At 44.5% G+C, this 144,179-nt stretch overlaps 2 protein-coding genes across 2 annotated transcripts; both read right to left on the bottom strand.

The window, feature by feature from the left end:
- Nucleotides 1-73,210: 73,210 nt before the first annotated feature.
- On the bottom strand, nt 73,211-138,415 carry MFN1 (mitofusin 1). Its single transcript, XM_082248997.1, has 18 exons — nt 138,383-138,415; nt 127,009-127,131; nt 117,749-117,884; nt 117,138-117,300; nt 114,232-114,356; nt 110,474-110,582; nt 110,159-110,266; nt 109,754-109,907; nt 107,577-107,644; nt 101,965-102,086; nt 101,583-101,709; nt 100,845-100,949; nt 100,508-100,610; nt 97,237-97,463; nt 93,509-93,661; nt 88,773-88,969; nt 83,086-83,220; nt 73,211-73,387 (listed from the first exon to the last, which is right to left on the bottom strand). Exons 2-18 carry the CDS (start codon nt 127,121-127,123, stop codon nt 73,318-73,320), a joined length of 2,217 nt encoding a protein of 738 aa, XP_082105123.1. The 5' UTR covers nt 127,124-127,131; nt 138,383-138,415; the 3' UTR covers nt 73,211-73,317.
- LOC309551396 (ribonuclease kappa-B-like) lies at nt 111,584-112,069 on the bottom strand. The gene has a single exon (XM_082251970.1). It carries the CDS (start codon nt 112,051-112,053, stop codon nt 111,748-111,750), a length of 306 nt encoding a protein of 101 aa, XP_082108096.1. The 5' UTR covers nt 112,054-112,069; the 3' UTR covers nt 111,584-111,747.
- Nucleotides 138,416-144,179: the final 5,764 nt, after the last annotated feature.

Genomic DNA, 144,179 nt, shown 5'->3' with positions numbered 1-144,179 from the left:
GGTATGTAGATATGGGACATGAAAACTGTTAAGACATGGGAAGGAGTTCACCAGCTGACCTCATTAGCACACACACCGTGCCCCCATCCGCTATATTTGCATGGCATCCCTGCAGGTGTACATTTGCATGACTTGTGGATGTAGGCTGCCGTAACTGCTATGGTAGCAAGGCATCCCCGGTGTCCCTCCAGACGGGCCCGGGCCCAATGCCAAACTCTAGGGCTGCGGGTTGGACACCCCTAATGTAGTGCAAGGATCTGCTTGATTGGTTACCAAGTGAATGGATAGATCGGTGGGTCCTCCTATTCCATAGTTTTGGTAAATCTAAAGGAAATTGTAGAGAGATGCATACATGTACATGATAACACGCACAGACAAGTGTATGTGCCCTTAAGAGTGTTCCTTTAAAACACAGTAAAGCAGAGCATGTAGGTGTTAACCAGCCCATAGGAAACTTTACAGCAGGAAAATGGATGTGCAAATAAGCCCGTAAAAAGCATCTAAAACCAGGACTTCATACCTATTGTGCTGACAACTAAAATTTTGGTCACCAGGACGAATAGAGGGTGACACGGCAGAACCTGAAGTTCTAATTAAAAACACCTTTCACTCTATCCAAAACTTAAATTGGAACTTTATAAATTGATTCTAAAGTCTTTTTCTTGAATTTAAAATGACACTATACTTGCTCCATGCACTGGTATTGCACAGAGTGGCCCTGAACCTCCTCTTTTGATGTCCCCCCCCCCCCACTGGTGCTTTTGGCTCCTCCTTTTCTCAGTGCACCACCAAAGGAAGCTGCTTCCTTTGTTGGCATACTTGGGGGCTCGCCCCCGAGCTGGCTGTGTGCATCTATAGACACACATTGCATCTCGGCTCCATCCCCTGCTCTCTCCTCATAGGATTTGATTGACAGCAGCAGGAGTCAAAAGCTTTCACTGCTGCCCCTAGCTTGTGAATGCAGGGAGAGAGCTGCTGCAGATGGGCACATTGCTGACCCACTGAGCTCTCATAAGTATTTTGGGAGGGGGGGGGGGTGCCATACAAATACTGGTACATTTTTTACCTTAATGTAGGGAATGTATTGGGATAGAAAAGTGTAGCCTTTATAGCCACGTAACTGGCCCCCCTTACTGTTAATCAAGACATGCCATGTGCTCTCAACCAAACTGTCAAACCATCAAATGGCTGGTGTTGTAACTGATTATATGGCAACTGCAAATCAAACAGAAGCTAAGAAGGCAGCTCCTTGGCTGTAAAGAATACAGGGGTTTAGTTTCACTTTGCACAAAGACTTTCTCTTACGTCCTCCGACAGTAGCCGCCTCCTCTAAGTCATCACTGTTGGGTATTGTCTTCCTATCCGCAGGAGTAGCTAGGCATATAGACTTGGTCAAAAGGCATTAGCATATACACACCAATGGGGGCTGTCCCATCTGGTCAATACCCCCCGCATCACCACTCCCAACTCAGTTTTAATCTGCCTAGCGTCAGGAGTAGTCAGGCTTACCTTGTGCTGGGGCTTCAGTCTCAGCCTTCCTAATCTTTTATTTGATTTTCTTTGAAAATGTCAGTTTTTTTCTCTTTACTAGCTGTTTATTTTGTCAGCTTCTAGTGTTAGTCTTCTCTTCGGATGAAGATGGATCATGCGGTGCTGGGATTCGGACTGACCGCCTTGGTTCTCCAGAGCAAAAGGGTCAGATGGACCCCCAGCCCGCCATCGAGCGTTCAGCTATGGCTCGCCCTGGCATTACGAACGACCCATCCCTGTTCGCTGCAGGGATGCAGCCGTGAGGTGGCTACCTCACAGGACACATCTGCGGTGCTGCAGTGTCGTGTCCCTGGCTCACGGCACTCCCTGTCAGGTGAGGACAGCGGTTTTCCGTCCATAGAGGCTTCCCACGCCATCTGGTACAGGTAAGTACTTCTGTGTGGGGCCTCTGTCTGGGGTGGCAGTCTGTGTTGCTGTGTGTCCCCCATGTCTGTGCCTGTGTGACTCCGATGCGGTCCCTGCGGGGATCGTTTGTGCAGTTTTCTGTATGTGTGGGGGTCCCCTTTCCTGTGTCACTTCGGTGATTTTGTTGGGGGCGCAGACTTTGTGTGGCGACCGCAGCGGAGTGAACTCGCGCGGTCCGCCATCTTTGATTTGGGCAGGCATGGTCAGCCTCTCTGTGGGCGATACTGCATGCTGTTTTGGCGCCTCTGTATTATCGCTTCTGGCTCAGTTTTCTCTCTCCTTTTGGGGTCTTTGTCACTGTAATATGTACTTCCTCTTCCTCTCTGATCACCGCATGGCATGCAGCCTAACACCCTGCATCTGTGAAGGGGGTGGTGAGTCCCTGCAGAGGTTATTTGGCTCTATCTTGCTGCTATAGCGATTTTGGTGCACTGGGACTTGTAGTACCGCTGATGCAGCAGTGGGTTAGTATTTTGTTCACAGCAATATTACACATTTTGCTGGCAGTTCCAGGTTAATCCATGGAGTCCCTGGAGCATGTGTCACCACCTGAACCCCTCTCTAAGGCTGCGGGACCTGCTGGGTCCCAATCCGCCTTGTTTGCTATGAAGGCAGTTGTGCAGTCACTGGTGTTTTTAATGTAGATTTGGCCCTCCAAAATGGGACGAGTAAAAAGCGTCCTCCGCCTTCACCTGCATCTTCTGCCTCTGAGGTGGATTTGGCCACTGTGGACGCGAGTCACCCTACTGGGTCTGTGTGTGCGCACCCTGAGTGTTGTGATAGTGAGGATGATTCCTCTTCCACTACAGTCATGCATGAAAAGGCTCTGGTGGATGCATTGATTGTATCAGTGCGGGAAACTTTCAATTTGGAGGACGCTACTACTGCGTTGGCTGCGACTGTGCAGTTTGATACCTGCAGAACCAAGGCAGCAAAGGTATTCCCCTTTGCCAAACAACAAAAAGCTGGGGGGGCACACCCTGAGCATGCATTTCTAAAGCTGGTGCAGCTATGAACCAAGCGACATGCATATTTACAGAGAATAGCGCACACATGCAAAAGAAATGACTATCAAATATAAAGGCAAAAAGTGGGGATTCCCCCTTTCCCGCCTATTTCGACAACATTGTCGCAAGTCAGTGGGGTTCCCCCAAACACACTGTCGGGGTCCCTAAGCGCTTTGCTAGAAGGTATCCGTTTGAAGAGTCCCTGCTAAAGAAACTGGCAGTACCACCCATGGTGGACTCTCAGGTTTCCAGGTTGAATAAAGCCACCTTCCTTCCAGTGGAGGACTCTCCGTCCTTTAAGGATCCCGTTAACAAGAGAGCTGAATATCTGGTATGATACCTTTTCACCATGGCCAGTTCCATTCTGCGGCCAGTGTTTGCCCTAACCTTGGTTTCGCAGGCATTAACGGAGTGGCCTAAGCTCCTGCACCAGGATTTGGAAGGTGGACAACCTCCCCTGGAGCTGGCGGACCAGTTGGTCCAGGGGTTGCATTATATCCGTGATGCCTCTCTGGATGTGGCCCCCTTAGCCTGCAGGGTGTCCATGACAGCGGCGACTCTGCGCCACATAATATGGCTGCAATACTGGTCTGCGGAGCAGGCTTCTAAGAAGGTATTGACTGATCTCCCCTTTGTAGGAGACCGCTTGTTCAGTGCTTCCATGGAGGAGATCATGAAGTGTCTTACAAGAGGTAACAGTACTCTTCTTCTGCAGTCTGCCAGGAGTAAAGCGACTTGTCGCAAGTGTGGTTCTTTTCTCCTTCTGGACCGAAGGACCAGGAATCAAAATCCACCCGTTACCCTGCAGTGGGTTCCAAGAGGCTTCGCTTCTTTACGAATCCGTAAACCTCCTGGATTCAAGACAAATGGGTCCACGAGTTGATTCGGTCCTTGCCTCTGTTAAGGTTCTTTCCTTCCAATCTGCATTTGTCCCCAGATTGTCTGCAAGGTCTTCCTGGGGCGGTACAGCATCTGCTCTCACAGGAGGTCATTGTACTGGTTCCGGAATCCGAGTGCTTTCAGGGGTTTTATTCAAACCCGTGTACTGTTCCCAGGAAGGAAGGCAAGGTACATCCCATTATGGATCTCAAGCCTTTGAACCGCTTTGTGCGGGTTCAGAAATTTTGATTGGAATCCATTGGCAGCACGGTGGTGGCATCCCTTCATCAAGGGGATTTCCTGGCCTCGGACGATATCAAGGACGCTTACCTTCATATCCCAATGTATGCGTTTCCTTCGCTTTGCTGTGGGAAAGGAGCACTATCAATTCTTGGCATTACCCTTTGGTCTCGCCTCGGCTCCTCGGGTGTTTACAAAAGTGTTGGCCCAGTGTTGGCTTTACTGAGGCAGAAGGGGATTGCACTGCTAGGGTACCTGGACGATCTCCTTCTGCGAGCAGAGTCTCCAAATGCCCTGAAAGACAATCTGGACATTTTGTTGCGAACTTTGCAAGAGTTTGGATGGAAACTGAATTTTCAAAGAACTGTTCTGCTTCCGTCCACAAAGCTGGACTATCTGGGCCTGACCCTAGACACGACCTTAGCCCTGGGTGTTTCTTCTTGAGGTGAAACTCAAGAAGTTGCAGGATGCGACATGGCTCCTGTTGTCCAACCAGTGATCATCCCTCAAGACTTGCATACAAGTGCTGGGCCTGATGATCTCCACCTTTGAGGTGGTTCCATTTGCCCAGTTCCATACCAGGTCTCTACAGGAGGAGATCTTTGTCAAATGGAACAAGAATTCCCAGGCTCTAGTCAATCTGATCCTGTTGAACTGGAGTATGAGGGGATCCCTGATTTGGTGGCTCCGCTCTCCGGCGCTTCGACAGGGACGGTGGTTAGAACGGATGCCAGCCTCCCCATATGGGGAGGTGTCTTGGGTATGGATCCGGCTCAGGGGGGTTTGGGCTCGGGAGGAGTCCAGTCTGCCGATCAATATCCTGGAAATTTGGGCGATCAGGCTTTGCCTAATTCATTGGACAGATCGTCTGCCGGAGTGCCCAGTGAGCACTCATTCAGACAATGCCACGGCTGTGGCATATGATAATCAAGGGGGCACCAAGAGTGCCGTAGCTGGCATTCTAAGATGGGCAGAACATTTTGTTCCAGCCATCTCTGCGGTGCATATTTCATGGGTGGAAAATTGGCAGGCGGATTACCTCAGTCTACAGAAGTTGGATCAGGGAGAATGGTCTCTTCACCAGGAGGTGTTTCATCAACTGTGCCTCAGGTGGGTGACTTCCGATGTAGAACTGTTGGTCCCTCGTCTCAACAGGAAGGTGCAGAGGTTTGTAGCAAGGTCTCGGGATCCTCTGGCGAATGCCATGGACGCTCTTGTAGCTCCTTGCAGGCAATGTCATCTAATGAATGCATTTTCTCCGCAGGCTTTTCTGCCGAGACTTCTGCAAAGAATAAAGGCAGAAGGAATTCCTGTCATCCTAGTGCCACCGGACTGGCCTCGCAGGTCCTGGTACGCAGACCTAGTGTGGCTTTGCCGCCGATGTCACTTGGAGACTCCCTCTCAGGAAAGATCTGTTAACTCAAGGACCGATCTTCCATCCTGCTTTACAGTACCTGGCTTTGACGGCCTGGCTTTTTAAAGCCAGGTGTTGAAGGATAGAGGGTGTCTGAATCGGTGATTCCTACATTGTTAAAAGCTTGTAAATCGACTTCTAGGAAGATTTCATCGAGTCTGGAGAGCGTACATTACTTGGTGTGAGTCTCGGGGAGTTTCTCTAAAGAGGTGTAGATCAGCGTTTTGGCCTTGGGTACATCAAAGGCCAGATATCGGCCCTGGGGATTTTCTTTCAATGCCCATTAGCTACAAATTTCTTGGTTCTAACCTTTGTTTAGGGGGTCTGCCACCTGGCTCCCCTGTAAGGTCTCTGTTGCACCTCAATTTGGTGCTGTCAGTTCTTCAGAAACCACCCTTTTTGTGGTTCGGGCAACCAGAGTGTACCTGGCGGCGACTGAGTCGCTCCGGAAATCGAATTCTCTGTTAGTCCTTAAGGATGGACTCCGTAAGGGAATGGCTGCGTCTGCTGCGACCATTTCCAGATGGATCAGACAGACGGTGTTGCAGGCCTATTCGATTAAGGGTCAGGATCCTCCTTTCCCTGTTAAGGCCCATTCTTCAAGGGCGCTTAGTGCCTTCTGAGCCTTCCGTCATCAGGTGTCAGTGATGCACGTATGCAAGGCATCCACATGGTAGTCTGTGCACACTTTCACAAAATTTTGTAAGGTGGATGTGTTGGCATGTGTGGATGCTTCTTATGGCCGCAAGATTTTGCAGGCCGCTGTTGGAGAGGTTTAGTCCTCTTTGAGGGTGTATTTGTAATTTTTTGTCAGGTGAGCTCCAGTTGCTCCTGGTTGAGCTCTTGTTTTGCCTGTTTGGCTATGTTTTTTTCTTGCTGTGTTATTCCTACCCCTCATATTGACACTGCTTTGGGACGTCCCATCGGTCAAGAAGATATGTAGCTGTGTCCATCAATGAACGAAAGAAAAAAAAACTTGATTTTTGTCTTAAGCTGGATACACACTATACAATTTTCTTTAGATTTTTTTTCCTTTAGACTTACCAAAACCATATAATATGAGGTCAGACCTAAACACTTTCAATTTGTATGCAATCAGGCAGGCCCTTGCACTACATAGTTGAAGGTAAATCTAAAAGAATTCTACCAACAAAATTTGTATAGTGTGTATCCAGCTTTAATGAACATCAGAGAAAAGGATTTTACGACAACGGACACAGCACCCGCCTCTCTATTGAGTTGGTTTTTATGTTCTTCTGACACTGCTTATTATAAAACGAAAGTCCTATAGCAGGAAGTGGGAGTATACCCCCTGGGACTGCCCTATAGGTGTGGTCAAATTTTTTTTTCACCTAGTGTCCTCCTATGGAGAGCAGCATAAACCCATCGGTCAAGAAGATAAAGAGCTGTGTCTGTCAATGAACATCATAGAAAAGGATTTTACGGTAAGACAAAAATCCAGTTTCCTCTTTCGTTTGACGGACACAGAGTTCCATAAATCATTACTAGTGGGTTATATTGCCTCTTCCAGGAGTTGGACTAGGCAGAACAAAACACCTGTATACGCCCATGGGCTGTCCTCAGCTGGAACATAACCCCCCCCTCTCTGCTCTAGGTAATCAGTTTTAATCTGTCTAGTTAGGAGTAAAGCCTCGTACACACGTACCAATCGTCGGCCGAACGATCGGCCGTCTTTTGTCCAGGGCTGTCGTGTCTGTTGAAAACTGCAAAAGACTGCACACGAATTTTGTCGGCCAACAACAGCCGACTGCAGAAGTGATGTCATGTGATGGTTAACTTTCCGTGTGTTTTTTCTTTTCTGAGCATGCCCAGTCTTGCTAATCTGCTGTCTGTCGGACGAAATCTGTACTGACTGACGCACAATCGGCCGTTCTGTTGTCGGCGTACAAAAATTTTAATGCCTGCACGACAGATTTTTTGGCCGAAAGTGCGCTGTCGGCTGTCGGAAGCATCATACTAACAAGCCTACGATCGGTCGTCGGCTGAATATTTACGGCCGACAATCGGTACGTGTGTACGGGGCTTAAGGGCCTAGGCTCCTGGCTGGGATCTCTGGTCCTAGCAATTTTTTATATCTTTTTTGTTTTTTCTCTCGGGAGATCTACAATCAACTGCTGGGCTAGGTAATCTAGATCCAGTAGCCAGCCCAGCCGGCGAGCGCGTGAAGACTACAGCTACGCGCTAGGTCGGCAGCGACTTAACCTCATGGACAGCGGCTGGCCCGCGAGTTAAACATATCGCAGGGTCGCATACGACTGGGCTTGGGTCTGAGTCGCAGCGGTCTCTTGGCCGACAGCTCCCCTACTTCGGTGGTGAGGAGCTCTCTGGAGCGTTACTCGCACCATGGAAGGGTAAGTAGAGTCCCCCCTCTACCCTTTTGGTGGTTTTCTTGGGGTGGACGCGGGTAACCTCCAGGGACGGTTGGACCTGCCTGCAGGTTCCCTCTTCCCATCCTTAAATCCCTCATGGAGCTGGGCTTCCCCCACTCCCATTCCCCCATCTGGATCTAGAGTCTGGTGAGGGTCCCAGGGCAGATAATGCATTAGAGACCCCTGGGGTCTCCCCTGCTATTCCCTTTCTGTAAGGGTCCTGGGATCGTGTGTGTCCCACCCTGGTTGGAGGGGTCCCAGTGTAGGAAACCCCTAGGTGCAGGCCCTGCTGTTTGCAATGTGAGTATAGTGCAGGGGGTCCCGGTGCAGAGTCCCCCCCTAAACGTGTGTCTTGCATTGGGGGGGGGGGGGGTGCAGGAAAGATCCTGGCAGCATGCTTCAGTGTTTGTAGCTGATGGTGCCCATTTTCCCTTAGTTTGGCTGTTCTCCGGTTGGCTGCCATGGTTGAGCCAGATGATGTCAGAAACAACTAAAGCCTTGTGGGGGATGCTGAAGTTCCTCCTTAGTTTCCTCTTCCTCCTTAGTTTCCTCTTTCTGTGCCCGTGACATATGAACAGGGATAGCGTCCATGATGATGATGCTGGGTTCAAATTCTCTGTGCTCCTCCAGTCGATAGGGTGAGTCTTTGGGGGTCCGTGTTATCACTCTGTCTGTTGATAGGTACCCTGAGCCTTGAGGGGATCCTTTAGTGGTGGCAAAAGATATATTTTTTGTACTGCAAGGTCTTCCTTATGGAGCCTCAGGGTCACATCTCCTCTACTAACCCCCTCATGAAGGTAGACGGTCCCTCGGAACCCCAGCTTCCCATGGTTGCACTGACGGCAGTCCTGCAGTCTAGTGTCCCGGGTGGAAGTGACGTGTGGGCAAAGGCCCAGAAGGAAACATCCCACTGTCTTTCCTTGCTCAGTCTGTATCATCTGATTCTGGGCCTGATGCGGCTCGTCCAGGGGGATTTAATATTACACCCCCCTGATCCATCCGATAGTGAGGATGATTCCTCCATGGTCGCAGCAGCGAATGAAAAAGCGTTGGTAGATGCACTTATCACTGCAGTGTATGAGACTTAAAAGATGAAGGATGTGGCTGTGTTGTTTGGTACGCACAAGATGGATCGTACTTCAAAGGTATTTCCATCTGTGCCTTTTGACCGGTTTTCCTGGGAATGGGAACAACCCAAATTACCCTTTGTGGTCCCCAAACGTTTTGCTGTATGTAACCCTTTTGAGAAGCCACTTTAAAAAAAAGTGGGCTAGTCCACCAATGGTGAACCCTCCTGTTTCCAGGTTGAATAAAGCAACCATGATCCAAGTAGAGGAATCCTCTGCCTTTAAGGACCCGGCTGCCAAGAAAGCGGAGGCTGTGGCACGCAGCATGTTTACTGTGGCTGGTTTGGCATTGCAGCCAGTCTGCCTCATCCCTGGTGTCTCAGACCCTAACTGAATGGGCCAAGCTTTTGTGCCACGACCTAGGGGGTGAGCAGGTCCCCAATGCTTATGTTGATTTAGCATGCCAGTTGGTCTATGGGCTGCAGTTTAGTTTGTGATGCAGCTTTGAATACAGCTCCTGTGCTGTCCAAACTTTGTTTCAGCGGTGGTGATTTGGCACGTGCTGTGGCTTAAGAATTGTTCTGCTGACCAAGCCTCTAAGAAAGCTCTCATTGATCTGCCCTTTCAAGGTGATTGCTTGTTTGAGGCTACCCTGGATGGCATAATTAAGGGTATCACGGGAGGGAAGAGTACCTTCCTGAACACAGTCAAGGAAAGGGAAGGAAAGACACAAGAAAAGGTGCTACTGTTCAGAACATGACAATAACCCAAACACTGTTCAGGGCATTGGATGACAAAAATGTGTGTGGGAATACACTGAAAACATAGTTTGGTATATCTTAGTCCATACATCTAGCCATAGGGACCAGAAGTGGAGTCCCAATGGCACCATATTGGCAGAAGAGTGCCATATCTGCCAATATGGTACTCACACGTCCTCGCTTTGAAGAAGGAAAGTCGCTGCATTTGTCATCGCAGCCAGCAAGCTCTGAAACGCATCACACATTAGTGACGTCATCCTCCCAGCACGGCTCTCTGTGCCTCAGGTCTTGCTTTTGGCTTCTCCACTAGCCAGCGTTGAGTCGGGTTTCCTGTTGCGCCGTACAGCCGGCTGAATCTATCACAGACCCCTCTGACAGCGCCTGCCTCTCCAGGAGGAACTCAAATGACTCAGCAAGGACATCTTGACTACAGACATTTAACCTTTTTTTTTCTTGTGAGTTGTTTACCAACTTAAAGTATTACACTTAGAGGCGCCTCCTGTCCTCAGCTCATAGAAAATGATTTCATGCTTCTGAGATGGGGAAAAAGGGGAATAGATCTTTTAAATCTTCCCCGGGAGGTTCCAATCAACCTTGGTCTGGTAAGCATGAAGGTCTGCTCTCATCCATTATTGGGGTGGGGGGGACATCTTCACCGGTTTCCGGCCCCGTTGACTTCTTTGGTGAGCGTCAAGGAGATCTGTGAAATGTTTCTTTTGTTGGGGGGGTACCAATAAATAATTAAATCCGCACAAGGAGACTCAGGACCTAAATAAACCTGAAAAGGTTCAGGTGATGTCTAAACTACCTAAGGTCCCCCCTATCCCTGTCCCAGGAATTGATTTACCTAGGTCTAATTCTAGTTCTGACCAGGGTGTTCCTTCCTCTGCACAAACTTCAGGGACAACAGGCTGTGATTCCCTGGCTGCTGTCACAGAGATAGTTCTCTCTCCCATTTTGCATACAGGTTCTGAGTCTGGTGGTATCCACCTTCAAGACAGTTCTGTTTGGAGTCTTACATGCAGCTCCTTTAGCAGGTTCAGCTCCACAGGAGGATACCAAAGATCGTGATGAGGTCACAGGGGTCCTCTGGCAGGTGTCCAAGGGCCATGGTAAGGCCAGTATTATCCTCGGCTATGGCTTCTTCCGCAGTTCCTGCAAGGAATCAAGCACGAGGATCTTCCAATCATCCTGGTGGCTGTAAATGTCCCTTGGGAGCTTCCTCTCAGAGAAGACCAGTTGCCCAAGGGCTAATCTACTATCCTGCTTTACAGTCGCTGGTTTTAATGTCTTAGCTATTGAAAGCCAGGTACTGAGGGATAGAGGTCTGTCTGGATCAGTGAAGTCCTCTGCCAGCAAGATATACCATCGTACGTGGAAAGCGTTTTTTGGAAAGCGTTCTTTTTTTCTTGTGTCGATTGGCGCTCATACTCTATTATTTTCTGTGGCTCAGATCTTAACCTTTCTTCAACAGGGCGTTAATCAGACGTTGGCATGGAGTACCATCAAGAGACAGGTGTCTGCCCTGGCAATCTTCTTTCAGCGACCCTAGCCATGCACTCTTTAGTTCATACCTTCATTCAGGGGGTTCCACACAGCAGGGGAAAGAGGGCACAGATACTAGATCTGATCCCCCTTGCAGTGCTGCTGGAGGAAGAAAATAAAATTAGAAGCTGGCAGTACTGCATAAGTGTCAGCAATAAGGCAGGACTGCAGGTCCTCCTTTCAAACTGATGAGGCCTGTGCCCACTACAGGAGGGCTGGCTGTACTGCCTTATCAGCGGCCCTGCCGTAGGGTATCAGAATTGGTGGCATTATCCTGTCACAGTCTCTATTTAGTGGTTTATAGTAGTCATAGTGGATAAAGTGGTTCTTCGGTCATTCCTGCTCAAAGTTGTCTCTGACTTCCATTTGAATGAGGACATTGTGTTGCTTTCCTTGTGTCCCAAGCCTGCACATACGAAGGAATTTATATGTGGTGTGGGGTGCGCTAAACAACAAATAAATAATGAATATATAACATATATCTATGTGTGAACCAAATCAACAAAAGTAAATATATATATAACATATATCAATCTGTGAAGCCAATTAATAGTGCAAATCCATTGGTGCATAAACATAAAAGTTCATAAGTGTCCATAAATATTTTGCAGGTGAGTAGAATTGTATTCTATCCGAATAATACGTGTATCCACCACCGAGTGAAATTCATCCTTACCAAACGGAAATAAATAAGGTGCAACTATATTTTCTTGTGCTGAAAAAATATCCAATCTCCTTGTGAACAAACACCACGTGTAAATCACCAAGAATTAGCCTCTTACCAGATGGTAATAGGTATGCACTTGTTCAGTGAAACCACCGCCTTGCTTCCTCTTTAAAATCCTGAAGTGGGATGTAGAACCGCTCTACCTTTCTTTCTCCACTAGATGGCAACGAGTACCAGCAAGAAACACAGCCTCATCCTTCTTTACAAGCTCACAAAACCACCGTGTATTAAAGGAAAAAAGAGGGCTAATAGTGTATTACCCTTGAGATTTATTCAAAAAACAGTTGATAATGCACTTACAATTAGATGTCTTGTATTCAGCATAAACATAGGCATACAAATTCCTGCAAAGGCTTGCGGCCGGCTGCAGCACGGACCGCAAGTTGTGTGTGACGTGTGCGCCTCCTAATCTGACCGGTTTCTTCCCATAGGACTTCTACTGAGACAGGAGTACTGGCGCATCGTCACTTCCGCTTTTTTTATACAGGTGGAAGCAGATTGTCTAACTTCCGGTGTCTGCAGAGCAGGTAGTATAAAACATCGATCCATAGCACATCCTGGTGACACAGGAAGTAAACACTTCACTTCCTGTCTGCACAGGAAGCAAACACTTTACTTCCTGTCTGCAGAGCAAGTGTCTGCAGAGCAGGTATGCTTTGGAACTTCTGGCTGATAGCAATTTAGGGCAAATTACTTAAATATGGGTAACTTTCCTTGTGTTAAAAGGAATGTATAAAAACATACTTTATTATTTGTTAAAAACAAATGTATAAAAACATCGATCTATGGCACATCCTGGTGACACCGGAAGTAAACACTTTCCTTCCTGTCCTACAACACACTGCTTTAGGAGCGTAGTGGGAAAGGGGTGACACCGGAAATATGTGTATAATAAAATGTATTGAACTATATTAAACCATATGCTCCAATACAAATTTAAAATAAATGTTAAAAGATGACTAAAATATAAAACCTGCCAAAATATATGTGGGGATCAACAGTTATTAATGTGTGCGTTTATGTCCCACTCTATGTTGAGTCCCCGGGGTCTGGAGCAGCCGAGCTCATATATCCAGAAGGTTTCCCTCCTGGATATAGACCTCCTCAGATTGCTCCCCCTCCAGTGTGGTGTATATTTCTCAATAACGATGATTTTTAACCTCTTGGGATTTTTTCTGTGACATTGGGCGAAGTGTTGGGATACACTATGCCCAGGAAAAGCTTTGTGTATGTTGGTCAGATGTTCTCCAATACGTATGGCGGCAGTATGTATGGTTCTTCCAACATACTGGTAATTGCACTCACACTGTAAAAGGTATACAACCCCTTTCATATGGCAGGAAATAAAATTTCTAATGGGGTACTCTTTACCTGTCACAGTTGAATGAAATTTATTAGTCCTGATAGTTTGAGCTTCTTTACACACTCTGCAACTCCTGCAGGGAAAGAAGCCCTTCATATCAGGAAAAAATTTTGGGATTGTAGGAGGATCAATGGGATTGGGGGCTACCAGATCTCGTAAGTTCTGTGCCTTCCTGTAAATGATAGGTGGAACTTCTGGTAGCATGGGTCCTAAAATTTTATCTTTCTGTAGGACTCCCCAGTGTTTGCGGAATACATGATTTAGCCAATGTAGTTTTGTGAGAATCTCGTAATGAAAGCAAATTCAAACTTGGAACTGGTTTTTCCTGGGTTCTGAACTTTCTTAGGTTGTATCAAACTTCTTTGCTCAACTAACTCCAGGGTCTGAATTTCTTTCTCTAGCACTTCTGGTTTGTAGCCTTTTTCCAGAAATTTTTCTTTCAGGACCATAGCTTGTTTCCGGAATACTTGGCTGTCGGTACAATTCCTTCTGACTCTTCTGAATTGTGATTTGGGTACAGATCTGAGCCAGGCTGGATGGTGACAGCTGTCCAGGGCTATAAAGCCGTTCCTATCAGTCGGCTTATAATAGGTATGGGTGGAAAAACTGGAACCTACCCTGGATATGACTAGGTCCAAGAAGTTCACTGAGGTCTTGCTAAATTCATAAGAAAACCTGATCCCCCAATTATTACAATTCAGATCTCTCATGAACCTTCTCAGTGAATCTTCTTCTCCCTGCCATATTAACAGCGTGTCATCTATGTACCTTCTCCACATAACCAGTTGCCTGGGTCTGTTGGAATAAATGTTTCTATCTTCCCACAGTGCCATAAATAAATTGGCTAAGCTGGGGGCAAACTTGGCCCCCATAGCTACGCCCATTTTCTGTAGGTAGAACTTTTCGCCATAATAGAAATAGTTGTGCTCCATGCCGAAAATGAGTAGATCCAGGATGAACTTCTTCTGGTCCATCGGTATTTCATAATCAGTGTCCAAGAAAGTGCATACCGCTTCATATCCTATCTGGTGGGGTATCACGGTATATAAAGACGTCACGTCTGCCGTGACCAGCAGTACGTCTCCCTCCACCTCTAATTGTGTCACTTCCTGGATACATTGAGCCGTATCTTTAAGATATGAAGGGGTTTCTTGGACCAGGGGTTGCAGAAAGTGGTCCACATACCTTCCAATCCTGGAGGTAACGGAATCGATTCCGCTCACTATGGGCCTCCCAGGTGGTCTAGTGAGGCTTTTATGTACTTTGGGAAGATAATATATGGTCGGAATCCTGGGAGCCAAAGGTACCAAGAATTCCTTCTCTTTTTTGTTTATAATACCTTCCTCGTAACCTTTAGTCACTATTTTCTCCAACTGTTTCTTATATTTGAAGGTGGGGTCTTTTTTCAAAACTTCATAGGTGCCATTATCAGATAACAACCTCTCCATTTCTTCAGTGTATTGTTCCTTATTGAGAAGAACGATACCCCCGCCTTTATCCGCCGGTCTTATCACAAGGTTTTTATTCTCGCAAAGGGATTTCACACCTTTTTTCAGATCTCTCTGCGGTTGTGATTTAAATTCCTTCTCTTCCAATTCCTTTAAAACTAGGTCCTTAAAAATGGTCACATGGTGACTCTGTACTCCTTGGGGGTTAAATAAGGAAGCATTCCTAAGACCTGTTGGAATGGAAGTGGTGGATGTATAAGAAACATGATTTCTTTCATAAGCTTTGGACAAAAAGTGCCGCTTGACATTCAATTTTCTCACATACTTGTGGATGTCAATAAAGGTTTCAAATTTATTCAATTGTTTTTTTGGAGCATACTTGAGCCCTTTATTGAGGGTATGCTTTTCGGAGTTCGTCAATGTGATCCCACTGAGATTAAAAATTCCATTGGTTTCTACATTGAGCTTCCGATTGGATCCCCCTCTACAGCCCCTTTTCACTTTTTTCGGTTCCCTTTTTTGGGACCCTGGCCTAAAAAATTCTTCTTTTTGGCACTGATTGGAGTCTTCTGTGGAGGTGTTTCTCTCCGATCGTTTCTCTCCTCGTATATCTCATGTCTAAGAGGCTCATACCTGTTATGAGAACCAGTAGGATAAGGTCTAGGTGTATGTGGAGTGTCCAAGTAGTTTCCCATGTAATCTACCTGCACTCTTCTTGGAGATCTCGATCTGGAACGTCTCCAAGTCCTTTCAAATGAAGGATGACGATTTCTTTGATCCCTTGATCTTGAACGTCTCCGCATCCTATCAGATGAGGGATGACGATATTCGTATTCCCTCCTATAATCTTGTACTTTAGGACGTCCTTTTTCATTATCACCTTTCCCTTTATTTTTACTTTTTTTCTGGTTATTAGATACATTTTCTTTCAAAGGCTTGAGCTTTATATTCTCTTTCGGCTTTTCTTGAGAATTTTCACTTCTTTTAACTGGCCTACTAGGTTCTCTAGAAGTAGAGGCTATAGCTTCTGCTTCACTGGCTCCTTCCTCCATAGGGGCCAGTTCACCATTAAGGATCTCTCCTCCTTCTAGAGCATTTTGCCATTTAAATACTCTAGAGGTTTTATAGTCCTCAAGATCTCTAAAGAACTTTTTCCTCTTCTTGATCTTTTGTTGTTCTTCTTGGACACTGATTATGAAATACCGATGGACCAGAAGAAGTTCATCCTGGATCTACTCATTTTCGGCATGGAGCACAACTATTTCTATTATGGCGAAAAGTTCTACCTACAGAAAATGGGCGTAGCTATGGGGGCCAAGTTTGCCCCCAGCTTAGCCAATTTATTTATGGCACTGTGGGAAGATAGAAACATTTATTCCAACAGACCCAGGCAACTGGTTATGTGGAGAAGGTACATAGATGACACGCTGTTAATATGGCAGGGAGAAGAAGATTCACTGAGAAGGTTCATGAGAGATCTGAATTGTAATAATTGGGGGATCAGGTTTTCTTATGAATTTAGCAAGACCTCAGTGAACTTCTTGGACCTAGTCATATCCAGGGTAGGTTCCAGTTTTTCCACCCATACCTATTATAAGCCGACTGATAGGAACGGCTTTATAGCCCTGGACAGCTGTCACCATCCAGCCTGGCTCAGATCTGTACCCAAATCACAATTCAGAAGAGTCAGAAGGAATTGTACCGACAGCCAAGTATTCCGGAAACAAGCTATGGTCCTGAAAGAAAAATTTCTGGAAAAAGGCTACAAACCAGAAGTGCTAGAGAAAGAAATTCAGACCCTGGAGTTAGTTGAGCAAAGAAGTTTGATACAACCTAAGAAAGTTCAGAACCCAGGAAAAACCAGTTCCAAGTTTGAATTTGCTTTCATTACGAGATTCTCACAAAACTACAATGGCTAAATCATGTATTCCGCAAACACTGGGGAGTCCTACAGAAAGATAAAATTTTAGGACCCATGCTACCAGAAGTTCCACCTATCATTTACAGGAAGGCACAGAACTTACGAGATCTGGTAGCCCCCAATCCCATTGATCCTCCTACCATCCCAAAATTTTTTCCTGATATGAAGGGCTTCTTTCCCTGCAGGAGTTGCAGAGTGTGTAAAGAAGCTCAAACTATCAGGACTAATAAATTTCATTCAACTGTGACAGGTAAAGAGTACCCCATTAGAAATTTTATTTCCTGCCATACGAAAGGGGTTGTATACCTTTTACAGTGTGAGTGCAATTACCAGTATGTTGGAAGAACCATACGTACTGCCGCCATACGTATTGGAGAACATCTGACCAACATACACAAAGCTTTTCCTGGGCATAGTGTATCCCAACACTTCGCCCAATGTCACAGAAAAAATCCCAAGAGGTTAAAAATCATCGTTATTGAGAAATATACACCACACTGGAGGGGTAGCAATCTGAGGAGGTCTATATCCAGGAGGGAAACCTTCTGGATATATGAGCTCGGCTGCTCCAGACCCCGGGGACTCAAAAAAGAGTGGGACATAAACGCACACATTAATAACTGTTGATCCCCACATATATTTTGGCAGGTTTTATATTTTAGTCATCTTTTAACATTTATTTTAAATTTGTATTGGAGCATATGGTTTAATATAGTTCAATACATTTTATTATACACATATTTCCGGTGTCACCCCTTTCCCACTACGCTCCTAAAGCAGTGTGTTGTAGGACAGGAAGGAAAGTGTTTACTTCCGGTGTCACCAGGATGTGCCATAGATCGATGTTTTTATACATTTGTTTTTAACAAATAATAAAGTATGTTTTTATACATTCCTTTTAACACAAGGAAAGTTACCCATATTTAAGTAATTTGCCTTAAATTGCTATCAGCCAGAAGTTCCAAAGCATACCTGCTCTGCAGACACTTGCTCTGCAGACAGGAAGTAAAGTGTTTGCTTCCTGTGCAGACAGGAAGTGAAGTGTTTACTTCCTGTGTCACCAGGATGTGCTATGGATCGATGTTTTATACTACCTGCTCTGCAGACACCGGAAGTTAGACAATCTGCTTCCACCTGTATAAAAAAAGCGGAAGTGACGATGCGCCAGTACTCCTGTCTCAGTAGAAGTCCTATGGGAAGAAACCGGTCAGATTAGGAGGCGCACACGTCACACACAACTTGCGGTCCGTGCTGCAGCCGGCCGCAAGCCTTTGCAGGAATTCGTATGCCTATGTTTATGCTGAATACAAGACATCTAATTGTAAGTGCATTATCAACTGTTTTTTGAATAAATCTCAAGGGTAATACACTATTAGCCCTCTTTTTTCCTTTAATACACGGTGGTTTTGTGAGCTTGTAAAGAAGGATGAGGCTGTGTTTCTTGCTGGTACTCGTTGCCATCTAGTGGAGAAAGAAAGGTAGAGCGGTTCTACATCCCACTTCAGGATTTTAAAGAGGAAGCAAGGCGGTGGTTTCACTGAACAAGTGCATACCTATTACCATCTGGTAAGAGGCTAATTCTTGGTGATTTACACGTGGTGTTTGTTCACAAGGAGATTGGATATTTTTTCAGCACAAGAAAATATAGTTGCACCTTATTTATTTCCGTTTGGTAAGGATGAATTTCACTCGGTGGTGGATACACGTATTATTCGGATAGAATACAATTCTACTCACCTGCAAAATATTTATGGACACTTATGAACTTTTATGTTTATGCACCAATGGATTTGCACTATTAATTGGCTTCACAGATTGATATATGTTATATATATTTACTTTTGTTGCTTTGGTTCACACATAGATATATGTTATATATTCATTATTTATTTGTTGTTTAGCGCACCCCACACCACATATACATTTATCTATATTCAAAAGCACTGAATACCGGGAGCAGCTTCAACACACTATCAGCGCACCCATCCCCCCTTACAACATACGAAGGAATTTGCCTTGTATAACTTTTGTGCGATTCGGGTGTATCTGGCAGCTACTGAATCCTTTCAGAGGTCGGTCAGACTCTCTTTTTATGGTTACGAACGGACCAAGAAAAGGGCTGGCTGCTTCTTTGGCTACCATCTTCAGATGGATCAGACAGACAGTGACTCAGGTCTATTCCATTAAAGGTCAGGTTCCACTTTTCCCTGTCACTGCGCATTCTACTCAGACGCTAAGTGCTTCTTGGACCTTCCATCATCAGGCTTCCATATCGCGAATTTGAAAGGCGGCTATTTGGTTGTCCGTGCATACCTTTTCAAAATTTTATCAGGGAGATACTTTGGCATCTGCGGATGCTTCTTTTGGCTGCATAGTTTTGCAGGCTGCCGTTTAAGAGGGGCTGTACCCTCTTGAGGGGTGTTTTGCTTTAAACTTTTTCTTTTTCAGACGGGGCTCCTGTGACCCAGTTAAGGCTCCTGTGTCCTGGTTAAGGGCTCCTATGTTTAGCCTTGGGTGATTTCCCCACCCCTCTCTTTTCTTTTGGCACTGCTTTCGGACGTCCCACTAGTTATGATTTATGGAGCGCTGTGTCTGTTGATGAACGAAACAGAAAATGGGATTTTTTGTACTTACCGTAAAATCCATTTCTCTGAGTTCGACAGACACAGCACCCACCCCTCTATGCAGTTCTGATACTTCTAATACTGCTTGCTACTAAACTAATAACCTCCTCTCTCTGCTCTAGGTAATGTACCAGCTGAGGACGGTCCATGGGTGTAGTGTATCAAGGTGTTTTTTTTTTTTTTGCTCTGCCTAGTCCTAATCCTGGAGGAGGCAATATAACCCACTAGTTATAATTTATGGAGTGCTGTGTCCATCGATGAACTCAGAGAAATGGATTTTACGGTAAGTACAAAAATCCCATTAAAAAAAAAAAATAGATGACAATGTGAAAAAGTAAGTACACCCCAAGGAAACATTGTTCTTTTTAACATATTTTTACACTATTATACAGTGCTTACAGAAAGACACAAGAATATTTTGTCTTTTCAGTCTATCTATTCAACAAAAATAGCCATAGATGTAATTGTGTATTATGGGAAAAAGTAAGTATCCCTTTGGACCTCAGAACCTGGTATTGCCCTATTTTACCAGAAATTTCCTATTGGTATTGTGCATAACTACTTACCAGTTTCTAACATTGACTTGTTGAATTTTTAATTTCAATAGATTTTTATTGTTTTTTTTTTTTTTTTAAAAGAAAAGAAGGGTACATATGAAAACTTCACATGACATGCAGACCAAATGCAGGGTATAGTGCAATAACAAGAAAAAGCAGGAATGTGTTGGATACAAACACGTAACATAGTAGAGAATACATTTAACAAGGGATCTTTCTCTGTTAGGCTCCACACGAACCCCTCTCTGATCTCTGTAATGTGGTCAGGAGGGGAACAAGCCAGAGCAAGTCAGGGCAAACAGGGACGTGTTGGGTGATAACGACCCCACTTGTTAAGCAGAAAATTCAATCATGTAAAGAGTCACATGAAGTTGCCGACTTCAAACTGTCGGTAATAGAGAAGTAGTAATAAGGGGTAAGGAGAGGAGGTATGCAGTCACAGTCATGTAGAGGCGTACCAATGGGTCCGAAGCTCCCAGAGTTCAGTAGTGGGCTGGAGTCTGTTCATGGAGGAGGAAAACATCAATTCGTACATAGCATGTGTTTGTATAATCTGGACGGTTTTAGTCACCAAGGGAGGGTCAGGCTGTTTCCAATGGTGAAGAATTGTTAAGTGAGATGCTAACAATATGTGTATCAATACTGTTCTAAGGCGGCGTGGCACATGCCCTATACCCAAGGAGCTTATAGCTAGAGCAGGTGTCAATGGGAAGGGGGATCCTATTACTCGGGAAATGATCAAGGAGATACCATTCCAATACTTGCTAAGTTTAGGGCCATCCCACAACATGTGGGACAGGGTGCCAGTTCTTCCGCAGTTCCTCCAGCAGAGGGGGGATAGGTGCGGAGAGAATTTGGCTATCCGAGAGGGAGTGAGGTGCCATCGCAGGTTCAGCTTATTGGTCATTTCCCACAAACTTATGCACCTAGTATCATTAAATGTGGTGATTAAGGCTTTTTGCCACTCTGAGGCATGAAATACTTTACCAAAGTCTTTCTCCCATTGAGTATAGTACCTCTGGTTTTGGGGGAGGTTGCTGTATAATATTGGGTAATATGCCAGGGGAGGGTCAGTGGCAGGGGCGTAACTACAGGGGTTGCAGAGGTTGCAATTGCAACCGGGCCCCATGCTCCAGGGGGCCTGTGTGGCTCCCCTGTACACCTGGATAGGAGGGGCGGCAGGGGCAGCATGTAGAGAAATCACTGTCCTCCTTTTTCCTCCTGTAGCTGCAGGAGGAAAATGGAGGAGATTGGTTCCTCAGTATGCTGCCATCGCCACTCCCCCTATCCAGTTCACTTGTGTTCTGCTGTCTCTGGGCCCCTTTGTGCTCCCTTGCCCCCCCCCCCCCCACTGTGCTCCCTCCCCTCTCCTGACTGCAGGGGATGTGTCACATTAGAGAAACAGGAAGGGGTCGGTAAATATGTAATTTACCAGCTCCTTCCTTTTCTGAATGGACAGAGTCATAGTCAGTGACATTGTAAAAAAATAAAATGATAAAAAATAATACACTTAAAATACCAAAAATAAAAACTACTGACACCAGTGGGTGAACTTCCAGGATCGCAAAGGTCACACTTGCATCCTGGGTCCTGGCATTCCACCATCGTGGGGAGGTCCCAAGATGGCAGGAAGGGGGGCCCACTGCAAAACTTGTGAAAGGGTCCCGCTGCAGGACTGTAATAAAGGGCCCTGCAACGAAAGTAAAGGGCCCCAGGATCAGTGGGAAGAGCCCCAGGCTTGAAGGGAGGACCCGGCCAGGGGTCCGGGGGGCTCTTCATGGTTTCTTGCACTGGGGCCCTGAAGGTTCTAGTTACACCTCTGGTCAGTGGGGTACAGTCAAGGACATGTCCCACACTTCCAGCCCTCCTATTAGGGAGTAGTTTACTGAAGGCACATCTCGCCCTCTTACCTCTCCAAAGATATGTATTCAGTAATGATTGGGCCCTAAGGAAGAATGAGGCAGGTACAGGAATCGGTAGGGTGCGGAATAGATACAATAGCTCGGGGAGTAGCATCATCTTAAATGATGCCAGTCTACCCAACCACGAAAGTTCTACTGCCGCCATATTTTGCAGTTTAATCTTGAGGGTGTCTAGGAATGGGGTGTAGTTTGCTTGTAGCAGGTCTTGGGGGTCGGGGTTGAGGGTGATTCACAAGTTTGGTATGCCTTCCTGCTACCACTGATAGGAGAATGATGTTTCTAGTTTGCGTCTGGTGGCCGGGGAAATCCCTAATGGCAAGATGTGAGATTTTGCGTCCTTCACTTTGTAATAGGAAATCCTGTTGAACAGGGAGATAGCATTTTTGCACTGAGGCCAAGGATTTTTCTACATCAGTCCGTATGAGTATGATATCGTCCGCAAACAAACTTATTGTGTGCTGGGCGCCCTGGACCCAGAGGCCTGAGATATCAGGATGGGAGTGGATATATATTGCCAATGACTCCATGAGAAAGTCAAAGAGGAGCAGGGAGAGAGGGCACCCTTGCCGCGTACCATTAGTGATAGATAATAAACCAGCTGCAAGTACCTGTGCAGAAGGTGTCGTGCAGAGTGCCATTATGGCTGAGTAGATAGGGCCCTGAAAGCCACAGGCAGACAGGGTGTGAGCTAAATACGTCTAATGGATCCTGTCAAACACCTTCTCGGCGTCCAGTGTAAGGAGCAGAGAAGGTGTTTTGGATCTCCCTGCCAAATGAAGAATGTTTATCATTCTGCACGTCACATCTGAGGTTTGGCGTGTATTGACAAAGCCAGACTGATCAGGATGGATGAGGTAGGGTGCCATCTCTCCCAGTCTCAAAGCAATCAGCTTCGCATAAATCTTAAGGTCGCAATTCAACAGGGAGATGGGCAGAAGTTCTGGGGCACAGTCTGTTCCTTTCCTGGCTCAGGAATTGTCACCACAATGGCTCTAAGCATTTCGGAGGGAAAGGCAGAGGAGGCAGCAGCAGCATTATACAGCTTTACTAGGTGAGGCTTTAGGATATTATTAAAGGAGCGGTAGTATTCTCCTGAAAAACAGTCTGGTCCTGGTGATTTATTCAAGGGCAAAGTAGCTAAACCTTAGATATTTCAGTGGCCGAGAAGGGGGCATTCAAAGTGGAGAGATCCTCCAGCTTTAATTTGGGGATGTGGAGTTTGCCAAGAAAGGTGGCTATGTTGTCAGGGGATGGTTGGACTATGGTAGCATCGTCTTTTAGGTTATATAGGGGCCTGTAATAATCCCCAAAGGCGTTTGCTATAGCCTGAGGGTGGTAAACTTTCTCGTTAGTAGTAGGGTAAAGCATGTATGGGGGTCTAATTTTCCGCCGCACTCCCTTTAGGCGCTGGGCTAAGAGTTTCCCCGCTCTGTTCCCCTGGGCGTAATGGTTCATCTTCAGTCGCCTGGATAGGAATTCAAACCCGTCCAGGAGGAGAGAGCGGAGCTCATGCCTTGAATCCGACAGGGGTCACGAAAGAAGGGGAGAGAATTTTGTTTTGGGTTTCCATCATATGGATGAGTGAAGTGAGATCATCTATACGCTTGTTTCGCTGCCTCCCCGCTCTGGCTCCCAATTTGATAAAGGTTCCTCTGATGACAGCCTTGTGGGTATTCCACAGGAGAAAAGGATCGTCAGCTGAGGAAACGTTATCCTTGAAATATTTATGCAAGCATTCTTTAAGTTCTTTCATACATTGAGGGTTTTGGAGAAGTTTGGCATTTATCTTTCAAATGTAGGTAGCGTTGGTAGAGAGTGTGTCCCCCAAGACAAGCGAGGGGCATGGTCTGGCCATGTGATGTCCCTATCTCTAAGACGAAGCCCTCAACAGCAAGACATGGTCTAGTAAAAACAAATCGATTCTACTGTAACATTGGTGTGGGGCGGAATAGAAGCTGTAGTCGCAAGCATTGGCGTTCAAGCATCTCCAAACATCAAAGAGGTTGTGTTGCTGAATATGGGGACGCAGTTCTGGAGGCTTCCTTTTAGGAAGTGGAGTGTAATGCTGGGTCAGGTGTGAGATTGAATTCCCCACAAATCAGGAGCGAGACTTTTTTCTCCCTGTGGACCATTCTCATCAGCTTGTTAAAAAAATGGACCTGACGAGAGTTAGGGGCATAGGCATTCACAAGAGTATATCGAGATATATATGAGATATCGGCCCTTGGGGGTCACCTATTTCTTTAATCAGATTGAAGGAAACAGTGTCCTTAACCACTTAAGCCCCGGAGGATTTTCCTGCTCAAAGACCAGGGCCTATTTTGCGATTCGGCACTGAGTGATTTTAACAGACAATTGTGCGGTCGTGCGGTGCTGTACCCAAATGAAATTAATGTCCTTTTTTTCCCACAAACAGAGCTTTCTTTTGGTGGTATTTGATCACCTGTGCGATTTTTACTTTTTGCGATATAAACAAAAAAAGAGCGACAATTTTGAAAAAATAACAATATTTTTCACAATTTTTTATATGAAATTCCCCCCCAAAAAATGTAAAAATCAAAATTGTTTAACATTTTAGGCCAATTTGTTTTCTGCTACATATGTTTGGTAAAAAAAATCGCAATAAGTGTATTTTGATTGGTTTGCGCAAAAGTTATTGCGTCTACAAACTACGGGAAAGATTTATGTCATTTTTATTGTTTTTTTTTTTTTTTACTAGTAATGGCGGCGAGCTCCGTTTTTTTTTGCGGGACTGCGACATTGCGGCGGACAGATCCGACCCCTGACACTTTGACACTTTTGGGGGTACCAGTGACATTACTACAGTAATCAGTGCTATACATGTGCACTGTTACTGTAAAAATGACACTGGCAGGGAAGGGGTTAACTTTATTGGTGATCAGTGGGTTAAATGTATCCTTTGGGGCGTGATTCTAACTGTGGGGGGGTGTGGCTTGTGATGTAACCACAGAGACATACAATCCTACATAGCAGGATCGTATGATCTCTGCAGTTACACCAGGGAGAATGACAGGCGGCTTTGTTTACATTAGCCGCCTGCCTTTCTCCCTCTCCAGCGGGAGATTGCGAGTGACCGGCGGACATCGGAGCCGCCGGTCACTCGCGCTGGGATGTTAGTGAACGAGCGGGGGTGGGAGCGCGCCCCCAGCGGCGCGCGCTCACCCCCTACAGGCCCGTAGGCGAGCGACGTAGCCCTACATCGTTTTGCCTGTACTAGGCTGACTGCCACAGTAAATAGTCGTGCGGCGGTCGGCAAGCGGTTAATGGCAGTCAAAACGCCCTTCTGTTTAACATCCGCATTGGCAAAAAATATATAAGGGAAGTTAGGGTGTGTGCAGTGCAGTGAGTTCGCGTTACAAAAATGAGTCTCCTGGACAGAGATAACATTGCAGTGGTGCATTTTGGTTGCTTGCCGTAGTGCCCTGCGTTTGACTGGGTGGTTGTCCTTTGGCGTTAAGGGACAAAAACTTTGCTCCCATATCAGGTTGTGTAGTGAGGGCTGTATGTTGCACAGGATAGTGGGTAACTCACGGTCAGCAGGCAAAGTTCGCCAGGGACCAACGTAAGCAACGTTTTTGAGTCCATCGTCAGACACCTCCGTTCCGCATTAGACAGGTGTGGATAGTTCATCCATGAAATCCCATTAGGACTGTAAATGAAGAAAGGGAAGAAAAAAGGAAGAAACAACGTAGACAAAAAACAAACAGTGGAACGGTCTCCATCCATCTTCTCGGGTGGAGAGATGGGTGTGAATCTCAGGGCAGCTAAGTCGCTGCTCAGGGTGGGGGAGAAAGAAGTAGGGTGCAGGGAACCTTTCCGCTCCAAGAGGTATTGTGTCGGAAGGTGTGTCATCATCCAGCAATCATTTGTGTTTGCCTGGGTTTTTTGCATTGACCACCCGCCACTCCGGGTCCAAGCCTTGGGCGGCAGTAGTGGGGGAGCCAGATGCAGGCGCTGAAGGGAGAATCTTCCATTCTCTAAGGAGGGCCAGGCCTCTTTCCAGGGAGTCTATGATATGAGTGGTCCCCTCACGGGTAACAGTGAGTTTGGAGGGATAGTCCCATCTATATGTGATGTCTTGGTTGCGTAGGGGTTTGGTGATGGTGTTGAGGCTTTTACGCTTCTGCAGCGTGTGCTGGGACAGGTCTGCAAAAAATTGAAAATTGGGGGGGGGCAGCTGCAGGAGGTTGTGGGAGAGTCTCATGATGCGATCCTTGATATGAAAAAAATGCAACCTCAGTATTACATCCCTGGGGAGTGTGTCAGGTAGATAGGAGGGCTTGGGCAGGCAGTGGATCCTGTCTATGGTGAGGTCCAGATCCGTGGAGTCAGGAAGTAGTGTTTTAAAGAGAGTAAAGGCGTAGTTGCGCAGGCCTTCCTGAGGAATGCTTTCAGGGATCCCCCTGATCTTAAGATTGTTACTCGTTGACCTATCCTCAATGTCCGCTAGCTTGGCTTTCACCCACTCCATATCATCCTCTTGTTTCTCATGAGCATCGATGAGGTCGTTTATAGTGGTAGCAAATTCCCCCATCCTCTCCTCAACATGATCCACCCTCCCAGTAACGGTGAAGGTCTCTGCTGATTTTATTCATGTGGGAGGCCATATCTGGTTGTAGGGAGCTCCTGAGGGAGACCAGCATGTCCTTTAGGACTGTATCAATAACAGGCCTGTTATTGGTAGGGAACTCCTCAATGGAGTCAGGCAAGTCTCTAGTATCTTCCTCTTCGCCGCTATCAGGGCTCCCCCCACCCCTCTCACTGGCCTCATCCAGTTTAATCTGGCTTTGGCTGGGCTTCCTGACATGGGGGTAGAGTTGTAAGTTGGGGGTGACTTTCCTGTATTCCCACTGTGGCCTCCTGGTGAGGAGAGCTGGCGGGCGCGTGGGGAGAGGATCCGGCGCCATCTTGCCTGGCTCAAGGCAGCTGCTGTACAAAGAAGGCTGTCAGCTTTTGGGGCCTGGATTATTCCTTCTGCTTGTGGGTCATGGTCTCCTCTAATCGGGGACGTGGGGAGTGTGTGGTGCGGGCGGATTAGATGGCTGGGTGATCCGTGCGGGCTGCTATATTCCTTCGTGGAACGGGAGCTGTTTCACTATGACAGCCATTTAGGTTCCCGGCAAGCCACGCCCCCGACTTGTTGAATTTTTAACCACTTATTCATACAAAATTTCTTTAGTCTCAAGATAACGAACATCCTTGTATAAACTGCTTTGCTTCAAATCCTACAGCTTTTTTTTTTTTTTTTTATACAGAAGGAATGTTTATTTCAGAGCTTACAAAAAAATGGAAAAAAACATGTCACCCAGAAAATGCATTGTAAACTGCATGAAAGGGTTCCATGCTGTGCAAGTGAGAGGGATGTGGACATAGCATACATTCAGGTGAAGTCTCTTTAAAACAAAAGACATACCTTAACTTGGGCAATACAGAATTTTAAACACTGGGTATAATACAATATCATACCATATCAGTGACAGGAGAGGAGTGAAAAAAAAAAGTGGGGGAAGAAGGTAACAAAGAAGTACAACCTAGGACTATATTGTAAGATGTCTATCCACCCAGGCGGACCAAATTTTATGAAACTTCTTAGGGCAGTTGCAGCCCATAGAGGTCAGTTTATACATTGGTAAAGTGGCATTCACCATTGCTTTCAAGGCAGAAATCGTGGGAGGGTCAGGTGCTTTTCAGTTAGACAATATAGCTTTCCTCGCAAAATATGTTGTATAGAATATAAACAGTTTAGTGTGAGTACCAGTAGGCAGAGTGTCTATCATCCCAATTAGGAGAACCATGGGATCAAGCTTAAGAGATACCTCACTATATTGGCCTTGGGCCCTCTATGATGCGTGGATCTTGTCCCTTTATTCGTGCCCCTCGGCGGCGGTCAGGGTCAATGACACCCCTTCCGACTTTTTTATCATCACCAACGGGACTCGCCAGGGGTGTCCTCTATCGCCCCTGATCTTTATTCTTACCTGCTGTTCCTTTGCATGGTCAGGAGGGAGTCGGACATTGCGGGCTACCGCAAACCATCCGGGACTCTCAAGGTCGCGGATTTTGCAGACGACCTGATCTTTTTCCTTAGTGAATCTCGCACGTCCCTCCCAGCTTTAATTCGGGCCATTCGATGTTACGGGGACCTATCCTTTTTTTGCATCAACTTTATGAAGTCCTTTGCCCTGCCCGTCGCCATTCCAGCTGCTGTTGTGGAGGGCTTACGTCCCGTTGGCTCTTTCTGTTGGGCCACTGACTCCATCCAGTACCTGGGCGTCAATATCACTTCTGACCCTGCGGCTCTCTACGAGGCTAACTTTACCTTGCTTCTCACTCAGATCAAGGCGCATCTGACGCACTGGCACTCCCCCACCTTGACGTGGTTTGGTAGGTGCAGTGCCCTGAAAATGACGACCCTACCCAAGATCCTTTATCTGCTGCAGGCCCTCCCAGTCGACTTTTTCAGACGTGTGGACTCTTCTGGCACTTTGTCTGGTCCCATCGTCGGACACAAATCAAACTCCAGCTCCTATATCTCCCCAAGACAAGTGGTGGTGTGGGTTTTCCCAACATCAAGACGTACTTTAGAGCAGCTCACCTAACCAGATTAATCGATTGGCATTGCCATTCAACGGCGAAGCGCTGGGTGGCCATGGAACTGGAAGACCCGGGTGACACTGCCAAGAGATGGTCGTGGATCTCTGCGCTGCTTCCCGGGGAGTTGCGGGGTCATCCCACTTTGGGATGCACACTCTCTGTTGTCAGTGACACGTTTCTGTACTCTGTGATTTCCCCATGCCCTTCGCCAATGGTGCCTGTAGTGGATAAACCGGATTTCTCTCCCGGGCTGGATGGTAGTAGGTTTCGTGCACTGACTGCAGCGGGCTGTGTCCACTTCGTGGACTTTCTGGGAGATGATGGTAGCCTCTCCACGGGGGCGTTGTCTGGGCCGGTGGATTTCTGGAGTGGTCTCCAGCTTCGGCACTTCCTCAGGGGAGTCCTCTGCCTCCCCGTTATCTCTCGCCCACTGACTGCCATAGAGCGGATTTGTCACAGACGGGAACCGTCGCAGCACACCCTTTCTGCCGCCTATGCGGCGCTGAACAGCCCCCCCACTGACTTTTCCCCTCCTTTCCTTGCCCCCTTTGAGGCAAACCTACATACTTCTTTCACGAACGCCCAAAAGGACAAGATTCTTCTTTTTGCACAAAAATCCTCTATCGCCACCAAGATTCAGGAGACGGGATACAAGATTCTCACGCAATGGTACAGGGTGCCCTCTCTATTACATTGTTTTTCCCTCTGGTATCAGACAAATGCTGGCGTTGTAACGCTGCCACGGGGACAATGTTACATATTTTTTGGGAATGCTCATGCTTTTTTGGCGAGTGGTCGCTGACGTTATCAAACAGCTCACTAACGCTGACCTGGTGGACGACCCTGCTGCATCTCACCCGACGGCCCGTTAAGAAGTACAAGGCCTCTCTGACTATTCAGCTTTTGAATGCTGCCAAAGCATGCATACCCCTCTGCTGGAGATCGACTGCTGCATCCACAAGGTTTTCTGTGGTTTTCCAAGGTTAAGGAGCTTCGGGACATGGACAACGGCCACCTTATACAATCAGGAACAAGCTTTTCAGGACAAATGGGGACCGTTGGACTACTTCACCTGCACGGACGCCTATCTGTGGGAGCTCCCCAGCCCTGGCTAGGGTGCAGGGGCGTGGGCCTGGGGTTTTGGCTCTTGCCTACTCTCTCTGCTTCTTCCATTCCTCCTTCCTCCCTTCCCTCTTCTTCCTTTCTTCTTCATTCTGTATTTCTCCTTCCCCTACCTTTGTTTTCCCATCTGTGCACATCTTCGCTTTTTTCTCCGCTACTGGGGCCTTCCCTATCTACCCCCCCTGCTACTCGTTCATGCCCTGACTGACTCCATGGTTTCGGTACTGTTCTGGTACCTGACACCCACATATACCATATAACTGAGGTTGTTTGCTCATTGCTCAGACTGTTTATCCTTGTAACATTGGGAATATTTATTTACTACGTGCTGCCATGAAGCCATTACTCCCGCTTTCCTGTTTTGGTCGGCTGCACTCTTTTTACTGTTATTGTAACATTCTGTGCTATTGTAGGTTTGTACTGTTTCATTTTTACCTGCTGTGCCCTTGTTCCTGTTTGTATCACAAACCTTTTGTTAAATAAAGAAATTATAAAAAAAAGAGATACCACACTAATCGTACCGTCCGCAACCACCGCAAGTCTTGAAGAGAGGGCAGGACCATACCATATGAATGAAGTTCCCTGTCTCCTTATGACATTGCAGGCATACGTCATCTGAATTTTGGTATATAATCAACAGTTTCTGTGGCGTGTAATATACTCTATGAAAACTGTATAAACCGATCCCTGACTGAGGTCATAAGAAGGATATATTGTTGAAGTCTCTCAGTCCAATCTTCTTCAGTCAGGGTGGGCACATCTCGTTGTCAGTCCCAGAATGCCCGCTTTGTACCAGTATTTCCCATTCAGGTGAGCCTAATATAGATGGAGGACAGCATCCTGTCTATATAACAGGCAATAAGAAGGTGTTCAACAGAGTGAGGTGCAATAACAATGGAGTCAGGAAACTGCACATGAACAGCATGCAGAATCTGCAAGAACCTGAAGTACATCAAGGGAGGAAGCAGGAATCATCTTTTCAACTCAGCAAATAAGAGTTGATGACCATCAGGCATCATATCTTGCAGAGTCCTAACTCCATATTTAGCCCATATCTGTGGGTCAGGCAGATGAGGGTTACCCCATAAAGGTGTGTAGAGAGAGAATGTTCACAGTTCCGCCACAGATCCCGAGACCTGTCTCCATACCAGTGTCGTGGTTTTCATAGGGGTAGTAGCTTGTTGGCTAGACCCAGGCCCCTTATAAACCAGGTTTCTAAGTTCTGAGTAGGACCCATGTATCGCCGATTCAAGGTTCACTGCAGGATTGGAGTGATCCTGTACAAACCACCATCACACCAACACCAAGACAGCCGCCCAATAATATTTCTTATAATTCGGCAATGCCAGGCCCCTCTCAGACAAAGGGAGTGGCAGTGTGGACCTAGCAACTCTAGGGCCATAGCCAGCCCAAATGAAGGAGCTGATGGCTTGATCAAACTTAACAAAACACGAGTTAGGGATTCGAACCGGAGTGTGTCTGAATACATACAAGAGTTTGGGAAGAAAAGACATTTTAATAAATTCACTCTACTAACTGGTGAAGGGGTAGGGTTTTTCGCATTGCACACTTTTGTAGGAATCGTCGGAACACGGGGTATAAATTGTCCTCCAGATATTCCAAGAAATTCTTTTGGACATAAATACCAAGGTATTTGAACCAATATACCCATTGAAGAGGGGCAGGTAAATTAGGAGGGGGCAGCTCTTGGGTTAAATCCCAATTTATGCGGATACCAGAGAATGAGCTAAATAAACTGATCATTTCTAGGGCGGCTGTCAAGGATTGATGGCATCGTTAAGATAGAGGAGGGTAGCATCTGTGTACATAGACAACTTTTCCACCAAGGGGGCACTGATATACCGACAGCTGTAGAGGAGGCTCAAAGCAATATCGCCAGGGGTTCAAGTGCTAGGGCGAAGAGGGCAGGGGAGAGGGGGTAACTCTGTCTAGTACCCCGGTGCAGCGGGAAGGACACCGAGAGATTCCCAGTGGTACGGACCCTGGCTGTCGGGTTAGAGTATAACATCTTCAACCATGATATAAAAACCGGCCCAAACCCAAATTTGTGCAGGACCATCCACAAATATTCCCACACCACCAAGTCAAATGCTTTTTCAGCATCAAGGGAAGCCACCACCTCCGATCCACCCCCTCCGCCTGCCCTGTCAACCACAGTAAACAGTCGTCTCAGATTAACATTAGTGCCCTTTACCTGGCATAAAACCAGTCTGATCCCAATGTATCAAGGAAAGAATCACTTTAAGTCGGAGTGCCAAAACTTTAGTAAGAATTTTTGCATCTGTATTCAGTAAGGAATAGGACAAGCAGATCTCCAGGTCTTTTCCCGGCTTGGGTATAACTACAATAACAGCTCTGGACAGGTGGCAGCGAAGAATTCCTAAGAGATGCCATCAGCACCTGATGAATTCTGGCAGCAAAAGAAACGTCGTGGGTCTTAAATAATTTGGCTGGAAGGCCATCTTCACCAGGGGTCTTACCAGCTTGCATAGAGGTAATCGCAGTTTGTTTTCCTGCAGTGTGAGCAGAGCGTCCAAGCTCTCGCGGGCCCTTTCAGAATGTTTAGGAAATTGAAAGGGTTCCAAAAGGGGGAAAAAAATTTAAAAATACATATTAAGCAGGCGCTGTTAAGTGATGGCTAATGTAAATATAATGGAAAATAATATACAAATGTGCCAATAGTGTGAACACAACAATACACTATTGCTATATAACCAGCATAAATTAATAAATGTGAAGCATTCACAGTCCATATACAAAGAAGTCTTCTTAAGTGGAATAAATGAGTGCTCAATAAATGCTGTCACCCACACCGTGCCTTCTTATTTTGATTCAAGTGCTCCACCTTGTGATAAGACTCATAAATCTGCTCACCAGAAGCCCCAGGTACCATACAGCCTTATCAGCAATCAGGACACCTGGATGGGTCTGCACCTCTTTAATCCCTCTCAGATGGCCGATGTTGATTATATGGAGGTAAAACAGAGACTCCCGATAATAGTTCAACACTGTTTTATAAAATATTAAAATGCCACCACACACACACACACACACACACACACACATCAATAGTTAGGCTTACATAGAGTGTGCCCTGACCGGCACCAGCTCAGATCACATATCAATTGCATCCCCTTTCCTCAACCATGTAATGGGCTCACCCCTCTCTAAACGCTCCGAGAAGCCGGCTGGCATGCGTTCTACGGAGTCGGCGGAAGTGACGTCACTGGTTAGTAAGGAAGTGTAGGCAGGCGGACATCAATGCATTTCGCCGTATGGGGTCTTCAGGAAATCCAGTCTCTGCCTACTATAGAGGAGTTAATATACCTGCAATGAGGCTCTGATTGGTGGACCAACCTGGAGTGCAAATTATTTTATAGACAACCTGCACAATGGTCAGTGCTCTCATAAATAGAACACCTAGGGTCGTCATTAATGATTTATATATTCATCGGCTCCTTTATACCACAAATCATTGTGATCTTATTACAGGATGCAATCTAAGCCCTCTGGCTGGTGACGCTCTTACAACAATCACATACTTAGTTAATAATAATTTAAACAGATAAACATCTACTAAAAAGTGTTGCACAAAATCCCCTATTCATATAACAAAACCACTTTAATAAGAAAGATATATGACGAAAAAGAAAAAAAAAAGATATCTGATGAAAAAGTAGTAAACAGTACTCCAAGGGTCCCCCAGCATACACCCCCACACAGAGTCGCGCTCCCCTACAAGCCAGGGCCCGTAGTCCGTGGGCGGGAGGCAGGCCTCCACACTCCTCCAGTAGCCCATGGCGAACATCCCAGCAAATGGGCGTTCGTCACATATCTCCCCCCTCCTGGGGAGACTAACCAGACCCCAGACCTCCAACTGGTTCGGGTCTTTGTTAGTCTGGTGTCTTTTCCCAGACTGTGCCCTGCTCCAGAGGGCCTCCTGCCCTACGTCCCAGTTGAAATATCCGGGGTCTTCCTGGGTCGGGCACCAACTATAATCCACTCCAGAGGCATCCTGTTGTTGCTGGAGGGGCAAAATCAGGGTGGCATGGGCCCCCATACTAGGGGGTTGGGGATCTGGGCTGACTGCCCAGCATCTCTGTAATCCAGGGTGGAGGCCACGGCCCCAACCATCTCTTCCATACCAAATGCTGCATGGACTGGTGGGCAGAGACCAGTGGGGTTCTGCCCTGCTGCCAGCTCTTCCGCTGGGTAGGCACTCCTTCTAGCCCTGGGCCTCTGGAACTGCCGCAGGTGTGGGGCAGAGGTCTTGGACCCTCTGTCCCATTGTCAGTGCTTCTGCTGTAGGCACACTACTAAATCCACAGTCTCTGGAATTGCTGGCTGTTCTTGGGCAGTGGGCACGACTATCTCCAATCCCAGTGCTGTTGGCTGCTGCTGGGATGAGGGACCTACAATTGCCTCTCCCGCTAATGCTGGCTGGTCCTGGTTAGTGGGCACGACCATCTCCACCCCCAGTGCTGTTGGCTGCTGCTGGGCCAAGTCTAGGAGGTGTTGGTAGTCCTGTTCCAACTCCCAACTCCCTGTTCCTTTGCCAGTAGTCTCCACTGGAACTCCACCTCATATGGGTACACTGCCCTGGGGCTAGCTCGCTCCATCTCCTGAGTTCCTCCTTAGATCGAGACGTTGCTGGGCTCCTCACTGCATTCCTGGTTTGGGATCTATTCGGGAGAAAATCCCACTGCTGCCACCAGTGTAACAGACCCCCAATACTTCAACCAAGTATTTCCGTCTTAGGTCTCCCGAATCCCACGTGATGCAGTGACTATGGCCCCCAATCCCCCCCCCCCCCCAAACATCAGCCTAAGCTCGATGAAGGGTAAAAACAAAAGACTCTTTATTCAACAACTCACTTCCACTACATACAGTCTTAGGTGAATGACACGGTAGGCTCAGACAGGATTAGCATTATCGTAATTGACTCAACAAACAACAAGCCCAAAACATAGCCGAATACGCATTCCTAGAAGTGTGAACACACACCACCTCTAAACAGATGAAAGCAGAAGACATAGGCTCACAGACTGCCCGTCTCCATTTTCAGCACACCTTATTATAACTTAAAGCGGAGTTCCAGCCATTTACTCACCTGTCCAATGGTCCAGCGATGCGGCCGCCGGAAGCCTCGATCCTCTCCCTCGGCGCCGGCATCACTGCTGTGGGCACCCGGCTGTTACAGTTTGCGGCTTCACAGCCGGGTACCCACTGCGCATGCGCGAGTCGCGCTGCGCGCCGTGATTGGCCGGCAATCTTCTGGGACCTCTGACGTGTCCCAGAAGATTGCAGGGAGGGAGGGGGAGAGGAGAACTTCCGCTCAGGGCGCCGCGGCGCTCCGAGCGGAAGTGGGAGCGGGTACCTGTCAAAACTAGGTACCCGCTCCCCCCCCCAAAAAATGACATGCCAAATGTGGCATGTCGGGGGGTCAGGACTCCCTAAAGCGGAAGTTCCACTTTTGGGTGGAACTCCGCTTTAAGTGTCAATTCACATGCCCCCAGTATACCATAGCTGAGTCTTATGTCATTAGCATCTGTTTAGTCTCTCCTTGTGTGAAGTTCTTGGTTGTAGGCAGCTTAGGCCTAGAGTCTGTGTCACTTGGGGTGACAGGGACTTGAATTCAAAGTAACAGTACTCCAAGGGCCCCCCAGCATACACGCTCCACACAGAGCCGCGCGCTCCCCTACAAGCTAGGGCCGTAGTCTGTGGGCAGGAGGCTGGCCTCCACACTCCTCCAGTAGCCCGTGGCAAACGTCCCAGCAAATGGGCGTTCGTCACAAGACTCATCAATCCCAGGATGCAATGGGAACGGCCCCGGCCGTACTACTCTGATTGCCGATCGCAAACTACAGTGCATGCACGAGATTGCGATCAGCATTCCGGGTAGCCAGGAACCCGGAAGAAGGACACAGCGGGGGACACCACGGCTTCAGATGCCCACACCGGAGATGGCCGCGCTCTGCAATCAATTTTAAAGGTAAGTATTTATCTTTATTCTATAACTGTAATGAGCTGTAATGGGGGGTTAGTGTTAAGGTAATTTGGGATAGTTTAGGATTAGGGGGATATTTTTAAAAAATGTATATGTGGCCGTAACTCCACTTTAAGGTCTATGTCGAAGTTCAATACTCCTGGGTGTAATGTACTAAGGGAATGTAATTCTGCTGCGATATATCCAGCCCTGGAGGAGAACAAATCCGCATAATAGTGAGGCAAAACTGGAGTTAATATCCCAGGGTCAGAGAGTAGCTCCTCCATATCATCCTTAATATTTGCCACATGTAATGATACCACCTGTTCCCTGGAGAGCCAGGCCACTAGGCGCACCAATCCGCTCACCCTGCTCGAACACCCTTTACGATTAATAAAGCATTTGTTTCCTAGATGCCAAGATTCTAAGAAGTTGAACCTCCCTCAATGCCACAGACAGATCCATTTGTAGGCCCTCGGTTCTAGTTAGGGTGTATTGATCCTCCAGGGCCCAGGCCGTGGCCTCAGCCCAAGCCAGGGAAGCCTGAGAGGATTGACAGACAGAGCCAATGGCAGACTGGTACTGAGCAAGTATGTGAGGCTTGAAATGCTCCCAATGGCTGCTCGACGTGGGGGCTTGTGACTTGGGATCGGGCTCCGGGGGTCCTGCAGTTATGGAATGTGGGTGGCGCTGGGTTCATTTTCATGAAGTATTGTACGGCATAACCTTTTATGTATGCTGCTGTTTTGACATTACGTACAAGTATAATGTGTTTACTGTTTATTGGGTTGAAAAACTTAATAAAAACTATTGAAAAGAAATGCTCCCAATGGGATAGCAATACCATCAAGGAGGATTCCGATGCCCAAAACGTCAGAATATCCGATTCTACAATTGGCTCAACCTGTTCATCGGTAACCCAATATCTGGAGAGTCTCCAAAGACATTCAGTTGGGTTCACGGTAAGTTGTAAACTTAATAGAATAAGGGCATGATCAGAGATACCTCTAGGGAGGACAGAGTGGCAGAGGTACATGTATATCCAAGAGATCAGGGGTGTTTCCACCTCCACACATCAATAAGTGTTCTTTTTGGACTACTTTGAAGCAACATTACAGGACAAGCCCCCACCTTCTCCCTGGTGGAGATCCAGGTATGGTTCCCCAAAGCTCAGCCCAGGAATTAACCAAATTCGGAAAGCTGCAAATAGGGGACCTGCAGTAACAATGTAGCAGCAATAAACTTACTAGAAGAATCATGGTAAAATAAAATGGCGTGCAGACAGAATATGTCCATCACCCAAGAACACTAGTTAAAAAAAAAAAAAAAAAAAAAAAAAATTGCTTGCTGGGAGTGGGTTGTTCTTGCAGGTTTGTTTGCCAGTGTACAGTCTAGGCTTTGATCCTGTGCCCTCTTCTGCAAAAGTAAATAGTATTTCACTTTCGTTCATAATGGACACAGCTTCTGGTATTCTTAACTATTGGGTTATATTTCATAACCCCTACAGAAGTAGGACACTAGACAGAAAATAATTCTGGCTACACCCATGGGCAGTCCCAGGGGGTATACTCCCTCTCTGGTATAGCCTAGTCAGGAGTAAGGACCTAGTTCCTTACTGGGATCTTTGGTCCTGGCAAATTTTGTTTAGATAGAACATTTTTTCCTCCTGAGATCTGCAATCAACTGCCGGACTTGGCAACAGGCTGGATAATCTATATCCAGTGGTCACCCCAGTCTGGCCAGTGAGCAGGCGCAGGCCTCACCTCCACGCTAGGTCGGCTGCAACATAGCTCCACTGGATGGGGGCTGGCCCTGTGCGTTAAACATCTCACGAGGTCGCATACGACCTGGCCTCGGCCTGAGTCACAGTGTTCCTCCTGCCTGACAGCCCCCCCATTTCGATGGAGAGGAGGATCTGTCTGAAGCAGTCCCAGCCTGGTTCCTGGTATGGTAAGTAGCTGTCCCCCCTCTTCCTCTGGAGGGTTTTGGGGTGGACGCAGGGCCCCTCCATGGGTGGGTCTGACCCCCGGGTTCTCCTCCTTCCTAGCACTCCCCCCTCAGCTGTCTCTCCCATCCTGCCCCCCACCCCACCTCCACTATTGCGGGGTCTGTATGGGTGGTCTGTACATTGGAGCCAGGTGCCATGCTGGCGATGGGGGCAGGCGGGTGCGCCGCCCGCGACCGGGCGATAAGCTGTGTGGGCTCCTGCCAGGCCCCCCCCCGTCCTGCCTTATGCCTGTCCTGTGGCTAAGGAATACCTCCTGGGTCCTCGAGAGCCTTGTGGTGACACGCAGGGCTGCCATTTTCATGTAGCCAATAGGCTACAATGCACGGTGGCCATTTTGCAGGTGGTTTGCCATTGAAAACAGCGGCGGTGGCCATGACAGTGGACCCCAAGGGTGGAGTTTTCGGCGGTGGGAGCTCCTCCTCATCCCCTAGTGCTGACTTCTGGATACTTTTCACTGCCTGATCACATACGTGCAGTGCAGATTCTCCTGGTGGCTAGCAGTACCTGCTTCTGGGGGTGATGAGTCTGGTGGGGGTCTTCTCCCTCTCTGCTGATGGTCGATTGGTTCTTCTAGCTGGTCGACTGGGTGGTGCTGCCAGCCCGGTGGAGATGCCCCTTAGCAGTGTTTTTACACTTATTCTGTGGGTCCCCCTGGTGGCTAATGGTGTCTTTGGAGCACATCTCCCCACTTGACCCCCTCTCTGAGGCTGCCGGGCCCTTCGGGTCCCGACCATCCATTCATGCACTGACGGCAGTCCTGGAGTTCCTTGTGTCTCGGTTGGCGGTGGCTTTCGGGGAACGGGCTAGCAAAAAGCAAAGGCACTGGTGGACACACTGATTGGATTTGTGCGTGAGCCTCTAAAAATGAGGGACACAACAGGGGCAGAGGTTCCCTTGGCACTCACAAACCAACCAGAGCGGCAAAAGGTGTTTTGTAGTGAAAGAGTGAGGACGACTGAAGCGTCCCCTTGGGGGTCCCTAAGCGGTTTTCTTGGCAATACCCCTATGAAGAGTCCCTTTTCAAAAAGTGGTCTGTTCCACCGGTAGACTATCCGGTTTCCAGCTTAAACAAAGCAACCATGATTCCAGTTGTAGAGTCTCCGGCCTTTAAGGACCCGGCTGACAAAAAAAGGTGGAGGCTGTGGCCCACAATATGTTCACCCTGGCTGCCTTGTCATTAAGGCCGGTGTTCATCAGTGCCCTGGTGTCACAAGCTCTGACTGAGTGGGCAAAGCTTTTGCGCCGTGACCTGGAGGGAGAACAGCTCCCATCTGCCTTTGCTGAACTGGCGGACCAGCTGGTCCAGGGGCTGCAGTTTATCTGTGCTGCATCTTTGGATGCGGCTCCCCTAGTGGCTCGGCTCTCTGTTTCAGTAGTGATCCTTGGCTAAATTGCTGGTCTGCAGACCAGACTTCTAACAAAGCCCTGGCTGTTCTTCCTTTTCACAGAGATCGCCTGTTTGGAGTTACCTTGGATAACATCATTAAGGGTCTCACAGGGGGGAAGAGTACCTTTCTTTCACAGGCTTCTAAGGACAAGGACCCTCGTCCCAGACATGGGCCCTCCTTTTTGGCTCATAAGAAGTTTTTTTGTCCCTCGGGATCAACTGACATGGGATCGAAGACTTTTAGGGCCTCATCTGATGGATCCAAGCGAACTTGGTCTGGCAAGTCGAGAGCGGGCTTCTCCAGACCTGCAGACAAGGTTCCTTCAGCATGAAGGTGCGCCCTAACCCGTATCTGGGGTGGGGGGACATGTTTGCTGGTTTCTGGACCCGTGGACTTCCCTGGTACATGACAAGTGGGTCCATGAAGTCATACGATCCGGTACAAGATCGAGTTTTGTGCTCGCCCTCCGAAAAGGTTATTTCCTTCCAACGTGCAACTGTCCCCAGTCCGCTTACAGGCCCTCTTTGGGGCGGTGCAAGATCTTTTGCTTCAAGGGGTGATTGTTTCGGTTCCAATTGCAGAATGTTTTCAGGGGTTTTCACTCAACGTGTTTACATTCCCCAAGAAGGAGGGCAAGGTGCCTCCAGTCTTGGACCTCAAGGTGCTGAACTGCTTTGTGCGGGTGCACAAGTTAAAGATGGAGTCCATTCGCACAGTGGTGGCTTCCCTGCATCAGGAGGATTTTCTTCCCTCCATAGACATTAAAGATACCTACCTTCATATTCCAATATGTGTTGTTCACCAACGCTTCCCCCACTTTGCAGTGGGAGAGGAACATTATCAGTTTTGGGCGTTACTATTTGGCCTCACCTCCGCTCCCCAGGTCTTCACTACAGTGTTGGCCCTGGTACTGGCATTCTTACGCCAGGGGGATCATGGCCCTGGGCTATTTATACGATCTCATTCTGTGAGCAAAGTTTTCTGCTTCACTGGCGGGAAAACCTGGAGATCTCCATACGTACTCTGAATCCTCGGAATATAGCCTTTGTCCCTTCTATGAAACTAGACTATCTGGGGGTGACTCTGGACTCGGCCAGATGAATTCCTCCTCTGGACAAACTTCAGACACTGCAGGTTGCAGTTTGTCTCCTGCTGACAGGCAGATGGTCATCCTTCCAGACTTGTATGCAGGTACTGGGCCTGATGGTGTCAACCTTCGAGGCAGGTAGGTCCCTACAACAGGAAATTCTCATCACGTAGGATGAGAATTCCCAGTCTCTGGACAACCAAATCCAGCTGAGCCATGGTACGAGAGAGTCCCTGATTTTGTGGCTTGGTTTCCAGGCGGTCTGACAGGCCAAAATCCTTCCTACCCTTTTATTGAACAGAGGTCACCACGGATGCCAGCCTGTCTGGGTGGGGAGGCGTCCTTGGCAGCAGTTATGCTCAGGGGGGTCTTAACCCTGGAAGAATCCAGACTACCGATCAACGTCCTGAGTTACGTGCGATCAGGCTGTGCCTGGAACATTGGATGGATCGACTGCAAGGCTGTCCAGTGCGCATTCAATCAGGAAATGCCACGGCCGTGGCTTATGTCAATATCCAAGGGGGCACAAGAAGTGTCCTGGCAACTCTAGAGGTAGCCGGTGTTCTCAGGTGGGCAGAACATTTTGTTCCAGCCATCCCCGCCATTCACTTTTCCGGGGTAGAACATTGGCAGGATTACTTCAGTCGGCAGGCATTAGACCAGGGGGAATGGTCTCTTCATCCAGGAGTGTTTCATAAGTTGTGTCTCCAGTGGCGCATCCCCGAGGTGGACCTGTTGCCATCTTGGCTCAACAGAAAGGTACATGGGTTCATGGCTCAGTCAGGGGATCCTCTGGCGGATGCCACAGATGCGCTGGCTGCCCTGTGGAGTCAGTATTGTCTGATTTACGCCTTCCTTTCTCTCAAGCTTCTGCCAAGACTTCTACAGGATCGAGGCAGATGGGATTCTGGTTATTTTAGTAGCCCTGCCGGGCCTGGTACGGTTAGTTGCCGATGTTTCCTTGGAGGCTTCCTGTCAGGGAGCATCTGCTGTCCCAAGGGCCAATCTTCCAGCCTGCTTTACAGTCGCTGGCTTTGACGGCTTGGCTGTTGAAAGCCAGGTGCTGAAGGATAGGGTTTTGTCTGAATCTGATTCCTACATTGTTAAAAGCTAGGAAATCTACTTCTTGGAATATTCACCATCGTACGTGGAAGACGTACATTCCATGGTGTAAATCCCTTGGGGGTTCCTCCTCTCTTTTTCGGTGGCTCGGATGTTGACCCTTCTTCAATGGGGGGTTGAACAGAAGTTTGCCTTGAGTACTATCAAGGGCCAGGTGTCGGCCTTGGTGGTTTTCTTTCAATGACCCTTGGCTACATCTCTGGTGCGCACCTCTCTTCAGGGTGTTCGGCACTTGGTCCCTCCTGTGTGGTTTCCTTTGACCTTAATTTGGTACTTTCAGTTCTCCAGAAGTCTCCTTTTGAGAATCTTCGGGAGGTTCCCCTGCTTTCACTGTCCCAGACGGTGGACTTTTTGGTGGCTATCACCTCTGTGCGCAGGGTGTCGGACCTGGCGGCTTATCCTGTCGTTTAACTTATCTGGGGATTTACAGGGATAAGGTGGTGCTTTGCTCCTGTCTTGTCATTCCTTCCTAAGGTGGTCTCTGATTTTCATTTGAATAAAGACATTGTGTTGCCTTCCCTGTGTCCTACGCCTAAACATCCGAAGGAAGCTGCCTTGCATGCCTTGGATGTGGTCCGGGTAATTAGGATGTACTTGGCAGCTATGTAGTCTTTCAGGAAGCCAGACTCTATTTGTGCTCACGGATGGCCTTGTAAAGGGTTGTCCGCTCCCTTTGTGACCATTTTTAGATGGCTCAGATAGACGGTGGTTCAGGCCTATTCCATCAGTGGTCAGGTTCCTCCTTTCCCTGTCCAGGTGCACTCTACTAGGCCTTCAGCAATCTCTACTAGGCCTTCAACACTACTCCTGGGCCTTCAGCCATCAAGCATCAGTGACGCAGGTTTGCAAGGTGGCCATCTGGTCATCGGTGCACATTTTTACAAAGTTTTATAAAGTGGATGTGTTGGCATCTGTGGATGCTTCCTTTGGCCGCAAGGTTTTTCAGGTTGCTGTTTAAAAGAGTCCCGGCTTCAAATACCTTTTTTAACTAAAAATATCCCTATAATACTAATCCATCACCCTTTACAGAACCGCTATTCTCATACTTACAAGGTGTACAGTATTGGATTTTAGTCAAAATCTTGCTTTTAAAAATGCTGTCTGGGCGCGGCCATCTTGGATGTGGGCATCTGAAGCCGCAGTGTAATCTGCTGTGTCCTTCTTCCTGATTCCAGGGAGTGTTCTGGGAATTCTTCCTGATTCCAGCCTACTGGGAGTGATGACAAACAGCTCCCAGGATGCAATGCAAAGGAGGAAGTGATGTCGGTGGCCGTGGCCACAGAGAGGGGAGAAGCAGGAAGTACAATCAAAAATGCCCTGAAAATAAGGTAAGGGACCCCCGACAAAAATTGAAAATGCCCAATTGTTGATCAGCATAGCGAGCACTCCAGGAATCACTAAAGTTGCAAAATAGGCCGGAACTCCACTTTAAGAGGACCTGATCCTCTTTGAAGGTGTATTGTTTTTTTCAGGTGGGCTCCAGTTGTATGGTTGAGCCTGTTGCCTGGTTGACTAATGTTTAGCCTTGGGAACTTTTTGCTGTTTCCCACCCCTCATGTTTAACACTGCTTTGGGATATCCCAATGGTTAGGAATACCAGAAGCTGTGTCCGTCAATGAACAAAAGAGAAAACTATTTTGTCTTACCATAAAATCCTTTTCTCTGAAGTTCACTGACAACAGCTCCATGTCCTCTAGACCAGTGGTCCTCAACTCTGGTCCTCGGGGCCCACTAACAGGCCAGATTTTAAGTATTACCTTGAGGAGATGCAGACTATAGTACTGCAATCAATGAGCAGCAAATTATAGCACCTGGGATGTATTTCAGTTATCTTGCAAAACTGGCCCGTTAGTGGGCCCTGAGGACCAGGGTTGAGGACCACTGCTCTAGACCATTGGGCTTTATGCTGCTCTCTCTAGGAGTAGGACTAGGCGGAAACCTTTTTGGTTATGCCCCTGAGTGAGTCCCAGAGGGTATACCATCACTTTCTGCTATAGGACTTTAGTTTATAACAAGCAGTGTCAGAAGAACACATAACTCAACCTAACAGAGGGGCGGTGTTGTGTCTGTCAGTGAACCTCAAAGAAAAGGATTTTACGGTAAGACAAAAAAATCCAGTTTTCTCTTTCTTTCACTGACGGACACAGCTCCATGTCTTCTAGACCATTGGGATGTCCCAAAGCAGTATCAATATGAGGGGTGGGAAAAACACAGCAATACGTAGAATTCCCAACAAGGCTAAACATAGCCAACCAGGTAAAAAAAGGAGCTCAACTAGTAACAACTTAAGCTCCCCACCAGGAAAAAATGACACTCAAGAAGCGGAAGCCTCAGCAACCACAGCCTGCAAAACTTTGTGGCCAAATGCCGCATCCAAAGATGCAAGTACATTCACCTTATAAAACGTTGTGAATGTGTGTACAGACTACCACGTAGCCACCTTGCACACCTGAACCACTGATGCCTGATGACGGAAGGCCCAGGAGGCACTGATCGGCTTCGTAGAATGCGCTTTAACAGGAAAAGTAAGAACCTGACCCTTAATGGAATAGATATTTACAAAAAAAGAGCACACATGCAAAAGAAATGACTGTCAAATATAAAGGCAATCAATGAATGAATAAAAATGGGGATTTGGTCCCACCATATGGCCATATCGTGCTCAAGCCCACCACTACGTCAAAGTACCCCATAATCAGTGGGTCCTACACTATCCATAAAAAGGATGAATCCAGCTTCTCAAACCATTGGAGATACTAACTCCTTGATGGGAGAGATGTGCAACTGCACTATGAGGGACTCCTCCTATATCTGCCAGTCAATGGACACTGATAGAGTACAGGTGTGGGAGGGTGGGGTGCTCAACCCCAGAGTCTGGTCAGACCGAATACATAACAAACAAAAAGGAGCTGGGGGAGCACACCCTGAACATGCATTTTTAAAGCTGGTGCAGCTAGACCAAGAGACATACAGATTTACAAAAAAGCGCACACATGCAAAAGAAATGACTGTCAAATATAAAGGCAATCAATCAATGAATGAATAAAAAATGGGGATTTGGTCCCACCATATGGGCATATCGTGCTCAAGCCCACCACTACGTCAAAGTACCCCATAATCAGTGGGTCCTACACTATCCATAAAAAGGATGAATCCAGCTTCTCAAACCATTGGAGATACTAACTCCTTGCTGGGAGAGATGTGCGACTGCACTATGAGGGACTCCTCCTATATCTGCCAGTCAATGGACACTGATAGAGTACAGGTGTGGGAGGGTGGGGTGCTCAACCCCAGAGTCTGGTCAGACCGAATACATTACAAACAAAAAGGAGCTGGGGGAACACACCCTGAACATGCATTTCTAAAGCTGGTGCAGCTAGACCAAGAGACATACATATTTACAAAAAAAGCGCACACATGCAAAAGAAATGACTGTCAAATATAAAGGCAATCAATGAATGAATAGAAATGGGGATTTGGTCCCACCATAAGTCCCTCATAGTGCAGTCGCATCACATGTATAAATATATGTGATAATCTTACCCAGATGGTTCCCAAAGAGTATATAGGCAGGGACCGGGCAAGAATATCTTATGACCAATATAGTAATTATCAGTCCACAGCAGATCCAAAAGGTACTGCCTAGAAAAAGAAATTATATATACATTTGCCAATCAGTAGGAAACTACTTTTAAGTCTTGTTCTCCACCAGTGATCCATGTTTGTTCTATGTAATTAATTGTTGCAAGTATATACCCTGGCTTTGCTTTCCAAGGATTTTATACCTTGGCAAAGCCAGCATTTGTGCCTATTGAGAGTAATATCTCTAGCGTCTAATGATATTAAAAGCACCTTGATTTTTGTACAATATATTATCTTTGTTTAGATTATCTATTGTTAGCCATATTGTTGGCTCTTTGGGAACCATCTGGGTAAGATTATCACATATATTTATACATGCTAGGCATTTCATATTTGTTTATTAATCCACAATGTCTTATCTGGGTGTCCCTCGATGTACTTTCAGGACACTTTTTGAGACATATTTTTGCTTATTATATTTTATTCCCTTTTTTGAACCCTCAGATACTAGTACCCCATATTTGCAGTCTTGCCTTGGTTTTGGTCAGTCTCCCGTGTTTGCCTCGGGGGGGTCTTCCCTTACCTTGTGGTCCTGGATCCATACTGCCGGGCTTTTTGATCAGATGCCAGACAGGTGCGCTACTTATGATCACATTGTTTCCTATGCTCAATGGACATACTTGTAATACTATGTTATAGACCTACCAGAAGGTTTTCTTTGACATATATATATGCTATGCTATGTTATACATTTACTGGTATATCTAATTATATATGCTTACGGTCCTTTTTTTCTCTCTCCATCTTAGCGTTTTCATTTGATATATATAGTGAGAACCCCCAAATACCCCTGAGGAAGCGGCTATACGGCCGTGAAATATGTCGGGTTAAAAATTTGTGGGCAACTTCGTTTTCTGCACAGATATCACTCTTTGGATGGTAAATGGGTATACAGTAATCATTACTCACCCCTGTGTAGGATCCGATATCTACCTATATTAATATATAATGAACATGGCTGTAAACTGCAATTGTTTTTAATATCACAATATGCCTTATTGTTGTTGTATCCTGTAATCTACAGTATACATTTTACATATTTTTCTTGTTGTTTTCAATAAAGTATAAATCTTTTTTATTTCTGCTTCCTCATTCTCTATATATATACCTAGCACCCCAATTTTAAAAGTCCCCCCTTTTAGACGCCCAACTTCCTCTTTCTTCAACATTCATATTGGGACGTGGTGCTCTTATTCTAAAATCATTTTGATGAGCTGGCCTTCTCCTTTTTTGCTTTGGGAGTATATTGTATACTTTTTAATATTTTAATAAATGGTTTTAGTGGTGATGCACTAGGTCGGTGGGCCCCTTTTTCTTTTGTCTTTTCTCTCAAAATTGAACCAGCCACGGTGAAAAGGTAACGGACCAGAGCCTCAGCTCCCTTGTCCATGGGATCCTTAAAGGATGGAGAATCCTCCACCGGCAAAAGCGTGGCCTTATTTAGCCTGGACACCTTAGAGTCCACCGACGATGGAACTGTCAGTTTCTTCAGAAGAGACTTCTCAAAGGAATATCTCCTAGTGAAGTGCTTAGGTATTCCAACTATGCGTTTCTGGGAACCCCACTGACTAGTGACAATCTTGTCAAAATAGGCAGGAAAGGGGAACACCTTAGTCACCTTGGAGGATTTGCGGGTGCTGGAGTCGCCAACTCAGCATCCACTGAGTCTTCCAACTTTAACCACTTTAGCCCCGGAGGATTTGGCTGCTCAATGACCAGGCCCTATTTCGCCATTCGGCACTGCTTGACTTTAAGGGACAATTGTGCAGTCGTGCGACACTGTACCCAAACGGAATTGACGTCCTTTTTTTCTCACAAATAGAGCTTTCTTTTGGTGCTATTTGATCACCTGTGCGGTTTTTATTTTTTGCGCTATAAACAAAAAAAGAGCGACAATATTGAAAAAATAATATTTTTCATTCTTTTATATGAAATTCTCCAAAAAAAATGTAAAAATCAAAATTTTTTAACATTTTAGGCCAATTTGTTTTCTGCTACATATTTTTGGTAAAATAAATCGCAATAAGCATATTTTGATTGGTTTGCACAAAAGTTATTGCGTTTACTATCTACAGGAAAGATTTATGTAATTTTTTTTTTTTACTAGTAATGGCGGCGATCTGCGATTTTTTGCAGGACTGCGACATTGCGGCGGACAGACCGGACCCCTAACTGACATTTTTGACACTTTTGGGGGGGGGCAATGACAGATGGCTGTGTTTACATCAGTCGTCTGTCCTTCTCTGTCAGCGGGGGGGGGGGGGGGGGGGGGAGATCTCGAGTGCCCGGCGGCCATCGGAGCCGCCTGTCACACGCACTGTCTTCCTGGCTGACAAGCGGGGGCGGGAGTCTCCTGAGTGAGCGACGTACTACTACGTCGGTTTGCCCAGGAGTGGTAAATCTTCGGTGGGTGGTCATCAAGTGGTTAAAGTTTCCCGCACTGACACAATTAGGGCCTTCGCCAGTGCTTTTTCATATGTGGCTGTGAAGGACGACGACTCATCCTCACTTTTAGAGCACTCAGCGTGCGTGGACGCTGACCCAGTGGGTTGAATCGTCCGCAGTGGCCAAATCCACCTCAGACTCGGAGGAGGCAGAGGATACAAGTGAAGGCAGGGGGCGCTTCTTGCTAGGCCTCCTTTGCAGGGCCATATCTACTTTTGATACAAGTGACTGCTGCCATGGCCGCCAGTGCATACTGGGACACAGAGGGTCCCGCAGCTTCCAGGAGTGGGTCAGGTGGTTATACACGTTCTAGAGGCTCCATTACCAACTATGGGTTAAGCGGAGTTGCGCCGTGCACAAACGAGAGGGTTTTAAAATGGGGGACCCGCACTGCTGGAGCACCACAAAAATAAGCGCACCTGCGGTGCTGTATATATATTAGAGGAAAGATCATATACCCCCAGAGATTCAACACCCAGACCTGGCCAAACAGTCTGCCACACTGCAATGGAAAAAGGAAGAGGAAGTGCCAACACTGACACTAGGGTTCCCCACAGCACATAATTGCACCAAGACTACAAGAAAATGGCCGCCGGTATTCTCAATGGGGAAACTAAAAACATGGCCCCTGGACTACACAAACATGGCCGCAGAAGCCTGGGAATACAGTATCCACAGCAAAATGGCGTGGTGCTGCACGGGACCGCAGGAGGGGGTCCTCCTGCAGCACCTAGGGTACGGGCACCCCCAAAGAGGGGGGCAGACTGTGGCACCCACCCACCACTCTCTGGCCCAACACCAGACAAGCCCCCCTACCCAAATGCACCCGAGCCCCCCAAGGGGTAATTCCGTAAGAAAGCAGAGGGGGAACTACTTGCCACACCACGGCATCAGGCGGGCGCTACTCCCAGCAGTCCACCGCACCATCTTGGAATGCAGCGTGAGGTATGCTGCGACTCTGATCTTGACTGCGGTCATGACCAGGGCTATGCGACCTCGCAAGGTGTTTCATTCGCCGGCCAGCCCCCGTCCAGTAGGGCTATGTCGCAGCCAACTTAGAATGGAGCCAATAGTTGGGTCGCGCTCACAGGCCAGACTGGGAAGACCATAGGGATCTAGTATATCCAGTGCGTCACCCAGTCCGGCTGTTGATTGTAGTTCACACAGGAACAAGTTGATTTTAGTTCACACAGGAACAAAAATAATAAAGAAAAAGTAAAAAATTCCATTCAAAAAGGAAAAAATGCTAAGACCGCAGATCCCAGCAAAGAGCCAGGTCCTTGCTCCTGACTAGGCAGAAAAAAACTGAAGTCCTCTGGGACTGCCTCAGGGGCGTAACCAAAAGGTTTTCGCCTAGTCCTACTCCTGGAGAGCGCACTATAAAGCCCAATGGTCTAGCAGACATGGAGCGGTGTCCGTCAGTGAATGAAAGAGAAAAACTGGATTTTTGACTTACCGTAAAATCCTTTTCTCTGAAATTCATTGACAGACACAGCTTCATATATTCTTAGCCATTGGGCTATGCTCCTCCCTTCAGGAATAGGACACTAGGCAGGAAAAAGCTTTCACCACGCCCATGGGGCTGTCCCTGCAGGCATAACCCCTCACACGCTGCTACAGCCCTCAGTTTCGTTGCAAGCATTGTTTAGACGACAACAACCCCATTCCACCCATAATTTAGAGGGGCGGGTGCTGCGTCTGTCAATTAACTTCAGAGAAAAGGATTTTACGGTAAGTCAAAAATCCAGTTTTGTCTATCGTTCATTGACAGACGCAGCTTCATATTTTTTTAGCCATTGGGACGTCCCAAAGCAGTATTTTCACGAGGGGTGGGAAAAACAACGCAAAGAAGAACGTAATTCCCCAAAGGCTAATCATAGCTGACCAGGTAACAAGAAGCTCAACCAGGAACAACTGGAGCTCACCTACAAAAACATACACCCTCAAAGAGAAACAAATATCTTTTAAACAGCAGCCTGCAAAACCTTGCGGCCAAAAGAGGCATCCGAAGATGCCAACACATGTACCTTGTAGAATTTTGTAAACGTGCGCACTGACGACCAAGTTGCCGCCTTGCAAACTTGCATCACTGATGCCTGATGGTGAAAAGCCCAAGAGGCACTTAGCGCTCTAGAAGAATGCGCCTTCGCCGGGAAAGGAGGAACCCGACCCTTCAGTGAACAAGCCTGAACCACTGTCTGCCTGATCCGTCTGGATATGGTCGCAGCAGACAATCCTTTTCGAGGTCCTTCGATAAGGACAAAAAAAAAAAGTCTGATTTCCTGAAAGATTCTGTAGCCGCCAGGTTGTTAATTGCATGAACCACATCCAAAGAATGCAAAGCAATTAGGACAGAGTGAAGGCAGCACAATGTCTTCATTCAAATGGAAATCAGAAACCACCTTAGGAAGAAACGACTGATTACGTTGAAGTAGCGCTTTATCTCTGTGGACCACCAGATAAGGTGAACGGCAAGACAACGCCACCAGTTCAGACACCCTGCGGGCAGAAGTGATAGCCACTAAAAAGGCAACCTTCTGAGATAATGTAAGCAAGGGAATCTCTCTGATGTTCTCAAAAGGAGGTTTTTTGAAGAACCGATAACACCAAATTCTGACCCCACGGAGGTAACGGGGATCGCCTCGGAGGCGCTATATGACGCACCCCCTGAATAAAAGCTGCTAATCGGGGCATGCATAGCTAAAGGACGTTGGAAAAAAATAGCCAAAGCCGACACTTGGCCTTTGATAGTGCCCAAAGCCAAATGCTGTTCAACCCCTTTTTGAAGAAAAGTTAAAACCCTAGCTACCGAAAACCAGCAAGGGTGCCCTTTCAACAATTCACACCATGAAATGTACAATTTCCACGTACGATAGCTCTTCCTGGAAGTAGCCTTCTTGGTCTTCAACAGCATAGGAATCACAGAGTCAGAAAGACCTCTATCTTTCAATACCTGGCTTTCAACAGCCACGCAGGATGGAAGATCGGCCATTGAGACAGCAGATCTTCCCTGAGAGGACCCCTCCAAGGAGCATCGACGCCCAACCTTACCAGGTCTTCATACCAGGACCAGCGAGGCCAGTCTGGGGCCACTAAAATGACTGGAATCCCTTCCACCTCTATTCTGCGCAACAGTTTCGGCAGGAGTTTCAGTGGAGGGAACGCATAGATCAACCGATATTGACCCCAAGGAGCCCCCAGTGCGACCTGGCCACAAACCTCTGAACCTTCTTGTTGAATTGGGAAGCAAACAGGCTGACATCGGGTGTCCCCCACCGGACACACAGGAGGTGAAACACCTCCGGGTGAAGGGACCACTCCCCCTGATCCAACACCTGACATCTCAGGTAATCCACCTGCCAGTTCTCCACCCCTGGGATGTGCACAACAGAAAGAGCAGGGACAAACGTTTCCGCCCCAATCCAGAATCTCGGCCACCTCCCGGGCCGCCAAGACATTCTTGGTGCCCCCTTGATGATTGATGTATGCCACGGCCGTGGCACTGCCTGATTGAATCTGGGCCGGGCAACCTTGCAGACGAGCCGTCCAATGCCTCAGGCAGAGCTTTATCGTTCTGAGCTTCAAGATATTTATCGGCAGCTTGGTCTCTTCCACCGTGCAGGATCCCTGGGTGCAGAGTTTCCCCAGAACACCTCCCCAGCCTAACAGGCTGGTGTCCGTGGTAATCACCGTCCAATACAACGGCAGGAAGGACTTGCCTTGGTGAAGTGCTGACGAGTGAAGCCACCACAGAAGAGCAGACTTTGTGTTGTGACTCAACCGAATCAAAGTAACTAAGGATTTTGGATACTTGTTCCATTTTTACGAGAATCTCGTTTTGTAAGGGTCTCGTGTGGAACTGAGCAAACGGAACCGCCTCAAAGGTTGATATCATCAGACCCAAGGCCTGCATGCAAGTCTGCAGAGAGGACAGATTGTTTTCTAAAAACAACCGGATCGCCCCCCTGCAATTTTTTCAACTTGTCCTGGGGAAGAAAAACCTTCGCCAAAGCAGAGTCCAGAGTCAGGCCCAGATAATCCAGTCTCATTGAAGGTCTCGTTGAAGGTGTCAGGGCAGATTTTTTTAAATTGATGTTCCAACTGAAGTCTTGCAGTGTTTGGACAATGACAGTCAAGTTGTCCAACAGGGCCCACCCTCAATAGGAGATCGTCCAGGCACCCCAGTACCAAAATCTCCCATTGGCGCAGTAATGCCAACACTGGAGCCAGCACCTTGGTAAAGACCCTGGGGGGTGGAGGCGAGACCATAGGGTAATGCTGCAAATTGATAATGCTCCTCTCCTATAGCGAAGCGGAGAAAACGCTGGTGTCCAGCGTCGATAGGGATGTGTGGATAGGAGTCCTTGATATCTATGTAAGCCAAAAAGTCTCCCTGGTGTAGAGATGCCACTACCGTGCGAATGGACTCCATTCGAAACCTCTGTACCCGCACAAAGCAGTTCAAAGCCTTGAGGTCCAGGATTGGACGCACTTTGCCTTCCTTCCTGGGCACAGTAAACAGGTTTGAATAAAACCCTTGAAAATGTTCCTGAGAGGGAACCGACACAATGACCCTTTGCGACAGCAGATCTTGTACCGCCGCTCGGAGATCCCTTAAACGGTCTGGAGATCAGTGCAGATTGGACGGGAAGAACCTGTCCGACGGTCGAGATTGGAATTCGATCTTGTACCCTGATCGGATCAGTTCACGAACCCATTTGTCCTGAAACAAGGAAGTCCATGGTTTCAGAAAGGAGCGAAGATGTCCCCCTACCCCAGAATCATGCGAGGGCACCCCTTCATGCAGATGAGGATTTGTCTGCAGATCCAGATTGGCCTGTCTTCGGTTTACCTGACCACGTCTTCTTGTAACTCCCAGAAGACTGGAATGGCTTTCCTTTTTCTTGCGACCCGGAGGTATGAAAAAGCCGCCTATGAGCAGTAAAAGAAGGCCCCCGTCTAGCATGTGGTGCCTTGCCCTTAGAGGATTGAGGTAGAAGAGTACTCTTCCCACCCGTAAGGCCTTTGATCAACTCATCCAGGGAGGATCCAAACAACCTGTCCCCAGTAAAGGGAACGTCAGAAAGAGCCTTTTTGGAAGTCTGGTCCGCAGACCAGCTTTTCAGCCACACTATGCGTCTAATAGCAATCCCCACCGCGGGCACTCTGGCTACCAGTGGAGCCACATCCAGCGACGCATCACATATATACAGAAGGGCTTGAGCCATTTGATCTAAGAGCTCAATCAGCCCTGGGGAGAGCTGTTCCTTTTCCATGACCCTTTTTAGTAACTTCACCCATTCAGTGACGGTCTGAGAGACTAGGGTGGTCACAAAAATTGGTTTCAATATTGAGCCCGCTATTACATGTAAATGGCGGGACAGAGATTCAATCCGTCTATCAACGGGGTCCATAAAGACTGGGGATTCTTCCACCGGGACCACAGTAGACTTATTCAATTTGGAAACTGGATGATCCACCTTTGGTGGCACGGTCCACAGAGTGGAAACTGCTTGGGCACCACTAACATGGGCTTGATGCGCCCCCACTGTTCTTTGACAATATGGTCAAAAAGCCCTGGACAGGGAAACACTTTGCCGATTTTTGGGATTTGCGGGTGCCAAAAGACACTGACACTTGACTCTGTAGACTCATCCGCCATGTTTAAAGTTTCTCGCACTGAAACTATAAGTGCTTCCACCAATGGGCTTTCCCGTGCAGCGGCTGGCGAGGTCCTCTTCGCCATCAGAATGTGATGACACAGAGCCACCAGGGTGGGGTACGTCTGCGGCGGCAACATCTGCCTCTGAATCCGAAGATTCAACAGAGGGAGGTGAAGGCAAAGGACGCTTACGGCTAGTGTTACTTTTTAACACTAAATCCACTTTTGACACTAGGCTTTCCAAAACTGCTGTAAAAGCTGACAGGGGCTGCGACCCAGAAGGTTCCGCAGTCATACTGAGGGGGTCTGTAGGTGAAATTTTGTTCTGGGACTCCATTTATACTAAATTTAAAAAGATGTAGTGTCTCCGATCAGGAGGCTTGCAGGACCGATCTGTACAGCGGAAAGAATGATCTGACACAGGAAGTGAAAGCACCTGGGTCATGCCTAGAGTGACTGATGCCTGCCTATTCTGTCCAGCACCGTGGACCACATGAAAATGGCCGCCCCATGCATTCCTATGGGGAAGATTTAGAAAATGGCTGCCCATACAGTACAATGAGGGATTCTGACATTATTGCAGGGCAAGTCTACAGCAAAATGGCTGCCCCCACGACACACCATGCGGTCTCCAGGGGGGGGGTTCAGCAAACAAAGGCATCGGATGGTCCCCAAGATGGGACCCCACCAGAGAAAACGCCCTCCCCCTGCAGAACCGTCGCAGTGGCCGCAATATATCTGCCCCCCCAAAGGTAGGAACCTGTAGGGTGGGGAACAGCTAAGGGGAGGGGGCCTGGTATGCGCAAAAGAGGCCAGGGGAACCGAGGGATGCCCAAGGGTCCAACTATTCCATGGAGGGGACCCACGTCCACCCCGAGACTGCCAGAGAATTGGGGGGACACTTACTCACCATACCCCGGAATCAGGTGGGCGCCACCCTAAACAGATCACCTCTCACCCGGGATGGGGGTGCTGCTACTCAGGGCATTCCAGGTCATTCGCGTCCCAGCGAGACTGTCCACTCGCGGGCTCGTCCCCATCGATCGGGGCTCTGTCATGGCGAGGCCTAGTGCTGGACTATAACCTGCTCACGCTCGCTGGCCAGGCTGGGAGACCTTAAGGATCTAGAATATCAAGTTTGAAACCCAGCCGGCTGTTGCTTGTAGTTCTCCAGGTACTCTACTTAAAGAATAAATTACAAAGAAAGGTTCCCAAAAAATAACAGCTAAGACCGAAGTCCCAGCAGGGAACTAGGTCCTACTCCTAAACTAGGTAGAAACAAACTGAGGGCTGTAGCAGAGTGTGAGTGGTTATGCCTGCGGGGACAGCCCCATGGGTGTGGTGAAAGCTTTTTCCTGCCTAGTTTCCTATTCCTGAAGAGAGGAGTATACCCCCAATGGCTAAGAAGATATGAAGCTGTGTTTGTCAATAACGAGAGAAACTGGATTTTTGACTTACTGTAAATCCATTTCTCTGATGTTCATTGACGGACACAGCACCCATCCCTCTGTGGATTTAAAATTCTCCTGAGACTGCTTGGCTGAGTGGCTATAGCGGAGATAGGGAGTATACCCCCTGGGAATGCCCATGGGTGTAGCCAGAATTATTTTCTGCCTAGTGTCCTACTCCTGTAGGGGGCAGTATAACCCAATGGTTAGGAATACCAGAAGCTGTGTCCGTCAATGAACATCAGAGAAATGGATTTTACGGTAAGTCAAAAATCCCATTTTTCTTACTGGGAGGACCAGATGTCTGGCGCAGTCAGGGATATTTTTTTGCCCTTTTAATAATGCCCAGGGTACGCTTGCTCCTGCCCTATGCGAGTTTGTTGTGGAACACAGATTGCAACATGTTTAAATGTTCTGTTGCAGCCATGGAGCAGGAACACTAATTCTGTCCCCTTGACTTTTAAACTTGGTGTTCTTTTAGCCTCCATCCGTTCCCAGGGCTGTCACTGCAGCCTTCTTTTCAACAAGCTCATTGTGCATGTGCATGCCATTTTTCTACACCCACGCAAACTGACCGTAACTGGCTTACTCTGCTCCTGGGCTTTCTGCACACAGCACAGCTATCCTTGAAAGTCTCCTAGGCCCCAGCTGTCTACATGCTTGGTCATGGAAGGCTTTACCAATTCTGATCTGCAGTGATTGTGAGGACACCTTGTGGGACATTGCTTGCCAAACTTGGCACATCATGAGGCAAATGGAATAGGTCAATGGTCATTGCCAAGCTAACAGCCCCCCTTAGGAAGGGGGTTGTAATCTCTTTGTGACCAGTCTTAGTTCTATCAGCCCTGACCACTGTCCCCAGTCTGAGTTGCTTCTCTCTTCTCTTTTGGTGCATCCCCTTCCTCCTGTTTATATAGAGAGGAATTTTCAGCCACTGTCTAAATTTAAGCAGCAGGCATGCAGCCATTTTGGAGGTCTTAGGCTGCAGGTGGAACCCCTCAGCCTTTCCTCTAAAGTCTCTGACTTTCCACTTGCTGCCGCTATGCTCTCTGAGCAGGAAAATTTATTATCTGCTACTGGAGCCACTACCTCTGTTCTTGCACTACTTTGTGGCTGGATTAGCGGATACACTTCTAGGATATACAGATTTTGAGGATGAGCTGCCTTTTGGTGCACATGTGAAGGATCTCTTTCACTCAAATGTTGGTTTGCAGGACTTCAATGGAAGAAGTATCTCTAGATGCCCATTAAAGGGAAATACTTTTTTGGTGACTTGTTAGACACCTATAGCAAGGAAGTCAAGAGAGCAAATAGTACCTTCTCACAAGCAAAGGCAAAAGTTTATGTGGGCAAGATTTGAGCGAATACCATAAATGAGTTATTTTCTGTTCTCTAAGGCGAAACCTGGCACTTTTTTTTATAATAAAATGAAGGCCTACAGCAGAGAGGGGTATGTGTACCAGCTAGGACTGCCTATAGGCATAGCCAAGTATTTTTTTCTGCGTAGTGTCCTACTCCTGTAGGGGACGATATAACCTTATGGTTTCCAAATACAGAGAGCTGTGTCCGTCAATTAATGGATTTTACAATAAGTACAAAAATCCTATATTTCCCTAGCACAGCTCCCATGCAGGTTAAATTTGTGCAAACATTTTATGATTGTAGATACTAGCACTGACTCCAACTGAGTCTTGTGTAGGAAACCCCATAAATGCATCCCACAGTGAATTTTTGGGGTTCTTGGAAACTTCATGTTGCATCAAATGGTCAACCAGTGCTGAACTGATTGGCCTTAGTTTGAAATAAGGGACATTTGTAAATTAATTTTCTTACAGTGTAATGATTGGTTTTTAAATAATTTGGCAATCTTGCCTGACTTAGACATGCACAAACTTATTTCTGAGAGCATTAGGAAGCTTCTTTGATTTTTGCCATCATGATTATGCTGCCACAGAAATCAAGAGCATAGAGAATACAGAATCCTAGCTAGCTAGGCTTAAATAAGACAGGTTCCACCTGCAAACATCCTAAAGAGGTTCTAATCATTTGCCCCTAATATCAAATTTGGGATTCAAATTTCGTAGAAGTGGTGGCAATTGGATGAAGGCTACTTCATTTTTCTATGTATACAAAAAAAAAAATACATTTTCCTAATTAAAGCATATCTAGGGTCAAAATCCTAATAATCTAAACTATTTGGAAGTCTGTAAACTTGCTTTGTGAAGATCATACACACGCTTAGTTGAATTCTGTGACACAATTACTATGCCCTGTGAGTAGGCACTGCTGTGTTACACATTTTATAGAGCCTGCCTTCTGAACTTGCAGCATTCCCGAGAAGAGAAGTTTCAGGTCAGTACAGGAATCACTGCTTGCAGAAACATGCAGGGGATTCAGGAAGTTGTGGAAAGAAATGACCAGCAGAAAGGCAACATGAAAGATTTTTCAAGTGGGCTTTATACTGGATAGTCAAAAGTAGCTATTGTTATTACAAAACTGATATTTTAAAATTAAGGTGTATGTTGTGACCATACACATTGGAGGAGGAGTGAGTAAGAGAATAAAAAGTGCAAAGTATTTGACGGAATAGAGGATTTTGAAGTGTAACATGAATAAGAGGAAAAAAAAGAAGGGAAGAAGCCTTGGGGGTGTAGAGGTGCAATTGTGAAACATATAGTTACATAGTAGTTGAGTTTGAATAAAGATAACAGTCCATCCTGTTCAACCTGTACAGATGTGCGTGAGTCAGTGGCCCTGATCATTTCCTATAACTCTCAATGTTGTGATCTTTGAGAAGCACATCCAAGAGTCTTTTAAAAGTAGCCATACTCCCTCGGCTACCACCAATTGTGGAAGAGAGTTCCACAATTCCCCTAATTGAGAGTTCCAATCCCCTAATTAGTTTAGTTTCCCTTCTTTGGACTCTCTCCAGTTCCAGCACATCCCTCCTGAGGATTGGCGACCAGAACTGGACAAAATACTCTAGGTGTGGCCGGACTAGGGTTTTATAAAGTGGTAGGATTATAGCTCTATCTCTGGAATATATCCCCTTCCTTATGCATGCTAATATTCTGCTGGCTTTGACAGCTGCAGCTTGACATTGCATGCTACTGCTTAGTCTATCTTCTACTAGAACCCCCAAATCCTTCTCCATCCTGGATTCCCCCAGAGGTCCCCCCCCCCCTAGAGAATAATTTGCTTTTATATTTTTCAGCCTCAAGTGCAATACCTTATATTTCTCTACATTAAATCTCATTTGCCACGTAGTTGCCCACTCTGTTATTTTGTTCAGGTCATTCTGTAAGATTTCTATAGCTTGATGAGAAGTTACTGCCCTGCATATTTTGGTGTCACCCACAAAAACTTAGATTGAGCTACTAATTCCGTCCTCTGTTATTGATGAATAAATTGAACAAAATTGGTCCCAAGGACTGATCCTTGGGGGACCCCACTTACCACTCCAGACCAGTCTGAGTATGAGTTTTTTATCACCACCCTTTGGACACGCCCATGTAACCAGTTTTCTATCCAAGAACAAACCTTGAGGTCGATGCTTGCAGACCGTAGTTTGTAAATTAAGCGTTTGTGGGGAACTGTGTCGAATGCCTTAGCAAAATCCAGATACATCACACCCACAGGTCTCCCCCTATCTAGCTCACAGCTCACCTTCTCGGAAAATGTTAACAGATTGGATTGGCAAGAACGTGCTTTTATGAACCCATGCTGATTACCGCTGATACTGTAGACCTTTGCAAATTCTTGAAAATAGTCCCTTATCAACCCTTCCAATAATTTACACACAATTAATGTCAGGCTGATCGGTCTATAGTTTCCCGGAATATCCCTCCTCCCTTTTTTGAATATTGATATCACTTTAGCTTTCCTCCAGTCACCTGGTGCAGTTCCTGTCAATATACTGTCTGCAAAGATTAGGAACAGTCTAGATATAACCCTACTGAGTTCCTTGAGTACTCTCGGGTACAAGCCATCCGGTCCTGGTGATTTATTAGTGTTAAAGGGGAGTTCCACCCTAAAATTTAATTTCGGTCCATCTTCTTGCTCCGGGTCACCTGAAAAACAAATGGATAATCGCAATTTTTTTTTTTTTTTTACTTACCTTGTTTTAGAAGAAAATATACTCACCTTACTTCCTCTTCCTCCCTCTGCGGCCACGGCCCGTCGTCACTTCCTGGCTTGCAATGATTCCTGGGAGCTGAACGTCATCGCTACCAGGAATCAATGCGCCTGCACCGGCCCCGACGTCAGTTCCAGTGCAGGCGCGTCATACCTTGCTAAACAGCTTCTGGGCATGCCTAGAAGCTGTGCAGGGATGACGCTGCAGCCCCGGAAGTGACGGCTGGGCCAGTGCAGTGCATCGTGGGACCGAAGAGGACGCAGAAGAGGATCGCGCTGGCTTCAGCTGCCCACACCTGAGATGGCAGCACTGGACAATACATTTTCAAGGTAAGTATTTCTTCTAAAAGGTAAGTGCAACCCGGGACAGATCAGAGGCTATCCATTATGGAATGCACTAGCCCTGACTGTCCCGGGGGTATTTTTATGTATTTTTTTTTGTTTTAGGTGAAACTCCGCTTTAATGTTATCAAGTCTTTCCTTGATTTTGCCCTCTGTTAGCCACCGTGGCAAGTCTTGTGATGATGTGCTAACCATACGGTCATGGTCAGTATACCCCTCCCTTTTTGTGTGTAAAAACCGAGGAGAATAAAGTGTTTAGCACAGTTGCCTTCTCTGTGTCCTCAGTAACCAGCCTCCTATCATTGTTAATTATGTGTGCAAGGTGCTCTGACCTCGCTTTTTTGCTATTAATATATTTAAAGAATTTCTTAGGGTTTTTTTTTTTTACTCTCCTCTCCTTCTTACTCTCCTATTCGTCTCTCGAAGTCATTTTTAGCTGTCCTAATTCTGTACATTGTCCGATTCCTTGTATTGGTGGAAAACTGAAAATGTCCCCTCCGATTTATATTTTTTAACCACTTAAGCCCCGGACGATTTGGCTGCTCAATGACCAGGCCCTATTTTGCGATTCGGCACTGCGTGACTTTAACGGACTATTGCGCGGTCGTGCGAGGCTATACCCAAATTAAATTGACCTTTTTTTCCCACAAACAGAGCTTTCTTTTGGTTGTATTTGATCACCTGTGCGATTTTTATTTTTTGCGCTATAAACAAAAAAAGAGCGACAATTTTGAAAAAATAACAATACTTTTCAAAAAAAATTTTTATATGAAATTCTCAAAATAAAAAATTTAAAAATCGAAATTTAACATTTTTGGCCAATTTGTTTTCTGCTACAAGGCCATATTGTTGCATGACACAAATACACTTGTAAAAGTTTACTCAGATAACACCCCACTTCAATAAGTGAAAATCGCAATAAGCGCATTTTGATTGATACTAACTAAGGGAAAGATTTCTGTCATTTTTATTGTTTTTTTAACGAGTAATGGCGGCGATCTGCGATTTTTTTTGCGGGACTGCGACATTGCGGTGGATAGATCGGACCCTTGACTGACATTTTTGGGGGTACCAGTGACATTACTACAGTAATCAGTGCTATACATATGCACTGTTACTGTAAAAATGACACTGGCAGGGAAGGGGTTAACTTTATTGGTGATGCAGGGGTTAAGTGTGTCCCTAGGGGTGTGCTTCTAACTATTATGGGATGTGGCTGTTTGTGTAACTACAGAGATATATACGATCCTGCATAGCAGGACGGTATGATCTCTGCACTTTCACAAGGAAGAATGACAGGCGGCTTTGTTTACATTAGCTGCTTGCCTTTCTCCCTCTGTAACGGATGATCGTGAGTGACCGGCGGACATCGGGCCTTCCCTGTCCATCCTATACACAGAATACCCTTCAATATTTGCCAGCCAGTCGTGTGACGGGTCAAACCAAGTCTCGGTTATTCCCACAAGGTCTATGTCCTCTTTGTGTAATAACAGTGCCAGTTCCTCCATTTTATTAGCTAGGCTCCTGGCATTTGTGTATACACCTCTTAGTGTTCTTGGAGTTGATAGTAATTTATCATTACGTTTATTTCTGCTTAGTTTGCCCGCTCATTCCCCCCCCCAGTAGTTGTGCTTATGTTTATATTGTCACTGCTGACCCCCCATAATAGCGTCTGTCTTTTCTTCACTACTAACTGGCACTACATCTGAGCCCCCCCCAACATTGTGGCCATCTTTCTTCCCAATAGAGCTGTACCATCCCCATTAAGGTGCAGCCCGTCCTTACTAAAGAGCTGGTAACCGACTGAGAAGTCAGCCCAGTTCTCCAGGAACCCAAAGCCCTCCTTTCTACACCAGTTCCTCAGCCACTTGTTGAGTTCCCCTTCTGCCTCTCTGGTGTGGCTCGGGGTATACGTAGTATTTCAGAGAAAACCACCTTGGAGGTCCTTTTCTTCAATCTATTCCCCAAGTCCCTGAAATCCTTTTTTAGGATCCTCGACCTTGAAATTGGTGCCTACATGCACCATGACCGCTGGGCCCTCCCCAGCCCCGCCCAATAATTGGTCTACCCGATCCGCGATGTGCCGAACCCGAGCGCCCGGTAAATAACATACTGTGCAGAGACCAGGGTTGTTTTGACAGATAGCCCTCCCTGTCCTCTTAATAATTGAGTCCCCTACTAACACTACCTGTCTAACCTTTCCCAAGTCTCTGCCCCCCGCCTTCCTGGACCTGTCGCTACCCTGGCAGCTAGGGGAGGGCGCCTGCTCCAGCACTGCCACCCCTAGCTGATATCCTCATCATCATGAAACTTGACATATTTGTTGGGGTGTACTAACTCAGAACTGGCCTCCCTAGCGCTCTTCCCTCTTCCCCTCCTTCTGTCACCCAACTGCCTACCTCTGGTGCCTGCGTTTCCACCCTCATCTATGCTGGCCCCGCCAGCACCTGCTGGGTAATGTCCAAGCTCCTTTCCAGGTTGTTAATGCAGCGCAGTGTTGCAACATTGTTTTCTAGATCTAGGATCAGTGCTTCCAGAGAAACAAGTCGCTCACATCTCGCACAGCAGTATTTGCCCTCGATTGGTTCATCAACGTACGTATACATGGAGCAAGATGTGCAGTGAGTGGCATCCCTAATCCGGTTGGACATTATTACCCTCTATTCTATGGAGATAATATCCTGCTAATTTGTTACCTACCCTACTCCAGTTACTTCACAGTCGCTCCTCTCACCTGGCTTTCAGTCCCAGGATGCTCCCAGTCTCAGGTTACTCCTAGTCACCAGGTACTAAGGTACTACTCCCAGTCGCTAAGGCACTCCCAGGTACTAAAATACTCCCAGTCGCAAGGTACTAAGGTACTCCCAGGTACCAAGGTACTCCCAGTAAAACTGCTTGGCTGCCCTGGTCTGATGTCAGATCCTGCAGCCTCCCCCTATCGGCCTCTCTTCAATCAGTCTGTGCCTGTGTGTGATCCCCCTCTGGCCCCCCCTTGATCAGCCAATCAGCCCAGCACCCGCTCACTGTTTACTGTGGTCGCCTCCTGTCACAGCACGTCCGTCCTCAGCCTCTGCTCGCCACAACTGCCTGTCAGTTCCCGGTCCTGGCCTGTCTCGCCGCTTAGTCTCCTTCCCCCTCAGCCGCCCTTGGCGTCTCTCCTGAGCGTCTCGTGCACTCGCTGCACTGCCCTCCAATCTCTCTCCTCCTCGCTGCACTCTCTTCTGCCTCTAGCGGTTACTGTGCAACTTTGTTCCTAAAATCTGACAGGGATAATTAGGTAGGGTATAGGTGATTTGGCAAGGGCAGATAGGGTTGAGTGAGGTAAACAGGAATGGTGAACATGATGTGCTCGCTTAAACCAGATGCAGTTGAACATGGTTTTAAATAATGCTGTACTAATGCCATATGCAAGAATAACTAATGTTTTTCAAGGAATCTATTTTACACCATTGTGATACTTTCATGTTCATTAGTACAGCATGCTGCATTTCTTCACATGTAAAAGTACCAAAACAAATGTGAACGCACTGCATACATAGTAAAAAAAAAAGAAAAAAAGCCCAAAAAATTAACTGCATTCAGTGTGCGTTTTACATGCATTGGCAGAGATTGCTGTGTAAACCAGCCCTAAAATATATGTGCAGACTGCAGGGAAGGATATTTAAAGTTGATGTAAACCTCATTCGTGAAATCTGACCTGGTCACATATAGCTGTGTTTACTTATCTCTCTCCAAAGCCCTAAGTCCCGTGTCTTTCTGCTGCTCTGTTCCTCTATTATCAGCATATCATCTGACGAGCTCTCCAACACAGATGAAAGCAGCTGAAAATTTGTGACGGGGGAGGGAGCTTAGAGAGAGAGATAAGCAGAGAGCTTGTTTATTCACAGCACAGCTCTGCCTGTCTCTTCCTTTCTCTGCCTATGTGGAGGGGGGTGGGTGTGCCTTTACTCCAATCAGCTCACACACAGTGTATGCCTAGACTCCCTTTCCACTGCTGAAACAGGAAGAACATTTTCTTAAACACGATGTTCACTTTCTAAAAAATATAGAAAGCTGAAGACAGCATATATATATATATTAAAAAAAAAAAAAAAAACTTGATTTGTTTCATCTCTGTATCATCTGAGGCTTTTCACTTCACTGGGTATTATGTGGGGGTTTACATCCACTTAAACCCCTTCCTGCAGCCACCTCCCAGCCCTTTAAGAGGTTCTAAATGCCAGGAGATGGAGGCATGCATTCCGATCATTTGACCACTGTGTTCGGCAGTCAGAGTATGCATCGGGAGCTTCCTGGTACCTGTTGTAACTGCGCAGGGAGCACACTCAGCACAGAAAAATCTTTACATAGAGATGCATATATGCGGCCTCTCTGCGTTAAATAATAGATTCAGAATGGATTACTGCGCTTACTAAGGAAGAAGAAAAGAGGCTGCAGGCACTTCAATACAACAATAGTGTTACTAACTAATATAATCCTTATATGTGCCGCACTCAAAATTTATAAAGTCAGATTCCTCCTACTTAAATAACAATTAAAGTGTAACCACTTGAAAAAGTGCTGAGTGCATATAGTGTAAACATCAAACGAATGTGATAAGTATCATCGCATAATAGGAAACATAGATCTCCCAATGCATAATGAATAACGTATAGTATTCCTGAATCGGAAGTCACCCTTTTACATTTAAAGATGATAGGTAAGTAAACAGAATAGAAAAGTGTTGAGTGCATACTGTGCAAAAAAAATAATATGCAAAGTCATCAAGGGAGTATCAATGTCCTATCAAATGTGGGGGTCACTGTACCTCTCAATGTGTATTGTCCACCTCCACAATTTAGAGACAGCTCACACAAAAAACGTATAAATGTGATATTCCACCAAAACAAATTAAAAACTTATATTAACCACTTGCCTACAGTGCACTTTCACCCCCTTCCTGCCCAGACCGATTTTCAGCTTTCAGCGCTCTCACACTTTGACTGAGAATTACTCAGTCATGCAACACTGTACCCATACAAAAATTGTGTCCTTTTTTTCACACAAATAGAGCTTTCTTTTGATGGTATTTGATCAATACTGGGTTTTTTATTTTTTGTGCTATAAATAAAAAAAGACTGAAAATATCGTGAAAAAACGCATTTTTCTTTGTTTCGGTCATAAAATTTTGCAAATTAGTCATTTTTCTTCACAAATTTTGGCCAAAATTTATACTGCTACTTATCTTTGTTAAAAAAAACCCAAATAAGTGTATATTATTTGGTCTTTGTGAAAGTTATAGAGTCCACAAGTTATGGTGCTATTCATTGAAAATTGATCACACTTGATCACACCTGATGTACTGAAGGCCTATCTCATTTCTTGAGACACTAAAAGGTCAGGAAAGTACAAATACCCCCCAAATGACCCCTTTTTGGAAAGTAGACATTCCAAGGTATTTAATAAGGGGCATGATGAGTTTTTTGAAGTTGTAATTTTTTCCCACAATGCTTTGCAAAATGAAGATTTTTTATTTTTTATTTTTTACAAATTGCCGTATTAACAGGTTATTTCTCTCACACAGCACATGTATACTTGCAACTACACCCCAAAACACATTCTACTACTCCGCCTGAGTATGGCGATACCACATGTGTGAGACTTTTTCACAGCCTGGCCACATACAGAGGCCTAACATCCGAGTAGCAGCGTCCGGCATTCTAGGAGCACAAATTACACATATCATTTCCTGACAACCTATCGCACTTTTGAAGGCCCTGGAGCACCAGGACAATGGAAACCCCCATAAAATGACCCCATTTTGGAAAGCAAACAGCCCAACGTATAATTTTTGAGGCATAATGAGTCTTTTGAATATGTCATTTTTTTCCACAAGTTTTTGGAAAATGTGGAAAGAAAATGAAAACACATTTTTTTTACACAAAGCTGTCCATTTATGCAATATTTCTAACACATCGCATGTACATAGCAAAACTTGCACCCCAAAATACATTCTGCTATTCCTCCTGAGTATGGCGATACCACATGTGTAACACTTTTTCACAGCCTGGCCACATACATAGGCCTCACATCCAAGTAGCGCTTTACACAAAGTTGTCCATTTATCCACTTTAAGACTGGGCCTATTTTTGACACTTGGTGTTTACAAGCTAAAATCATTTTTTTTGCTAGAAAACTACTTTGAACCCCCAAACATTATATATTTTTTTTTAGCAGAGACCCTAGAGAATAAAGTGGAGATCGTTGCAATATTTTTTATCACACCATATTTGCGCAGCAGTCTTCCAAATGCGATTTTTTTTTGAAAAAAATTCACTTTTTTGAACTAAAAAATAAGAAAACAGTAAATTTAGCCCAATTGTTTTCCATAATGTGAAAGATAATGTTACGCCGAGTAATTAGATACCCAACATGTCATGCTTCAAAATTGCGCATGCTCACAGAATGGCGCCAAACATTGGTACTTAAAAATCCCCATAGGCAACATTTTAAAAATTTCTGCAGGTTACTAGCTTAGAGTTATAGAGGAGGTCTAGGGCTCAAATTATTGCACTCGCTCTAACGATCGCGGCGATACCTCACATGTATGGTTTGAACACCGTTTACATATGTGGGCGGGACTTGCGTATGCATTTGCTTCTGCGCGCGAGCTAACGGGGACAGGGCGCTTTAATTTTTTTTTTTTTTTTTTCCTATTTATTTTATTTATTATTTTTTTATTTTTACACAGTTTAAAAAAAAAAAAAAATGTTTTGATCATTTTTATTCCTATTACAAGGAATGTAAACATCCCTTGTAATAGAAATAGGCATGACAGGTCCTCTTTATTGTGAGATCTGGGGTCAAAAAGACCTCACACCTCACAACTACACTAAAAAAGAAAAAAAAAAAAAAAAAAATTGTTGAAAGAGGAAAAAAAAAAAAGCAAAAAAAAAAAAAGCGGCCCTTTAAACCGGTTGCTAGGCAACGTCTTTTGACGTAGCTCCGGTCCTCCAAGACCATAGAGTTGAGTGAGGGCCATCTTGCCCTCACTCGACTTCCTGTCTCTGAGGATCCGGGACCGGATAGTTTTCCCCGCTGCCGGCGGGTCCGGTAAGCTGGGAAAACGTCTGGGACGCGGCAGGAGGGGGCACCTCTTCCCCTGCACCGTAAGGGTAATTCCGCGGCGAATCCGCCACTGGGACCACCCTTATCTGAAAGCCGACCGCCCGCCGTTTCAAAAAATACCGGGGTTATGGGGGCTATCTGCTGCCATAACCCCAGTATTTAGCTTTTAATGGCCGACGCATATAGTCGTTAGGCGGTCAGTAAGTGATTGCATGTATATGGCAAACAGGTGACGATGACTGACGGGGTGACAGGTGACGATGACTGATGGGGTGACAGGTGACGATGACTGATGGGGTCACAGGTGACGATGATTGATGAGGTGACAGGTGATGATGATTGATGAGGTGACAGGTGACGATGATTGATGGGGTGACAGGTGACGATGATTGATGGGGTGACAGGTGACGATGATTGATGAGGTGACAGGTGATGATGATTGATGGGATGACAGGTGACGATGATTGATGGGGTGACAGATGACAGTCACTGACGGGGTGACATGTGACGATGATTGATGGGGTGACAAGTGACGATCACTGATGGGGTGTCAAGTGACGATGACTGATGGGGTGACAGGTGACGGTGATTGATGGGGTGACAGGTGACGGTGATTGATGGGGTGACAGGTGACGGTCACTGATGGGTGACAGGTGACGGGCGATGGTGCACGGCGGTACTGATGGCAGTCTCTGGTGACCGGTGAACTTTAGGCTACGTTCACATGTGAGCGTAGCGATCGCGGGCAGAATCACTGCGATTCTGCCCGTGATCCAGAAATCATTGCAAATTGCGGGGCGCCTGTGCGTTGCCCGTGATTTGCAATAGCACCCCAAACGCTGTGCGATGTTGCTGCGATTTCCGCCTGCCGAATCGCGGTAACATCGCGCAAACAACGCATGACGCTCCAAAGAAACTCTTGTACCTTTTTTGGGCGTCATGCGATGTTTGCGCGATGTTACCGCGATTCGGCAGGCGGAAATGGCGGCAACATCGCACAGCGTTTGGGGTGCTATTGCAAATCAGGGGCAACGCACAGGCGTCCCGCGATTTGCAATGATTTCCGGATCGCGGGCAGAATCGCAGTGATTCTGCCTGCGATCGCTGCGCTCACATGTGAACGTTATGGGTGTCAATTTCTGGGCACTGATGAGGTGACTGTTGGGTGACAGGTGACATTGGGGGGGGCTGAGGACTGTGTGGGGACATTTATTAGTGTGATTTTTACTTTGTGACATGTGTACAGAGCAGTAACTCACTATTTCTAGCTCTTCTCCCCTCATACTGGAAACTGTATGAGGAGAGAAGAGCTAGTAACACTGAGTTACTGCTCTTTGTTTACATTTTGTGATCGGCTGTGAATGGATTCACAGCCGATCACTTAGTAAACTGTCACTGTCAGTGACTGTTTACTACCGCCGGTGACAGCTGTGTTCCTACGGAACACAGTGCCACCGACATGACCGCGCTGCGCGCTCCCGATCGCGCATGCGCGGTCATCTGGTGGGCGCCTTCATTGTGATCGGCTGTGTCATTGGAACACAGCCGATCACGTGTGAAACAGCCACGCTCATTGGCTGTTTCCCCCCTGCCGGTGACGAGGGGTGTCCCGGGGACACCCCGACACCAGCAGTGCAGGGCGGCGCGCACGCGATCGCGCGCCTGCCCTGCTTAAAGTGCCGCCGTCATATGACGGCGGCCCAGGATAATGGTCGCTCCGCTCCGCCGTCATATGACGGCGGCCCAGGATAATGGTCGCTCCGCTCCGCCGTCATAGGACGGCGGGCGGGCGGCAAGCGGTTAAGGTGCAATTGTAAAGTCCACTTAGTGAAGAAAAAGTGTTCAAAGTGGGAATGTTGATCTCCTAGTGTATGTACACAAAGTGTAATTCCAAGTGAAAGAGCAGGTAAATCTCCACCAGTGTAGCTGCCACCACAATAGACTCAGGAGCACTTACCGGAACATGTGGACTCTTTATGCCTTTGGCACAGAGTCATGCAAGCAATAGGTTAAAGGTATAAAACTACCATCACCGTTAGTTAACCTTTTCCTCTGGTAGACCAATTCACTCAGATATGCGTCCTTTCCCCAGGACCCAGGTACTCAGAAAACAAAAGAAAGCCTCCACAAGGTGTAATAGCGCATGGATAAGTATATTTATTAAAAGTAGAAAACTTACAGTGTAGAAGATGAATAACGGCAATGCATAGTGATCACAATCAGTTGGTACAAGCACAATAGGGTGGTAGTTTACTGTAACCCTTAACCCGACATACGTTTCGTCTTTGGAGACGGGTTAAGGGTTACAGTGAACCTACCACCGTATTGCGATCACTATGCATTGCCGTTATTCATCTTCTATACTGTAAGTTTTCTACTTTTAATAAATATACTTATCCATACGTTACTACACCATGTGGAGGCTTTCTTTTGTTTCCCGAGTATCTGGCTCCTGGGGAAAGGACGCATATCTGAGTGAATTGGTCTACCAGAGGAGAAGGTTATCGGTGATGGTCGTTTTCTACGAGACCTTTAACCTACTGCTTGTATGACTCTGTGCCAAAGGCAGAAAGAGTCCACATGTTCCGGTAAGCGCTCCTGAGTCTATAGTGGTGGCAGCTACACTAGTGGAGATTTACCTGCTCTTTCACTTGGAATTACACTTGGTGTATTTGGTGGACATACACTAGGAGATAAACATTCCCACTCTCTGCGTTAAAGCCCACCCACCAAGAGGCCGCATATATGCGTACCTCCGGCGGGAACTGGTTAAATCGGGGATCTGCAACACAGTTGTTCAAACAAAAGTATTTTCCACTAGTATCCATAGTGTTTCTACTGAGCCCTAATGCAGATTTGGTGTTCAATTTTAATGCTTTTATTATTAGATTTTTATCAAACCAATCACGCTAATTCTCCAAAATTATTTCAGGGGTTCCTCAGGCGTAAAAAGGTGGAGAAAGGCCAATTTAGATTATGAGAATGAATACACTGTCAATTTTAAATGTGTAATTTGTTAAAGTTTATATCTGTAATTCCAGGCTTGGTGACAATCCCACTGAAGTGGTTAGAGATTCCGGTGACACTGAAATCCCTGTAATTAGAACAGGTCTTGGCAAGAACACAGAAGCAAATGTGGGAAATCCATATTTTCACTTTATTGTTTTGGCTCACAAACAGATTTATATACATATATATGTAAATTGTATAGAAAAATGACACCTTCATCTTAAATATACCATAGCATCAGGAACGGAAAGGAAACTGTAAACATGTTTTAAACCTGAATAACTATTTGTAGCCCTTCTGTGTTTTTTCCTCATCTCAATATAACTTAGTCTTTCCATGGGAAGGGATACATTGCTCCATACGACCTATGGGCCTATTTGGCTGCCCATACTAGCCATAATTTATATTGATCCAGGTACAAGAAGTGAACAGATTAGAGTCTGTCTAATGAAGTATATTCTGCATTATGAAATCAGGCTCTGTCCACATTTCCATCCACACAGGTTTTTGTATCTCAAGAATTCCATTTCTGCAGCAATTATCAGAAAAAAAAGTGAGTATTACCCTCATAATGAAGAGTCACAGCACATTAGCTGCCTTACCTAAAAGGTGGGTGATCATAAAACTGATAATCTTTGGAAAGTTGTAGGCCAAGATCACATACCAAATAAAGGCTGGAAGGAAAACACAGGCGCCACTGTAAGTACAGTATGTATGTACATCCTTGTGAGTACCTTTCATTCGGTTTACTCTTAATAAATCTCCATATACTGCACTTAGAGTGGCGCCTGTGTTCTCCTTTCAGTTCGCTACAAGCTCCTTCTACTTGCCATCAGAGCAGCCTACGGAGTGTGGTTGTTTGAGATTTAGAATCTATGGACTCAAGTTTATGGACTTGGAGTGCAGTTACCATTTTGATGATGTTTTGACTGTATTAATTTATGTTCCTGTGTTCATATAAGTGGAGCTTGTGAGGTCTTCTGACATTTCTTCCCCCTGCTGTGCGCCAGTCTTTACCAATTTGTCAAATAAAGGCTGGTACTGTGGCCTTCCTTCAGAAAATTCTAGTTAACTGGCTAGCTGACCTTCTCGGTTCAAAGCTTTCAAGTGACTGATGAAGAAGAAAAGTCATAGAAAGCTAGGAGCTCAGATACAAAAGCCCATGTAAATGAGCCCTACAACAGGTCTCCAGCTTTAACAACACAACATACTTGCTCCTTAGATGCCCTCTATGTAAACTATAAAGTTAGGTTTATAGTTGTGGGGGTTTAAAACAAAAAAACGCACACATCTGAGCTGCATTTTACGACCCACCAACCGCTAACGCTTAGGCTGCAAAGGCAGTGGACAGGGGTGTACACACGGCACAGCAAAAACTATTCCCTGTTCTGAACTGGACTGCATCTTAACCTTTCAAGCACTCCTCCATGGATTGCTCTTTAGAGGTACAAGCTTGTGTCAACAAGCCCCATTAGCTTTGCTGCAATGATTCAGTTAGATCATGGTCAGAACTGGCTTGTTACTTCATATCAGTGTCATCTGCATACAAAATCACACTTAAGGATACCTGTACATTATCCATGTATACTACCGATCAGTAAAGATATAAGCTGTTACCTCTGCTTTGAGGTCAGCCATCACATACCCATTGCTCGGTTTACATCTTACCTTGTCTGTACTGTAGCTCAATAGCAGGCCAAACAAAAATGAAGGCATCTAGTCCACATTCTTGTGTGAGGCAGCTTTTGGTGCCAGGACCTAAAAACTACACTGCACTGAATGAATGTAATGTGTAATCACTTGAAAAACAGACCACAAACTGCTGGAAGAACATATCCCATGTGTTTGAATGTTTCATCTTCTTTAAAAGAAACCCGTCATGAGAGAAATTAAAAAGCTGTCACTGCTGACTGTACATCTGAAGACCTACTGGTCATGCAAACTCTCTTGCTTAATTACAATAACAGCGCATTCACACTGAGAGGAATATACAACTGGAGCACACAGAATCTGGCGACGCTGTGCATAGTAACCAATCAGCTTCTAACGTCACTTTGTTCAGTTAAGCTTTGAAAATAAAAGCTGATTGTTTGCCATGTACAGCTGCTCCAGATTCGGTCGGCTACTCTTGCTTTGTGTATTGTCAATGTTTAATGGCACTTCAACCTAGCTTACACCAACCAAATGCACATGCCTGGCCAGGCCCTCAGCAGTTGGCAATACTGGCAAAAGGTACATGTGCATTGCCTTGCAGTGCACTGGAAACACTTTTTTTCAGGCCTTGAACACTCTAAGAGGACCCTTAAAAATGGATGCCTAAAACAACAAGTTTTGCCAAAAATGTACATCAACACACACGAATGTGAATATGCCCTCATTTCCTGACCTAAAACAAGAATACAAATATAGACCCGACTTTACTTTTCTGATATGCATACATCACATGGGTTACTGACAAACTATTTAAAGCATAACTATAGGTGAAACCTTTTTTTTTCATGTTAGATAGAGTAATACATCTGTGTTTGGGGAGATTTCTCTTCACTTCCTATTCCACAGCGATAGCCATTGTCATGGAATCCGTGGTTGTCACCAAAACTAGTGTACCATTGGAAGGATTTTCCTCTCTAACAGGTGCATCTCATAAAAATTAGAATATCATCAACAAGGTAATTTCAGTAATTGAATTCAAAAAGTGGACCAACACCAGTAGATGACATGACATGGCTCCCCAAATCATCACAGACTTTGGAAAATTTTGCATTTCATTCAGAAATCAAGGTTTCAGAGTCTGGAGGAAAAGTGGAGAGGCACAGAATCCAAGTTGCATGAGGTACAGTATTAAGTTTCCAGAGTCAGTGATGATTTGGGGAACCATGTCATCTGCTGGTGTTGGTCCACTTTGTTTTATCAAGTCCAAAGTCAGCGCAGCCCTCTACCAGGAAATTCTAGAGCACTTCATGCTTCCCTCTGCTGACCAGCTTTATGGAGATGCTGATTTGATTTTCCAGCAGGACGTTGCACCTGCCCACACTGCCAAAAGTACCAATACCTGGTTTAATGATCATGGTATCACTGTGCTTGATTGGCCAGAAAACTCACCTGACCTAAACCCCATAGAGAATCTGTGTGGTATTGACAAGAGGAAGATCAGACACCAGACCCAACAATGCAGGGGAGCTGAAAGCCGCCATCGAAGCAACCTGGGCTTTCATAACGCTTCAGCAGTGCCACAGGCCGATTGCCCCAATGCCACGCTGCATTGATGCAGCAATTCATGCAAACGAAGCCCCGACCAAATATTGAGTGCATACTATACTGTACATGCACATACTTTTCAGTAAGCCAACATTTCTGCATTAAAATTTTTTTTTTTATTGGTCTTATGTAATATCCTAATTTTCTGAGATACTGAATTTTGGGTTTTCACTAGCTGTAAGCCATAATCATCAAAATTAAAAGAAAGAAATGCTTGAAATATATCTCTTTGTGTAACGTATCTATATAAAATATATATGTGTTTCACTTTAATTGAATTACTGAAATAAATTACCTTTCTGAAGATATTCTAATTTTATGAGAAGCACCTGTACTGTTCTGTGGACAACCTGAAATTAGGGATTTTTACTTTAACTCGATGGGAACAGTAAAACATGACAAATAGAGGGTAAATGTCCCTAATAGGGACAAAAAAAAAAAAAAAAAAACCTCATATCTCCTTTAGTTATACTTCAAGAATGGGAGGTTATCATAACAGCCAAGCACCTAGCTTTGCAGAACGTTCAGCACTTCAAATCCCCCAGATAGTTTAAATGTGCAAATAGAAACTAGCTGCTCATACATTTAGAAATCCCAAATGATATTCACCCAAGTAGGCACAAAGTGGGGTGTGGGGGTGTAGTGAAGCAGAAATGCATAGTGGATCTTCCATTTTCAAACATTTGTTACAAACATTTCAATAAAATATTACATTTCGCATTCATCAGTGTGTACATATTTTATATTAAAATAAATATATATATGTTTTACGTTCAAATGCTCTTAAATCATACTTTAAATTTAGAGGAACTTCCAAAATGGTCTTTAGAAAAAGGTGAAGAAGGCTGAAATAAGGATTCTCGTAGCAAAGATAAATGTGTAACCTGTCTGCCAGCTAGCTGACCTGTAACTGTGTAATACCAACTTTGGTAGTCCTGAAAGCATAGTACAGTATCCAGCGGGCAGCCTTCACACTGATCAGCAAGTGTCACACCAGGCCCAGCTGGTAAGTGATGTAACCATTAGTTAGGTGGAGCCCAGTGAAAAGCTTGAGAGAACTCATCTCTACAGTGTTCAGAAACTTTCTGCTATTCACATTTTCACTTGTCCTGGTTAAGGAAGATTTTTGAAAAATGATCCAGCTCATTTTCAAGATGGACAGCTTTGTTTCTGGAAAAAAAAAAAAAAAAAAAAATGATTACTGCAGCTTCAACAAAAAGGGAAAAGCTAAAGTCTAAGTACAGCAAATTGTAGTAAACTGTTCAAATATAACAAAGTGAAATAAATTACTCAAGGTGTGAAATATATTTAAAAGAAAAAGTATGCCCAAATATTTTTGGCTGTGCTTCCTGTGTAGGTTTCAGGAATATATACACATACATACATACATACATACATATAAACACTTTTGTTTCTCTGTGACCCAGAGTCAGCTAATCAATATTGCCTTGATCCACCGACTAGCCAATTGACAGGTAGCTCTGCCTCCTTTCAGTGTGGGACTGAGAGTGGGGGTCAGCACCTCCAAAGCCTGGTGCTCTGGTGAGCACTGGAGGAGCAGAGTAGAGATCAGTGACCTCCAGTCTCTGCACTCTGCTTGGGACAGACAGAGTTGAGTGATCAGTTGTCATCGTTCACTTCTCATTCTTAGAGCTGGCATGGGACAGCTGCAGTGCTACACATGTTGTAGCATTGTGGGAAGTATGTAGGTTTGTTTTTATAATACTAAATTTCTCCTTTAGGCCCCATTCATATCTCAGTGATTCCCATCATGTGGCAAACCACGCAGAAAACACGTACTGTAGTTTGCAACGAAAAAACAAACAAAAAAAAAAATCACATATTTCCACTACACGCAGATGTGAATGCAGCCTTAAAGCTGAAGGCCAGGCAAACCGAGCCATCAACACATGAAATATATACAAGGAGCCATTTTAATTACCAACAAACCTTACACTCCACTACTGCAGCCGCCAAAAAGGGTTCGTGTGACAGCAGCAGGTGCTGCTGCCAGAATACAATGGCAGGTGGGATTTCTCCATCCACCTCCTTTATGTGGATTGAGGGATCAGTTTTTGTTTTTTTTTTCCTCCCATTTAGCCAGTGGGCTAAATAAAAAGAAAACAAACAGAGTATGGGCACCTTAAGACCTTGTTCACACCATGTCTGTTGAGCTGCGTTTTTTCTGCACATCACTGCACCTGTATGGTGTGAACAGGGAATATAGAAAAGAAATGTGCTGCATTTCCCTCCTCCAGTCTGAGCTCTGCTGTACTGCAAGAAATGGATATCAAATCAAATTCAGGTACTTACTGCGTGCATAAAAAAAAAAAAAAAAAAAAAAAAAATGTAAATGATGCATTAAGGAATACAGAGTTGCATTAATGCTGGTCTTTTATATATGCCTGGAGTACAGCTTAAAGAAAAAAAAAAACTGTTAGCCTGGGAGTTTAGGATGCTATATAAATAGAAAAAGAGGAGGATTGGGCACTGGCAAACTAAAAAAAAAACGGTAAACCAGCCCAGGATAAGCCTTTCTACCAACAGCATGCATCTGTTTTGCAGCAAAAGCAGTGCAGAAAGCATGACTATGAATGGGACCAGGCTTTTTCTGGCGTTTTTTGTTTACAAGTTTAAATTAGAATCTTTTGCTGGAAAATTATTTAGAACACTCAAACATATATATATTTTTTTAGCAGACCCCCTAGGGAATAAAATGGTGATCATTGCAATTTTTCATGTCATGCAGTACTTGGGCAGCCATTTTGCAAACACAATTTTTTTGGGGGGAAAAAATACACTTTAAAGAAGAAGAAGAAGAAAAAAAAAAAAAAAAAAACACAATAGTTACCCCCATTTTTTTTTTTTATATAATGTGAAAGATTAAAAACAGTTGCCAACAGGCTTAAGGGAAAAAAAAACAGAGAACAAGGGAATGCCTGCAGCTCAAAGAGCTGCCTAAAAGACCTTAAACCAGGATCTGGCATCTGATGAGGCAACAACATTCACCTGGTAGAATTTGTATGAGCAGAAGACCAGATGGCAGCCTTGCAAATTAGGAAAGCAGTTGCTGGATGCTGAAAAGCCCAAGAAGCTCCAAGAGATCTATCAGAGCACAGCTTGACAGGAAAGGGTGGAATCCGATACATTGAGACCATAAGCTTGTATGATGGTTTGGCTGAGCCACCTAGAGATGGTAAACTAAAAGCCAGGCCCCCCTCCAGGGTTCATTCGCATTTACAAAATGGGATCAGTCTTTCTGAAATAGACTTGCACATCTCAAACCACACCAAGAAATTGGTAGGAAATTAGCTTTTGCTAAAGTTATGCTGTACAGAGGAACAAGAGAGCAATATCTCTTACCTTGAGTAGGAAGGCAGAACTGGGTCTCAACACCGCCAAAAAAGGACTCTTTGTACCATAAGCCAATGGGTTTGTGTTGCAGAGATGAGGGCTACAAGGTAAAACCTCCTAGTCGGTGGAATGAGAGTGGGAAGTCACTAAGGGTATCAAATGGCGGATTGGGGGGAGCTACACGAGACAAAAGCCTTAAATCAGAAAGTGAGGGGCCAACGGTTCCTTAAACAAAATAGATAGTGCAGACACCTGATCTTTGACAGCGCTGACAGTCAATCGACGGTCCATACCTGGAGCTGCAGGAAGGAGGGATTGGTTCTGCAGAGATGCTCCTAGGGTGAAAACCCCAAGACCCACACCAAGTGGAGTATACCTTCAATGTCTGACAGCCCTTGCAGAAGTATACTTTCTAGATTTAAGCATGGTAGGAATCACAGACTCCAAGATGCCCCTGTCCTTAAGAACCGTGGTTTCAACCTCCAGTATATACCGGTATTTACCTGGGCCAGATTGAAGGAATGAGTTTTACCAGAATGCCCCCCATCTCAATTCTGTGGAACAGATGAGATACAAGTTTCAGGAGAAGAAATTCATAAAATCAGGTTTTACTGATCCCATGCAGTCAGAGTACCCACTGCTTCCACAAGGGAATACCCGCACTTGGATACAAGTCCATTGTAGGCTAGGAGGTCCACATCCTCCACTTGCAACGCAGGTCCTAGAACACCTCTGAGCGCAGATACCACTCTTTCAGGTCCAGGCACTGCTAGATGAGGAAATCTGCCTGCTAACTGTTTATAATTGGAGTGTACACAGAGGATGAAGTTCTGCCAAGGGCAGGATCTAGTCCTCTTGCAGCTGCAAGACTTTTGGTTCCTACCAGATGTTGATGCATGCCTGACATTGTCCACCTGAATCCAGATAAGATGATCCCGCAACAGAGTGGTCCAATGCTGAAGGGATACCATCTTGGAGTGCTTGACAATTTGGCTTACTAAGAGATGAGATTCCAATAGGATGCCCAGGACTCCTCCCAAGCCCAGCAGACCGGTGTTCATTTGGCATCAACTGAACTGGCCTGTCCAGAGACCATTGTCCTATGATGAAAAAATTTAGCGTTGCAGATTTCTGGAGTAAAATTTGATTAAGGGGACTTCCTCACAGGAGGCCATCACCCCCAATACTCTCATGCAAAAGCTAATGGCTTCTGGACTAAAGACAGCCCAAGTATCAGCAAAAAGAAGCACAGTTGAGGACAATGCTAGAGGTAAAATCTTCATTAAAAGCCATTCTTTAGAGATATTTCAGTCTGAACTTCTATAGTGGAATAATGTTGATTATTGTAGTCCTCCAGCACCATGATCCTAATAGAGTTAGTCTGTTTTTCGTACAATTGACAAAACTTTATGTACAATCCCTGTTATATTAGGAACATTTTCTGTATCTGGTGGATTGTTATGTGATCTTTTTAGATACTTCTATCTGTGGATTCGTAAAACTCATTGTAGGAGAAATTCTTTAGGGCTCGTTCAAAACATTCCGCACTGGATAAAACGCCAGAGAAAACTGCTCTTGAAGAAGCAAGTCATCCACTTAACCCACAGAATGGGGATACCCAAGGTCCTTAACAAAATCAGAACTGGAGCAAACACATTGGTAAATACCCCAGGAGCAGTGGACAGGCTGATGACAATGCCATTAATGGGGGTGCGGTCAGCCGAACGGGACGCTAGCATTACGCGGGCGTACCGCAGTTGAGACATCCCGGCGAAGATAGCAACTTTGCAGGCTCGACCCTGAGGTCAGGGACATAGTCGTTTGCGAGGCCTGGGAGTACCAATAACCTGCTAACGCTCGATGGCAGGCAGGGATTCCGTAAGGCTCTAGAATAACCAGTGCGATTCCCAGCTCCGCAAACGCCGTAGTCTTCCGAAGTCCGACTAAGCGCAGGAATAAAAAGCTATCTTTTAAAAGAAAAAATAATTTTCTAGAGAGAAAACATAAAAAAAAAAAAACGTGCAGATTGTATGAGTGGGCGGCGACTGTCAGAGGACGCAAGAGAAAAGTATGTTTTTCCTGCAGTCACCTTCTGCATAAAGGGATCCATTAGACGGCCAAAAAAAATGCTCGACCTAAAAGGCAGCCACTCAATCTAATTCTTACAGAGAAGTTCAGCAGACCAGCACTTGAGTCTCAGGATTTTTCTTATATGGACTGACTGATCCCCTAATCTAGAGAAATTCCCCCAAAAGAATCTTCCAAGGCATCCAAAGGGAAGCTCAAGGCTCTCAGAACCGCTCTAGGTATTCTCCAATAACCAAAATGCAAGCACTCACTGCAAACTGCAGAGTTGGTCCTACCAATCACAAGACAACCAGGATCCAAAACTCAGTGAAGAAGATTCAGGAGGTGGCAGGGTTATATTAGTTTTGTTCCATATCTGCTAAACAACTGCAGTCCTTTGCTTAGCCTGCGACAAAAGGTACTGAGACAAAGGAGAGCAGTGCCATCTAAGTGCAGTATAAAAGATGTGATTAATAACAACAGACAAATGCAAACTCACAAGATGGGCATGATAAACTGGCATGTAAAGGGTTCATCCACTCCAGTGGGAGGACGAGCAGCGGGGATCCGGGGAATCTTCGCTGGTTCCGGCTGTGCTGGTGGTTCCCAGCACTTCCAGGTATGCGGTGTCCCTCACAGAAGAGCCGCTAACTTCACTTCCGGGTAGAATGTGGAGTGGGAGGTGCGCGAGTTTGAAGCATGCGTGCGCCCATCAGGGAGGGAGTATAAATAGGAAGTCCAAGTGGGGGCAAAGCCATGGTAACCAGCTCACAATAAACAAATACTGCACACCTGATAATGGGGATGAAGACAGACCTAGCAAGTGCAGGAGTTTGTTAACCCTTCATAAGGCATATATTAGAGCACAGTGGATTCTACCTGAATAGTTGCTTTGATGCAGTGCTTTTCTTTCAAATTTAGGGACATTTCTAAGTGACCCCAAACAAAAATAATTTTGTGTCATAATGGTTACAGCAGGGGACTAATCTCTAGCTCCTCGCTTAACCCACCAGGTGCCAAAGTGTCCAGCCTGTAAATCCAGTAGGACTCACGTGCGCACAGATGCCTGAAGCATTCTGCTGCAGGAAGGTTGTTAGAAATGGACTCAACGACCCACACCCTGAGGTCTGTCCTTCACGTCCATCTGTGATGACCATTCATTGGCCTCTTTCGACTTACTTCTCAGCCATGACAAAAGGAAACATATATGCCCAAAATTACAGTAAACCCACTGCAGGTAACTCCTTTTTACAGTATAGTAGCTGCCATCATCCTCGTTGGGTCAACGACATTCCCAAAAGCCAATACTGTAGACAAACACAACTGCACCAGAGAAGATTATGATGCACATGGGACAGCAATTTAAGCTAAAATTTCTGGAAAAAAATGGTACCCACCCACCCTTGTAGATGAGCCCTACAATTTCTACAAACCATATAACACCACAGTTGATAAAACTCCCAAAACTTTCCACACTACACAACGGCTCTGGTTCACCACCAATTTCCATGCTCAATTTAGGAACATGGAACACATATTTCCTACACATTGGTCAATATTACAAGAAGATCCACATCTCAAATCTTCCATTACAGATCGACCCCTCATTTTGTACAGACGCGCTAGAAACCTGAAAACTCGTATTGCACCCAGCAAAGTTAAAACAGCCACTACTATTGGTGCTCCCTTAAAATTCTTCTATATTCGAGGCATGTACCAATGTCACAAGGCTTTATGCCTCACATGCCCACGTCACCCATGGACAAAAAGTTTGCCTCTAAGGGCAAAAGTTTCTCCATCCCCGACTTTTACACATGTTCCTCGGAGTTTGCGGTCTGTTTGTCTTGTCCTTGTGGACTGCTATATGTGTGCCGCACCATCCATACGCTCCGGAAAAGGTTTGGAGAACACAGGCGTTTTGTAGAAGCAGGGTCAGACCAGCACAGTGTCCGTACCTTACACGACACAACCAGTGTTCCCGGGAGCTCAGGGAGTGGGTCATTGAGGCCATTCCTAACAACCTTCCTGCAGCAGAATGCTTCATGCACCTGTGTGCATGCGAGTCCTACTGGATTTATAGGCTGGACACTTTGGCACCTGGTGGGTTAAACAAGGAGCTGGAGATTAGTCCCCTGCTGTAACCATTATCACACAAAATATTCCCCCCCCCCCCAAATATGCTAGATGGTTTTCATTAGTACATATCACTTTTTTAACCTACCAGGTTAATTTTTTCCAGTCAGATATGCCATTCAAAATATTTTTATTCCCCTGCTTCTAGACATCCGTGTCCTTATAACCTCTTTACTACATATATTTTGTCATTAGGCAGGTGTATCCTCCGTTTTATAATTTGCATGTATATTTCTATAGTATTATCCTATATGATTGTTTACCACTTATGTTTTTTTAAATCTATTTTTCATTTAAAATTTTTCGCCTTCATTATTGTATGATTATTTTCTGTCAGTTTTTGTCTTTATTCATTATTATTATTTCTTTATATATTTATTTTTAATATTAATACATTTTCTGTATGCATGCATGTATAAACACACACACACACACACACACACACACACACACACGTGTGTGTGTGTGTGTGCGCGCATTTTTGTCATTATTTCCTATTTTGTTGTCGTCATTTTATTTATTTTTTTAATTTTTTTTTTTGGGTCATCATTTCCTTACAATTATTATGTTATCCACTGGTCATTTATTATCCTTTTCTCATTATGTTCTTGCCTTCTCTGCTATTCTTTCATTCTGCATGTCCATGACATAACCAATGTTTTTATTAATACAATAACTCATGCATCTAAGCAACTATTCAGGTAGAATCCAATGTGCTCTAATATATGCCTTATGAAGGGTTAACAAACTCCTGCACTTGCTAGGTCTGTCTTCATCCCCATTATCAGGTGTGCAGTATTTGTTTTTTGAGCTGGTTACCATGGCTTTGCCCCCACTTGGACTTCCTATTTATATCTCCTCCATGATGGCCGCACTCATTGCCTGAGGAAGAAGCACGTATGCTTCGAATGCGCACACCTCCCACTCCACATTCTACCCGGAAGTGAAGTCAGCAGCTCTTCTCTGAGGGACACCGCGTACCAGGAAGTGCTGGGAACCACCACCACAGCCTGAACCAGCGAAGATTCCCCGGATCCCCACTCCTCGTCTTCCCACTGGAGTGGATGAACCCTATACATGCCGGTTTATCATGCCCATCTTGTGAGTTTGCATTTGTCTTGTTATTAAACGCATATTTTATACTGCACTTAGATGGCGCTACTCTCCTTTCTCTCTTATTGTACATTTCCACAGAGTTCCTTCTAGCTCTCATCAGAGCCTGCAGCCTTCTACAGCCAGTATTTCTCCATCGTCCAGCAATCAGCCCATGCTTGAACCTTATGAACATTTCAACTGGAACTTACTCCTGCATATGCCCTCCTCTTTTCAGCCTATAGAGCGCTTATGTTTTTGTTGTTTGTGACAAAAGGTCCCGAGCCTCCTCCTGAGTGGACTCTTTAAATGAGGTGTCCTGATCCTTACTAGATTCCTCCCCTCCCACACTCATCTAAAGGATGATGTTCTGACACCTCATCCTTATGCAACATGGAAGGAAGGGTGGGAGAGTCCCCAAATTTGTGAGCCAGGTGTTCCAACTCAGTGAGAACCCTCAAGAGCTGGTCACACAGGCCAGAATGGCTGCTATAAACTTCTCCCTGGATACAAATGAATCAAAGGAATATGTAGGGATGCACTGATCCAACTTTTTTGGACTCGATACCGATATCTGGCGTTGTGAAATTGCCGATACAGATACCGGAACCGATCCAGAGCTACACACAAAGCAAGCGGCTGCAGTACAGAGCAAAGCCGCTGCTTCATGTGTACGGCTCCTCCATTCACAGGCGGAGTGCATCTGATATCACTCCGCCTGTGAGCCGGACCTATACAGGAAGTAGCGGCCCCCATCCCATACTACTACTGCACCTAGTAAGGGATGGCTGAGCCGTTACCAAGCAAAAAACTGGATCGGTCAATGTTACCGATCCCCCCCGATCCATCTAAAATAGCCATATCGGCACCGATATCCGATCCAAATATCGGATCGGTGCATCCCTAAGAATATGCTCCAGAAATAGTGGAAAGATAAGATGATGGCAGGGATTCAGAACTGATCTGACCCTTAGGGGAGCCATTACAGAGAAAACTATGCCCGGGGCTCTCTTTACCTAAGAAACTGATTTGGGAGCCCATCCCTTCACCCCTACTGAGCATAGCCTGCATACACAGTAGCACTCTCCACACAGGTTCCCGCAGACCCAGCAAGCCTTCCACCAGGAGCACCCTGCCCCAGAGCCCCTGAAGGAAGGAAGGAGTACAGCCACAATAATTGTGGCTTCCACCAAGAAGGCACTCAGCCATTAAGGTGGCATATCTTCACTCATCGCACTGGGATTGCCCCAAAGGGGCCTTCAGGGGAAGGACTTTCTCACGGGGATCACCACCCTGAACCTGTAGAGCACCCCGCCAGTGGCATTACTGGATGCCAGGTACCATGGTGAGAGCAGCTTGACTGGCAACATTACAAGCCATCCCTGATCTTTGCAGAGAAGCCTGGGTACCCTCTCTCTTTGCCCCAGGGCTGTAGGCAACTGATCCAGATAAAGCCCTTTCCTTTTTTGGAAATAGGTGGTAAATTTAGGAGGTAAAACCCATACAAAAATCTTTAGAGAGACTTCACAGGTACATAACCTAAGGCCACTAGCACAGTAGGTGGCAGCATAACCCAAGCAGGCATGAATATGAAGACACCCTGTGTCCTGTGATTAGGAAACCATGTGTGATTATGAAATTGTTTTTACAGCAGCTGAAAAGATGTCCATTCACTAAGGACACACAAAAAAAAAAAAAAAAAAAAAACTTAGGCATGCTGGTAGTAGGAGGGTTTCTTTAATGGAGATTAACTGAAACACCCTCCCATCCATTAAATTTTCCCATTCTTAACCTCTTCACTACCGGGCTATAGCTGAACGACAGCTACAGCGCAGTCGAAAATTGCCAGGAGGGCATCATATGACATCCTCACGTGATCAAGCTTCTCTTCCATCAGTGCAGCCTCATTAGTGACACCTATTAATGCCGCTCCATCAGTGGAGAAAAATTACTTATTTACAACATTTTATAAACAGTTTAGTCTTTTTTCGTTTAGCAAAAAAATAAAACCAGTAGAGATTAAATACTAACAAAATAAAGCTCTGTCTCCACAAAAAGATAAAAATTGCGTTTTAGGTACAGACAGTGTTGCATGACTGTGCCATTCAAAAAGTGACAGTGCTGAAAGCTGATAATTTGCCTGGGCAGGAAGGGGGTTAATGTGGCCAGTAGGCAAGTGGTTAAACATTCACTGTTGGCACAAAAATCTACATAATTATTACCTGAAAAGTTTGGCTTGGTTTTGAACTTTCTCAAGCTGTTTTATTTCTTCTGACCGATTGCTGATGGATTCCATTAGATCTCTTTGCGTGATATCAACCTGCTGGCAAAGTCGGGTAAAAATGTTGTCCAGCTCCCTGAAGGAGGTATAAATTGACACCAATTAAAAGTGAAACAATAACATGCTTTCAGTAATTGCACATGTGTACCATTCTTCTGAATATAATTTTTGATGCAACCTTCTTATTTATTTTAGTTGCTTACTCTTCTGCTTGGATTATTGTATTTAGTATATAGAGCTGTAATTGTTCCCTGTATAACACGTAATGCGATTGGCATTGCCAGCATAGAGGTCATATTTACCTACAGGCTGGCTCCTCTGAGATCTTCACTGCTTGCAGCTTCTACCCAAGATCTTCAGTAAAGCAACTTGGCAATGGGAAGCCTGAGTTCAGCCTAACAGAGGGGGAGATTTACTAAGACTGAAGCATTCAGAATCTGGTACAGCTGTACATTGTAGTCAATCAGCTGGCTTGATTACGGTTTGACACGAAAAAAACCTCTATGCCGAGTTGCACCAGATTATGCACTCAATAATTTTAGTAAATAACCTCCAGAGTTCCCACTAAAGTGAAGGCAGTGGTGTTTATTCATAGGTGCCAACTTGAGTATTTCTATAAGGTTTTAGCAAGAGGCTGTGTTGTACAGTGGGAGTCCACAATCCCCGGTCACAGACTGGTGCCGGGCCATGGCCTGTCTGCAGCCGGGCCACGAAAGCTGCACTCTCAGATGTGCAGTGGGTGAGCAGAGAGATGACATCTCTTTCCGAAATATAAAGGGGGGTTGTATTGCGCTTCAGGGATCGATGGATAAGAATAGCGTAATACAACCCCCCTTTGAATTGAGCATTTAAACTGTTTCGTTTGGTATCAGTTAATGTATATGCAGCATCAGTGTGTTTAGTTGTGTTTATCCAAGATAGCGCAGGAACCACACTCAGAGTAAAAGACATCTCTTTCCGACCACCTTGCATCACCTCTCTTTCCGCCCTCACAGCTGGGCCCATTCTGTGTCTGAGGTGCGGCGTGGAGCAGAGAGGACATCATCTCTCGCTGCCTGCCCCGCATCACCGCTCTCCTGCCCTCAGCAGAACCCACCACTGCACTGAGACCTGCCTCTGTGCTCAATCGGACAGTGCAGCCACCAATGCAGTCACAATCTACATCTGGTGGCAGGCAGCGTGGCAAGTAACAATCTGCACCTAGTGGCAGGCAACGTGGCAAGTGACAAGCTACATCTGAAGGCAGGTGCCAAGCTGCATCTGAAGGCAGGTGACATGGCAAGTGACAAGCTGAATCTAAAAAGGCAGGTGTCGTGGCAAGTTGCATCTGAAGGCAGGCGATGTACCAAGAAAAAACTGCATCTGGCGGAAGGTGACGGTGGCACAGGAAATGCTCAGGGCTCCCACTGATTCTGCATTATGGCGAGTTGAACTATTTCATTTTATATTACAATGTAATAATGCGCTTCAATCACCCTGACACCATATCAACCAAGGTGCCGTGATGATTAAAGCCCTAACACCAGCCTTTTCTCCAACAAAGTGCCCGTGAAAAATCACATACTCACCAGGCCCTGGCCCCCGGCACCAAAAGGGTTGGGGACTGCTGTGGTAAATGATAGGCCACACAGTGAAGATTATAGAGGACTGAGCTTGCAGGAGTGATATATGAAGAAAGTGGGGATGAATTAGAAAGGATAAATGAACATTTTATAGCTGGGAAGTGTAAAGTTTTTCTTCTAGTCAAGATTTGATTGAATAAATCTACAGAGAGGGAGACAGCCGTGCACATACAAAAGCATTGAGCAGGCCAAATCAGAAAGAAGAGACTGTTCTTTCAGAAAGAACATATAAATTGCCCCCACATCACTATCCAGGTTTGCTGCAACCCCAATCTGTAGAATGGTTATAAGAGTGCAACCATGTAACATTTTACAAAGCTGCAATAAAATTATCATTGCAATTTTCTACTGTAATGATCACATAAGCAGGAGCCATTCTGATTGGCTGATAGTTACAGATCAAGAATTCACCTATGAATAGGATGCCAGTAGAGGTACACCTAAAGTATAGGACAGCGCACTTCCCCGGCCCCCTATGCGGCCTGCACACTAGGCCCCAACCTCAAGTAGGGCCAAACAGTCCCCCACGTGGGAGAGGGGGTCACAACAGGACAGAGGGAACCCTGGAGTGTGAGGGTCCGACCATCCGAGAGAGAGGGCCCGCGTCCACCCCAAAATCCGCCGGGGGGGGGGGGGGGAACTATGTCGCGGCCGACCCACCGCGGAGCTAAGGCCTGCACGCGCTTGATGGCCAGACTGGGGTGACCACTGGATATGGGGATCCAGTCTGTCTCCCAGTCCGGCATAATTGCTACAAGATCTCACAGGAGAAACGATCCGGAGAAAAAACTGCGCGCTGTAGTTTCCTGTGCTCAGACTCTCCAGTACTGGAGAGTCTGAGCACAGGAAACAGGAAGCTACAGCGCGCAGTGATCTGTATCTATTAACCAGAGATTTGGAGACACAACTGAAAGGCAATAACATAGAGGCTTCTGATCTCTGTTGGTCTGGTGAGTGTTTAATCTAGAGGGGAGCACTGGAGGTGTGGTGGTGGACCCATTTCACTTTATCTGGATTGAAGTACCACTATTCATTCGATCTGGGATTATGAACTCCATGTCACTCTGACAGTAGAAGACCTCACTGGGGAGTTATAGAGACTGCTCTATGTAATGGACACTTGCATTCATATGATGGTCCTGTGCATTTTGTATTATATTTGACGTTTTTGATACTCAGAGCGGATGACTTTGAGTATAGCGCTGCTGAGTGTGATTGATTTTGTGTATTGACACGTTATTAACTGCACTTCATTTATAGGTCCTTACTCCTGACTAGGCAGTTCAAAACTGGCATCCTATGCAGGAAGAGAGAGGGTGTACCCTCCGGGACTGCCAATAGGCGTAGCCAGAACTTTTTTCTGCCTAGTGTCCTACTCCTGTAGGGGGCAGTATTACCCTACTGATATGAATCAGAAAGAACCGTAGGATGCCAGTTATTCCATAATTGTACATATTGCTATTCTGATCTCACTTCCTGCTACTTTAAGTCTTGTCAAGCTACAGGCCCCTGCACTCTGCTCCCCCCTCTGTAGTCTGCATTCAGTCGCGACCATACACAGGATCTCGCTTCTTGCAAAATTCAGCCATGTGCTCCCACTGTCAGTACTCCTCCTGGCACCACCCTCACAGGTTCAGAGGAGCTGGAACTATAGAGGAGGCACCAGGTTTCAATACACATTGACAATATTCGCTGTCAGTGCACATTAAAAACAACACTGGTATAATGTGGGTATTTCTTCTGCACAGAAAAATACTCAAATGACACCAACATTGTGGTGTGAACAGGGCACACAGAAATCAGTTGTTTTCTTGATGTCCTTTCAGAGACCTACGTTAGGAAAATGCATGTCTTTGTGCATGATGTGAACAAGACCAAGTATTCTATGCTGGTCAAATCTGCATAAAAAACTTTCCATCAATTCTTATGAATGTATGTTGTGAACAAGGCCTAACTGTTCCCATAGTCTGCTGTCCTATTTATGAATCACAATATTTGGGAGTTTTGTTCAAGTTCAGTAAGGCCTTGTTCACAGCATATAAAAAAAACGAATGGAAAAAATGTGCAAATTTGACTTGCTTAGAATATTTTGGGCTTGTTCTAACGTAGGTCTCTGCAAGGACAAAGAAAACTATTGGATTTCTATGTGCCCTGTTCACACTATAATGTTGGTGTCAGGTGAGCTCTAATATTTATTCTATTATTTAAAGCTATTTCTACAATGTTTGTGGATACATCTACAGCTGATCAGATCCAATGTTCTGTGAGCTGTAGATCTGAATTTTTTTTTATTTATTTGGGTTCCTTTTGCCAAGGGTTCCTCCACAGTAAAAAGGTTGAGAAACACTGTATACTATACTCTGTGGCTTGCTATAGGGGCACTCTGAAGGCAAGAGAAGCCAGAAGTGCCGGTGGGGGACCCCTTAAGAGCAGAATCGGCCTGCAAAACCATTACACAGAGCAGGTAAGTATGACAAGTTTGTCGTTTAAAAAAATAAATCCAGAGTTTACAACAAGTGGTAGATAGGTGAAAATCTTAAAAACTGCTGACAGGCAGGGTTTTTATGACAGAGGAAATCATAGAGGTCTCTTCTGTCATAAATGATCCCCCTGCTTGTCAGCAGGTAATGTGGCCTGAGCTGTATATATGGCCTGCTGTGTGTGACGTGGTGATGGGACTCTTGTGCGCATGCGCGGGAGGGACATTACCTCAGCCGGCCAATCAAGCAGTCAAGTATATGAAACCCGGAAGGAAGACTGGATGAAGATGGAGCTGCTGCGGACCAGGGAGAGGCGTTTCAGCGCAGTGCTGGAAGGCTCAGTTTGAAGGCAAGTCTGTCATAATGTAACAGTATGCAGTGCATACTAGTATATTATGACTTAAACCTGCCGGGGGACCACTTTTTTCCTTTATTACACAGAATTTACTACCGCTTTAAAGGGCTCTGTGCAAGGGAGATCAATTTATGAACCCAAAGAAGCTTGAGGCAATATAAAGCATTAGAATAAAAATTTAAGGAAAAGTTTACCAGTATTGGGCATTATATTTTAAAAGGATTACATCCATGAAAAAAGCCTCAGTCTTTAGTACTGCTTTAATATAAAAGCTTTATAAAGACATTGGGGTAGTTAGCGCTCATGGTAGATGCACTTATACAGTGAGTCCACGGCAGACTGGATGTCCTCGGTTTGCGGCGGGTACACCAGGATAATGCCTGCATCCCGGTATTAGGTTTTTCAGCCGGCGATTCTCTAACAGGTAAAATGGATTTGAGGATCTAAATAGCTACTCGATCACTTCTGCAGGTGGCAGAAGGGGTCCCAACCCACTTCTGTCGCCGATTTTCCCGGGCTCTGCCATTCGATCGTGGAGCCTGGGAGCAATGCAACCGGTGGCATTAGCTGCATGGCAGAAAGAGGGGAATGCCGTGCCTTCCGGTTCCCCCTTTTTTTTACCTAGTCATTCACAGCCAGGAAAACAGCCAATCAGACCGACACCGAGACCACTAGCAAAACCCAGACACAGGATTGACTGTTTTGATTCATAACTACAGAATAGCTTTCCCTGTCCAGAAACATTAGTCTGCAATGTCGTGTTTACCCTAATGCAAATCTTGTGTCACATTTCCCTATTTTCTCACAATGACAGAGGGTCATACTGTCATAATATATAAATATATTGCTAGGTAAAAAATAAATCAAATAGGGAGACAGGACTGGAAGGAATGAATGTGCATCTCCGAGTAGGCAGCCTAGGCACTCCAGCTGTAGTTAAACTACAAATGCCAGCATGCATCGGCTTCTGGGAGTCATGTGACTGTAATGTCTCACAATGCCTCCCGAGACTTGTATTTCCAGAACAGCTGCAGTGCCTTAGTTGCCTACCGCTGGTGTATCTTATACTTCACAAATGATTCTCAACTACAATTTTGTAGATCTTTTAGCTATACAAATGGTTTTTAGAGGGCATACACAACTGTAAACACATATTTCTAGATTAACTTACTTTTGAACTTGGTGACTGCAGTTTGCACTGGTAATGCTAACAATCATTTGCAATTTGTCTGCCGCATAGTTTACAAACTGTTTCTTGAAAGCCCTCTCCTTGGCTCTTGTGGTCCAGGTTAGCCTCTCATACATGTACAAACTGCCATATGCCAACAAAGAGCATGCAATCAGCTTCCAGCCTACGGTTCTCCAGATCTGCACAAAAAAAAAAAAATGTGCAGATGTGACATTTATACAGAATGGTTTCAGACCTTTTTTTAATGAATATATTTACTCCAACCTGTTATAGTGTTCTAGCTCCAAATTAAAGGAAGCCTGCTTAACAATTTATGGGGTGAAATATGAGCCATCTACATAAAACCTTCAAAGAGCAAATCCAAATAAAATCACATACAAACCAATAAAGCAGGCATTGCACAAAAGGGAACCTCTACTTCTCTTCTGCACCCCTCTCTTTCCCATTCCAAAAGGTTACTATGTATTCCCCTAAACCCCCTTACAGAGCCCAAGGTTCCATCCTACAGAGTCAGCATGACTAATATGACCAGGTACAGTGCATCCAGAAAGCATTCACATCGCTTCACTTTCTCCATATTTTCTTATGTTACAGCCTCATTCCAAAATAGACTAACTTCATTATTTTCCTCAAAATTCTACAAATACCCCATGATGACACCATTAAAGAAGTTTGTTTAAAATCTTTGCAAATTTATAAAAAAAAAAAAAAAAAAATCACATGTACATAAGTAGTCGCAGCCTTTGCTCAAAACTTTGTTGTGAAGCCCCCTTTGGCACCAATTACAACCTCAAGTCTTTTTGAGCATAATGCCACAAGCTTAGCAAACTTATTTTTGGGCAGTTTCTACCATTCTTCTTTGCAATACCTCTCACAATCCATCAGGTTGGATGGGGAGCTTCGGTGCACAGCCAATTTTCAGATCTCCTTAGAGATGTTCAATCAGGTTCAAGTCTGAGCTCTGGTTGGTCCACTCAAGGACATTCGCAGAGTTGTCCCATAGCCACTCCTTTGTTATCTTGGCTTTGTGCTTAGGGTCGTTGTCCTTTTGGAAGTGGAACCTTTGCCCTAGTCTGAGATCCAGAGCGCTCTGGAGCAGGTTTTCATCAAGGATGTCTCTGTACATTGCTGCATTCATGTTTCCTTCAATCCTGACTAGTCTCCCTGTTCCTGCCGCTAAAAAAATCCCCACAGCATGATGCTGCCACCATCATGCTTTACTGTAGGGCTGGTATCAGCCAGGTGATAAGCGGTGCCTGGTTTCCGGCAGACGCAATGCTTGCTATTAAGGCCAAAGAGTTCAATCTTTGTTTCATCAGACCAGAGAATTTTGTTTCTCATGGTCAGAGTCCTTCAGGTGCCTTTTGGTAAACTCCAGGTGGGCTGTCATGTGCCTTTTACTGAGGAGATGTTTCTGTCTGGCCACTCTACCATACAGGTGGAAAGATGCAGAGATGGTTGTTCTTCTGGAAGGTTCTCCGCTCTTCACAGAGGAATGCTGGAGTTCTGTCACAGTGACCATCGGGTTCTTGGTCATCTCCCTGACTAAGACCCTTCTCCACCGATCACACAGTTTGGCTGGGCGGCCCGCTTTAGGAAGAGTCCTGGTGGTTCCAAACTTCTTTCATTTGCAGATGATAGAGGCCACTGTGCTCATTGGGACATTCAATGCTGCAGAAATTTTTCTGTACCCTTCCCCAGATCTGTGCCTCGATACAATCCTGTCTCAGGAAGTCTACAGACAATTCTACAGACAATTCCTTGGACTTCATGGCTTGGTTTGTGCTCTGACATGCACTGTTAACTGTGGGACCTTATATAGGCAGGCGTGATCCTTTCTAAATCATGCCCAATAGACCAAATTTACCACAGGTAGACTCCAATCAAGTTGTAGAAACATCTCAAGGATAATCAATGAAAACAGGATGCACCTTGAGCTCAATTTTAAGGGTCACGGCAAAGGCGGTAAATACTTATGTACATGTGATTTTTTTTTTTTTTGTTTTTTTAATACATTTGCAAAGATTTCAAACAAACTTCTTCACATTGTTATTATGGGGTATGGTTTGTGGAATTTTGAGGAAAATAATTAATTTAGTCCATTTTGGAATAAGGCTGTAACATTACAAAACGTGGAAAAAGTGAAGTGCTGTGAATACTTTCTGCATGAACTGTACATGGGAGCCTCAAATATGAGAATTAGGCAGGAGATAGAAGGTAGATAGGATTATAGAAAATATTCTAGCACCGATTTCTAATTGAACAAGACCTAGTCGAATAATGGAGGCATTTAAACTATCAAGATAACATTGTCCACTGGGGTCTATATGGACATTTTTGTACACAGGAGGTTGTCTGGGGGTCCCACAGGGGGTACACAGGTTTAGGGGGCCTAGCCATTTTTACTTCAAAAGTAGTGAAGGAGAGGGAGAAGACTTTGCCAACCTCTCTTTACATTTACACTGACACAAGTGGATGCACTGTCCTCAAGACTTATCCTTGATGATAATTGTCAAGAGTAGGTCCCAAGAGACACACTGTCCACATCCAAGCACTTTAATTTGAGTGCTCTGTCTATTTGTACAGATATATCAGGGCCTGGATACTTCTAGCAGGACATCACAGCTAAAGCATAGGGGCTCCTGTTCCACATGCTCTATCATGAAAAGCTCCACTGCTGCAGTAGAGATAACAGATTTTGACCATTCTGCCACAACTTGGCAAATTGAGCTTACAACAAGAATTGGTTGAAGCGCAAGGTCCACAAATGAGATATAGTATTTTAAAGAGGGATTCAAGATGTTGGTCAGTAAAATCGTTGAATGTGAGAATGTCCCCTAATGGTTTTCCTGTTAAGATTGGTAATTTGCAGATTCACAGTGGGTAAAGACACCATATTTTAGAGAATATAGGGGACCCATTGGGGTGCTTCCAACAATCCTTATAAAAAAATACCTGGAAGAGCAACTATAATGGAAAGGTCTTTGCAGCTGAAGGAGGTCTGAAAGCCTCAAGACTGTCGGATTCTTCAGATGCAGGAAAATACAGACTGCATCAATAAGAACCAAAATGGTCTCTAGTAAATCTTACATAAAAGCAAAAGACTGATTCCTCAAAAACAATCTTATCAGGGAAAGATTGAGGCAACACCTTGTGAAAGTTAAACAGTACAACTGGTGGCCCAGTCAACCCCAAAATGGCTGTACAAATGAGCCGATTATCAGGCTGCATGGACATTCAGCCAGTATGTACGGCAGCCAATTTAATAGAAGCTGGCCGTTTGCTGGCTTCTGTTGAAGGGGCATGACTGAAAAAAAGTCTGCAGCTCCCTCTGAGCTCTTCAGTTTTTTTTTTTTTAAGTTCAGCCCGCTGGGTTGAACGAAAAAAAAACAAAAAAAAAAACTGTTAGTGTGTACTAGGCTTAAGGCTGTGGGCAGATCAGAAAGACTCTGCAGGAGATTACTCAGAAGCACACTTGGAGCCTCTGCAGTCAGCAATAAACTGGGTAAATTTGGCCACAAAGTATTGTATAAATGTAGTAGAGACCCTGGATGCTAATGCAGGGAACTCTACTTCAACTGGTGAAGTTAGGGAGAACACTGATGATGAAATGCTTTTAGAAAGGCATACAACAAACGTTCACAGAACCTTAAGGGGAGCGTTAGCTGAGGTCACCCGTTGCAGTAGACCCTCTGTGTCTAGATACAGACATATGACGGTGAAACTAAGATCAGGATATGAGGAAAGGTCTCAGGTACTCAAAAAATTCAGAGAGCTGGTAGCCAGCGAGTTACATAGCTAGAGGTGACCAAAGGCATTGAAAGCAGGCTGCAGGAGTTAACTTGAGATCAGAGCTCCAAGTGGCCATTTGCAAAGCAAAAGCAGCAGCAGCACAGCAATGCTTCCTTGGGCCAGAATGGTGGGCAAGAGCATGAAGCATGCTTGCGCAACACTCTGAGCAGGTGTGGTCTGCACTCAGTCCCTTAGCGATAACCCATTCTGTGGTAAAACTGCCTGGGAAATGAAAATCTGAACTGCTCAGCCATCCCATCAAGGAGATCGCTCTACTGCTAACTTGAAAACAGAACAGGGTCTAAATAAATCGTTAAGCAGACCCCAGTTCCCAAAAATCCACTTGCAGAAAAGCCCCACAACATCAAATAAAGCAGGGTCTGAGCAGAGAACTCCAAAGCTCAGCTAGGCATGCTAGGTAGAGAAGGGATCATCCTGGGCTGGACTAAATTTTTTTTTTGTTTACCAGTATCCAATCCTCCTATAGGTGTTAGTATAACCTGACAGCATTTGACTTCCTGTGTCCCTCAATGGATGAAAAAAAAGTCTATGACTTTAAATGACAGACTAAAGAACAAGGCTATTGTACAATGCTCCACAATTTGTATATTGAAATAACACAGCAAATTGGATTCCATTAAATAATCATACAGGGAACCTAGGGAGCAAATTACTGTAGTACACTGTAACACGTGTACTCACTGTTAATGCATCCTATCATTTGAAGATTTTAAGTTAAAGCACTGTTGGTGTTTGGGGATTGGGATCAAGGGAAATGGCTGTCCCCTTTATCCCTTCTTCTGATTTTTTTTTTTTTTGGTTAGATGATGTAGAATATTTACAATAAAAAAAACTTGGATTGGAAAAAGTTGGAAAACCTTTAAAACAATTCATTTAGTAAACCTCTCAACCAGAAGTTATCTTACCATTCCTCCTACAATAATTACTCCCATAGAACCTCTTGAGGTCAAGGATGCCAATCCAGACATCACTGTAACCATGATCTCATCTTGTGACATGGAATCTGGAGTCTGCCCTGGGTTGGCACTTGTGGTGGGTGTGCTCACAGGTCGGGGAACCTTAAGAGAACAGAGTTAAGATGTATCAAACCTGAAACTAAGTAATTTGTGAGCAAGTAAGACAAAAGAAAAAAAGGCAATGTGCACATTGGATATAAAGAAGTCAGAATCCTTGCCAAGTGAAGCGGGCCCATTATTGGCAGATCTAATCAGCGTTATGTGGCCTATCATCAGCTGTACACTGAAAGATTATTTCTTTCCCTGGGCAGACCAAATCAAACATTTTCAGCTTTAAACAAAACTTGTTCTTTGCCCATGTCCCCCTCGGTAGCAGCATATACTTACTTTTCCTTCATTCTCCATTCTGCTCAGCTGCCAGAAGTGAAGAGCTGTGTATAATCAGAGTCACTCTTGTAAGAGCTTACACAGGATTGAGGAGTTTCTCCCTGCTCCTATGCCACAACATGCGTTAAGATCATCTAGCAGACAGAACTCTGTGTTGTGCATCAAACTACCCATCATACTACCACTAACCACTACTACTGGCAAGTAGATGACAAGCAGAGGTGCTGAAAGTTTATAGGCAGAATTCAGTGAGGAGATTCTATTTAAAATGCTGACATTGAGAAGGGGATCATTCTTAAGTTGGCCAGCTTGAATATGTACTGCAATATATACCAACGAAGGATCCCTGTTTATATGCAACATTTGCTAGAAAAATGAAATGGCTAAGTTCGCTTGAAATAAATAATAAAAAAATTATATATATATATATATATATATTAAGAAATGTACATTTGACGGACACAGCTCGTGATTCTTAACCATTGGGTTATACAGGTTTGCAAGGCGGCCACCTGGTCGCCGGTGCACACTTCACAAAGTTTTATAAAGTGGATGTGCTGGCATCTGTGGATGTTTCCTTTGGCCGCAAGGCGCTTTGCAAGCTGCTGTTGAGAGGACCTGATCCTCTTTGAGGGTGTATTGTTTTTTTTCAGGTGGCCTTCAGTTGTTTTGGTTGAGCTCCTGTTGCCTGGTTGGCTACTGTTTAGCTGTTCCCACCCCTCATGTTTAACACTTTTTTGGGATGTCCCAATGGTTAAGATTATCAGGAGCTGTGTCCGTCAATGAACAAAAGAGAAAATTGGATTTTTTATTTATCGTAAAATCCATTTCTCTGATGTTCATTGACGGGCACAGCATCCACCCCTCTGTGGAGTTGCAAGTTTTCTGACACTGCTTGTAACAAAACTGAGTACCTATAGCAGGGACTGCCCATAGGCATAGCCAGACTTTTTTTCTGCCTAGTGTCCTACTCCTATAGGGGGCAGTATAACCCAATGTTTAAGAATATCAGGAGCTGTGTCCGTCAATGAACGAAAGGGAAAATGTGCATTTATTTTTTTTCTTCTTGGGAGAAGGTGTAAATTATATTTTCTTTTGTCTGTAAACTGCTAATCCTCCCAACCCTCCATGTAATGATGAGGAGGAGACATGAGTGACAACTATATCTCCCTTCATGGATACAGTAGAGCGAGTGTAGCTATCCAGGAACAGGAAATGTTTTCAGGATTGCCAGGTGAAAATAAAGGAAAATCTTGACTAAAAAAGTAATGCAGCTACGGCATAAAGGTACTGGGTTAAATACAGTTTAAAAAATGTGCACCCACTGTCCGAATTTAAAAATGGCACAGCTCCGCCCACACAGCCATATCATTCATTCACACAGATCTGTGAATGAATGAACTACACGTCCCTTCTGTCACAGCGGCAGATGGCTTGTAGCTCTCAACTAACTCTCTAGCAGTGAACCAGGCTCCTGCAGAAACTCACATACTTCTCGTACTGGGAGAATAATGAACTACAAATATGCTCACAGTTAGTTGAGAAATACAAGCCATCTGCCACTGTGACAGAAGGGACATGTAGTTCATTCATTCACAAATCTCTGTGAATGAATGATATGGCTGTGTGGGCAGAGCTGTGCCATTTTTAAATTAGGACAGTGGGTGCAGGTAAACAATGGGGGATCAGGTGATCATGGCTGCTTCATTATTATGTTTCAGCCTAAATAAAGTGAACCTATCCTAAGGATGTAGGGCAGCATGCAGACAGTTAATAGAGAATCCCAACCATCAAAACCTGGTCACACCTCTCTAGCACTCAAAATGCTGTGTGTTCGAAATTCAGTTTTTAAACTGAATTTAACCCAGTACCTTGATGCTGTAGCTGCATTGATTTTTTAGTCAAGCTTTTCCTTTATTTTCACCTGGCAATCCTGAAAACAACATTTCCTGTTCCTGGATAGCTACACTCACTCCACTGTATCCATGAAGGGAGATATAGTTTGTCTCCTCCTCATCATTACATGGAGGGTTGGGAGGATTAGCAGTTTACAGACGCAAGAAAATATCATATACACCTTCTTTTCATGTAACAGGAAGTGGAGAGGAACTTAATTGCAGGAGGCGCCTGGTGTCGGTGGATTCTGAAAATAGAGCAGGCTAAAAAAAAAAAAAATAATAAATAAATCTATTTTAAAATTATACTGACATTAAACAATGGTAATGCAACTACGAAAAAAAAAATTTTTTATTGTGGACACAAAGGCTTTATGATTGTCTGCTCCAAACAAAAACATACACTAGCACTGGGTTGCTTCAGCAGTTTGTGACCTTTTTTTAGTGCATCTCTTTTCCTACTAACCACTCCTGAAATAGCCCAACCTAAGGGACTAAATTATCTACTTGGAGACAGATGTACGTTCCACATGCTTGATGACAAGAACTCTGAATGAATGAATGACTTGGCCAAGTGGGCGGAACCTCCCACGGCAGCGCGCCTTTCAAATAGTGACAGCTGGTGCGGAGAGAAGATCCCTGGCCTGCTGTCACAGGGAGTGTGGGGTTTGGGGAGTGGCTGCAGCATCGGAAACGTTACGTTCCACCCTAAAAACATGTAACGTGTTCCCAAAGGTGGACTTATCCTTTAAAATTTATTACAAAACATGCAAAACCAAGAATCCCTGTTTCAATGCACTCAAAGTGTTCTAGAAGGGTCTAAAAGTGCATAATGAACAATTGTGGAAGGTCTTGGTTTGTTAGTTTTATTATGTATAAAAAACAAAATACAAAAAAAACACAACCAAAACTGTCTGATTTAAAATCAAGAAAACGTGCATAATAGTGGCCAAAAGGTATTTGGTAATCCAAAGCAAACTTGCAGCCAGTAAAGTCAGAACTATAGAAATGCATACATGTTCCAGGGCAGTTATTCAGAGAGGACTTAAGCCGTTGGATTAGAATACATGTCGGGGCTAGCAGCATTTTCAGAAGCAGCCAAGCAATAAAAGCCTTCTTAATCTCAGAACAGTTTTCCTTTAAATAAAGTAGATGGGAATATTTATGAATCAGTGATTTCTTTTTTTAAACCCTAACTGAAAACGTTACAATTTATTGTAATGAAATACTTTCAAAAGTACCTTGAGTCTGGGTCTATGTAGAATAAGAACTGCACTGTTGTGAATTTGAACCTTCTTGGCTTCCATTTCTGGTAATGCAATGTAATCAGTAACAGCTGTGCTGTTCTGTAACTAACCAGTGACAACTGACCCATTCTGAATGCTATACACACACCTGAAAAACTGGTTCTGCAAAGCCTAATAGGAGGCGAGCATTTTTGGTCCCCAAATGCCGATTAACAAGTGATGTCCAGCCAAATGAAAAGCGAAACTCAATGTCTTCCTGGAAATCACAGCACAGTTTATCACAATTTAGATTGTAGCTGAGGTCAAATTTCTTGCATGGCATGGATGTGCCATATTCCTTTTGAACAGCAGGTGGCAGCAACGGTTTTAGGCTCCCTGCAATTGTAAAATCCATATTGTTAACACATAATATGCAAAACATAGTTAAAGTAGAACTAAAGACACTTTTTTTCTATTTAAGAAGGAGTAAGAGGGTTATATAACCCCTGTCAGGTTTTTTGCCATCTGTGTCCCATTGGGGAAATTTCCCTTCACTTCCTGTCTCACAGTAGAAACAAAAATTGAGAGAATATCCCTAATATATATATATATATATATATATATATATATATATATATATATATATATATATATATATATATATATATATATATATTATAATATATATAAGTAAGGGAATCCCTAGTTGTAACCGGAAACAGTGTCCCTATAGGACGATATCCCTCCCCACTCTTCCTGTTCTGGGGACAACCTAAAATTTGTGTTTTTCTTTTAGTTTAGTTGATAATGGCAAACAGGACTAATAGAGAGGGTGAATGGCCCTAACAGAGGTACAGTGGGTCATAAAAACTGACAGGGGTTCTAATCCATCTCCACTCTATCCAAAACTAGAAAAAAAAAAAAAAAAAACTTTGCCTTCATTTAAACTTTAAGCCTACATAGTACTGCATGAGATGTCTGGGCAGACAGCTGGCTTCTGCCCAGACACAGAAATAAAGGGTCTCATGACACCTGGAGGAGCACAGTAACTGACACTAGCACTTTCATTATCTAGCTTGCCCAGGAAGCTTAGTGGGGTTGGGTTTCTATGGGCACACAACATAAATTCATTTTCTATTCACAAATGAGGTTTTAAGTGCTTTATATTGACAACAAAAAAAAAATACTGTAGATTACTGTATGGTATGGCAGAAACAGTTTATGAGATTGCAAGCAGAAGATATACGTATATACGGGTAACTCCACTTTCATGGGAAAAAAAATATTTAGCACATCCTCTTCAATCTGTAGTGCTGTAATTTTCTGTAAAATGCAATGCAATATGGATACCTGGAGGCGTTTTGTACACAGATGGTATAAGGAACCCCTTATCCCCAAGAAATTTAGTTTTTTTGGTTGGCTCACTGATTTTCCCAGAAGTCAGCACTAAGATATGAATCAGATATTGAGCATCTTCGCGTTCCTTTTTTTTTTTTTTTTTTTTAAGTGAGATACTCCTGAAGGGTTAATCATGTCTAAAGGGATTCAGACCCTGCCACTTTTGTCATTAGAACCCTGCAAGTGCAGCAGCTGATCAATAATGAAAAAGTCAATCCTATACAGATTCACTTCACACATGGACACAGATAAACAAACAGTTTATTCTCCAGAACACAAAAAAGGTAGGAATCTGCAGCAACATTTTTTAAAATCCTTGCAATGTACATAGATCACCCAGGAGGGGGAATTTTTTTTTTTCTCAGCAAAAGTGGTTTTACTCTTTAACCACTTCAGCTGTGGAAAGTTTTACCCCCTTCCTGACCCAGACATTTTTTTGCGATATGGCACTGCGTCGCTTTAACTGACAATTGAGCGCTCGTGCGATGCTGTACCCAAATAAAATGTATGTTCTTTTTTCCTACAAATACAGTTTTCTTTTGGTGGCATTTAAACCTCTGCATTTTTTTTTTTTGCGCAAAAAAAAAAAAAAAACCCCCACAATTTTGAAAAAAAAAAAAAAACTATTTAATTTCTGCTATAAAACATACCCAATAAACTACATATTTAAATTTTTTTACTAGTAATGGCAGCAATCAGCAATTTTTAGCGGTATTGCGACATTGCGGCGGACAAATCTGACACTAAGTGATACTTTTTGGGAACCAGTGACACCAATACATTGATCAGCGCTTAAAAAAAAAAAAAAAAAGACACGGGCAGGGAAGGGGTTAACACCAGGGGCCATCAAGGGGTTAAGCGTGCTCCTAGGGAGTGGATGCTCTGGATGAAAAGATAGATCAGGGTTTCTGTTTAGCTAAAACACAAGATCTCTCTTCAATTTCCTGACAGAACAGTGGTCTGCCTTGTTTACATAGGCAGACCGCCATGCTGCCTTGCCCTCCGAAACCCCAGATTGTGTCCACAAAATCATGTACAGGTAATAATGATTTTACCCAGCAGAGCCGCCTTGCCGCAGTATATATGCGGTGGGTGGGTAAGCGGTTAATGGAAAACAACGTCTCATATCTCCTAATACACACATTACTGTACACCAGGGGTCCTCAAACTATGGCCCTCCAGCTGTTGCGGAACTACACATTCCATGAAGCATTGTAAAACTCTGAAATTCACAGAGGTGGACTAGGCATGATAGGAATTGTAGTTCCTGAACAACTGGAGGGCCAATGTTTGAAGACCCCTGCTGTACACCATTTAATTCTATAAAATAGTGTTCTATGCCTTTAATATGTCTATGCCATTGTAAAGATGTTTTCAGGTTTAGTGTAAAACAGATTTTATGCTTCTTGTGAATGCAGCTTTCAAATCTTAGAAGAATGGAGCAGATAACAGACACTTTGGAGCGATCTGAGAAGTCTAAGTAAATTCCCCTCAGTCACATGATCGGCTTCCAGTGGCTGCTTCAGGGGAGGGGGGGGCAGTCGACAATGGATGCCCCATAGTAAGCCTATGTCACTGTCCAGGCATTCCATCTGTTGTCAGCGTTCTCTCCTCTCCCCTGAATCTGGCCGCTGGGGGGGTTAATGGGACGGACCAGGAGCACCAGGCTGCAGAGTTTGACGGGTGCCACCATATGTCAATCTCTCCTATTGAGTTCAATGGGACCACACTGTCAAACGCTTGGTCTGCAGTTGTGGTTACTTTGATTTTCCACACCTGAATTACATGGTTACATGGACAGACAAATCCACACATCTGATAGAAAAGCTTGTACTGAGTGGAGCTTTCCTCATACATGCTGCACAGCTTGGCTGAGGAAGGCCTGTGAAAGGACACTGGATTACATCCAATACCTTTCAGCGGGTTCAGGAGAAGCAAGGCATGGATCAAATGACAGCCATTCTATAATATGAAGGAAGACATTATATTAAGCAGTATCAAAGTGTTCACCAGGTGCCATTTCAGTGACCAGTGGCTGTTACCTATGATTTCCTCTTGTGCTTTCTGTATAGATGAATTCACTGCGGCAGAACAGCGATCAGCCAGCTTTCTTCCCATCCCCTTCTCTATGTGTGAATTAAGCTCCTACAAGAACAAGAGTAAGCAGATATAGATACAACAGAAATAAGCCTACATAATAGGCTACATAGCCTACAATGTCCAACATTAACACACATAGGAATATGCATCTGTATAATTAGAAACAGCAGCCTTAATAACATTGCATTCCCTCTACTACAAGTAAATCACGAGAGTCTGAGCAAATATATACAAATACAGTCAAAATAGTACAGAAACAGTTTCAAATATACAGCTTACATTTTTATAATGCTTCAGGAATTGCAGCGATGGGTGAAAATCCCCATCAAACTTGTCTACCAGGAGGGAAAGATGACAGATCTCATCCATCATGGCATTGGAAACCTGTAAACACAAAACAAGGGCTTACTCATCCAGAAGACATATTGTGTATATATCAGATACTTTGCTCTCAGGATTCAACTGTTCTTCACCTGCACAGAACCTGTCTAAGAAAATGCCATACACCCTTCATGCTTCAGAATATTATGCCAGCCAATGTGGCTTGCTTGCATGTTTGCTGTGAATACATGTGCACAGAGGACCACAATTACTGGCACACTGATGATCCAACAAGGCAGTATGCAACAAGCAGCCAGTCCGACAAACCATGCTGATTATACACACTGGCCCTGTGGTATGTAATGCTGCAGCTGGCCCTCCGATTCCTCTGGTACCAAATTGTATTGTAACTGTACTTTCTGCCTTCATTTTGTAAAGCTCTGAGCAAACTGTTGGCACTAAATAAATTCTGTATTATAATAAAAATGGAGCGGCTACCACAGTGAACACCTGTGCATCACAGAGATGGACTGAGCTAAGTCCTTTTCATTCATTATTCTCCCACAGTAATAGGGTAACCCTGGAACAGGCCAATCATCAGAACAATAAATCAGTACACACATACTACTAACTAAATAAAAATAATATAACTGATGTGAGCCAGTGACTACTCTTGCAGCAGAATATAATCCTCACCTGTGCGTTTACCACCTCTGTGATGTGCATTATCCGTTTCCTGACATCCTCGCTGAGGATCTGCATCTGACACTGGATAAACTCCAGCCTGTCCATTTCAGACTCCCTGTCTTCTATTGCATTTACTCTGAAAATGCCCAAACAACTAAGTCAACGGATGTCAGAGTACAATAAGAATAGTAACATATCTTACTCATATGCAAGACCATAGGTCATACTTGATAAACACAATTTTAAAGGTGTTTGTAATTTTAATTATATATTGTAAAAAGAAAAAAAATAGACAGAACACTGAGGTTCATTGTTAAAATGTAAAATAGAATATATTAAACCAAAATAAAAATATGGTATTTATTAATGAATAGAGTGCATGCAATCCTACCTCTTATCAGCAGCCTTGACATTTATGGAATCCATTATGGCTTTCACAGTATCTGTTATTTGTTTAGCTCTGATAGTGTGGTGTTCAAACTTTGTTTTCACTGCTGACTGCGAGATACACTCCTGTGGGGTCCAAGTCACAACACATTACTGTGATCCCCTCCAAACCAGCCAGGAATAACAAACGGGTAGATGGCACTGAGCAGCACCAGAGGAGAGGCCTTGCTGCTGCTCACATAAAACGCAAATGAACATAAAGTGACTAAAACTGAAATATAGTATGGCAAAATGCAGCAGCAGACCTGTGTCCTCCCTACAGTCCGCATAGCACAGTAATGTGAATAAAAAACAAAGCAGAAGTGGAGACAATTATTAAGGTAGGCTATTACTGTGAGAGACAGGAAAGTAGTAGTATGGGATGGGGGATGAGATTCCAGCAAGTTAAGGCAATTAAAAGATGATGAATTATTGCTACGTGTTCGGATAGCTAAAAACAGAATGCTAAGGACTGCACTGCGCTGACGTTACAAAGTGGCAACAATGGTGGAGGCAAAAGCATACCTTAGCTTGATCTAAAATGATAAAACAATTGTTTTAAAAGAAATACAAAAAAACAAACAAAACAAAGATGGCTAAACTAAAATGTTTCTTTGTATAGTCATTTTTAAACTCAGTAGGAGTACAGAATTAAGGACCGCTACACTATGGGTTATACATATATACTTTCCACTATTCTTCCTAATTGTTCCCTCATTTGTATATTAAAAAATAAATGCTGTTTGAATATGAGGACTTGTAAACTCTGGGTCATATTTTCTGTAAATCTGGTCATCAGGTAAAGTGAAATTAAAGTAAACAGGTAATTCAAACTGAATGCATGCTGAAGAAAACAAAAAAGTTAGCTTCAGTGAAAAATTGCATACCAAACCACTACATGCAGAAATATAGACACATGAAACTATATGTAACCCTTGACTTTTCTTATGAAAGATGGGCTTGGTCTGCTATCTGCCCACTGAGCCTCCCTCTTGATCAGTTTGGCCACACATCACAATAAATGACCAATAGGAGATGAGAATTGTAGCACATGCATGGCCAGATTAAACTTTAATTTGTAGTCATGATCTCCTATATAGAACACATATGAGGTTTGTATGGACAGTCTACTGATTGGAGAAAGGGGGGGCGCCTGAGGCAAAGCTGTAGAATCGGATTACACACAAGGTTAGCATAAGCTTGTTTAGATTTCCTAGAATGGTTATGCTCACTAGCAAGCACCAAAAGTCAGACAATTTTACATTTTAGAAACCTTTTTGATATTCTAGGTATGTATTTAAGCTGTTGCATTGCCAAGAAAAGTCTTGGTATTACTGAAGACATACCTGTACAGCCATAGGTGGGAGACGCGTATGTGTGTCTACTGGGAGCACATCACAGTCTTGCTACATTATACTGATAATGTACTGGTGGAGTGAAGGCAAGTGAAGTTCAAATTGAGGAGTTTCAGTTAAGAACTGTACAGGCAGTCCCCGGGTTACAAACAAGATAGGTTCTGTAGGTTTGTTCTTAAGTTGAATTTAAAGTTAGTACAGGTACACTTTTTTTTTTTTTTTTAAGCGCAACTCCAGCCCAAAAAATAATTAAAGTTTTATGGATAGCACAGGGAAGGGTCAACACTCATGTAATGTTTGTGTTGCTGTCTGTGCCCCTGTTCAGAAGATTTCACCTCACTTTCTGTCCATGACAATTGGATTTTGAAATTTTACGTTGTCGTAGAAACAAAGATTGGTGATAAAAACTTCAGTGGAGACACCTTTTTCCCATGGTAACTCTTACAGGAGTGAATTTCCCTTCCTAAGGGTAGATTTCTTCTCATTTCCTGTTGTCTCCCTCTGAGGGATCTTTAGGAGAATTGCAACTCTAACATTTACTACAGCTTTAGTTAATTTGTGTGGTTCTATAATTGCTTACTGAATGTTGTGCTAGATTGTTAGATACCTAGGGGCCCATTTAAAAAAGATTTACACATTTATAATATAGACCCTTGGTATTCTTCTTTTAAATTTAGTTTATAACAATTGTGAGCAGAGGAATCTGAAATAGGATTTTTTTTTTTCTAAAAGGATTACGTGAATTTCATGAATCCATTTATAATTACTGTACATTGTGCTACATTGTTAGAAAAACACTTCAATTTATTTTTTAAAGTTAGTCTTTAGAGATTGACAATTCATGTCAAATGTATATATGTATATATATATATATATATATATATATATATATATATATATATATATATATATATATATAATTTTTTTTTTTTTTTTTTTTTTTTTTTTTTTTTAACAGTAGACCACATTGGTGCTTTTAATAGGTGTGGTGGATATGGGTTCAGGGTCAGATTACCATTAGATATATTTCTGCTAATAAAGAGAATTGTTTGCTTAAAGCTGAACTCTGGGGATTTTTTTTTGCAGTGGCACTCCCCCCCCCCCCCCCCACATTGCAAGAGTTAAAAAAAATAAGTTCAATTTTAGTAACTTGTTACAACCATTTTGGGTCTCATCTCCTGTCACTCACAATCGCGTCATTCAATCACAGAAATCTGTGAATGAATGCACAAACTACAAGTCTCACCTGCCACCACGGCAGACTGCTTGTAATTCATAATGAACTACCAAGGTGCTCATCAGCACCCTGATAGTTCACGGACAATTCCTGCAGCTGAGTAACTGTCTGCACGTATGGGGGTAAGAGCTGATAGCTGTCAGCAGTGTCTGCCTTTGCATCCGTGAACCACTGATCGCAGGTGCCATGCTTTGCAAGCTCCAGCTCCAAGTTAAAAAAAAAGAAATGCACATTTTTTACCTGCAAAATCATATGCATTATTTTACTAAAGGTGAACATAGCCTTAAAATGCTTATTTTTGTCAAGGGGGGGGGGGGGGGGGGCAAGTAACAATATTTTCTTGCTCTGCAGGGTTCCTCCCAGTTGCATGACTTCTCTTTGCCACTTTGTCGGTCAAAAGGCACTCTGACATCACAAAATACAAGACTAGCAGTCTTGCATTGTATGTGAGGATGACAAGGGCCCACCCTCAACCCAGTTCATCAGAGAGAGTAGGCCACTAGCTACCGGGGAAATGAGGGACAAGGCAAGTATAGTTACCTTTTCTGTCCCCCTAGACAAAATGAGTATTAAAGTCTTGCAGTAGTCAGGAGGGCCCACTGTAAGGGTAATTTATTTCTCCCTAGAGATCAGCTTTATGTGAGAGATGCCCTAAAAACAACCTTTTTTGTTTTTACATTTGCATTTAATATTAGCTAACTGCATCTCTGAATCTTTGACAGTTTTCACTGAAGGCAACCCTCTTTCACTACATGATTAGCCTGAATTACCTGTGTTTGTCATAAAATTACATTAAAAGTGGAAATCCCTTTAAAATAAATTGGAAATAGAGATTAATGCAGGGTAACATTTAAAAATATATTTATGTAATGAAAAGGTAAAGTAAAAAAGGTATAAAAAGGAAAAAGCACAGAAAATGCAAGGAATTATTGTTCCCCAAAGAAGTGAATCTAGAGGTCAGCAATGACGAACAAGAGCTTGGAAAGTGACTGCACACTGTGGGAGCTAGATTAGAAAGGAGCAGACATTGAGATGGGACTAAAAGAGGAGAGAGGTTAGTAACAGCACAGCAGGGAAAGTCACAAGTTAGTTAGGAGAATTTTCTATATTTTTTTGCAAGAAAAATCCCACATTAAAGGGGAAATCTATATTTCATAATTACCAGAACCGAACAAAGACCAAAGTCAAAAAAATTTTTGGTAAATTGTTTTCAGTAGATTTTACAATTTTCAACATTTGAGACATTTAGAAATCATTTGCCCATTTAATCTTTCTTGCACTTTTATATTGCATTTTTTTTTTTTTTAATGGGACGCCTTATTCTGAAATTTTTCAAAAAATGTGGCTTTTCAATATCTCGGTCAGAGTTTTGTCCTCCACTCCTAGCTCTCGTTCACATTGGAGCGATTTGTCATGCGATTTCACAGGTCATGACAGCCTACTGCCGGCAATATATATATACACCAACACCGTTCCAGTTGGTGCGACGCCGACTGAACTATTTTTGCCGATTTCAGGTGTGACTTCAATAGACATCTGTGCATGAAGCCGCACAGATGTGTTTCAAGTAGCACCGGAAATCGCGCTGACCTGCTACTTTGAGATCTTGCTTCTTCAAGGAAAATAGCACAATTTCAAAAGTAGCATCAATGTGAACCAGGGCTTAACCTTTCGAAATCCAAAATTTTCAATGGGGGCTCTTAAAGCTGATCTCCATGTTTTAGTGAAGGTTAAATAGTTTGTTTGGACCAAGCGTGAGATCAGCTTTAAATAAAACTTCAAATTCATTTTTTTTAGGCTGCAAAATGAATCCAACCCGACAGATTCTTTATAAATAGGACACATTACATTTGTGTTGCCCATTCTATTGGTCATGTGACTGAAGCAGGATTTTGTGAAATATGACACTACCTGGTTACCTTAAAGCTCAACTGTTATCTAAAAAAAAAAAAAAAAAAAAAAAAAAAGGGAGTTGGCAGCTATTATATTTAATAGTTGGGGGGGGGGGGGGGACTGCTGAAGCATTTGTGTTTACTCAGCAACATTTTCTTAATGGTCATCTTAACCAAGTGGCCCTGGTTGCTGGAAGTATTGTAACCCCACACATTCTTTTATGGAAAGCTTTGCAGTTTTAATGAAACTAGTGCAGCACATCAGTCCTGCAACTTAAAGTGCAAGATTCTTACCAGCAGTTTGTCTGGAAGTCCCCTCATTTTGTTAGACAGATATACGTTTACAATATACATGTTTACTAGATGTGCACAGATGACAAAAGCACAGTGAAAACCTTCTTTTTCCATGTCATCCTAAATGGCTGATTCAGCCTGAAGTAGAACCCTGTGCATGCAGGTATGAAACACACATGTACACAGCCCTTGCATCCTGAGTGACCAGCCTGTAAGCACAGGGACGCAAGCTGTGGGGAAAGTTGATATTGTTGTGGCAGGAGCACCAACAAGGTGGAGACAGAGAGCTGTGTAAACAGATGTTTAATCCATTTATTGGATATTGTCTTACACTTAAAAAAATCCTAAAGCATATGCATGTTGTAACTCTTTGTAAAAGAGTGTACTTGGCAAACCCAGGGTGAGGGAAAAACAACATTTTAAAGTGAACCTGTCCTATATTTTACACCTTTAAAAGAAAAAGCCCTGCCTTAGGGTAGACACCACAAGATGCGTACTATTCATGTTATGATCTATAAAGTTTCCTCGGTGCCCCTCCCAATTTCGGTCTACTGCAAAGCCAATATCCAATGACACTGCCTCAGTCACCAATCATAAGGGTCTGTTCATTGGATAGGGGATGGCCGTGGGCAGGTGTTAGCCTTGAAATCAGGACCCAGTGAACTAAATCACAGGAAAGCACAGATAAGGCTCGTCCACCATATGGCAACATTTAAAATGATATACAGGTTTGCTTCTGGCACACAAAATACCATACACTTAGCTAAAGCCTACTATAACCAGGTAGATCTCACTGTACCTCAAACAACTTCTCGAACCTCTGAAATTCCAGAAACCTGGTCTGAAATCCTTCAGCAAGAGCACCACCTTTTAAATAACAGAAAACATTGTAAATGCAACACATATTGAGTAAAAATAGATAAGCAGAGGATTTTTTTTTTTTAGGTAAGATGCAATCTAGCACTATGGGGGTAGGGGGTATAGTTTGAATAATGTTTAGAAATGCCAATATATAGCAGAGGCTTAGGAAATGATAGATGCCAATACATGTTAACCTCCTAGGCGGTAATCCCGAGCGTGACTCGGGGTTGGTTTTTCATATCAGGAGCGGTAACCCCGAGTCACGCTCGGGGTGGATTGCAGAGATCGCAGCGGTGTTCTCTTACCTTATCCTGGCGATCCAGCGATGATCTCATTGCTGAGATCGCCAGCCGAGAGTCCCGCCGCTCCTCCGTCCCTCCGTCGGTCTGATCACTTCCTAGTTCCGTTCCCTGCAGCAGCAATGCTGCATGGGAGCGGAACTAGGGAGGGAAATTCAAAAAAAAAAAAACAAAAAAAAAAAACGTTGCACAAAACACATTTTGTAATATATATATATACACACACACACACACATACATATATATAAAATTATATTATTGATTCAATTATAATTCCTGCGTATATATATATATATATATATATATATATATACACATACACATACACACACACACACACACACACACACACACACACACATATCTATAATATATAATGCATGAATTATAATCTAATCAATAATATAATTTTATTATATATATTAAATAATAAAATAATATTATTGATTCGATTATAATTCATGCGTTTGTGTTTCAAATTTATCACATCTGGGATGTCTACTAGAGTCTTGTTTTGGTCAGGTTTAAGTCAGTAATTACTAAGAATTGTAGGCCTATAATACATAACGCCAAATTTCCATGAAAACAATTGTACCGCTTTTGGTATGTAATTCCTGACATAATCATACCGCCAGGGAGGTTAATGAGAGTATAGTTACAGAGTTTCTCCAGAAAAAACATAAAATTCTTTCTTCCCACTCAAGTGGGCGGTTAAGGCGATAAGGCACAATTGCAATCTGTTCGCATGCAAGAAACTGTCAGCAACAGAATTGCTAGAAAATGCAGGGGAAAAAAAATGACCTGCTTTCTATGAACTCAATAGAAAAACAGGAAGCTGCACACCAATTACATCAAGTCACATCCAGCTTTATTAAACCCAGACACCGCACACTACAGCCCTACCTTGGACTGCACCTCTCTAAAATTTCACTCAATACAGGCTTGATCACAGAGTTTTCTATGTGTTGCGCTCTACTTGGGTTTGATAGTGAGGTGGCTATTCCTCACTGTGAGCACCAAAATGCTTCAAAATGTAAGCAGATGGCAAGAAAGCAACTTGTCACTCATACAGCCAGCACAGAAGCGATACGTGCATCAAGGGAGTGTCTCACTGCCTGCATGCATCCTCGAAAGTGATTCTGCCACTAAGGAGTTATTGCCAGTGACAGGATTGCTAATCTGTTGCAAGTGTGGACATTAGCCTTAAGTGGGGTACACGCTAGTAGAAAATCTGCCGAAAATTCCCACCCGAGGTAAAATCGTACGATTTTCGGCTAGTGTGTACTTTTTCAGCAGACGATGCCAACATTTTCAACTAAAAAAAAAAAAACGGAGGGACAAACACCAAAATTTTTATCGTCCGTCCCCAGCACGACCAATTTTCATTTAATGTGTATGCAGTACGTCTGCGAAAAATTGCATACGAAAGACCGCGCATGATCACAAGTTGCTGACAACCCGGAAGTCTAGGTACAAACATCCCAAAAAAAAAAAAAAAAAATCAGACGAGAAATTTTGTGAACATTATGCACTGTCAACTAAAAATGGTTATGACCGCTGAGCAAGAGAGAGAAAAAAAGAAAAAATATCGGAGGATATTTTGTCCGATTTTCGTCAAGTGTGTACGAGCCTTTAGTTCTACACGAGAGGTAAAGACTGTCTGAAGTCTCAGCCCTTTTCCTGAGATTAGATGACACTTGCCCTAACAAGTAGTCTTATCTAAGCATGGCTGTTCTCCGATAAGGTTGGACACGCTTGCCAACACCGAAAGTAAAAAAGAGAATTTTTCACAAATAATTGCAGCAGTTTCACCTACCAGCCTCAGGCATTCCTTGTGCCTTGTGCATTCTGGCATTAAGAACTTCTTTGGCAGAAACAAAAAATATGCGGTTTTGTGCATCGAAACGATCTACAACTTTGAGCTCATCCACCAGGAAAGACTGACAGCGCTCAGTGTGCTGTTTCCGTACCTGTACATGGAGATGTAATATATCAATTCCATCATTTAAAAATAAAATTTCCTAAAATATTATTTTAAATCAAAAGGCAACAAAAAGTACAAGCTGGTTTATTTAAAAAAGAAACATTTTCTTTGGTGAAGCATGAAATTAAATACTGTATACTATACATGTCTGAATTAGGTAGGGGACATTTTTCACCAAAAAAAGTAAAGACTTGTCCTCAATTTCAAGGTGGACAAGATAAAAATGGGTGTACCTACATCGTCCATGGACTCCGGTTCTGATACAGATGCATCCCACCGATTATTTAAAATAAAAATATTGGGCTTAGAAAGCCTTTCGTTTACTTTATGGAAAAAGTGTTTTTCCTAAAATAATGGAGAAAAGAAAAAAAAATTAACTGACTGTCAAACTTTATCACTGATGTAGTTGTAAATTTACAGTACATAACTTAACTCTGACAGAGCATACAATCTAACAGCAAACATAATCTGTGGTGTAATTTTCAGTTACCTAAAGTTCTGCTCTAAACACAAAAGCACACTACTACTACTACTACTACTACTAAAAGTTACCGTGTTCATAAGTGTGGATTCAGAGTTGGCCACCAAGACAAAAACATCAGCATCCAAGCAGAACTTATCAATCCAGCTGTCTAGTTCAGTGGTCACATCTGTTCCTGGACTGCACAAGTACAAAAAGGCATGTTTATTGACAACGTCTAGGTATCCTATTAAAAAGTATTTCTTCTAAAATGATTAAAGATTATACAAAAAAAAAAAAAAAGAAGACCACACATCAATATCTGGGCTATCGGCATCATGAGAGCAATATTTAAAAGAAAGGCCATAGAGCTCCTAGAAGCTCTTATTTTGACACCACGTATTAACTGAATAAAGGCCCTATTTCATTTTAGTTTGCACCTGTAGGGAAGGAGATAAAAATGACATTATTACCCTATTTAGCAATCACAGGACACTGCAGACTCAACAGAACATGGATACTTACAGAAAAATAGCAATTCGTTCCTTTCTTAAAAAGGAGAAGTATGGCCAAAGCTTTTTTTTTTTTTTTCACACAATTCGTTACTTTATTTAACAATCACTTCATAAATAACACATCCCAGAAGAAGAAGGTGCAGGGGTAAGGAGGAGATGTCTCCGCTGGTCCCAGTGTATCACATAAATATACAATTATCAAGTCAAGGTTTCATTGCTCAGGTAAGTTATCACCCAAGGTGGAGGCCTTCACATGGAGTCTCCAGAACGGATGGACTCCCTCCCGATGTCACCCAATACAGACAACAATGTACAGTCTCTAAAGTGTGACTGGCAGGATTGTAGATGGTTTTGGATAAAATACAGAACTATAATTCATCGAAAGCATGAAGACAGGATTCTTGGTGCTGGTCAGCAGGGGCTTCAGATTGTATTTCACTGAAATGCTCGGCAGGAGGGTGCCAGGGAAGATGATTTTTTATTTAATGGTCAAGTCCACCCTGAACAGAATTTGAAGACTGATAGACTGAGTCACCGACCGGCTCCTACAACATTAGGATCCTCTGGGTTCTCAGCCTTTGCTGCTAATAAAGGTCAGCATGGGAGTCTCACTCCTCACAAGTGGCTACAGCAAGTGAGTGGGCCTAAGAACTCAGCAGATCTCATCATATGAAGCTGGTGTGTGATTCAGTCCACCGGTATCAAATGATAGATTTGGGTGGACTGACCCTTTAGGTATACATGAGGGTGATATAATCTGTACAGGTCTGTGCTTTGTGGTCCTCAGAGTGAGCCGATGAGTGGTCTGGGGGGTTACAGAAGGGAGACGACCGTGACAGCGGCTGGCATGCTCAGCGAACCATGTACTCCTTCCTTTTGTTCAGTCGCACCTGGCAGAAGGACCAGCCGCCCACCACCACGTAGATGGCTGCGGCGATGAAGCAGTTATAAGAGACTTGCTCGTACAGGGCGTACATCTTCTTGGGAGGGGTTGGGTCCTCGAAGAGATCACTTTCTTGGAATGGGACGTCCTCAATGAGAATGGCTGAATGGATGTTAAAGAAAATTCCCAACAGGACCAGCATAATGACCCCCCACACACCGAGGACGATCCTGCAGGCGGCCAGCTTGGGCCCGCAGCACAGAAGAGAAGCCATGACACCGACCTCTCACACCGATGGCCAAAGCTTTTTTAGTCATACTTCTCCTATGGATCACAGGAGTGCAAATCATTCTGCATCCTGTGACTCGTTTTCAGCCAACAGCAGGCTAAAGCCCATGTTTGGCTGATGTCACTCAGGCAACTCCAGGTTTGGGAAAGATCTCAACCATATAGTCGGGATCCATCCAGATCAGATGCCTGCAACACCTAGCACAGCCTCTCAGCGATCCGCTGAGAGCCTGAGCTAGCCCCTCTGATCCCCTCCACACCCTAGCACTCCTGGGAGTGCTGGAGGGGAGATCAGAGAGCCGCTGACTGCCATAGCTCTCTGCTCAGAGTGGAAGGGGAGAAGTGGGAGATCAGCGGTGTTTGATCGGTGACTGATGCTGCATCCACCTAGGTGAGTATAATTGTATTTTTACAATCCTGAACTTCTCTTTTAAGCTATTGGAATTGCTAGATGTAAAGTAATCTGTACATACCACAGCAAAGATACTGCATCCCACCCCGTCAGTCACATGTCACTACTCTCTTCTTACATAAAGGCCAGGGAAGTAGAGCTAGAGATTAGGGCTTAGCTGTTGACTTTTGACAAAGTCAAAATGTGCATACCAATAACAGCACTGCTGCACTGTTTAGCTAGGACACACTACATTTAAAACAACTTTACAGAGTATAAATCTTTTAAGCCCTGGTTTACCAAATGACCTTTTATATGAATGTTTAGCCAAGGACTTTGGTGTATCTTTTATGTCCCACAGTACTTCCCAGCATGGCATATTTTGTTTATGTAAGAACTTTTTAGGTTTACAATTGTTTTTTAAAATTTTAACAAGATACATGGCACACATTGTAGAATGAAAAATACTATGCATACATATAGTAAAAAAAAATTAGCCACATTAAAACAATCAATGGTCATACAGGAAAAAAAAAAAAAGTTTATTTTTGTTTTTTAAGTTTTTCCTTATTTTATTTTAAAGTATTTAGAAAAATCAAACAATTTTTGAAAGGACAAACAAAAACTCTTGTCTTCTCTCCTATAGGCATACAACAATTAACTTTATTATTATATGTTATGACAAAGTTGATGTCAAACTAATTGGCTCATAACTGGGAAATCCCCTCTTCGACACCAGAATCAGTTTCCACTAGAAGATTTCCCCTCACCTCCTGAACTTTAAAATTTTGCAACTCCTATCATTTATGTTTCAGTAACAACTGTCCCCATCACTAATAGTGAGGGTGAATGTCCCCAGCGGAGAAACCGACATTAAACGCTACCTTTGGAATATGTACCATGTTTTAGCTTTTGTGTACCTTCGAATTATCAAGGAATGCTAGGGGTCAGTTAGGACAGCCTGTAACACTGATACATTAGATTAGATCTACTTTACAGAACTAAAGACCAAGAATACTTGGCCAAGTACTTTTCCACTTTCAATCATAATTTAATATGTACTGTAATATTGTAGATATTTTTTTAAATATAAATTATTTATATTTGTTAAACTCTCCGATTTCTCTAAATCAGAAATTAGAGAGGTGCTGAGAGCAGACTTGAAATACTTTAAAAGCATGTAATATAAACTTTGAGGATGACTTTCTGCACAGTGTCTACAGCTACACAGGTTAAAGAGGGCTTGTTTCAAAGCTTATTTACACCTGGTGTAAGAACATGTAAATAGCTGTTAGTACCCAGATGGTGCCTGCACATATTCTTCTGCAACCAGGTTTTCAGAATCCTAAAACATCTGTCAAGTTTTACCATTTCCAGGTAATGTTAAATGCTTTCTCCCTCCCCCCATATGTTCCTGTTGGCAGTAGGGTGGCTTATCATAAAAATGGACCAACGGGAGTAGAAGAGAACAGCATCTGACACTACCATAAGAGTTTATATGCGTTAGAGATTACTAGTATTCAGTCTTTCATCTGTCTCTTTCCTTTACTCTCATTATTTCTCTTCTGAAAGCAAATTCAGTGTTATTTGTTTGGCCTGCAAAAATGAAAGCTACATAGAAAGTACTTTTAAATAGAAATCAATCACCAAATCCATTGTGCATAGATACTAGAATCCGTTACGTATAGCTTTGAATGGGTTTTGTATTGCTATGATTAAAAATGCACCATCTTTACCTTTAATTAGCTCCATAGAAGTATTTTTAGCACATACCTGTCTACCAAGACCAGATCATCTCTCAGAAGGGCACACTTTCCCTTTGGCCAGAAAACATGAACAAGGCAGCCCACTTCCAAATCCTTATCCATATGAAGGGCATGAGCCAGTTGATTCACAGTCTACATACAGAAAACACAAAAGTTCAAACAAAATTCCAAGCTATCACAAAAAAATTATAAAATTGTAAATATAATGTTTTAAGGGTAGGTAGCCATAAACATACTTCAACTGAATGTATTTATTACACTGTCTTCTATAAGTGATCAAGGTGATCTATACAGCACAGGTAAATATGTCATCCTTTTAGTTCCCAGGAATGATGCTATAAATGGATAACAGCCACATCTGTCTTACTGCCACAGCTCCAACTTACACATCAGAACCTAAATGATTAAGATTTATATATTTTACAAAGCCATTGCAATTTCTAGTACTAAAAACAAAGGCGGGAGAGAAATGGCTACAAAATCTTCCAAAGTGAAAGAAATAGGAGGACATCCTAGAAAGCACCTGTACAGGTAATATTAGGTGCATTTTATTAAACACAGGAAATGACAGTACAAAAATATAACACCCTATAAAGTATTCCTCCTGTAATCGTAAAAAAGTGATGTGTCAGTTGTACCTGTTAAACATGAATAGTCATACTGACATTTTGCATGTACATTGCTATGTTCTATACAACCTATTCTGACAAGAGTTTGGAATAATACAAAAACAGCAAAGACAAAAAAAAGCTACTACATAATACAATTACAAACATATTGCCCTAAACACTCTGTACTGGAGACTATTCAGCTTGAATTTACTAACATTCTGTACTTATCTGTATGGCAGAGAAAAGAAAACAATCACAGGCAAAAGCACCCAAAAAAATGTGAATGTATAGGTTAATATGAATTCGTATCATTGCTATGGACCAGAACCGCCTTAATAATGCAGAACAAAAAAATAAAAAAAACATGGCCTATTTGTTTAACATCACACTGTACTGAGCAGCAGGATTTAAAAAAATGAATGGGGGTTGCTGCACATTACAAATCTGCATAGTAATTTGTAGTAAAACACGGTCCAGAAATATAAGTATGCTGCCACTGCTGATCTCCTGAAAATGCTAGCTGCCAGGTTCACACTGGACTCAAAACTTTGATTTCTCAAGATAAAGTATGTCATAAAAGTTTGCATTGTTAGTTTTGCATAGACTTAAAGGGATAAAACCCCTCGGGAAGAGTAGTAAAGTAGTTCAATCTCAGCATTTCTGTACATTTACAGCTTGACCCTGCACTCTACCACTTCCCATGCATTCTAGAAGTTAATGATTTACAATAAATAACCAAAGCAGCTCAGAAAGCAACAGGGGGCAAGCTTGACTCTCACAGGAAAGTGAGATTGGCATTAAGTATACCTTCAGTTGCTTTTTATGTCTAGATCTACTGACTGTTTTGACAGCAAGCAACCTGTGCAATTAAATTTATTATACACTCAGTTTGATTAGCCCAGGTTTGTCACAGGTTCAGAAGATAAAGACTGGTTGGAGATAGAAGCCCCTGTTTTTTCTTGTTACTCTAGAAAACAAATGATAAGGGACTATATCGCAGAGTTTGCTAAAGACAACAACATCATCAGTAGTAACCAGCACGGTTTACAAATGGGCGTTCTTGTCAAACCAATCTCTTCACATTCTACGAGGAGGTGAGCTGTGAGATAGATAGGGGGAGACCTGTGGATGTGGTGTACCTGGATTTCACTAAGGCGTTTGATACAGTTCCCCACAAGCGCTTAATTTATAAAATACGGTCTGCAGGTATCGACCGCAAGGTTTGCTCTTGGATACGGAACTGGCTAAAAGGGCGTGTCCAAAGGGTGGTAATAAATAGCGCCTACTCAGATTGGTCTGAGGTGGTAAGCGGGGTCCCCGTCCCCCAAGGCTCAGTCCTGGGACCAACCTTGTTCAATTTATTTATAAATCACATTGAGGACGGGATTAGAAGTTCTATATCAGTTTTTGCAGATGACACAAAATTGGGCAGGGCAATAACTACACGGCATGAAGCAGATATCCTACAGAATGACCTGGACAAAATAACAGAGTGGGCAACGACATGGTAAATGAGGTTTAATGTGGAGAAGTGTAAAGTTTTTCACTTGGGGATTTAAAACATAAAAGCACAATACACTTTAGGGGGGGAACCTTTGGGGGAATTAAACATGGAGAAAGATCTGGGAGTCTTGGTAGAGGATAGACTAAGCAATAGCATGCAATGTCAAGCGGCAGCTGCCAAAGCCGGCAGAATATTAGCATGCATAAAGAAGGGGATGTATTCCAGAGATAAGACTATAATCCTACCACTTTATAAAACTCTGGTCTGACCACATCTGGAGTATTCTGTCCAGTTCTGGTCGCCAATCCTCAGGAGGGATGTGTTGGAACTGGAGAGAGTCCAGAGAAGGGCAACTAAACTAATTAGGGGATTGGAGGACCTTAATTATGAACAGCGTCTGCAATCGCTTGATTTATTCTCCCTGCAGAAGAGACGCCTGAGAGGGGACATGATAGCAATTTATAAATACCTCAATGGTGATCTCAGCAGCTATTCAGGTCAAAAGGATTGCATGAGGACTCAAGGGCATACAATGCAATTAGAGGAGAGGCGTTTTAACCTCAGGCAATGCAGGGGGTTCTTTACTGTTAGGGCTACAGGATTGTGGAATTCTCTACCACAAGAGGTGGTTTCTGCGGGAAGTATGGTTGCTTTCAAAAGACTCTTGGACGTACATCTCAATGATCAGAACATTCAGGGGTATGAGAGACGATTACGGCCACACACACCTGTACAGGTTGAACTGGATGGACTATTGTCTTTATTCAACCTCAACTACTATGTAACTATGTAAAATACCTTAACACTTTTCTTTTCTTCAGAGCCTTCGGTCATCAAATATGCCTTATCTCCATCTGTCCCCTCCACACTCAGGAAGCAGTTGGTAGTGTGTCCAATGCCACTGGGTAGCACTCTGTCCCACAACATAGAGTTTATCACTGTACTTTTTCCACTGCTTGTCCTAAAATAAATATTTACAAAGAAAATATAATGATTTTTTTATACTTGTTAACTCCAGGAGTCCTCTTGCAGGTTTTGCAATACACCAGAATTGTTTTTTACATTCCCTGGTACTGGAACATATACAATTCTGTAAATGTATGGAGAAAGCATTTAATCATGGTGGAAGGAATTCCAGTCCCCATGATGACTGGAAAGTATTCCACATACCTGACAGAGGACGGCTTCAGCAGTATCAGCAATGCTGCAATCACTCAGAAGAATGACTGCGATACAACGAGAGGCACTGCTACCAGAGAAGGATATACTCCAGCTGCAAGCACTGCATGGGTCTTCTCTATGGTTTCTACTAACCATAGCACAACTGTGCTCATGCAAGCTGAATGTCACACTTCCCCAGGTCTTGACAAAATTTACAAAAGGATAAACCATCACAAGTAACTACTCACCTGCCAAAGAACGCCACCTTCATGTGCCTTCTTGACAAAACCTCACCAATGCCAGCCAGTTTTTGCTTGAAACTCTGAATCTTCTTGAGGTCATCTTCAGTGGTTATGTTTTTTAACTCTAAATTCCAAGCGGTTTCTGTAAAAACAAACAAATGTGGACAAATGTAATCACTAGCATCGAATGTGTGACAAGTTCTTTTTTCAGGCTTCCTGCACCCTTTATTTTTACTTAGTGATCAGGTCATTAAAATATTTGGATGAGAACATTCACTTTATGTAATATATCTAAAGGAGCAGTATCGGTATGTTCGGCTGCTCTCCTGATTTGAGCTACAAACACCTCACCCTCTTCTTATCTCCATTACATAGAGGGAAGTTATTTTGTAGATAACAGAAGATATGTGGGAAGGCAGGTGACATGGTTTGAGATTTCAGTTCAGTGCACAGAAGTTACAAGCAGACTGGACATCTAGGATTAAGACGATTTTTTTCTGTTCTTGCAGAAACTTAGATGTGGTGGCTGCATTCATTTCCTGTTAGTATTTTTGTTCTTGGGTTTGGATATGCCAAAAGTGACAAAAATGGGCAGGGTTATGGATGAGATCAGAAAAACAGTTGTCAAAGAAAAAGAAAATAGGTGCCAATCACTAAGATGAATGTAAACACAGGGCACATTTTTCTGTGGCATTACTATGCAGATCCCATGGGGATTGTTTGTCACAATGACCATGACTGGCCATTCTGGGAAAGGTTTTTATCTACAGATACTGTACACCCAAACCTATGTCTGACATGCAAAAAGAACCTTAGGGACGCACAGTTAAAGCGGAGTTCCACCCTGAAAAAAAAAACCTTTTCACCGTCCGCTAGCTTACACAAACCTGAAAAAGAATTGGATAATTAACATTTTTTTTTGTTTCACGTACCTTGTTATTAATGAAAATATACTCACCTTCCTTCCTCCTCCTCCCTCTGCGGCCGGCGCAGTCACTTCCTCCTTGCATTGACTACTGGGAGATGAGCGTCATCAATCTAAGGAGTCAATGCGCCTGCACCGGCCCTGCTCGTTACTTCCGATGCAGGCGTGTCATTCCATGCTGAACAGCTTCTGGGCATGCCCAGAAGCTGTGCAGGGATGAAGCGCCTGCACTGGAAGTGGCGAGCAGGGCATTCTGGGACTCCGACGTCACCGAAGAGGACGCTCCGGCTTCAGCTGCCCACACCTGAGATGGCAGCGCTGGACGAGACATTTTCAAGTATTTCTTATAAAAAAGGTAAGTGAAACCGGGGACAGTTCAGAGGCTATCGTCAGCGGCTCTCTGCTCTGCCCCCCGTGCTCACTATAGTACTGGGCTGTGAAGGGGGTGGAAGCAGCTGGATCAAGCTCATAATGGCATCTGAGTGGATCCCAACTATATAGTCGCAATCCTTCCCCAGCCTTGACTGGCTCTGGGATGTCAGCTGACATTAGCGAACTGCACTCCTATGAGCCACAGAAAAAGTACAGTCAAACAAGCTTTAACTACTTGTCGACCAGCCGCCATAGTTTTACTGCGGGAGGTCGGCTCTATCACACAAAACGACATACATGTACGTCGTTTTGTGTAATAGATAGTGGGGGCACGCACGCGCTGATTTGCCAGAAGGGGAGCCAATCAGCGGATCTGCCACCCGCAATTGCTCCCCATAGAGACAGAACGCCGGTCTATGTAAACAAGGCAGAACGCCGTTCTGTCACAAATTAACACAGGGATCCTGTGTTTCTACTATTCAGGAACACAGATCTCTGTGTTTATATATTGAGTACATCCCCTGCACAGTTAGAAAGCACTACCTAAGAGCACACTTAACCCTTTGATCGCTCCTGGTGTTAACCCCTTTCTTGCCAGTATCATTAGTACAGTAACAGTGCATATTTTTAGCACTGATTACTGTAGTAATGTCACTGGTCCCCTCAAAAGTGTCAGTTAGGTGTCTAATCTGTCCCGCTAAAAATCGCTGATCGCCACCATTACTAGTAAAAAAAAAAAAAAAAAAAAAATTACATAAATATCTTTCCCCTAGTTTGTAGACTCGATAACTTTTGCCCAAACCAATCAATATACACTTATTGGGATTTTTTTTTACCAAAAATATGTAGCAGATTACAAATTGGCCTCAACTGATGAAAAAAATTAGATTTTTTAATTTTTATTATTGGATGTGTTTTACAGCAGAAAGTAAAAAATTGTGTTTTTTTCAGAATTGTCGCCCTTTTTTTTTTGTTCATAGCGCAAAAAATAAAAACCTCAGGAGGTGATCAAATACCACCAAAAGAAAGCTTTTTGTGTGCGAAAAAAAAGGGCATCAATTTTATTTGGGTAAACGACTGCGCAAAGCAGTTCTGTATCGCAAAAAATGGCCTGGTCATTAAGGAGGTAAAACCTTCCTGTCCTTAAGTGGTTAAAACCACACTAGGGTAAAGCGGAGTTGTAAAAGCACCCATGTGTATAAACCCTAATAATCATTTTATTAAAGAGGAGTTACAGTTTTTTGTTAGAAAATTAAAAGTCATCAGCTACAAACACTGTACCCGCTAACATTTAATATGTAGACACTTACCGGTCCAGCGCTTGAACTACCTAGGTCTGCTGGTCCTCAGGGTCCTATGCAAGATGTGCTGCGCATTCGGACTGGCACACAGCCTCCTGGGACATGCTAAAAGAGTGGAAGTGGGAGCGGGTAGGGTACCTGTCAGAAATAGGTACCTGCTCCTAGAAACCAATTCGGACTGATGAGGTAAACTGATTTTCCACTTTTCATGTTATTAAAGCGCAGTTCCACCCAGTGCACATTTTTTTTTAAAAAAAAGATACCCCCGGGTCAGTCAGGGCTAGTACATTCCACAATGGCTAGCCTCTGATCTGTCCCGAGTTGCACTTACCTTTTAGGAGAAATACTTACCTTGAAAAAATGGATTTTTGTAAAATCTTACCGTAAAATCCTTTTCTCTTAAGCTCATTGACAGACGCAGTCCTCTTGATTAATATCAAATTGGGTTATACTGCCCTCTACAGGAGTAGGACACTAGGCAGAAGGAAAACGTTCTGGCCACACCTTAGGGGCAGTCCCAGAGGGTATATCCTCTCTCTCTCTGCTACAGGATGTTAGTTATGTCAGAATTTAACCCAACCCAACTCAATAGTAGAGGGGCGGGTACTGCGTCTGTCAATGAGCTTAAGAGAAAAGGATTTTACGGTAAGATTTTACAAAAATCCAAAGCAGTGCCACAAATGAGGGGTGGGATAACAGAAATCAAAATTTAAATCCAGAAGGCCCAACCGGTGCCGACTAGAAGTCTTAAAGGCTCATCAAACCAAAGGATGAGACTCAACTGAAAACCCAACAGAAAAAAACCCTCGAGGTAGACCAACGGTCTCCTCAAATTGCGGCCTGCAAAACCTTGCGGCCAAAAGAGGCATCCGCCGATGCCAACACATCAACTTTATAAAATTTTGTAAAGGTATGAACCGATGACCAGGTAGCCGCCTTGCAAACCTGGACCACTGATGCCTGATGGCGATAGGCCCAGGAAGAACTAAGCGCCCGAGTGGAGTGCGCCTTAACAGGGAATGGAGGATTCCGACCCTTAATAGAATAAGCCTGTACCACCGTCTGTCTGATCCATCTGGAGATAGTCGCGGCAGATGCAGGCAACCCCTGTTTGGGGCCATCCGTGATCACAAAAAGTGAATCCGTTTTACGAAACGAGTCCGTAGCTTTCAAGTATACCCTGATTGCCCGAACCACATCCAAGGAATGTAACGCAAACTCCCGAGGATGACTGGGCTTAGGACACAAGGAAGGTAGCACAATATCTTCATTCAGATGAAACTCTGAAACCACCTTAGGAAGGAAGGATGGATTCGGACGAAGAACCACCTTATCCCTATGAACCACCAGATATGGGGAACGACAGGATAATGCGGCCAGTTCTGACACCCTGCGTGCAGAAGTAATGGCCACCAAGAAGGCCACCTTCTGGAATAAAGTAAGCAAGGGAATCTCCCTGATATTTTCAAAGGGAGGTTTCTGAAGAACCGACAACACCAAATTAAGATCCCAGGGCGGTAAGGGCGCGCGCACTGGCGGAGCCAGGTGCCGCACCCCCTGGATGAAATTCCGCACCAAGGAATGGGTAGCCAAAGGTTTCTGAAAGAAAATTGCTAATGCTGAAACCTGACCCTTGACAGTACTCAAGGCCAGCTTCTGCTCAACCCCTTGTTGCAGAAAAGCCAAGATTCGGGTCACCGAATAGGCACGTGGAGGAAATCCAAGGGATTCACACCACGCAATATAAGACTTCCATGTGCGATGATAGACTTTTCTGGAAGTCGCTTTCCTTGCTTTAATTAAAGTAGGAATAACTGAAGTTGACAATCCCTTGTCCTTCAGCACCTGAGTCTCAATAGCCAGGCCGTTAAAGCCAGCGATTGTAAAGCAGGATGGAAGATCGGTCCCTGAGACCGCAGATCCTCCCCGAGAGGAAGTCTCCAAGGAGCGTCCGCGACCAGCCTGAACAAGTCGGCATACCCGGGTCGACGAGGCCAGTCCGGAGCTACCAGGATAACTGGAATTCCCTCCACCTCTATCCTGCGAAGAAGTTTCGGCAGCAACTTGAGAGGAGGGAAGACATACAGTAGCTGATACTGTCCCCACGGGGTGACCAGCGCGTCTGCTCGAGGATCTCGGGAGCGGGCTACAAACCTCCGCACCTTCCTGTTGAGCCGAGCTGCCAACAGATCCACCTCCGGGGTGCCCCAATGAAGGCACAGCTGGTGAAATACCTCTGGATGAAGAGGCCATTCCCCTTGATCCAGAATCTGACGGCTGAGATAATCTGCCTGCCGATTTTCCACCCCCGGAGTGAATACCGCGGAGAGAGCCGGAAAAAAACGTTCCGCCCAACGAAGAATGCTGGCCACTTTGATGGCCGCCAGGACACTAGGTGCCCCCTTGGTGATTGACATAAGCCACGGCCGTGGCATTGTCCGACTGGATCCGAACCGGGCTGCCCTGGAGCTGCTCGGTCCAGTAAATCAGACAAAGTCTGATCGCCCTTAGTTCCAATACATTTATCGGTAACCTGGATTCTATCAGAAGAAATGACTTCCCCTGGCTGAGCATCAGAGACCGAAGCCACCAGACCAGAGACTCCCTGGTCCGCTCGCTCAACCGGATCCAATTGTCCAGAAAAATCGGGATTCCGATTCCATTAGAAAAGAATCTCCTTTTGGAGAATTCGGGTATGAGACTGGGCATACGGTACTGCCTCTAAGGAGGCCACCATCAGTCCCAGGATCCTCATGTAAGTCCGAAGGGAAGGCCAGTTGACAGACAGCAACATCCGAATCTTTCACTGAATCTTCCGGAGCTTCTCCGTAAGGAGACACACCCTTGCCAAGGAGGTCTCCAAAGTTAGGCCCAGATAGTTCAATCTCCTGGTGGGAACTAGGAATGATGTCTGGGAAAAGTGAAGAAAACGCTGATGTCCTGCGAAGATGGGGATCTGAAATTAGGCATCCTTGCCGTCTCTGGACGCCAGGAAATCCCCCTGATGCAGGGAGGCCACCCCTGTTCAGATGGACTCCATCTTGAATTCTTGTACCCGGACAAAATGATTGAGTGCTCTTAAGTCCAGAATTGGACGCACCTTGCCCTCCTTTCTGGGTATTGTGAATAGGTTCGAATAGAACCACTGAAAACGTTTTGCTCAAGGAACGGAAACTACCACTCCTTGTTGCATCAAGTCCATTACTGCCCCCCGCAAAGCTTTTAAGCGATCCGGGGATAGTTGAATGTTGGAAGGGAAGAATCGCACCGGTAGAAGTGATCGAAACTCAATCTTGTATCCCGACCGTATGACCTCGCGAACCCCTTTGTCCAGGATTCTGGAAAGCCCTGGATCCGGAAACCGGTGAAGACGTCCCCCCACCCCAGAGATGGGTGGGGGAGCACCTTCAGGCTGTATTGGTCTTATCTTCAGGTTTGGCTGAGCCGGACTTTTGTTTACCCGACCAGCGCCCTTTGAAACCCCCTGAAGGGGCTTTGGAGGGCCCCTTATCGCCCGCCCCAGCGGAACGAACAAACTTTTTATGAGCGGAAAAGGAAGGTCCTCGCCTGTTACGAGGTCCTTTACCCTTAGCAGTCTGTGGCAAAAAAGTGCTCTTGCCCCCAGTGAGATCCTTTATAATCTCATCCAAGGTGGCCCCAAACAGGCGATCCCCTTGAAAAGGGAGATTAGCCAAGGCTTTTTTGGAACCTTGATCCGCCGACCAGCACTTTAACCACAACACGCGTCTGAGGACCACTGCTGAAACCGATGCACGCCCTAACAAGGGAGTGGCGTCCAGGGCGGCGTCACAGATGAACTGTAGTCCTTGTATAATCTGCTCCATCAAATCGGATACTGCCGGGGGGATACTTCTCCCCTTTAGGTCACGGCGTAACAATTTGGTCCATTCTGTCAATGTTTGTGAAACCAATGGCAACCACTGGCCTAAAGGTTGACCCTATCAGGGAAAAAATGGAGCGGGATTCCGCTTCCACTTTACGATCCACCGGATCCCTAAAGGACGGAGCGTCCTCCAACGGGATAACAGTGGCTTTATTTAGTCTGGAAATCGGTGAGTCCACCACTGGTGGTACCGTCCATTTTTTAAGGAGGGATTCCTCAAACGGATAGCGCCTAGCAATGCGTTTGGAAATAGCAGGGGTTCGTTTTGGACGACCCCATTCTTCTTTAATTAGATTACCAAAACATTTGGGCAAGGGAAAAACCTTCGCCATTTTGGTAGGCTTGCTAGTACCAAAAGGAATTTCAGTATCAGCTACCTCTGCCGGTGTAACCTCCAGACTTAAGGTTTCCCGGACAGACACAACTAGTGCGTCCACCAACGCTTCTTCTTGTGCTATGGCGGAGGCAGAAACGTCCTCCTCACTGTCTGCGGAGACCGTACCCGAGACAGCAGCCCCAGAAGAGGGACCTGCAGCTGCAGTGACAAACTCAGAATCCGTATCTGAAGTGTCAGATGAAATAGGGGTAGGCGGGGGTCGCTTTCTTGCCCCCCGTCCCTGACAGGCCACCTCCACCCGGGATACCAAAGACTCCAAAACTGCTGATAATGCATCAATCATAAGTGGGGCACTGGAGGGTCCTGCGGCCACCTCGAGGGGATCAGGTGGGGATACATGTGTGGCAGGGTCCATGATTAATCCAAGACACTTGCCAGCAAACAAAAAAAAAATTGCAAAGAAAAAACTTTTTTTTTTTTTTTTTTGTAATCCCCCAGCGCAACAGCGCCCCTCAGTGTTACCTGCTTCGGACCCCCACAGAGAGAGAGAGAGAGAGAGAGAGAGAGAGAGAGAGAGAGAGAGAGAGAGAGAGAGAGAGAGAGAGAGAGAGAGAGAGAGAGACCCCAAGGGCTCACCACCTGATGCACAGAAGCTTCTACCAAACTGCTCTCAGCGCTGTCCTTTACAGACAGGAAGTCTTTTGGATCGTTTTCCCGGGTAAAGGAGGCGGCTCCGCCCCTTTACACGCCTTCCGGCGCTTCCCCTGCTACTCCTCGAGGTTGCTGGTCATCTCCAAAATGGCCGCCCCCATGCCGGAGACACGAGGCTACGCCAAGAAGGCGGCCCCGCGCGACCTGCGGGAGAATGGCGGCGGCCCCTGTGGAAAGATGGCAGCGGCCTGCGGAAGGCAGGCATCGGCCTGTGCGGCCTGCGGGAGGATGGCGGCGGCGGTGGATGGCGGTAGGCCAGGCAACTGCAACCTTATGTATAAGGTAGGATCATATTACCCTCTTACATGGCCATCCTAAACAGTAATGCCAGCCCCTGACTTCAGTCATGGTCCCTTTACAGTGCCCACTCATACAGTGACTTTCGATAGTCAGCTCCCAAACCAAGCCTCCTGGTTCTTATTCACCAAATCACACTCAAGAGGGAGATCTGTGACACCTGCTATAGGATAGAGGAGGGACCCAGGATCAAAAGGGTCCCACCATCCACAGGGGGGCCCGTGTCTATTCCCAAAACCCGACAGGGGAGAGGGGGAACATATTACTCACCATACCGGAACCGGCGGGTACCCCCTCCTAACAGAACCCCTCTCCACCGAAGTGGGGAGGGCTGTTGACCAATATGGACGCCGCGACTCAGTTTCCAACTGGTCGTCGGCGTCCCGGCGAGACGTTTAACTCGCAGGGCCAGTCCCCGTCCAGTGGGACTATGTCGCGGCCGACCCAGCGTGGAGCTAGGGCCTGCACGCGCTCGTAGGCTGACTGGGGTGACCACTGGATCTTAACATCCAGCCCGTCGCCCAGCTCCAGCATAATTGCTTGAAGATCTCACAGGAACAACTGGAGAAAAAAGCTGCCTAAAAAAAATTTTTCTAAAAAAATCTTGCCAGGACCAAAGATCCCAGCAAGGAACTTAGGTCCTTACTCCTGACTAGACAGAAAAAAACTAACATCCTGTAGCAGAGAGAGAGGATATACCCTCTGGGACTGCCCCTAAGGTGTGGCCAGAACGTTTTCCTTCTGCCTAGTGTCCTACTCCTATAGAGGGCAGTATAACCCAATTTGATATCAAGAGGACTGCGTCTGTCAATGAGCGACAGAGAAAAGTATTCTCCAGCGCTGCCATCTCAGGTGTGGGCAGCTTGAAGCCAGCGCGATCCTCTTCGGTGTCCTCTTCCTTCTTCTTCGGTCCCACGATGCACTGCACCGGCCCCGACGTCACTTCCGGTTCACGCGCATCATGCCCAGAAGCTGTTTAGAAGGGAATGACGCGTGCGCGCCGGAACTGACGTCTGGGCCGGTGTAGGCGCAATTATTCCTGGTAGCGATGACGTTCAGCTCCCAGGAATCATTGCAAAAGCCAGGAAGTGACGAATCGCCGCGGCCGCCGAGGGGAGGAAGAAGGCAGTAAGGTAAGTATATTTTCTCTACAAGGTAAGTAAAAAAAAAAAAAAATTGCGATTATCCATTTGTTTTTCAGGTGACCCGGAGCGAGAAGATGGAGGTACAGCTGCGCCAGACTATGTGCACCAGTTTTAGTAAATCTCCCCTATTGTCTCTAATGTGTTCACAACCTACTAGTACCAAATAAATATTCAGTTAGGGTCCTTTGTTCCCCTTATAACATTTTAGCTTGACATCTAGAACAGTCTGGAAGTTAATCCATACACTATACTATAAAAAGATAACCAATCTTACCTTCTACAAAGGTAACTCCATCACTGATATATCCCACTAGCTGGTCAAAAATAGACGTAATGGCCTTCTTTGCCTGCACAAAGTGCTTTAACGGGGACACACTTGTTTCCTCCATGTCTTTTCCTGTACAGACAACAGCAAATAGATTGCTAATTAGGAACACAATACAGAACTAAATTAATAAAATTAGAGTAGGACTGAAGGTAAAACATTTTCTTCATTTGGATATAGTAAGGAAAGGGTTATAACTCCTATCTATATTTGGGGGATTTTTTGCCATTTGTATCCTGTTTTTTTTTTTAAAATCAGAAAACAGCTTTATTGAGAGAAATTCACATCACCACAATAAACAACAAAACATTGTACAGGTATAATAGCAAGAAATCACCATCTCCATATAAAACAGTATGCATAGCAAATACGACATAACCCCCATCAAAAGTAGGCAACCCACAACAACAGTGCCAAGCACAGTATTATATTACTCCAATCCACCCCCAATGCATCCAGCAATCATCCCACAGCAGCCCCATCGTATATACAAACATTTAAGATAACAAACGGTCCAGGATGAGGTCATTAGGAGCCATTCCCGGGCAATTCAACCAAGCACCCCATACTTTAGAGAATTTTTCCGGAGATCCCCTATGTTGGTATATAACCTTTTCCATTCTGAGAGTGCCCCCTATCTGCTCTAGCCACATCCTATAAGTCGGAGGGTCAGGTGCCGCCTCCCGCAGGTATCTGTCTTCCACTTGTTGGTCTAGGATTCCCCGAATGCAGTGCTTAGGGTCCCCAGGGATATCCACTCCCAGGGTTCTATTAATAGCAGAGCGCACCTCAGTCCAGTACCTGTGTAACTTTGGGCAGCGCCATATCAGGTGAATCAAGTCACCCACCTCCCTTTGGCAACGACCGCACATGTCGTCGTCCCAGACACCCATAGAGTACAATTTCAGAGGAGTATGGTGGACTCTAAGTAAAATGTACAATTGAGATACCTGATGAGAAACATTCAAAGAGCATGTGCGGACCGACTCTAGGGCCTCCTCCCACTGCTCACCCGGGATCTCCCCCACATCAGTGCTCCATTGGTCACAAGCCCTGCCAGGGTATTTTTCTAAGTACGTGCTCAACCGGGCGGCATAGCAGCTGGATATGAACCCCTTGGTATCAGTAAACTGTTGCATAAGGTAGAATGTAGGAGTAGGAGACAGGTGAAGCTGTCCTGTGACAGCCTGAGCCGCAGTGCGTGCTGTAACTGTAGATAGTAAAATTTCATGTTGTCGGGTAAGGAGAATCGCTCCTGTAGTTGCGCAAAAGATAGCAGGACCCCTCCGCGGAGGATGTGCCGCAAATGAGTCACCCCCAGAGCACGCCATCTATCTGCCTGGTCCAGCTTGCATAATTCCGGATAAGTGCGATTACCCCAGATCTGGCTAAATTTGGTGTATCCCGTCAATTGCTGCATTTGTTTTGTCTTATCCCATACCTTCGGTAAGAGGCGATACGTCGGGTATCGCCAATTAGGTTTGGTAAACAGCTGTGCCTCCAATCCTTGTATCCTGTTTTAGCAGATTTCCTTTAACTTCCTGACCCATAAGCACACCAGGAAGCGAGACAAAAATCCCTCTAAAGTAAGGGAAATCCCTGGTAGTCAGTCACCAGAGTCATAAGAACCAGTGTCCCCAATGGAAGATCACCCCTCTATTCCTGTTCTGGTGACCACTCAATCAGAAACCTTTTTCAGTTTCCATTTCTCGAGGATATTTCGTTTTAGATCTTGGCTAGGTCAACCTTGTCATCTATGCTTATTGATATAATTAAATATTGGATTTCCATAGTATACATCATAATAAATAATTCAGCCCTGAGGAAGAGAGGACACCCCTCAAAACGCGTCAGCTCTTTTGGACTCTTCATCCCACAATTGGCACTCTTGGTGGACTATATTTTGCTTGATATATGCATTCGTTGTTAAGTATAATCTTCTATATTTTGTTAACAAATTGTTGTAGGTAGTGGCCCAGGCTGGTGCGCCCTCTGTTCCTTTTCTTTATAGAGCTCCACTTGGGTTTCCCTGACCTGTTGTGAGTGACAGCACAGCCAACGTGGAGGCTGAACCAGTGGACTGGATACATCCAACTGCACACAGGAGAATTGGTTTTCTTTCTAGTCTTCATTAAATGAGCCTGGCTTAACCCAGTTTCTGGAGAATTGGTTGTGTTATCTGGGTTGCTTGCGTTTCCGATTTCTATGGATCTCTTTTGTATATCTGTAATGTGAACATTATCCACCAGATGGCATTGGGGGCCAATCCTATAGCCTAGTAGTGTATAGGCTTTGGCTCTTGGCGGGGCAGGGTTTTCCTGGCCTCTCTCCCTAATCCCACCTAAAGAGAGTAGTGGGGGTAGCTGCTCCTGCATCGCTGTTCCATTCATGCTCTGTACTGCGCCTAGAGAGATTACCATTGGTCTATCTATATCCTTTTTCGGATATCGCCTAATATTGTAACTGAAAGTTTTGGTATTGTTTTAGGAATTACATTAAAATGTTGTATTGTACACTGCTCCTGAAGTAGTTGGAATGCCTGTGCATCCCCTATAGGGTCCAGGTATCGCCTCATGCTACCAGTAATGACACTGGCCCTGGCCAAATGCAAAACTAGTGAAAACAGTCAGAAAAGATGAGTAGGGAAAAAAATGTCAGTGGCCGCTACCTGTGAAACCATTTCTGTTTTGGAGGTCGTCTCAATGTTGTCCATCTAGTGCACCTGTTAATTTCATTAACACCAAAAGCAGCTGAAAGTGAACAACAACCCCCTCTGCTACTTAACTGACCAGATCAATATCCCAAGAGTTTAATTGACTTGATGCTATACTCTGATTAAATTGTGTTACTTTAATTTTTTTGAGCAGTGTATATTGGATCATATATTATTACTTAATTTCCTTCTGTATTTCAGCAATCATTCTCTATTGCACCCCATGAACCCCTGAGGAAGCCTACAGGGAGAAATATGTCAGAACAAGGCACTATCCCTCTTTTCTCCCTCTGTGGAACGCCGATTCTATATCGAGTGTGATGTCAAAGACACACATCCATTGTATGGTTCCATCTAGGTTGTGTAGGGGAGTAGCCAAATACATTGTGTTTTTACATTAATGAATGTGGTTTGCTGAACTTTTGTTTTTAAGGGGAATGATATCCAAAACCTTTTAATGAATTTGTAATAAAACGCATGTTTTTTTTTTTCATGAAAATGAGATTATGCTGGTGAATTATTCTGGCAGAAGGCTTCAACAACTTTAAAATCCGGAACTCCTCATTTAATATTTTTTCTATACATTCAGGGGATGCGGTGTTCCTCAATACAGCTGGACTGATAATGGTCAAGGGAACATATAGACAGGAAGAATCGTCCTAACGTGTACAGACACAGCAACAAAAACCTGACAGGTGTTTTAATCCCTGCCCACTCTATCCAAAACCTAAAAGTCACTAATCTTAGTATGACTCTGCTAAGGCCTTGTTCACATCTATGCAGGTATCAGTGAATGCCTTTTCTGGGTGTGTTTTGTGGTTTTTTTTCACACTTATTTTTGATGCATTTTTAATGCGTTTTTGTGAGGCGTCGGTTGTCTTGCAGGAGAAACCAGCAAAAACGCATCAAAAATGCAAGCACCTTGTTATTGATGTATTTCCATTTAAGTCTATGGAACCAAAAACGCAACCTGCTGCTGGGAAAAAAAAAAGTCCCTAACCCTTTCCAGAAAATGCAGAGATGTGAACGTGACCCATAGTAAGCTATGTTTAATGAACTGTAGTGCATTTCTGCAAAACTGAAAGACACTGAAAAAAGCATGCGTGTGAACCAGGCCCAACATATAACTGAGGAATAAACTGTTTTGGGATCTCAGGCAGAATAGTTGCGATCCTGCCTGTGATATCAAATTTCACTTCAATCACAAAACACAGGTTCAGGCGCCATTCGTTTTCAAGGCAGTTTTGTTGCAATTGTTGCGTGGCAAATTGCAATGCACAGAGCTTGTGGCTTAAAATGGAGCATGAGCTTTTTTTGGGAAACAAGCTACGCGCATTGCTGTTTGCTGCAATTTATTGTGCGATATTCACAGCAAAACTGCAACACGGTTAGGTATAATTGAAAATGAATGGCATTGGAACCTACGTTTTGCGATTGTAGTGCGAGTTGAGGTTGTGGACAGAATTGAAGTGATTCTGCCTGATATCCCAAAATGTCAAATGTGAATGGGGCCCTTTAGGCCATCTCCAATCATTTTAAACTAAATTTAGTTAAAGTGGAACTTTAGTAAGAAAATGAAGTCCTGCTAGATGACTTTAGGCTGGCGCCTTTTGCGGGTATAGCTACTGTATGTAAAAGATTAAAAATAGGTGCCTATACTGTGTAAAATAAAATCCAGTAATACACTGTCCCTCCCTACTCTGCACATGCTCAGCGTCTCTCAGTTTTTGTTCATTTTTAGTTACTGCTGAATTTGCAGAGGCCAATCTGCTGACAGCCTTAAAGCAGAATTAAACCCTCCTATCCTTTACAGACAAGGAAACTGCTTCTGTTGGATCTGCAACTACCATGGTGCTGCACATGTGATCAGTTATCACGCCAGCCATTTGATGGTTTGACAGTTTGGTTAAGGACACAAGCAAATGTGACAGTTAGCAATTCCGGCATTCCAGAAATGTACCTGTTTTTTTTAAACCGTTAAATTAACAGGTTTAGTTCTGCTTTAATATTTACTACTGCTCAAGGGTTCTGGGCTTATGCGGAGTTCCATCCAAAAGTTGAACTTCCGCTCTTTTGCTTCCTCCCCCCCTCCGGTGCCACATTTGGCACCTTTCAGGGGGGGAGGGAGAAACGGGTACCTGTTTTTAACAGGTACCCTTCCCCACTTCCTGGACACATGTGCATGCTTCGCACATGCGCAGTACGGACCCACCCTTGAAGCCGCAAGGCTTCACTGCCGGGTTCTCTCACCGACGATGGCGGCAGCAGCACCCGACAGCCGAAGGAAACATCTGCTGCAGTGGAGGCAACTTACAGTACACACTTATTTTGGTAGCGTAATTATTAATGTGGAATTTATGTTCCTTGCTAAAGAACATATTTTTTTTCAAGTTCTTATGGGTAAAGTTCTGCTTTAATCATGACTGTTGACAGTTTACTTCACATACTACAGTGAGTGAACTAAAAACAGAAGGCTTTGGCCAATTCAAGTTACCTGTGTCCACACAACAATACATTTTCAGTCGGGGTGGAGATGACAACAGTTTTGTGTAGTTTAGATTAATGCTCAATATTACCCTCTACGCTATGTAAAGGTGTTACTAAACCCACAACAATAAAATATGTCTGTATATACAGTAAGGTATGCTTGTTATACTCATTGTGGAACCTTATAGGGGTTAATCCTCTACTTTGTGTAAAAAGGCTGTTTGATCCTGTCTGCTCTGATCGTCTCCTTCTTTTACTATCCCTAATCCATCTCCTGATAGCATTCTGCACATGCTCAGTTTAGTGTGTATTGCTAGGGTTTTTTTTTTTTTTTGGGGGAGGGTGCATGTGACCAGCACAGGGCCAATCAGTCCTGTCCAGACAGAGGGTCAGGGGTCAAACAGCCTCATAGGCCAGTCAGAGGAGAATGAAAACTCCTACAGGCTTTAACCAGACACTGATAGAAGTGTCCAGACTGCTCTAACTGCCAATGAGAAAGGGTATTTACTAGTTTATAGTTACTAAAATAATGGCACTTCCATGTTCTGTGTCCTGTTGGAGACCAGATATAGTGAATGCAGGCTCCTGGGTTTAGTAAAGCCTTGTTCACATAACGAGTGCAGAGACGTTCGGTTTTTCTGCACGCCTTCTGTAAGGGCACAACAAAAACAAGTGACCTGTTCACACCACAACGTGCAGGTTTTTTTCAGCCCAGAAGTCTGCAACGTGTATGCAGTTTTCTGCACGGTGAAAAAAACTGACATGACATCAACATTGGTGTGAACAGGGCACATAATGGACGTGCATGAAAACTGATGTGAACTGCATTAAAACTGATGTGAACTTCTGCACCATCAGTTTTCATGCATGTATGGTGTGAAGGAGCACTAACACTTTAAACAGGCCCCCACGGTGTTAAATCTTCCAGATTCCCCATGTATTATGAAAGGAATGTCTGACCTTGCTCTAACTATTCTTCACTTTCTATTTCACTGAAACGCTGCCATGAACTACACAAAGTCCCAGTTCTGCATGAATGAACAGTGAAGTAGACATTCCTCCCACATAGCAGTTTCCAGATTTCTTCTAACTACATGCAAGTGCAATTCGGAACATCAACTGTAAAGGAGTATGCAAAAACCCAATGACAATAAAGCAAACCGTAAACTACAGATCAGAGTAGTGTGTATTTTGGTAACATAAACATTAGTTGATTTGTTTACTAGCTAGCACAGGCAGCATGTGTTGTCCTTGGCAAGGACAGAGACAAGTGGTGTCACTCACTTCTTAGAAACATTCCCACATGTGTCCCTGTACAGAACCTGCTGCTTGACATTACACAGTAACTGGATAAGGGGCATGCTTCAGGAAGAACTAGTAAACAGACCACCGCAGTATTTTACTTTGCTACGCAGGCATTTATAGTAGAATTCGATTGCAAAAAAAAAAAAAAAAGACAGCAGCACACGCAAGGCAACAAAATTAAGGCTTTCCTGTAAAATCATTAAAATATTAGGCTCAGTTCACATGAGTGGATTGAAGTGCTTTTCTAGAAGCATTTAAACGTTCAACATGTGGATTCCCATTGTTTCTACAGTACCTGTTCACACGTCATGTTACTAGTAGCTTGACACCTAAAAAAGTACATGAGCTTCTTTGGCGCAGATTTGCGTGTTTGTGGTCTTTTGCTTTTTTTTTGCTATTTCTCCTAGTCCGTAGCTTTTCGCTGGCTACAACAAAAACACATAACCCCAAAAAAATGGACCTTAGGGTCCTTTCACATGGGCGATTCGATCCGCCTGTCAGTTTTTCAGGCAGACCGGATCACATGCTCCATGTATCCCTATGGGGCAGCAGATGTCAGTGGAGACATCTCCGCTGACACCCGCTGCTATCCGATTCCGATCCTGTCCGTGAAATCCGGATGGATGGAAACCCTATTTTCCATCCGTCTAGCGGATCAGATGAGAATGGACAGGCGGTCCGTTCTCATCCGATCTCCCGATAGAGGACAGCGGGGATCTGTTAGCTATGGAGCTGTCATCCGTCTGCTCAGTGGGATCGGCAGATCGATTCCCCGCTGAGCAGAACAGACTCCGTTGGCGGTTGCGCCCGTGTGAAAGGACCCTTATGGGCCATACACACTATACAATTTTCTTTAGATTTTTTCCCTTTAGACTTACCAAAACCATATAATATGAGGTCAAACCTAAACACTTTCAATGTGTATACAATCCGGCAGCCCCTTACACTATATAGAAAAGGTAAATCTAAAGGAAATCTGACAACAAAAGTTGTATAGTGTGTATCCAGCTTTAAGGGCCATACACACTATAAGATTTTCTGAAGACTTTTTCTTTTAGACTTACCAAAACCATATAATATGAGGTCAAACCTAAACACTTTCAATTTGTATGCAATCAGGCAGGCCCTTACACTACATAGAAAAGGTAAATTTAAAGGAAATCTGACAACAAAAGTTGTATAGTGTGTATCCAGCTTTAGTCTCCATGCAGCACCATGGCAGCTGCCACGGTGCAGCATAAGGGATAAGTTAGGACACCAGCCATTTGATAGCTTGACAGTTCAATTGAGAGCACAAGCAACTGTATTAAACAAATAGGTTTAGGTCAGCTTTAAGTGGAAGTCCAGGCTAGAACTAAGCTTAACCTCTTCACGCCTTTGTAGCACAAATATGCGGGCCCCACTGAACTGGGCTTTTTTCTGTGGGGCCGCAATATCTCCATTTGTGCTGGGAGCACACTACACATACTAACAATCAGGACCTAGAATTAGAGATTTCAGGTCACGTGATCGTTGTGATAGCCTGTGATTGAAGCCCACCCCCTTTTTTCTTTCTCTGTGAATGAAGCACAGAGATACATTGTATCTCTATCTCTCTCCTTGCAGAAAAAAAAAAATTAAATAAATAAATAATACCTAGATCAAAGTTTGATCTAGGCCAGTACCAGGGTTAAGGTCAAATTCAAAGGTCAAGCTCAGTATTTTTTTTTTAATTAGTATCAGTGTGTTTTATGTAGGATAGTAAAAAAAAAAAAAAAGGAAGGAAAATGTGCACTATTTTTTCTGGGCTGTACTACAGGTACATAAAACTACTAAAATACACATATTGTGGTATCACTGCACTCGTCAAGAGCAGGAGGATTTCATTTGGGTTGTGGTGGAAGGTTATGGTAGAACCAAGAAATATACAGCTACGTTTAAAAAAATATATTTTCTTTACTATTTTGGCACAGTTTTCCCTTGATAATATATATAAAATAAATTACCCTTCGGCACGAAGGGGTAAAAACTGCTGACCCCCCCCCCCCCCCTAACATCTGTAATAACTACTCTGTAGAAGAAACATACTTCTACTTAACTTTTCTCAGGGCGCTCTGGTGCAGTAACACGATTGGCATTTAAATGAATGGGCTGCCATACCTGTGATGCTCATGCACATGTGTGAAGCTGGTCTTAGGCAGTATCTGTGCTATAAACCAGCCATCGCCAAACAGTGGTCTGTGGACCACAAGAATGTTTTGGTGGTCTCCAGGGGTTCTGCTGTAAATCAACATTGTGGAGGATGTACACCGCACAACATAGTTTACAGTGTTCTCCATGCATGCTGGCAGGCAATATGGTCAGTGTGCATTGATACTGATGGCCCATGACAACATTTTGGTGGTCCCCAGGGGTTCTGCTGTAAATCAACATTGTGGAGGATGTTTACTGCCTGGTGTCATTTCAAGTGTTGTTCTCAATGTGCACTGACAGTCAGCATGCATTAGTAACCGATGCCTCCTCTGCAGATCCCAGCTCCTGTGAACTCAGAGGGAGGTGTCGGGAGTAAGGTTGCCAACTCATCTCTTTTTAACCAGGACACATATTAAACAGGTTCTGAGGCTAACATAATGAGCATAAGGCACTAAGTGAGTTTAATTACCACCTTAATCAGCCACAGAACCTGTGTAATTAACATGTCGTGGTTTAGAGCTGGTTCACACTGGGGTGACACAACTCCTTACTACTTCGGGGGTGACTTGTACATTACATTGCACCACGACTTCGGAGCGACTTGCAGGGACTTCACATAATGGAAGTCTATACAAGTCGCTCCAAGGCCACCCCAAATTGTACAGGACCCTTTTTCTAAGTCGGAGCGACTTGTGTCGCTCCTATTAGAACAGGTCCTCTAGCGGTCAATGGACCGCGACTTGTCAGGCTGACAAGTAGCACTAATGTGAACCGGCTCTTAAAGGGATGAGGTGGAAACCCTAGTCGGGAGTAGTGCAGAGAGCGGGAGGTGAAGAAGGAGGGGACTTCCAATGGCACTGCTGATCACAGAGCTGGAGGTGAGATCCAATGAGGAGTCTGTGTAAGGCAACATTGTGATGGAGAGTGTGGGATGGGGAGAGGGGTGGTATAGAGCCAGAACGTTGTGGCATGTAAAATTCATGTTAGTGGTTCGCGGGATTCAAAATTGTAAGTTTAGTGGTCCGTGAGGTCCGAAAGCTTAGCGACCACTGCTATAAGCCGTCAGTCCTTGATGGCTACAAATGATCAAAATATATAAAGGAATGAATGACATGGCTCCACCCACTAACCAAAAAAGAAGCAATAAACCTCCTGATTGGTGGACTTGTGATATAGGGGGGACATGTAGGAACCCACTGGATAAAAATACATAACTAGAGTTGCCACCTTATCCCTTTAAGCCCGAACATGTATTAATTACACAGGTTCTGTGGCTGATTAACCACTTGCCGACCACCAGCAGTACATATACTGCGGCAGGTAGGCTCTATCCCACGAAATGATGTAACTGTACGTTGCTTTGCGGGACCACAGACGTGCACCCATTCGCCACAGGGGAAGCTGATCTGCGGGTTCAGGGGCTGTGATTTCCATCGGTACCCAAGATAACTCCCCGTGGAGACAGAATGGCAGTATGCCATTGTAAGCACGACAGACCTCTGCTCTGTCAGCAATGAACACAAGTCTCCTGTGTTCCTCCTATTTAGGAACACACGTCTCTGTGTTCATTTCATAAGTACATGCCCCACACAGGTAGAAAGCACGCCCTAGGGACACATTTAACCCTTTGATCGCCCCTGGTGTTAACCCCTTCCCTGCAAGTGTCATTATTACAGTAACAGAGCATATTTTTAGCACTGATTGCTGTAGCAATGCCACTGGTCCCCCCCCCCCAAAAGTGTCAATGTCAGTTAGGGGTCTGATTTGTGCGCGGCAATGTTGCAGTCCTGTTAAAAAAAAAAAAAAAAAATATGCTGATCGCCACCATTACTGGTAAAAAATAAATAAAAATGACAAATCTTTCCCCTAGTTTGTAGAAGCGATAACTTTTGAGCAAACCAATCAATCTACTCTTATTGGGATTTTTGTTTTTAACAAAAATATGTAGCAGAACACTTATTGGTCTAAAATAAGGAAAATTTTGATTTTTGAATTTTTTTTTTTTTTTTTATTCGGAATGTTATATAGCATACGGAAAGTAAAAAAAAAATATTGTTTTTTTCAGAATTGTCACTCCGTTTTTTGTTTATAGCGCAAAAAATAAAAACCAGAGGTGATCAAATACCACCATAAGAAAGCTCTATTTATGGGAAAAAAAGGACAATTTTATTTGGGTACAGCGACGCACGACCGTGCAATTGTCAGTAAAAAATATGGCAGTTCAGAATCGCAAAAAGTGACCTGGTGATAAAGTGGGGAAAACCTTCCAGTCCAGAAGGGGTTAAGGAGGTAATAAAGCTCACTCAGTGCCTTACCTGCAGTGAACCTATATAAATAATAATATGTGCTGGGTGTAAAGGGATGAGGTGACAACCCTATACATAACACCCAGGCCTAGTCAGATATGAAGAGTCCTTCTTCCACAGCTCTTCCCTCCCACACTGCACTTTCCATAAGTGTTTTAGTTTCATGTTCTCTGCAGCTCCAAGCCATACCAGGAAGCCCTCTGCCCATTATATACCACCTATGACAGGGGCAGGGCTCTCCTGTGATATGCGGTCACCCCGTATTGCTGTCCTGTCCTGTCCTTCCTATGGGGATATACAGAAGAGGAGACCAGTGTTCTGCCTCAGGTGCACACATTACCTTCCTCCGCCGCCCCGGCCCACGGTCACAAGTCACCGGCGTGCTGACCCCTGGTAACCTGATCGGCGTACAACCAATCAGAACAGGGGGTGTGTTTCACGCACAGATCGCCGGTCTGGTTACAAGAGGCAGAAACGTCACCTCCCATTTCCGTCCCTACCTCCATCTTGGTGACTTCGGCTCCAGACCCAAGAGAAACCTCTTCTCCGTGGAAATAAGAGCTGTAAAGATTGCTTATGACCCATATGTCAGTATGATATATCTATCCACCCTGTCCTCTTCTTAAAGAGGAAGTAAACTCTTCCTGTTTTTTTTCTCCCTGCAAAGTAAATGCATAATGTGCTAGTATGCATCGCATACTAGCACATTATGTGACACTTACCTGCAAACGAAGCCCGCGTTGTCCCAGCTGGCGGCCGCATCCATTTTCCTTCTGGATCTGTGGACTCTGGCTGAATACTAATACTGGCAGGTGTTCCGTGAGAATTACCTACCCGTGTTCTAAAATTTTCTCGGACCCGTGAAAAAAATCGGACCTCGTCACTTCCGGTGATGGGAGTCTCAAGTGCGCATGCGCATAAGACATTATCTTGGTTTGGTAAACTTATAACACATAGCGGTGTTCTAAAATTTTGTCGGACCCGTGAAAAAATCGGACCTCGTCACTTCCGGTGGCAGAGCGTCACAAAACAGTTGATAGGAGTCGTCCGTGCGCATGCGCAGAAGACATTTTTCGAGGTTTGGCAAAATTATAACAGAGAACGGACAGCTGATTGTGAGAAGGCGGGGCTGATGTGCGACGGGACGGAGGCACATATGCAGAGCTGGCGGAGGAGGCGGGACGGAGGTGCGGCCGTGTAATAAATGCAGGGCTTAAGCGACTCCCTGTTTTATTATCTTTAGTAATTATCGTATTATTTATCCTTCGGATTTCATGACATTTAGTATTTCTATAATGCAAAATAAGAAATACTAAATGTAATGAAATCCTAAGGATAAATAATACGATAATTAGTAAAGATAATAAAACAGAAGGAGTCGCTAAAGTCCTGCATTTATTACACGGTCGCACCTCCGTCCCGCCTCCTCTATTCAGCTCTGCAGATGACGCTGCGGTGTCTTCCGTCCCACCTCAGCCCCGCCTCCTCTCATTCAACTGGTCGCTCTGTGTTATAAGTTTACCAAACCAAGATAATGTCTGGTGCGCATGCGCACTTGAGACTCCCATAACCGGAAGTGACGAGGTCCGATTTTTTCACGGGTCCGACAAAATTTTACAACACCGGGCAATTGAATGAGAGGAGGCGGGGCTGAGGTGGGACGGAAGACACCGCCGCGTCATCTGCAGAGCTGAATAGAGGAGGCGGGACGGAGGTGCGGCCGTGTAATAAATGCAGGACTTTAGCGACTCCTTGTTTTATTATCTTTAGCAATTATCGTATTATTTATCCTTAGGATTTCATAACATTTAGTATTTCTGTAATACAAAATATGAAATACTAAATGTAATGAAATCCTAAGGATAAATAATACGATAATTGCTAAAGATAATAAAAAAGGAGTCGCTTAAGCCCTGCATTTATTACACGGCCGCACCTCCATCCCGCCTCCTCCGCCAACTCTGCATATGTGCCTCCGTCCCTAATGTCTCGATGACGCGGCGGTATCCTCCGTCGCACCTCAGCCCCGCTTCCTCTCAATCAGCTGTCCGCTCTCTGTTATAACTTTGCCAAACCTCGAAAAATGTCTTCTGCGCATGCGCACGGACGACTCCCATCAGCTGTTTTGTGATGCTCTATCACCGGAAGTGACGAGGTCCGATTTTTTCACGGGTCCAACAAAATTTTACAACACCGGAGCCACATGACGTCACTCCAACGCATGCGGCACAGGGCTCTGAGGAAACAGGACGGGCGGCCGTTTCTTCAGAGCGCATGCGCCGATGATTTCTTTGGCTGCATGCAAAGTAAATATCTCCTAAATGGTGCAAGTTTAGGAGATATTTACAGTACCTATAGGTAAAAGTTCTAAGAGTGGGTTTACAACCACTTTAACGTCATAGGAATCCTCAACCCACATAGGGACTCAGATAGTTTTACCCCACAAATCTGCTTCTTGCTAAGGAAAAAGAGAAGCAGATTCACATTTGCTTTCCCTACCTTTGTTTGAGGGCATTTTGAGAGGCACTATATTACCAAAACTATTGGGACGCTGGTGTTCTGTCAAAATCCCAACCATGTCACTTCCAGTGACTCTCCAGCATCAGTAATTGGATGTTTCAAAGAGTTGGCTGTTTTAACAGAACACCGCTGTTCTGACTCAGAAGGGGGGAGTTCCTGCACCTATTCTCTGAGAAAAAAAGCCCTGCCGCTACCTATCAGATTCTGCAACGTATGGACGAGAAAGCTTACTGCGCCCTGCGTTCCAACATGGCCGCTATGCGTTCCAATAGGTTACCTAATGTGACAGAACATGAAGCAGCAGCAGACATCTTCTTACACCCACGCAAATCTTGAATTTTTCATCTATTTTAGCAGTAAACTCACCGTATAGACTGAATATTATTATTGTTATATAGTAACCTGTGGGTAGAAGGTGGCAACGTCCATCTTGGCACACTCCGCACTGCTCAGCTACAAACTGATTATATAGTGAAATAGACTATTTCACCTGATCGTGGTGAAATAGCTTATTTCAGTATATAAGGTGTGTTTACTGCTAAAATCACTCTGAAATTCAAGAGTTGCTTAGGTGTAGGAACATGTCTGCTGCTGCTTCATGTTCTGTCACATTAGGAAACCCATTGGAATGCATAGCAGCCATGTTGGAACGCATGGCGCAGTAAGTTTTCTCATCCGAATGTCACTCCCGGTGTCAGAATCTGATAGGTAGCGGTATTCTGATAGAACACCGGCAGTGTATACAATACGGCAGTGGTCCTCAACCCTGGCCTACATGGCCCACTAACAGGCCAGATTTGCAAGATAACTGAAATACATCCCAGGTGATATCATTTGCTGCTCAGTGATTGCAGTACTCTAGTCTGCATCTCCCCAAGGTAATACTTAAAATCTGGCCTGTTAGTGGACCCTAAGGACCGGAGTTGAGGACCACTGCAATACGGTACATGATATGAGTGGAGATTGTTAGTCCGTCTCCTAGTAACCAACAACATGGCTGCCTTTGAGGCGGCGACAACTTTTATGTGTTCTGTCAAAACAGCCAACTCATCGTGTACCGTAGTGCATTGTTTCTTAACTCCAGTCCTCAATTACCCCCAACAGGTCATGTTTGCTATTATTTTGCACAGGTGATTTGATCAGGTTCACTGCCTTAGTAATTACCACAGTCGTATTATCTGAGGGAAATCTTGAAAACATGACTTGTTGGGGGTACTTGAGGACTAGAGTTGAGAAACATTGCCGTAGTAGTGTATACGCTGCCAGTGTTCTGTCAAAACAGCCAACTCGTCAAAATCTCCAGTTACTGATGCTGGAGAATTACTGGAGGTGACGTGGTTGGAGATTTTGACGAGTTGGACATTTTAACATAACACCTGCCTTTACACACACATAAACTTTAATGGCATCCCAGTCTTAGTTCATAGGGTTCAATATTGAGTTGGCCCACCCTTTGCAGCTATATAGCTTCAACTATTCTGGGAAGGCTGTCCACAAGGTTTAGGAGTGTGTCTATGAGAATGTTTGACCATTCTTCCAGAAGAGCATTTGTGAGGTCAGACACTGATGTTGGAAGAGAAGGCCTGGCTCGCAGTCTCCTCTCTAATTCATCCCAAAGGTGTTCTATCAGTCATGACGACTTTGTGCAGGCCTGTCAAGTTCCTCCACCCCAAACTCGCTCATCCATGTCTTTAGAGCTGCAAAAGGGTGGGCCAAAAGAATATTGAACCCTGCGGACCAAGACTGGGATGCCATTAAAGTTCATGTGTGTGTAAAGGCAGTTGTGTCAGTGTGTGTACTTTGGTAATATAGTGTAGCTGTATCAGTGCAAAATAATAATAAACACTGTTCATGTCAGAAATTCAGATCAGTACTGTGTACACTTCTTGAGTTGTTTTAAAGGAGTTGTAAAGTCAGAAGGTTTTTTATCTTTATGCATTAGGATAAAAAACCTTCAGGGTGTAGCAGCCTCCCCATCACCCCTTAATACTTACCTGAGGTCCCTCTCTGTCCACAAGTGTGTCAGCTGTCTGAGATTCTCCCTCCTGATTGGCTGAGACACAGCAGTGGCACCATTGGCTGCCGCTGCTGTCAGAGTCAGCTAGCCAATCAGGAGAAAGAGGGGACTGGGCGGCTCAGTGTCTGAATGGACACAGGGAGCTGTGACTCGGCTCGGGTGCCCCCATAGCAAGCTGCTTGCTGTGGGGGAACTGAACAGGAGGGAGGGGCCAGGAGAGCAGAAGAGGAACCCGAAAAGAGGAGGATCTGGGCCACTCTGTGCAAAACCACTGCACAGAGCAGGTAAGTGTAACATGTTTGGTATTTTTATAAACAAGACTTTACAATCACCTTAAGGAGAATTATTAGACCTCCCAATTCCTATCTGGGGGGTACAGAATAATAATGGTCGAGTCTATAGAGATCTTAGGGTCACCATACACATTTCAATCTGACCTTACAATCAAATTTAGATTTACCAAAATTATGAATTAAGAAGCCCTACCTAATTTGTATTTAATCAGGCATGCACTTGCAATACATAGCTGTAGATTTTAGGCCCCTTTTCACACGACAAGTCTGATTAGGTCCTCCTGTCAGTTTTTTAGGAAGACCTGATTGGACCTTCCATTCACCCCTATAGACTGGCGGGTGTAAACAGACTGCCTACATCCAGGTCAGATCTGGTCCTTCTCCTTTTTAGCAGATCGGAGGGCAGTCAGGTGTAAACGAACAGCGGAGTCCATTTACTCCCCAGCCACCCATAGAGCAGAGTGGACTTTGTCTGTGTCAGTCTTGCATGAACTGAGTGGACATGGAGGTGTCATCCACCTGCTTTGTTCTGATCAGGAGGGGATCAGCGGACAGATCTGCTGTTGATCTCACTGGAATATGCCGTGTGAAAGGGGAGAAAGAAAATTGTGCAAACATATTGTAAATGTGTAGTAAACTTTTGAAAGAATGTGTTTGTTTCACCCCTAAGGGTAAAAAAATATAGATGCCTAAGCACAATTTTGCAACTTTGACATGTGTTAGTAAAACCATACATATCATCACAACTACTTTGTGGATTATACTGCATTTTTTTCATGACAAAATGGGCTTTTATTTGGTAGTAAATGGTAAGGGATATCTCCTGATTTTTATTTATTTTTTTTTTTATCAAAATTGGCCCAAAATAAAAAAAAAACAAAAACATTTTATTTTAAATTTAGCTGTATATTTCTTGTTACTACCATAACCTATCACCAAAGAAAGACCCCAAATAAATTCTCCTGCTCCTGACGATCACAGCAAAACCACGTGTGTGTGTATGTTATTTGTTTTTTTGTACCTGTAGTACAGCCCAGATGCAATAGTGCGCATTTTGCTCTTTTTTTTTATTGTCCTACCTAAAGCACACTGACACTAACTTAAAATTAAAAAATCCTACCCAAAATATACTGACTTTGACGCTTAACCCAAACACTACCCCTGACACTAACCAGTTTTAGTATCGGTTCACACTATTGCGATGCGGGAACACTGCGAATATACTGCGTGTTCCTGCATCGCATCCGCAGCACAGGCAGTTCACACTGCCATATGCGATACGCTGAGGGTGTCAATTCAAAGTTAAC

The sequence above is a fragment of the Pelophylax lessonae genome (assembly GCF_965119305.1).
Source record: "Pelophylax lessonae genome assembly, chromosome: 3".
Classification (NCBI taxonomy): domain Eukaryota; kingdom Metazoa; phylum Chordata; class Amphibia; order Anura; family Ranidae; genus Pelophylax; species Pelophylax lessonae.
Note: the sequence above shows the minus strand (reverse complement) of the source record. Positions and strands in the feature narration are given on the sequence as shown.

Bases quoted from the DNA above. Each gene is read 5' to 3' on its own strand.
- LOC309551396 (XM_082251970.1), bottom strand. From the start codon at position 112,053: ATGGCTTCTCTTCTGTGCTGCGGGCCCAAGCTGGCCGCCTGCAGGATC.
- MFN1 (XM_082248997.1), bottom strand. From the start codon at position 127,123: ATGGAGGAAACAAGTGTGTCCCCGTTAAAGCACTTTGTGCAGGCAAAG. The intron at 114,357-117,137 runs GTATTTTACATA...TTCTGTATGTAG, and splicing joins AAGAAAAGAAAAGTGTTAAG to ACTGTGAATCAACTGGCTCA. The intron at 101,710-101,964 runs GTAGGATTGCAT...GGGCATTTTCAG, and splicing joins GTCAAGGCTGCTGATAAGAG to AGTAAATGCAATAGAAGACA.